The sequence below is a fragment of the Homalodisca vitripennis genome, chromosome 5 (assembly GCF_021130785.1).
Source record: "Homalodisca vitripennis isolate AUS2020 chromosome 5, UT_GWSS_2.1, whole genome shotgun sequence".
Lineage (NCBI taxonomy): Eukaryota > Metazoa > Arthropoda > Insecta > Hemiptera > Cicadellidae > Homalodisca > Homalodisca vitripennis.
The window spans coordinates 34,127,310-34,253,564 of record NC_060211.1 but is presented as its reverse complement, the minus strand read 5'-3'; the positions used below and the strand labels follow the sequence as shown (position 1 = coordinate 34,253,564).

The 126,255-nt window shown below is 33.0% G+C and overlaps 5 protein-coding genes across 5 annotated transcripts; all 5 read left to right on the top strand.

Annotated features, from left to right (window-relative positions):
* The first annotated feature begins 9,520 nt into the window (after positions 1-9,520).
* Positions 9,521-24,095, top strand: LOC124361972 (phenoloxidase-activating factor 3-like). Its single transcript, XM_046816081.1, has 7 exons — positions 9,521-9,642; positions 11,665-11,958; positions 12,636-12,776; positions 17,931-18,036; positions 20,848-21,029; positions 21,528-21,629; positions 23,365-24,095. The coding sequence occupies exons 1-7, from the start codon at positions 9,552-9,554 to the stop codon at positions 23,691-23,693; spliced, it is 1,245 nt and encodes a 414-aa protein (XP_046672037.1). The 5' UTR covers positions 9,521-9,551; the 3' UTR covers positions 23,694-24,095.
* A 4,508-nt stretch (positions 24,096-28,603) lies between these two features.
* On the top strand, positions 28,604-38,704 carry LOC124361973 (phenoloxidase-activating factor 3-like). Its single transcript, XM_046816082.1, has 7 exons — positions 28,604-28,732; positions 30,368-30,661; positions 31,340-31,480; positions 32,640-32,745; positions 35,412-35,593; positions 36,083-36,184; positions 37,901-38,704. Exons 1-7 carry the CDS (start codon positions 28,642-28,644, stop codon positions 38,227-38,229), a joined length of 1,245 nt encoding a protein of 414 aa, XP_046672038.1. The 5' UTR covers positions 28,604-28,641; the 3' UTR covers positions 38,230-38,704.
* Positions 38,705-43,528: 4,824 nt separating this feature from the next.
* LOC124363815 (phenoloxidase-activating factor 3-like) lies at positions 43,529-57,902 on the top strand. The gene is made up of 7 exons (XM_046819079.1): positions 43,529-43,641; positions 47,997-48,146; positions 50,189-50,329; positions 51,369-51,474; positions 53,770-53,951; positions 55,756-55,858; positions 57,879-57,902. Coding segments are annotated over exons 1-6 (666 nt in total). The 5' UTR covers positions 43,529-43,556; the 3' UTR covers positions 55,758-55,858; positions 57,879-57,902.
* Positions 55,795-58,204, top strand: LOC124363414 (phenoloxidase-activating factor 1-like). Its single transcript, XM_046818664.1, has 2 exons — positions 55,795-55,858; positions 57,879-58,204. Exons 1-2 carry the CDS (start codon positions 55,795-55,797, stop codon positions 58,202-58,204), a joined length of 390 nt encoding a protein of 129 aa, XP_046674620.1.
* A 17,251-nt stretch (positions 58,205-75,455) lies between these two features.
* On the top strand, positions 75,456-119,327 carry LOC124361971 (EF-hand domain-containing protein D2 homolog). Its single transcript, XM_046816080.1, has 4 exons — positions 75,456-75,709; positions 111,502-111,649; positions 116,130-116,264; positions 117,829-119,327. The coding sequence occupies exons 1-4, from the start codon at positions 75,534-75,536 to the stop codon at positions 117,967-117,969; spliced, it is 600 nt and encodes a 199-aa protein (XP_046672036.1). The 5' UTR covers positions 75,456-75,533; the 3' UTR covers positions 117,970-119,327.
* Positions 119,328-126,255: the final 6,928 nt, after the last annotated feature.

Genomic DNA, 126,255 nt, shown 5'->3' with positions numbered 1-126,255 from the left:
ATTCCTGAAAAAGTTTTAATCTTGAATCAAGTAGTGTAATAAAAATTTTAGGAATTCATATTGATAATAACCTTTCATGGGGACCTTACATTTATTTTCTGCCTACCAAATTATCTAGAATTATTTTTTTATTGATACGTCTATCTTGCTGCATAAGTGAAAATTATGTTCAGACTACTTATTTTGACTACTTTCAGTCAATTTTGAGATATGGATTAATACTGTGGGGAAATAATGCTAGAGTTCAGGAAATACTGGTGCTTCAAAACAAAGCTCTAAGAATTGTTGGTAAAGCTGAATATTTCGATCATTGTAAACCTGTTTTCATTAACCAAGGAATTCTTAAAGTAGTTAATTTATATTTTTTTTTAATTTATCTGTTTACATTTTAAATAATGAGAACTTAATAAACCATACACAAAGACATAATTACAACACAAGAAACAGAAATAACATTTTAATTGACTATTGTTGACTGAGTAGGCCTAAATCTTTGAATAGTCATGTTGTAGTTGGCTTAAAAGTGCATAACAATTTGAAAAATCTTATTGAAAAATACTCTCTTAAAATGTATAAAAATAAACTTTATAAATGGCTGTTACAAAACCCTTTCTATAATATTGATAAGTTTTTTTCTATTAACAGAATAGACTTTTAATGATTATTTCAAGATAAACTGATGATACGAGTATAATTGAAATATACTACAGTGTTATACTGAACTGAACAATTAATGTCTAATATTATTATATACATAATATTTTTGTATTGTATTTTATTCAATATTATTTAGAAGCAATGCTATTTAGTCTATAGCTGAATTATACTTTGTCAATGCATGTAACATGTTTTACGACAAATAAACTAATTTATTGTTATTGTGGTTAATATACTAATTCCTATTGCTTTCAGAATTTAACTGTTATCTAAGTGACTGTTGATAAGCTTGTACTTTCTGATATAATTTGTTTCACTGTTTTCTTCTAAATTGTTTAGATTTCATAACAGTTGTTATTTAAATCTAAAGAAATAATTGCAAACCTTGAAAATAACTTGTCTTTATACTATGACATCTTATTTATGTAATCAATTAGCTATATTAGTAACATTGACTGACACTGATGGATTTGCAACAATATTTTAGTTGTTTAGCATGCCATTGTTATGCATTTTAGTATTAAGTTACTTTTTTTATAATTCTACTTATTTTTCTGACAACCTATGTTGTAAATATGTAATAATTATTTGGAATAAAAATATTTGGATTGAACTGATATCTCTTTGCCATTATTCATTTTTCTTCCAAACTTCTGCATGAACTGTCTGTTGCAAGAATACACACATTTGATTGCGAGGAAGTTTTTCTTTCATCTTAGTCATTTTAATAACATGTCCATTTTCATAGATGTATGGGAATTATGTATAATTGATTTATAATTTAAGGAATTATAAATCTGATACATCTGATATGACGTATAAAGCTCAGGTAGTAGGCTATAATTCTGGAATGTAAGTATGTATCATAGCATATTTTTGTATTATAATTATTATATGATAATTATAACATGTGTGTGTGTGTGTGTGTGTGTGTGTGTGCGCGTGTGTGTGTGTGTGCGTGCGTGCATGCGTGCGTTGTGTGTGTGTGTTGTAGGCATGTGTACCTATGTCACTGAACTTCTCCTAAATGGCTGGACTGGTTTTAACGAAATTTTTTGTGTCTTCAGGTGGATTCGAGAATGGTTTATATTTACAAATTTAAGCAGTTACAAATTAAATTTAGAAGATAAAAGATAAACAAAGCACCTGCACATTATAAAATGCAATTACAAGACAGTTATATTGTATATTAAATAGCCAAACATTATTTGAAGGCACTAAGTTATGATGTACAGTGTGAGTTGAAAGTATGGATACACTTTGTTTAGTTCTTGATGGATAAAGATGGAGGGATGGAACTTGGAACACCTTTCTAGGAAATAGAAGTGAAATTTTTAGTCACTGTCACAACTTTGCCATTCCCCAAAATGAGATGTTGGGGAGGGAGGGCTCAAAATCTTTAAATGTAAAGACCCATTTAGTGACACCTCATTTGAAAGGTTTGATAAAAGAAGAAGAACAGTGGAAACTAGAGCTTTCTATCTCAATCCAGTACAAAATGGCAGCTCACTGAAATTAATTAAAGCTGAAATTATTATTTATATTTGATTGCAAAGTGTCATAAATAAATTCTAATAAGCCTACATAGAAAGTCCAGCCAAAACTATTTTGATTGTGTGGGAGTTTTGCTGTTTAAGAAACCCACATCCTAGTTTGATAATAACTTGATTGATAACTTGAGGTGCAGACCAAACTTAAACTTATCTCAAACCTCAGTATCCTGAAATTGGTGGGAATGAATTCGCTAGTTTTATTTTTACAAACTGATATCATACAACGTCAGATTTCTGAGGCTTTCTCTAATGTTTTAGTTAATAGAACAATACAATTTTATTTTAAAGTAAAGGATAAACAGGAGCTACACACCCATACTCAAAGTTTTACTTCTAAACCACCACTGACATGCTAGTCCTAAATAAATAGGACTCACGGAATTTGTATAGTGCTATAATTTTTCAAGTTGTTCATTATTATATTATTAACTACTATTTAAAGTAAAACAAAATCTATAGTCTATCCATAGAAACGAGTTCTGTGACAATCATATTAATAATAACAAGAATAATGCTACTTCAGAAAAATCTTGAGTTCTGCCACACTAATCAACTGTGGTTTCTACACATAATGCAGCTATGGTGGGAAGGGTTGATTCAATGCAAATGTTGGGTTTAGCTCCAATTCACGTTCCTCTTACATGCAGCATCTGAAATCTGTAGTGCAAAACCACAAAAAGTAGTGCAATTCAAGTATTGCACAAAGTAGGTGAAGAAGTATTCTCATTGTGGTCTGGATGTCTGATGTAGAAATGATGCAAGGGGGGGAGGATTTGTTTTGAGCTTCTTCATTCTTCGTCGCCGACTATTTTTGGATCTCTTCAGATGAACATTACTCCAGATTTCAGGAGTCAAGTCTGCAACAGCATCAGATTTCAGATGTTGCATGTGAGAGGAAGGTGAACTGGAGCTAAACTCAACATTTGACTGATGGTTTATTTATTTAAAAGAATATGTAACTGTTATCTACTATAATAATGATGGACTTAAAGAGTGATGTAAAACATAAGACATTTATATGTTCCAATTTTACCCAAAGCTTCCAAGGTTCAAAATTTGGTAAGGAATAATTTGACTACTATGATAGCACAGTGATTAAGTTTAGTCCCAAAGCAGGAAGAGGGATGTTCCATTATTGTCTAATAAAGGAAAAGTAAAATAGCGGCACGCATATCTCTGGCCAACATTCTCCCAGTAACATAGAAATACATGGCAAATTTCATAATATGTTTTCGTGTTATCTAGGCTTAAGGGTTGTTATTGGATAAAATGTTAACAAGTCTTAAACTAACATCTGTGTTTTTCCAGTTCTCATTTACATTAAAAAATTGTTCACAAATCATTTTGAAATATATCAAGAAATATTTTGGCCTTGTTGTAGTGAGCTAGCTTCTACTGACAGATGTTAAGCTGAAACTGCCAATAATACTATCCACCTGTACAGGTGAGTTGAGGTGGATGGAGCAATATTGTGATTGGTCTAAGATTAACCAACCACTACGATCAACAGTAATCCATATGTCTTCTTTATTAAAGACAGCCAGCTTTTTAATAATTTGACACAATCTTATTTGATGAAATGATCTTATTTCTTTATTACTTCTGAGGGTTTTCTTATGACATGTGTTCAAAAACTTTAGTATTTATTAAAAATTTTGATTTTCCAATGTAGACTGAACCACATGTACATGAAATTTCTAGACTCAATATAATTATATCCGTCACTGGTCTTAAACAATTCTTAAATTATGAAAAGGATAATTTTGATGTTCTGTCCCTAATATTTTTCCAATAGTGATAGAATATTATCAATTATTCCTTGGATGAAGTGAGGAGATAGGCCAGTTTTCAATATTCTAAATTTTGATTTTAATCCAAAAATGAAAAACTTCCAAAACATTCATCAACACTGATTTTATCTTTATTACATGATTATGTCATGTTGTAAGATTTTACACTGAAACAAGAGTGCATTTTATGCTCAATTTTGAAATGTTGTATTTTATTGCTACGGCAAATACAATTTTTCCAAACGAATTTTAGTACTCAAAACACTTTTTTATTATATTTATTGCTAATTATTGCTTTTCCTACCCAATCACTGAATTACACCTACATTACCTTTTGCAAAAAGCAGAAAGATTCATCCAATATATTTGTCCTTTACTCTACTGTAATCTTAGGAATGTGAAGTAGGAAAAATTTTTCTAAATTGAATAAAAAAAGTTATTAAAGTTAATTTTACAAGTTCAAATCCAAAGTATTTATTGCACATTGACATTTGAGTAGTTACATAAGTATTACAAAAAGGTGCACGGACAAGTTTCTAAAAATTTACAAAAGCTTTGCAATATGTACTGCATATCTAAAAAGAATATCAAAATCATTCTTATATTAAATAGCCTGAAGAAATAATATGGTGTAACAATGAACTATTGCATGGGTTGGGATTTTTATATTGATTAGTTATTGTTTGAAAAACTCTTTCAGCATTTCGTTTATACTGTAATAAGCCTTTTCTATGAGGAGGTTTTTAATACCCTTTTGAAAATTAATATTTTAAATCTCTTTTAGTGATAAAGATAGACAATCATATAATTTCAAATAAATAAGTATTATGAATTGGAAAGATAAGTAGATTTTTGTGTCTAGTATTATCATTGTGCTTATCTTTGGATTGGTAAAAGGTGTTTGGGTTTTTATGAACTAAGTTCAACAATTAAAAAATAAATAAATGTGGTAGGATGAGTATTTTTTTAAAAAAAAAACAGTGGTCAGCAGCTCTCTCTAGTGTGCACCAACTATTGCTCTTAGAACACCTTTTGGGCTATGAACACTTTTTCAAAATCAGGATATAATCCTCAGAGTAGAATATTGTATTTCAGAGTCGATTGTACAAGGCAAAGTACACAATTTTACACATAGAAATAGGTACCCAATTTGCAAATATCTTTATTGCAAAACAAAAAGAGCATGCAATTTTTACTCATAAAATTGTTGATTTAGGGTTTTTTTACAATTGATTCCTCCATACTCGTTATGTTGTTTTTTGAATTGTATATTTGTATTGTCAGCATAAAAATAAAGTTAGTATTTGGAAAGTGAATTGATAAATTATTAATGTAGACTATAAAAAGAATTGAACCTAAAATTGAACCCTGTAGAACACCATAGGCTGTGTTTTCTCAATTAAATGTAATTTTAAAATAATTATTATTCATGATAGTTCTTTGTTTTTTTTGTCTTTCAAATATGATTCTAAATAATTTAATGCTTCTATTTTAATTCCAATTTTATATCATTTAGACAATAGAAGTTTTTTATTTACACAATCAAAGTCCTTCGCTAAGTCACAAAAATACCTGTGACACATCCAAAGCCCTTGAAGCACTATTGACAAAGGATTTAAGAGCTAATTCAGTGGCTTGTTTTCCTAAAACCATACTGCTCATTATTGTTTGTTAATTTCTAAAAATGTTGTTAACCTATACTGTATTGCCTTCTCAAAAACCTTTGAAATATTGCTTAGTAACAAGATGGGTCTAAAACTAGATAGTTTTACCTACTAGGACTTGTTTACCTTTTTTAATCACAGGAATTATTTCTGATAATTTAAGTTTACTTGGAAAGTGTCCGTGATTACATGATCGATTTATTATACTAGCTAAACTTGGGCTCACTATTTTATCAAAAAGTGTTAATAGTAATATAGTAATACCGTACCAACCACCTGCCCTACTGTTATTTAAACAAAGAACTATTTTTTCTACTTCTTCTAGTGTTAGAAATTGAAACAAATTTAACTCTGGTGTTACAAGCTCATTTAAATACATCTTTTAAAATTAATTTGAAGTTAAAATAAAAATTATATTGTTAGAATTTGATAGAACATTTTAAAATTTATTCTGATAAAAACTCTTTTATTGCATAATAAGCAAAACAAAGATTTGAATCAGAATAATTAAGTTATTTTGCCAGTTCATATCCAATTTGTATCATTCTTACTAAATCACTTAATTTCATTTTAGACATAATAAATTTAAATAAGTTTATTAAAACTAAAACTATTAAGTTTTAGTCTTTTTGAGAACTTTATTTTTCTATGCTACTATTATTGGAAGTCTTATTGCAATATTTGTTGCAAATTAATTAACCAACATATATTTTAATATATGAAGAACTGTCTTCCACAACATAATAAAGTAGTGTTGAAACAACTACGTATAAGTGGATTTGAAACAACTATAAGTGGTATTATATTTTTTATCATGATGCGCTGCAAGGATCTTTAACCAATTAGAAGATAAACCAGAGAACTTCATTTGGCAGCAAGATTGTGCCCTGGCATCATACAGTATGCCATTGGTTAAAGAAAACAGAAATGAGCTGCATGGTCACCAGTGGCTGGATAACTATTGCTTGTTTCAAATACCTACATTAAAATGAACAAATGACAAATGAAAATAATATTAAAAAGTTTGAGGAAAAACAAAGCTGCTATAAGTTGCTATTTCAATTGGTGTATTATTTACAACTGTGTCAAGTAAAATAAATGTTGAGGCAACTTAAAACCTCAATAGTCATGTGAAAATATACTGTATTTACCTGTAAACTTTCAACTCTAATGGTGGGGTCAGCAGTGCCTCCAAGCTGTTTTAATTCCACTTTTAACTACTGAAGCCCAAAAACTAATAAATCCGTCGCTTGTTGTATTCTCATACCCTCCTCTCTCTCCAACACAAAGGCAATGTCGTTTGCAGAAACCATCTTGGAACATCCATGCTGGGAGAGTCTGGGATCACAACTGACCTCACCATACCGTTGTGTAATTTTCTATATCTACCCATAACGTAGCTATAGTGGGATGGATTGATTCAATTCGAATGTTGAGTTTATCTCCAGTTCACCTTCCTTTTAAGTGCAGCATTTGAAATCTCCCCGCAGTTTGTAGACCTGACTTCTGAAATCTGGAGTCATGTTTGTCTGAAGAATCCAAAAATAATTGGCGACGAAGAAGCTCAAGGAACTCTATGCATCGTTTTAAACATCACAGACATCTAGACTACAAACTGTAGTGTAATCTAGGTGAAGAGGTATTCTCATTGTCTCATCAGGTACACAGTTGAGTGCACTACAATGTTAACTGACACGATCTCAAAGCACGGTGCGAGTATTCTACGCATAACGTAGCTTTGATGGGAAGGGTTGATTCAATGTGAATGTTGAGTTTATACACAATATACAAATTTATACATTGGTAAATTTAAAATTGGGCTTCAGTGGGAGTGTAAAACTTATGGATATTACCAATTCATTAACTTTTTGAGAGATTTTCTCTAAAACTTTTTGATGGGTTTTGTAATATTTGGGTTCAAAATTTTGACAATCTATGCTCACTAATCTTAATCAATACTCTCCTAGGAGAACAAGATTTATGAAATATAATGCAGTTTTATTGTTATTTTTCTTGTTTTGTGAATTGATTTGAACCCGAAAATTCTTTTAAAACTCCACTTGTATAGGTTTCTGATTTAATAAATACTAATCCACTATCACAGTTACCATATAGTTTTATTTTGTTTGGAGATTGCACATTACTTGTTCAAAAGGGTAAAATCTGAAGGTTATAACAAAATAAGATAAATAAGTAATTGAACATTATGAGAAAATTACAATTTGCTAATGGAACAAAAACTAACATTATTATGTTTAAAAAAAACAAAAACAAAACTATGGAGGAAGTTTTTTATTTGATAAAACTGAGTTACTACTTGGATATTACTGTTTTATAAGTAATGGTGGATTAACCCCAAATTGAAATAGACTTCTAAAAATTTGATTTTTAAGTTAATAGTCAATGGCATTACCAAGGGAGGACAAGGATATTTCTAAAAGGGCCTAAAATGTGTAATAATTATATACATAACACACACATATATATATATATATATATATATACATAATTAAAACTGCAATAAAACATGTTTAAAATACAAAAATAACATGTTTTACTTTGAAATGGGTCTATCTAATTTATGAAAGTATAGATTTAATAGATGTATTCCACATTTCTCTTTGTGGTGCTCTCTTCAACCAGATTCAAGTCCCCCAAACCAAGTCCTAGTTACGCCACTGTTAATAGTTACATAAGACCATAGCATTTTCAATTAATTTTGTCCACTCTGGAGAATGTTTAAAACAAAATTCAAAAGATTTTTCCAGTTCATCCCTCCTCCAGTTAGAATCATAATACTACAGATTTTATTTTTATATCCAATTTTTGCAAAGATCTTGATCCAACCTGAAGAAATGTGATAAAGTATAGCTGGAGCTTTATTGACTGAGCATTAGCAAAGCCCATTACTCATGGGGCTGGAACAATTTAATTTCTGTCTATCTGTCTATCTGCCCGTACAATATCTCAAAACGAAACTGATCCAAAGACGGAAAATTTTGCATAAGGCTTCATTTATGGACAACACTGAGTTCAATGATGGTGCATGTCGGGAGTTGGCCGAGCATTAGCAAACATTTTTACATTGGTCTTATGGGTAACCATGATGGCAATGAGAAAATATCAGAATAAATAAATTTGTAAACAAGCTGAGTACAATAATTTGAGATTTGACATATGAGATATATGACATATTAACTTATGTAGATTATTCATACAGTAAATATAAAAATAATAGAATGAAAGTCAATGTTAAAAGTAAAATGTGACAAGTTCTGATTTCAATGTGCACTTGTATTGTAATAACCTCTCTACCTCACCAAAACTTTTATTATTTAAACACTGCTATGAAACCTAAATCAATGAAAAAAAAAAAAATGTAAAAATGTAGTAAGTGGCAAGGTATCTTGATGAAGTTCATCTGCAGGCTTTACATTTTGCATGTAACATTTTTACATAGACAAGAATGTCTTCTATGGTGTTGCATGTCGAACCATGAAATTTGGCCAAGCATCAAAGTCAAGGTCAAAAATTTTGTATTCGTAAATTGTACATATAACAACATATAACAAAAATCTTTAGCTCTCCAAAGTATCTGTTGACAGATTCTAAATAATTTAAATTTAATATCATCCTCGACGCTTTCTTTTTAAACTTAAAGAATTTAATTCAGATTTTCTTTTTTTGTTACTTCCAAAAAATAAATTTATGTGTTTTGAAAAACCACAAAAACAAATACCTTATAATTAATTTGTTGATAACTTTATTGAAGTATGATAGTGATCGTGAGAATTTAAAACTTCCTGTGGTTCACAATCGTGGTTTGTGGAGAAGTGGTCAGTATATATATCGGAGTTTACTTATGCTAAGTACAGTCTGGTCTAAATATGAGGTCCATCTGGTATTCTGTGACAATTGCAGCCCTAGCCCTCTTGCTAGGTGCTCATGCTCGTCATTTTAACGAGTTTCCAATTACAGGTTAGTTAAATCTACAGTTTATTATGCATAAAATTAAATTAGTAACTCAACTTATTAACACAAAATAAAAAGTCCGATTTAGAAAGTAACTATTATTAAAGAGTGTAAAATATTCTGATATTTTAATACAACATTTATAAAACCAAACACTATTCATGTTTCTTAAGTTTTAAATATACAGTACAAGTTCTTCATTAACGTTCTTACAAAACTGTTTGGAATTTTAGAATATTTTGGTTCAAAATAAGCATAAATGTGCCATTGGCTGTCTCATTCTATACGTTTTGTTAGAAATTATTAAATATATGAACTTTATAATATTGTTGATAATATTTCTTATACAGATTGAACTAAGATACCAAAGAATCATACCATATAAAATTATAAATGTATCCTAGTCCATTTCAAGATAGAGCTAATCTTTTTAGAAGGTAATACAACTTGTTCACTCATCCACAAGTTTTTCCACATAAAGCAATAAATGTTAAACCTTAAACAATTTTGGTCACAGCAAAAATGAATGTTTCATTTCAAATATGGTTATGATTAATTCACATCTACACAATTTAAGATTTTTTTACAAAGTGTATACAATCACTTTCATAAACATATGAAATATTTTTAAATGATAAAATAGAAAAATTTTTAAGATTTTTTCCAAATACCAATTAGCAATACTGAACAGTTAAAAATTATTTGGCTGCATATTAATTATATCTTTAAATGAGACATCTTATGATTATGACCAAACATATATGGGTGTTTGAGGTTTAATGTTGTTGGTATGGAGATATTCAAGATGCCCACCGGTACAGCCAGGTCTTAAAGTAGTGCAGTTTTTTTTAATAATTTTTATAGAAACTTTTTGGTCACATTCGTTTTAAAATGCCATTTATGAAGACAGAAAAAATAGTAAAAACATTTTGGTATGGCTCCTCAAAGAGTGACAGAAATTTTAAGCAGACTGTTGGAACATCTTATAATTAAGTTCAAAGACAGTTTAAAAAAGTGATATGAATTTTTTATAGTATACAAGAAAAGTGTAGTTTATAACAATGCTTTTTTTTTTTTTTTTTTTTTTTTTTTTTTTTTTAACTAACTCCACTAAAAAACAATTTATTGATAAACATATAAATCATTAAATTATATTAAAAAACATAATTTCCTTAGGTCATAAATTAATAAAAAATTGCTGCTCCTTGAAACTTTACTCATGTACATACTTTAAAAATTTCATATTTTTATCTCCATATGTATTTTTCTTGATTGCCTAAATGATTTACTTACTTTACTGATTGTTTTTTTCCTTTACAAATTCCTGTTATTCCTTGTAGAGCGACTAAACACTTTTTTGTCTTTATAGGGAAAAGTTATTTTAAATGATTATGTGTTTAAAATAACAAAATATTTTTCCAACAAAAAATATATTCATTTTAATATGTTTTAATTTGATGTCCATATAAGGGTAAGTCTCATATTTTTGTCAAAAAGAGGAATTAGCACATTGTTACAAATGTAAAGCATCACCCCCCAAATTTATTTAACTTTGATACGTAACATCAAAGTTAAATAATTATCTTGTATTAATGTTTTTTAAGAACTCTCATTTAATACAAATATTGTACTACTACTATCCTATCAACATATTTTTGAAAGTTAATTAATACCATTAATACTCTTTGTTCTTAGGCTTAAGTGGGTAGTGACGTAACACATCCGAATTTCTGGTTCACACTGTGTCAAAACATGACAAATAGGTCTTGAAATTGTTTTTTGCCTTGCTGTGGAGAGCCATCTTTAGTTAACAAATAATCTTCAATTTCATTTTATTATCTGTTGACTGAAAATGGCTCTCCACAGTTACGCAGAAATATTTCAAAGATTTAACTGTGCAGCAATGTTTCAACGCAATGTGAACTGATTAACCTAGATATTAATTATGTTATTAATTAAACTAAACATTCATAACTTTGATATGACATCACTATAATAATAATATAATATTTATATCATATTTTTCAGGTGGCAATGGAGAGGTGAATCAAGGAGTACATAACCCACGTAATCCTTCACATGGTACCAATCGTATCAGACATGGTCACAGAGGACATGGTCACAAAGTACCCAAAGGCCCTAGCTGGCCTGATGATGACGATGACGATGATCTGTATGATGAGATCAGACGTGCATTCGAAGTCACTGGAGTACGAGCACCACAAAATCCACCAAAAAAAGAAAAATCAGAAGATACCACTGTAAATAGTCTTGAAGGAAAGGACACCGATTCTACCTTATCATATGATGATATACGAGAAGGTTGGAACATATTTAAAACAGAAAATTACTATTGTTGATATTGATTCAATCTGAAAACATTGGCACTTTTAATACACACAAATAATTTATTTTATTCAACGCTTTTATTTTATACCTATATCTATTTCACATGTTATTTTTTTGTTTATTACTATACTGAAAATGTAAACTATTTAAAAATTTAAATCAATTGTAAATCCCTAGTTAATTATGTTCCTTTTTTGCTAGTTTTCTTTATTTTTTTGAGGTTGAGTTCAAAAGAGTGCTAAAACAGCCCTAACACAATATCAAACACCAAGGCATTTCAAGAAAAGAATCATATTTTTTTTAAATCTGTATAAGTGAAGCTGTGATCATTGTATGACCTGTTGTAAAGATGTTGCAGAGCAATGGCCAATACAACATATTGGTTGAAAAATAGTATAAAATAGTGGAGCTATTATTAATTATATTGACATGTGATTTCAGAGCAAAATTGTTGTTGTAACTGTTCTGGAAAGTCTATACTCTATTACAAATCCAATACTATTTAAGTTAGCTGTTAAATCCCAAATTGAAACCATAGATTAATTCAGAATTGCTAAATTACTATATTTAGAAAGGTGCACTGTTTTATAAAAATTGTAAAACCATATTCCTTTGATTAAGCTGTGACCTCTGCATGAACTGTTGTACAGATGTAGCTTCCCATGACAGCTGGTACTTGCTGGACAATGGGGGCAAATGTGGTCGCAGCGCAGAAGCCCTCGGAAAGATCATTGGAGGACAAAATGCAGAAATGGGGAGGTATCCTTGGATGGTACGCCTTATCTATAGATGTAAGTAAACCTAATAACGTACAGCTGCATATGACAAGAATAGGAAACTAACATTATAAATGCATCGTACTTGATTGTTTGGGAAAATCGGATTGAAACAACACATGTTAGTTTTTAGCCACCAAAAGATTTTTCACTCCACTCTTACACTTTTATTGGATTTTGCTTCTGAAGCAATTTTTAAGCTAGATAGCATTTGAGAAAACATGTGAGATTTACTTTAATTTGTATTGTGTTATAAGGGCAATAAGATTATGCATGTTTATACATTACTGAATCCCTTTGACCTTATATGAGGAGTGTGCGGGAAGAGAGATGAGTGTTTTCGTTACACTATTCTCAGTAGATGCAAATTTCAGTTAAGTTTTGAAGTGTATTTGTGCTTAAACAAGGGGTTAAATTATGCTGTGGTTGTGAATGATTTGATCTTGAATTGAATTTTATTTTAAAATTAAATAAATTGTCCATGGACAGTCCATACAGTGCAGTCTCTATAATCCGCCACTGTGCAAGCGATGACGGTTCGGGTCAATGTAGGATTTTTTGTACTGTATCGTTGTTTATTTCAAAGCCAGATTAGGCATACTGTACTGTTTGTTTATTACGTTTTATTGTGTATTTAGTTATTTTCCAATTGTACTTTTGCGTTCTACTTATGTTAAACTATACTTTAACTGGTTTCTAATAAATTTCAATGTAAATTTGTATGTTTTTCGTACGTCTTTACCCATACATCCATTAATCTGGCAATTTCTGTAATCCGACACTACCAATCCCGATATACTGCCGGATTAGCGAGATTGCACTGTATTGAAACATTCAAGCCCCTTGAAACTAAATTCACTGAGGACTCTGGTCTTCGGAGATCTATTTCAGAATAAATCAATTTTTTAAAATTATTTTTACAACATTTGTTAGCGAATTCTAAGGTTTAATAATATTTAATTTCTACAATAAAGTGTATAAATAGCCAGGCAAAGGTATTTTTTTTATTACTGGTTTTTATATAATTATTAATTTTATCTTTTGCAAACAATTTAGTAATAAATAACAAGAATTATTAAAATATATTTCAAGTTCAGTACGAATCAACACATGTGCATAAAGGTAAAATTATATAGAAATGTATCTATAAAATTGAATAAAAGAAATTGCTTGTACATCTTGATGGTTGCTGCATCGTCCATTTTACACAATTGAAGAGTTCTTAAATTGGAAAACTCAATGGAATCTTAACACTTAAAACTATACATGTATTATCCCTGAATTATACTTTTGTTTTGACGCAATTGTAATTCTCTAAGAATGTACAAATAAAGCCTATTGTCTATTGTCTTGTTGCTTTTCTTTATTCTTAAAGAAGACTAAACAAATTTTCATCTACTATAACATTAATATTCAAGATATTTTATTGTCACTTGGCAATTTACATCCAATAGACAAAGTCAGAGCAACAATATTTAACAGTTTACCCTAAAAAATATTATATTTAAAGCATAAGTAAATCATTAATTAAAATTCATAACTAAAACTTAATAAATAAACATAACACATACAAACTAAGTACAAATAGTAAATAACAAATTATAAATTAAAATAATTAAAAAAATCAGGGTATTAATACTCCCCAACAGAGTATAATGCATTCATTTTCAACCATTTATTTAATACTAACTTAAATCTATTAACCCAGATATGCCTGAATTAATTTTTTTTTGTTTTTGTTTGTTTGACTGTTTATTTAGGTTTGTTATAAGCTATAATAACTAGTTATGACATTTTAATTCGTAATAATTAGCGCTAACATGTGAAAAAAGTGGTGTCCTACATATAGGTCAGTAGGCAAATGTAACATGGTTACGGGCATTGATAAAAACTCATACATACACTCGATATTTATTGTTACATTAGATAGAAATTGTACAATTAAACATTTTTAGGCATTAAGAAAGTTCTAGACTTTAGTATGATACACAATAAAACATTTTTACATGAAGTCCAACATCACATTTATGGCATCGAGTTGTGCATTTTGCATGACAGTGTCCACACCGTATTTGCCTGTCCTGGGGGATAACATAATGGTCCAGACGATCAAATCTTGAGTCGATTTTACTTTGTTTTGATGGTCTCCCCGATTTTGAACTAGTTCCCTTTCCGTAAACTTTCAAGGATATTGCAAGCAATTCTGCGTCTAAATATCAAGTGATCAAGTTTACCTCCACAATTTCGATGAAGTTGCCATGTGTTCTGTTTGGCACTATCAATACAATCAGAAATCAAGGGAAAGTATCACTTTTCCTCCCTAATTTGAATTCTGTATAGACTCATATTTTGATCACTTCTGTCAACACCTCCCATTTTGTTATTATACTGGTTGATTAGAAATGGCTGTGGGATGTTGACATGATTTTTTTTCTTTTCCAGAAAATCGTTTTACCTGAACTTTTGGTTCTATGCCAGAAACATTTGAACCAACAGTTACAACACTGTTATCATTCCATCGAGCAACAATGAGTTTTTTTTAGGTTCAGTTTTGTATTGTAGTGTCGTTCCCTTTCTTTCTTTTGAATTGTTTTAGCATCTTCTAAAGGACAGTCACCTATTCTGTCTTCTCTCATTGTCCCTGTTGCTCTAATGTTTCTTTTTTTCAACTCTTGTAACAAAGGCAAACTTGTAAAGAAATTGTCAAAGAATAAAAAGTAAGAGAAAATCACCATTTTTTCGAAGTACATCACAATAGTTTAGCACAACAGAAGCACCTAATCCAAACTGTTTGTATGCAGGGTCAATTGTTTGAGACTTTCCTTGATAAAGGATCTTTCCAAACCACATATCCCTGTGTGGAAGCACCAACACATATTTTATAGCCATAACGTATAGGCTTCCTCGAATAAACTGTTTTAGGCTATGCCTACCAAAGTATGGTACCATTGACTCGTCAAATAGAGTGGTGCTCAACATGAGGAGCGTTTTCAAAAAATTGACTCGTTTAGCATATCAAATAATGGCCTAACTTTGGCATACTTATCTGCCTTATCAAGGTTGTCATTGTCACAAACATGTAAAATTGGTCAAAATAAATTCAAACCTATCTCTAGAAATAGGTTTAGCAACTAGTTTATTGTGAGTGTCATTACAGCTTTCCCAATACATTCTCTTCGGGGTAGTTGAACGTAACCACTCAACAAAAGTACCCCCGATAAAAGTTTTCAGTTCATCCTCAGACACATCCCCAAGTCTGTTACGTAATGCAGCATACCTGTTGGTTTTATCGACAAGAAGGAGATATAATTCCTTCATTGAATAGTTAAAAAAAAACTGTTCCATAGGACTCAAGTCATTGTAAAACGTCATATCTTTTAGACCAGGAAGTCTCATCAGGCTTCAAATCGACATCACACCAATAGGTGGTTTTAGTTTATTTCTGGCATTTGTTTTCCCTCGAGTACTAGCGTGCACATTTTTTTGTGATAGGCCTGGATCAAGTCTAGTCTGTTTTTCAGGGCCTCATCTATTTCGCAATCGATGTCAGTAGGCCTACTACTGTTACTGTGTGGTTCGTCCGATATAGAATCTAGGCCTATGCTAGATATTTCTGCTGGTGCAATTAGTTGTTTACCTGGGAGATTGTGAATAGTAGTTATATCCTCCTCACCAGAATCCTCATCTGTAAGATCTTCATTAGCGTTTGTTGGTGGGCTGAATATATATATATATATATATATATTGATGATCCTCTCCTACAGGAATTTCATCATTTTTCTTCTTCCAGTAGAGTTAAAATATCATCCAATGACAAACTGAAAACCAACAAAAGAATTAGTTTTATACATTATGATAACAAAAAATATAAGCAAAACATATAAATAATACAATAAAAAATTAAAATTCACCACCATAAAGTAATGTGTTATATTTGCCTACTGTCCTACATTTAGGACACCCATAAATTTCAGCCATCCTATAAATCTGATATGAAAGAAAAAACTCATAACTTTGTACCAATGTAATGAAGTGTTTATTTTCTATCATACTTAATAGTTTTCATTACAAAAAGCTGATAAATAGATAAAATAATTACTTACGTTTCATTGTTGGTGCAAGCTGAAGACTCCATAACTTATTTTGAGGTTAACTTAACTCCATCTACAGACAAAACACAGTGCTCAACTAAAATGGCTGGTAGACTATAACCTCAAATGGAACCTGTTGGAGAACTGTACGATGCTGCACTCTAGCAGAGAGTCAACAAACCTACATGAAAAAATTTACAAAGTAAACATCTGTCATGTGGACTACATGTAGGACGCTAGGCACATCTGGGTTAATTTCTACACTAAAAGCTCTCTGAGGTAGTTTATTAAATAATTTAATTTTCATGAAGATGTGGCTACTTTTTTTAATTTTACCAACCTTACTGAAACTTGATTAAGTAATGAATTATTTCTTGTATTGAGGGTATGAATATCTTGGCCTAAATTTAAAATGGTACACATTTTCCTTAACACTAACTAGACAACAATAAATATACATACTAGGAAATGTCATTATTTGAAAGTTCTTTGAAAATGGCAAACATGACTCGCTTTCTGGTATAGATTTAATTGTTCTTAAAGCTTTCTTTTCCAAATAAAAATTCTATCTGCATGACTGTTATTGCCCCAAAGTGGAAAACCATACAGGAGATGAGAGTGCCGATGGCCGAGTGGTCTAAGACGTCGGACTTTGAGTCTGAGTTAGAGATAGCGCAGGTTCGAATCCTGTCTGTGACCCTTACACTTTTTATCAGTACCATTGACCTTGTACTGTATTGACTCTCCCCTTTATTCTGTTTGATAAGATCCTCGCACAGGCCAGTGGCCCATGAGGACGGGCAGAATAAGGCTTAAAAGGGGATCGGCTTCTCCTTTTATAAAAAAAAATAATAATAAATAAAATAATTAATTAAAAAAGTTATAAGGGGGGTAAGGGCTGTAGTTAACATGGATAAGTTTTTAGTTTTCTTAATAAGTAGGTAACTCTAGATAACTTTTGTCACAGACTATTAATATGTGAGTTCCCAGCTTAACCTGCTATCTAGATTATGCCATTTAGATGCTTAAGGTGTCATGGAGCTGTATTATAATTATGTTTAACTGTGTGTTATTGTAGCATTCAGGAAGGACACAGAACAGGGTATGTGTGGAGGGTCCATTATAAATGATCGATACATCCTCACTGCTGCACATTGCTGTTTTGACAACACTGATGAAAATCTGTAAGTGTTGTTAGTTCCAATTTTCTGTAGGCTTAGAATATTGTTTGATCAGTAAGTAAAGTTGAGTTCTGACATTTTACATTAAGGAAACCTTAAACTATAATAAACTCTGAATGACTGTAAGGCAATATTTATAAAATAAAAAGAGTCAATTCAGATTGTTGTGCAAATAACGAAAAAACATCTCTTTCATTTAAAAAGAACTGCATAAAAATCAATCTAGTTCAATTCTAGAAATAGCTGAAAAAATACAATAAAAGTTTACAGTTATAGTTTCCTCACATTTGGTCATAATTATTTTCATACTACGTTAAACATATAATTGGTCGTTGTCAGTTAATAAAAGAAAATGTTTGCATAAATTTGATCCATTATGCAACTGAATTGGTCTGCAAAAAAATGTATAGTTCTATGATACAGGGTGTTCACAAAAGGGTGTCACAAACTTCTGTGAGTATTCATCATTTCAAACAAAAATTTCATATAAACATAGGTTGAGAAATTTCTTGTTTAGTTGCTAGCTACTATTTTTTATTTTGTTAAAAAAAGTATTATCTTTATAAGTAGTTAAGCTAAAGAAACCAAATTTGGCACATAGTAGATTAAAGGAAGATAAAAAATAATTGCGTTATTTTCTTTAATATTACCAAAATGGCATCATTTGAAAATGTTAAATAACAAAAAAAAAAAAAAAACAAATAAAATGTTGAAGTTTAAAAAAAATGATTGCTGCTCCCGGATTGTGCAATCCTACCTTTAAAATTTTTAAAGTTAAAAAAAAAAAAAAAGAACACAAATAAAATGTTAATAAATGATGAAGTTTAAAAAACAAATGTTGGCTGCTCCCGGATTGTGCAATCCTACCTTTAAAGTGATTGTGCTCGCTTATGAATTGACGGATTTCGTTAAAACAAGTACCATTGGAATTTAAATGAAAACGTTATAATAGTAGATATTTAGTAATGTTTTTATAACTATTCTGGTTTTTTTTGTTATTTAACTTTGATATATGAAAACCTAACTGTTTAGAGTTTTATGATCAGATAAATGCTGCATTTTCTTTAATGTAAACAATCTAGAAGCCAGTTTTGCGATAATCCTTCCAACATCTCCGTTTCATTTCAAATTTCTATCTACAGTTCATCTTAAAAATGCTGTTTTGTTACTTTCTTAATATTGTGGTTCTCAATACTAATAAATAAGTTTAAATCTTTCTTTAGATTGATTTGTTTTGAGCACAATCAAATTAGTCTTATCCATGTTTAATAGTAAATAGTTCTTTTCATGAAGAGGTTAGGTTTTCAACTTCTTCCCATGTTGGTGTAGACACTTTGAGATTAGTACCATCTGCATACAGGCAAAATAATTCATTTGCTTTGCTATCTATTCTCAGGCCTGTAAGATAGCAGGCACACAGTAATTCACTAAAATGGATCCCTGAGGAATCCTATTTATGACGAAAAGTGATATTGTTTAAAATTGTTGTCATGACTTATAAACTTTAACAAACTGACTTCTGTTGGAAAGATAAGATAATAAGATAACTTCTAGTATGAAAGGTGTTTTAACTTGTTTCAAGAACTTTTATATTTTCTTTTTCTTTAACTTTAAAGATTACTGGAACACATATACTGAAGATGATAAAGGAACATTCAGAAAATGAATTTTACTAGATGTGATGTTCCTATTATATATACATTATTACATTATTATTTTAAAGTTCATTTTTATTTTAAAATAAACTGACTGTCATAGTCTAATTTAAACAGTGTGCTACAATAAAGTTCAGAACAGCAATTGAATCACCCCATACTTTTAGTATGGTGTTCAGCAGAATAATTTTACCTGTATGACAAATGTCAAACATACTTATTTTTTACAAATCTAAAGCAACTGTAATATCTGACCTAATTTTTTGTAACCCATCCATGTTTATACATGTTATTTATCATGTTTGGCTGTTCTTATAGCAACATACTTCAGAATTAAATTGCATGAACATAAGCTACATGCAGGGTGTTCATTTGAAAACTTCAAACTTGTATTAAAAGACTTATCAAATATACACTGTTGTCCAAGCATCAAAATTCTGTAAACAGGAGTGTACAATACTAATTAGGAGAACAAAAAATTTCAAAATGGGGTTTCTCGCCCCTATGCCCTCCCGTACCCAAAGTCAAAATTTTGAAATGGCAACTGATAACTTACCTTGTGACAACCTCAAATTGAAGCTCATAAAAAATGCTGTTTTTTGTAAAAATCATTTTAATCGGCCAAGCCATTTGGTATCAGCAGCCAATAATGTAATTTCTTAAACAATAGTTATTAGTCTACAAACTACTGTACTACTGCTAATAACAACACAACTACTCACTGAATACTGTTGTAAATCCTTTGTAAACTGAAAATCAAATGTTCAAATTGGTAGCCATTGTTGTCCAAGCAAAAAAATAACCTATCTTCAAATCCTTGCCTAACCTTTCTAAAAGTTTCTCTGGTTAAGCATCTGCACTCAGCAGTGATCCTTTTTTACCAGTCTTGGACATCAGTGGGATGTGTTTTAAAAACTACTGATTTCAAAACTTACTGATGTAGTGACATGTACCATCATCGAATATACATACAGTGTTACCTATATAAAATTGAAGCTTCATGAAAACATTCAAATCTATAGTTCAGTTTATTTTCGAGATGAGGACAGACAGACAGAAATGAAATTTGTCCAGCCCCTTGAGTGATGGGCTTCGCAACATCCAATAACATTAATAATATGACACAGCAATCTGAATACTACGTTGTCTCTGTCTCCAGAGTGATGATCAGAGTGGGTGAATACGATGTTCACCACACCAAGGACTGCTTTAGAGGCAAGTGTGCCCCACCCAAGTTAGATATTGGAGTAGAATCCTTCACAAACCACTACAATTACAAGAAGAGAGGAATGAACAACGATATCTGTCTTATCCGCACCTCTGAGAGCATCGAGTTCAATGGTAAGACCTACCGTACTATATTAAGTGAAAATTAAAAAATTACTTCCATTGAACACATTTGGAGAACTTCATTGGGTTAAATATCTGGGGATGAGAAGAATAAAACCCTCCTAAAAACTAAAAAAATAAAAAACTTCATATAAGAGCAATAAAACTCGTTCTAAATAAAGCAGTTTTTTTAGTTTGAATTAAGTTTATTCTGTATAACTTATTTAAATTTAGATTGGTTCCATATCACCGGCATGGTGTGCATTTCAATCAGATTCATCCTCCCAAAGCCAAAACCTGGTTATATCCCTGAACAACCGTATTGCTATTAAATATTACTTTAATTCTTTTAAATTTACTGTACATAAAAACTTGTAGCCTACAGCTTAATTAAATATCATTTCAACTTTTAAACTTATATATTTGTATTTTACTAGTTGTTAACAAAAATAAAAATAAACCAAGTTAGAAATTTTTTTTTAAGTAACTAATGAACACTTACATTTTCAGAGTATGTACAGCCCATCTGCCTTCCTGTCTCAACCGAGATGAGTGAACTCGACTATGCGGACACAGATATGATGGTAGCGGGTTGGGGACAAGTTGAGAGTGGTGAGTTTATTCAAATACAACTTCCTTCTCTCTTCATTAATTTTTAGATTTAGATCTTTTGTAAAACAATATTCTTATTTAAAGTGTAATATTTATAGAAATTTATAACAACTTTAGTTAACAAATTCCTGTGGATAAATCTGAGCTATTTCAATAAAACTTGTAGTAGCCCAAACCAGAAGATGACCCTAAAGCCATCTAGAACATATTTTGTGTGATTTGACAATACTACTATAACAAGTCCCATAGGACATAGGGCATACACATTCGATTTTATATTGCCTATTCATTCCATCACTGATCATTTTGAAACTATGCACAATTTTTGGGGAAAATGTCAAAGAATATTGTGAAAATTGTAATTCCGGTGTTCTGGAGACAAGCTGACAAGCAAAAGAAATAAATTTCTGTGGTTCTTTATAATATTTATTGTACTTTTCTGCAATATAATTGCTTATTTAACGATTCTTAAAATGAAAAATTGATTTATTAAAACCAAAAACTAAAATAAACCCATACAACGAAGCATCAAAAAACCCAAATGACCATAAAGCGTTATTGCAATGATCGACAAACATACAATGGATTGGCCTGTGACCTTTTGACCCAAAAGGTTTTTTCTTGGAGAAACCTATGCAAAAAGTATCAAGTCTCTAGGACTTTTCTATCAATACTTATCCCACAGATGAGCAGACAAAGATATAGACAGACAGATGGACTTCATCTGACAGAAACAGAGAGAAGGTTTATAAAATCAATAAGGTTTTTTAATGGACCAAGAGGAACCTATGTACCAAGTTTCAAGCCTCTAAGCGCTTTGTATCAAGAGATATTGCACAGACAGACAGACAAATGGTCAACACTATAGTTCTTAAGAAAGCCCTGTGGAATCCTTAATAAAGGAGACCAATTGTACTCTCTTATGTATTTTTAACATGTATAATAATAGAATATTACTGTTCCTTAGAATACATTAAATAATAACAAATTTCCACAGCTCAAAGTAAATGTAACACACAAAAATAGTTGTAAGTTTGACTTCATAATTACTTAGAGCCTTCTTTTAGTATTTGATCTGGATTCAAAAAGGCACACTCGTTTATGACAAAGTTGAATATTGTTTACAATGTACAATGGAATAAGAATTTTTACACTGAACAATGTGATGACAACAATTTGACAACAAATTTTATACTGGTACAAAATAAAGATTATAAATCATTATGTGTAGTGAAATTAAAATTGTTGCATAACATTTTTTTTATTCTTTGTTTGAAATTTGTTTTTGACGATGGAAGGATTGTGAAGGAAACAGATTTTTCCGGACATTTGCCACTCTGATCCGATGAAAGCAGACCTATTGTGACTTGTATGCTGTAGTTCAGTTTTAATAACTAGTGTTGTGTTTAGGTTTTCATTAAGTGCACGTTTTAGAGTTAGTGAAGTTGAAACACAACATGGTGGTTGTTTCCTTACTTACACGTGTTACAATGCTCTGGTATGATTTGTTCATTTTAACCTAGTTTATAATTATGTGTTAGGTTAGATATTTACCTGAAGAAGAGATCAGATTTCAGATTTTGAAACGTAGTGTTACTGATTTTTTGGTATCACTCATTGATGGCAAATTTCCTGAAAAATCCTGTTTCCTTCACAGGATCAATTTTTAAACTTTTAGTAAATAAAAAATATATGACCATGTTTTAAGGTCTATTTGCATTTCTGTCTTGTGCAGTACCCGAAGGCCGGTTGCCAGAAATCCTACAGGAAAATAAGGTGACGGTGTTGAATGCATCCTACTGTGAATCGAGGTTTGATGGGATGGTAGATCTCAGGATACAGGTGTGTGCTGGAGGTGACGTCGGGCGAGACGTGTGTGCGGGTGACTCCGGCGGCCCTCTCATGCTCCGTGTGGCCCCAACAGATAGTGATGAGAAACACTACATATATGGACTTGTATCCTTCGGAGCACCCTGCAACCATGGAGATGGCGATCCTGTGATGGGCGTCTACACCAAGATCTCTGCCTTCCTCACCTGGATTTTGGATACCATTGAGCCATAAAGGTGTTTTGTGGAGTGAACCAGAATTATTTATCTGTTAAAAGAGATAATATTAAAAAGTGTGATTCAAAGATCTGTGGCGATTTAAAAAAAAAATACTGATATTTACAAATACGATTTTTATAATGTTTGTTCCAAGTCTGCCTATTTTTAAATATAACACTGTATTAGATCACTTCCTTTTTGATTTTTAGTCTGCAATCTTCGTGACTGTTTCAAGGAGTTTTGAATCAATTAATGAAATATAAATAATCCGGGTAATTTAATTATATATTATTTACATCACATTTCAACAAGTATAAATTCAGTTCTTGATCACATCCTCCTTTTAACTATAGTGATTACACCAAGCTGATAATATGACATTGAGTTTTGTATAATCAATAAACATTTTGAATTTCAAGCAGAAATTATTATTTTTTCCCCTTTATCATTTAAATTTAATTTTTAAAGTAAATAAAGAAATTTTTTACACTTACAGCATTAATAACATGTTTAGTCTCTCTATAATTATTCTGTAAGTAGTTCACCATTCAAAATAAATTACATATTTGTATAAAAAAGTAAAAGATATTTTTAAAGTAATGAAATTGAAAATGCAACGTTTAGGAAATTGTAAAAGCATTTCAAAACAATATTACATTTTTATTTAGGTTCATAAATAACGGTTTCGTGAATATTTTAAAAGTTTATATGGCCACCATATTGGTATAAAATGACATACAGAAGAGATATTTATGAGATAACGTTTTGTACCAAGTTATATAGTATAGATGTATATATAAACTTTGGAACAAGGGTTGGATTGGGGCTCTGTGGGCCATGTTTGGTGTAGAATGTAGAAATTTTCCTCAACATGAGGACAATTGCAATAGGCCGCGTTTGTATACAAAATCTACTTAAAAGGACACAACGATCATGTGGCTTTCAACAAAGTATACTTTTGTATTTTAACATTTGGACTGCTTCCAACCAGTGTAGTGTCTAATATTGAAAGTGGTTCCACAATAAGGTTGATTACTGTACTCAGGAATGTACTCAGATCGGTTTTTTTCGGACAATTTTACTGGGGTCCCACCAAATTTGTACGGGGGTGGGAGACGGTACATTATGAGGCCCAAGTGAAATTTTTTCCAAGGCCTGCCAAAGCTAAGTACGCCCCTGACTGTACTTAAGCTGTGATAGTGAAAGTGATAACAGAATTAATTACCAATTACGTTTGTCTCATTCTCATGACTGATATTTAATTTTATCATCACAAACTAATAACTACACAAATACCAAAAAGTAAATTTCAAATATGTTGCCAAGCCTCTATGTTCTAAGACAAGATTTGGCTATTATAAACTATTAAAAACGATCAAATATTTCCAAAATTGGCATTATAGATTACAAGAAAGAGAACATGTACGGTACATTCACATTCCCAATAATAGTGGTTGACAGAAGAAAGAACCAATAAGCAAACACAATTAGTAAATTGGCAAAGAACCTAGGCAAATACGTTAGTGATGATAAGTAAAAAGACTTACGGGATTAAAACATTTCTAAGAGGAAGAAGGTGAAAATCTATTCTAAAACATTCAATAGGGTTCAAATAATATAAAGAAATTGAGACTTAAGTGTCACACACTTTGTGAATCGTCACCTGAGTTGACTTAAATGAAATCGTAAACTTAACCAGAAAGAACAATAAAAAAAAATTAAACTTACTAATTCTGATATGGATCTGAATTACCAATTACCAAATATTATTACTCATATGATCATAAACCTCAATAAAAACATTAACATGATAGAACAAAACAGCCATACTATTAAAATCATGATAAAACATAACAATGTACGTATATATTAATGACAATAAAAAACTAATGAATAAATAATGAAATTTGGAAAGCAAAGGAACAAGCTATTAATACATTTATAGATAAACTATTTACTTGTAAATAGATCCAGATAACTTCAAAAGTGATCCTTAGTAGATATATTATCTACTAAGGTGTTTGATTAAGAATTTGAGGTATAGTGTTCAGCATATTCCTAAAGTAAAATCCGTTTAGTCTTTTAAAAAAATAAATCTCAGGAAAGGTTTTGATTAAATTTCTACCTTACTTTTATGTATGATTAATTACCATTCACTCCTAAACACTTCTCATAACATTACTGTATAAAGCATCTATTCTCCTTTAGCCCTTTGCATAGAAGTTCATCACCTGGAAATTGAACCATTTAATAACAGCAGCTTCTTGAGTTTTTTATTGATTTCAAAACATTTTCCACCAAGTCTCACGTCACATGTAAGAAGAGAAAATATTTGCTAGGTGGAAATTTTGGACTGTATAGAGTGTATTCAAAAAGTTCCAAATGAAAATCTTGATATAGACGGTGGTGTCAGGACATTCGTTGTTAATTAAGAAGGATTACACTTTATAACAGATTCATATAATCTGATTTCAAAATGAACATCTCATTTTGGAAAATAATTTCAATACAAGCGAGTTAATATTGTTGAACAACGTTCCATAAATTAAGCCAAAATGACGTCCTACACTATACAAATTTGACTTGAATACAGAAATACATAAACCTTTTTGATTTTAATAAACTTTCAGAAAAACTAGCCACTGCAATGAATGCTATTTTAATTCTTCATTGGTGTACAGTATCCATGTCCTGTTGCCCATAACAGTGTAAAAAAGTAAATTATCTCCATCTTGTCAAAAGCATTCAAAAGTTGCTCACCTATTGCACATTCTATTGCTATTTGTACTGGTAGTGAGCGTATTTGGAACCCACATAGATCACACTTTGTGATATCAAGTTTTTATGTGTTTACCCTGTAGACAAAGAGAATGCAGTTTACCTTATATAGTATTATAAGTAATTTAATTGAAAAATCATAAAACTAAAATGTCCATACCGGTGATGCAACCTGGTGGCAGAAGCTGCAGTTAGACATGGTTGCACAACTTAACAAGTTATTGTCTAGACAGATCTCTTGCTTAAACACAATCTTTGTGAGACTCACGAGTTTAAAAAGCAAAATTATTTCTATTTCCCATTGTACTAAATATTCGGAATCACTCATTAGTATATTCATGATTGTTCACAAGGGATATTATTCCAGAATAGACATTTTACGGTGAGAAATCCCTAAGAGAAAACTCTATTACTAGTTTATTATGAAGTATACTAGAAACTCCTGCAAATCCCTGTACATGTTAAGGGATGTACTGCAAATATGTATGTTTGGAGTTTATCTAACAGTTTGGTCCCAAGAAGTTTAGTAGGATATAATATGGAAATTTTGATGATGACATTTTAAAATTATCCTGCATATTTATTATATAGTGTGTTACAGTTTCACTCTATAAATCACTTTATTTGAATAAGAAGAACAATTTATTTTTAGTTTATGGCCTTTACACAATGAATATATCTCATATACCATATTATTATCTAATCTCATTAGAAAAGTGAAATATGTTTTTTTATAAATAAAACTTTGATAATAATTAATGTAAGTAATAATATATTATGGATTAAAAAGGCTGGAATTTTATGTTCTATGAGGTATTAATAGTATAAATGAAGAACATAAAGGATAGCTGGAGCTTTATTGGCTGAGCATTAGCAAAGCCCATTACTCATGGGGCTAGAACAATTTAATTTCTGTCTGCCCGTACAATATCTCAAAACGAAACTGATCTAAAGACGTAAAATGTTGCATAAGGCTTCATTTATAAGCAACACTGAGTCCTATGAAGGTGCATACCACTCCATGGGATTTGGCTGAGTGTTAGTAAATATTTTTACATTGGTCTAATGGGTAATGACAATGACAATGAGAAAATAGCAGAATAAATACATTAGTAAACAAGCTGAGAACAATTATATGAGATTTTAACAAATGAAATATTAACACATGTAGATTATTAATTAGAAAAATAATTGAACGAAAGTCAATGTTAAAAGTAAAAGATGACAGGATCTGATTTCAACACACACTTGCGTTGTAGTACCCTCCCTACCTTATCAAAACTTTTATTACGTAAACACTGCTATAAAACCTAAATCAATGAACAAAAATGTAGTATGTGGCAAAGTACCTCCTTGATGAATATTATCTGCAGGCTTTACATTTTGCATGTAACGTCATTTCTACATAGACAAGAATGTCTTCTATGGTGGTGAATGTCGAACCATGAAATTTGGCCAAGCATCAAAATTAGGGTAAAAAATTCTTTATTCGTAAATTGTACATATATACAATGGATTGTGTCTACAATGCTACAATAACAATTTTAGTTTATAGAAAATTTTATCTTAATTAAAATATCCAAATAGTGTTTTTGAGCTTGGTAAAATTCCTCAGTTGAGTACTGAGATGTTATTAAACAGGCCTCAAGACTTACACAATTTTTTTTTATTTCTCTCATTTTTAATTTGTATAGGAAAAAATTTAAAAACTTTTATTAGCATACCTATTCTTTTTTCCTACAAATTTAACCTGTGATGGTTTACAACAATTTCATTCCTTTTACTATTTTAACTATGGATTTTTTCAATTAAGGTTTCTTGATTATTTTTTACAAACAGTATAGTCTCATAAATATACAAGCCATCGACAGTAAAAATCTTTGGCTCTCCAAAGTATCTGTTGATAGATTCTAAATAATTTAAATGTAATATCATCCTCAACGCTTTCTTTTGAACTTAAAGAATTTAATTCAGATTTTCTTTTTTTGTTGCTTCCAAAAAATAAATTTATGTGTTTTGAAAAACCACAAAAACAAATACCTTAAAATTAATTTGTTGATAACTTTATTGAAGTATGATAGTGATCGTGAGAATTTAAAACTTTTTGTGGTTCACAATCGTGGTTTGGAGAAGTGGTCAGTATATATATCGGAGTTTACTTGTGCTAAGTACAGTCTAGTCTAAATATGAGGTCCATCTGGTATTCTGTGACAATTGCAGCCCTAGCCCTCTTGCTAGGTGCTCATGCTCGTCATTTTAACGAGTTTCCAATTACAGGTTAGTTAATACTACAGTTTATTATGCATAAAATTAAATTAGTAACTCAAGTTATTAATTTAACTATGGATTTATTAATCCATTTAGTTGTGGATGTGAACAACTCGTTCACTCATCCACAAGTTTTGCCACATAAAGCAATAAATGTTAAACCTCAAACATTTTTGGTCACAGCAAAAATGAATGTTTCATTTCAAATATGCTTATGATTAATAAACATCTACACAATTTTAAGCTTGTATACGATCACTTTCATAAACATATGAAATATTTAAATAGATAAAATAGAAAAATGTTTAAGACTTTTTCCGAGTATCAATTAGCAATACTGAACAGTTAAAAATTAATTTGGCTGCATATTAATTATATCTTTAAATGAGAAATCTTATGATTATGACCAAACATATATGGGTGTTTGAGGTTTAATGTTGTTGGTATGGAGATATTCAAGATGCCCACAGGTACAGCCAGATCTTAAGGTAATGCAGTTTAAAAAAATAATTTTTATAGAAAATTTTGATCACATTGGTTTTAAAATGCCATTTATGAAGACAGAAAAAATGTAAAAACATTTTTGTATGGCTCCTCAAAGAGTGACAGAAATTTTAAGCAGACTGTTGGAACATCTTGTAATCAAGTCCAAAGACAGTTTAAGAAAGCGATATGAGTATTTTACAGTATACAAGATAAGTGTAGTTTATAACATGTTTATTTATTTTTTTAAATAACTCCAGTAAAAAAAAGTTTTTGGTACACATGTATATCATTAAATTATATTAAAAAACAAATTTCCTTAGGTCATTCAATTAATAAAAAAACTTGCTGCTCCTTGAAACTTTACTCATGTACATACTTTAAAAATTTCATATTTTTATCTCCATATGTATTTTTCTTGATTGTCTAAATGATTTACTTACTTTACTGATTGTTTTTTTTTTCCTTTACAAATTCTTGTTATTCCTTGTAGAGTGACTAAACACTTTTTTTTCTTTATAGGGAAAAGTTATTTTAAATGATTATGTGTTTAAAATAACAAAATTTTTTTCCATCAAAAAATGTATTCATTTTAATATGTTTAATTTGATGTCCATAGTCTCATATTTTTGTCAAAAAGAGGAATTAGCACATTGTTACAAATGTAAAGCATCACCCCCCAAATTTATTTAACTTTGATACGTAACATCTAATAATTATCTTGTATCATTGTTTTTTAAGAACTCTCATTTAATACAAATATACTACTATTATCCTATCAAGATATTTTTGAAAGTTAATTAATACCATTAATACTCTTTGTTCTTAGGCTTAAGTGGGTAGTGACGTAACTCACATCCGAATTTCTGGTTCACACTGTGTCAAAACATGACAAATAGGTCTTGAATTTTTTTGCCTTGCTGTGGAGAGCCATCTTTAGTTAACAAATAATTTTCAATTTCATTTTATTTTCTGTTGACTGAAAATGGCTCTCCACAGTTACGCAGAAATATTTCAAAGATTTAACTGTGCAGCAATGTTTCAACGCAATGTGAACTAATTAACCTAGATATTAATTATGTTATTAATTAAACTAAACATTCATAACTTTGATATGACATCACTATAATAATAATATAATATTTATATCATATTTTTCAGGTGGCAATGGAGAGGTGAATCAAGGAGTACATAACCCACGTAATCCTTCACATGGTACCAATCGTATCAGACATGGTCACAGAGGACATGGTCACAAAGTACCCAAAGGCCCTAGCTGGCCTGATGATGACGATGACGACGATCTGTATGATGAGATCAGACGTGCATTCGAAGTCACTGGAGTACGAGCACCACAAAATCCACCAAAAAAAGAAAAATCAGAAGATACCACTGTAAATAGTCTTGAAGGAAAGGACACCGATTCTACCTTATCATATGATGATATACGAGAAGGTTGGAACATATTTAAAACAGAAAATTACTATTGTTGATATTGATTCAATCTGAAACATTGGCACTTTTAATACACACAAATAATTTATTTTATTCAACGCTTTTATTTTATACCTATATCTATTTCACATGTTATTTTTTTGTTTATTACTATACTGAAAATGTAAACTATTTAAAAATTTAAATCAATTGTAAATCCCTAGTTAATTATGTTCCTTTTTTGCTAGTTTTCTTTATTTTTTTGAGGTTGAGTTCAAAAGAGTGCTAAAACAGCCCTAATGCAATATCAAACACCAAGGCATTCCAAGAAAAGAATCATATAATTTTTTTAAATCTGTATAAGTGAAGCTGTGATCATTGTAGGACCTGTTGTAAAGATGTTGCAGAGCAATGGCCAATACAACATATTGGTTGAAAAATAGTATAATATAGTGGAGCTATTATTAATTATATTGACATGTGATTTCAGAGCAAAATTGTTGTTGTAACTGTTCTGGAAAGTCTATACTCTATTACAAATCCAATACTATTTAAGTTAGCTGTTAAGTCCCAAATTGAAACAATAGATTAATTCAGAATTGCTAAATTACTATATTTAGAAAGGAGCACTATTTTATAAAAATTGTAAAATCATTTTCCTTTGATTAAGCTGTGACCTCTGCATGAACTGTTGTACAGATGTAGCTTCCCATGACAGCTGGTACTTGCTGGACAATGGGGGCAAATGTGGTCGCAGCGCAGAAGCCCTCGGAAAGATCATTGGAGGACAAAATGCAGAAATGGGGAGGTATCCTTGGATGGTACGCCTTATCTATAGATGTAAGTAAACCTAACAACGTACATCTGCATATGAGGAGTAGGAAACTAACATTACAAATGCAACGTACTTTATTGTTTGGGAAAATTGGATTGACACAACACATGTTAGTTTTTAGCCACCAAAAGATTTTTCACTCCACTCTTACACTTTTATTGGATTTTGCTTCTGAAGCAATTTTTAACCTAAGTAGCATTTGAGATAACATGTGAGATTTACTTTAATTTGAATTGTGTTATAGGGGCAATAAGATTATACATGTTTATACATTACTGAATCCCTTTGGCCTTATATGAGGAGTGTGTGGGAAGAGAGATGAGTGTTTTCATTACACTATTCTCAAAATCTATTCATATCTATACTAAAAGCTCTCTGAGGTAGTTTATTACATAATTTAATTTTCATGAAGATGTGGCTACTTTTTTATTTTTCTAACCTTACTGAAACTTGATTAAGTAATGAATTATTTCTTGTATTGAGGGTATGAATATCTTGCCAAAATTTGAAATGGTACACATTTTCCTTAACAATTAGACAACAATAAATATACAGTACATAGTAGGAAATGTCATTATTTAAAGTTCTTTAAAATGGGTAAACGTGACTTGCTTTCTTGTATATTTAATTTTCCTTAAAGCTTTCTTTTGCCAAATAAAAATCTATCTGCATGACTGTTATTGCCCCAAAGTGCAAAACCATACAGGAGATGAGAGTGCCGATGGCCGAGTGGTCTAAGACGTCGGACTTTGAGTCTGAGTTAGAGATAGCGCAGGTTCGCATCCTGTCTGTGACCCTTACACTTTTTATCAGTACCATCGACCTTGTACTGTATTGACTCTCCCCCTTATTCTGTTTGATAAGATCCTCGCACAGGCCAGTGGCCCATGAGGACGGGCAGAATAAGGCTTAAAAGGGGATCGGCTTCTCCTTTTATAAAAAAAAAAAAAAATTAATTAATTAATTAAAAAAGGTATAAGGGGGGTAAGGGCTGTAGTTAACATCGATAAGTTTTTAGTTTTCTTAATAAGTAGGTAACTCTAGATAACTTTTGTCACAGACTATTAATATGTGTCCCAGCTTAACCTGCTATCTAGATTATGCCATTTAGATGCTTAAGGTGTCATGGAGCTATATTATATGTTTACCTGTGTGTTATTGTAGCATTCAGGAAGGACACAGAACAGGGTATGTGTGGAGGGTCCATTATAAATGACCGATACATCCTCACTGCTGCACATTGCTGTTTTGACAACACTGATGAAAATCTGTAAGTGTTGTTAGTTACAATTTTCTGTAGACTTAGAATATTGTTTGATCGGTAAGTAAAGTTGAGTTCTGACATTTTACGTTGAGGAAACCTTAAACTATAATAAACTCTGAATGACTGTAAGGCAATATTTATGAAATAAAAAGAGTCAATTCAGATTGTTGTGCAAATAACGAAAAAACATCTCTTTCATTTAAAAAGAACTGCATAAAAATCAATCTAGTTCAATTCTAGAAATAGCTGAAAAAATACAATAAAAGTTTACAGTCATAGTTTCCTCACATTTGGTCATAATTATTTTCATACTACGTTAAACATATAATTGGTCGTTGTCAGTTAATAAAAGAAAATGTTTGTATAAATTTGATCCATTATGCAACTGAATTGGTCTGCCAAAAAATGTATAGTTATATGATACAGGGTGTTATAAAATTCTGTGAGTGATAGTATTTATCATTTCAAACAAAAATTTCATATAAATATAGGTTGAGAAATTTCTTGTTTAGTTGCTAGCTACTATTTTTTATTTTGTTAAAAAAAATATTATCTTTATAAGTAGTTAAGCTAAAGAAACCAAATTTGGCACATAGTAGATTAAAGGAAGATAAAAAATAATTGCGTTATTTTCTTTAATATTACCAAAATGGCATCATTTGAAAATGTTAAATAACAACAACAAAAAAAAACAAATAAAATGTTGAAGTTTAAAAAAAAATGTTTGCTGCTCCCGGATTGTGCAAACCTATCTCTAAAGTGGTTGTGGTCGCTTATAAATTGACGGATTTCGTTAAAACAAGTACCGTTGGAATTTTAATGAAAAAGTTATAATAGTAGATGTCTAGTAATATTTTTATAACTATTCTGGTTTTTTGTTATTTAACTTTGATATATGAAAACTAAACTGTTTAGAGTTTTATGATCAGGTAAATGCTGCATTTTCCTTAATGTAAGCAATCCAGAAGCCAGTTTTGCGATAATCCTTCCAACATCACCGTTCCATTTCAAATTTCTATCTACAGTTCATCTTAAAAATGCTGTTTTGTTACTTTCTTAATATTGTGGTTTTCAATACTAATAAATAAGTTTAAATCTTTCTTTAGATTGATTTGTTTTGAGCACAATCAAATTAGTCTTATACATGTTTAATAGTAAATAGATCTTTTCATGAAGAGGTTAGGTTTTCAACTTCTTCCCATGTTGGTGTAGACACTTTGAGATTAGTACCATCTGCATACAGGCAAAATAATTCATTTGCTTTGCTATCTATTGGCAGGCCTGTAAGATAGCAGGCACACAGTAATTAACTAAAATGGATCCCTGAGGAATCCTATTTATTACTTTTATCAATGACGAAAAGTGATATTTTTTTAAAATTGTTGACATAACTTTAACAAACTGACTTCTGTTGGAAAGATAAGATAATAATATAACTACTAGTATGAATAGTGTTTTAACTTGTTTCAAGAACTTTTATATTTTCTTTTTTTTAACTTTAAAGATTACTACAACACATATACTGAAGATGATAAAGGAACATTCAGAAAATGAATTTTACTAGATGTGATGTTCCTATTATATATAAATTATTATTTTAAAGTTCATTTTTATTTTAAATAAACTGACTGTCATAGTCTAATTTAAACAGTGTGCTACAATAAAGTTCAGAACAGCAATTGAATCACCCCATACTTTTAGTATGGTGTTCAGCAGAATAATTTTACCTGTATGACAAATGTCAAACATACTTATTTTTTACAAATCTAAAGCAACTGTAATATCTGACCTAATTTTTTGTAACCCATCCATGTTTATACATGTTATTTATCATGTTTGGCTGTTCTTATAGCAACATACTTCAGAATTAAATTTCATGAACATAAGCTACATGCAGGGTGTTCATTTGAAAACTTCAAACTTGTATTAAAAGACTTATCAAATATACACTGTTGTCCAAGCATCAAAATTCTGTAAACAGGAGTGTACAATACTAATTAGGAGAACAAAAAATTTCAAAATGGGGTTGTTCGCCCCTATGCCCCCCCCCGTACCCAAAGTCAAAATTTTGAAATGGCAACTGATACCTTGTGACAACCTCAAATTGAAACTCATAAAAAATGCTGTTTTTTTGTAAAAATCATTTTAATCGGCCAATCCATTTGGTATCAGCAGCCAATAATGTAATTTCTTAAACAAGAGTTATTAGTCTACAAACTACTGTACTACTGCTAATAACAACACAACTACTCACTGAATACTGTTGTAAATCATTTGTAAACTGAAAATCAAATGTTCGAATTGGTAGCCATTGTTGTCCAAGCAAAAAAATAACCTATTTTCAAATCCTTGCCTAACCTTTCTAAATGTTTCTCTGGTTAAGCATCTGCACTCAGCAGTGATCCTTTTTTACCAGTCTTGGACACCAGTGGGATGTGTTTTTAAAACTACTGATTTCAAAACTTACTGATGTAGTGACATGTACCTTCAGTGTTACCTATATAGAAATGAAACTTCAGGCAAAATTTCAAATTCAGTTTATTTTTGAGATGAGGACAGACAGACAAATGAAATTTGTTCAGCTCCTTGAGTGATGGGCTTCACAACATCCAATAACATCAATAATATGACACTACACACAGCAATCTGAATACTATGTTGTCTGTCTCCAGGGTGATGATCAGAGTGGGTGAATACGATGTTCACCACACCAAGGACTGCTTTAGAGGCAAGTGTGCCCCACCCAAGTTAGATGTTGGAGTAGAATCCTTCACAAAGCACTACAATTATTATAAGAGAGGAATGAACCACGATATCTGTCTTATCCGCACCTCTGAGAGCATCGAGTTTAATGGTAAGACCTACCGTACCGTATTAAGTGAAAATTTAAAAATTACTTCTATTGAACACATTTGGAGAACTTCAGTGGCATAAATATCTGGGGATGAGAAGAAAGAAAACCCTCCTAAAAACTCAAAAAAAAAACTTCATATAAGAGCAATAAAACTTGTTCTAAATAAAGCAGTTTTTTTTAGTTTAAATTAAGTTTATTCTGTATAACTTATTTAAATTTAGATTGGTTCCATATCACCCGGCATGGTGTGCTCTCTAATCAGGTTCATCCCCCCAAAGCCAAGACCTGGTTACACCCCTGAAAAACCGTATTGCTATTAAATATTACTTTAATTCTTTTGAATTTACTGTACATAAAAGCTAGTACAGCTTGATTGAATATCATTTCAACTTTTAAACTTATATATTTGTATTTTACTAGTTTTTAACAAAAATAAAAATAAACCAAGTTAGAAAATTTTTTAAAGTAACTGAACACTTACATTTTCAGAGTATGTACAGCCCATCTGCCTTCCTGTCTCAACCAAGATGAGTGAACTCGACTATGCGGACACAGATATGATGGTAGCAGGTTGGGGACAAGTTGAGAGCAGTAAGTTTATTTGTAAAACAATATTCTTATTTAAAATATAATATTCATAGACATTTATAACAACTATACTTAACAAATTCCTTTAGATAAATCTGAGCTATTGCAATAAAACTTGTAGTAACCCAAACCAGAAGATGACCCTAGCCATCTAGAACATGTTTTGAGTGATTTGACAAGACTGCTAACAAGTCCCGTAGGGCATAGGACATACACATTTAATTTTATATTGCTTATTCATTCCACTTTGATACTTTACACAATATTTTGGGAAAATATCAAAGAATATCCGTGAAAATTGTAATTCCTATGTTTCTGGAGACAAGCTGACAACCAAAAGAAGTAAATTTCTGTGGTTCTTTATAATATTTATTGTACCTTTCTGCAATATAATTGCTTATTTAATGGTTCTTAAAATTAAAAATTTATTTATTAAAACAAACAACTAAAATAAACCCATACAACGTAGCATAAAAAACCAAAATAACCGTAAAGCGTCATTGCAATGATTGACACACATACCATGGATTAGCCTTTGACCTTTTGACCCAAAAGGTTTTTCCTTGGAGAAACCTATGCAACAAATATTAAGTCTCTAGGACCTTTCTATCAATACTCATCCCACAGATGAGCAGACAAAGATATAGACAGGCACTTCCTCTTACAGAAACAGAGAGAACGGAAGGTTTCTAAAATCAATAAGGTTCTTCCATGCACCAAGAGGAACCTATGTACCAAGTTTCCAGCCTCTTAAGCGTTTAGTATCAAGACTTATTGCACTGACAGACAGACGAATGGTTAACATTATGATTTTAAGAAAGCCCTGTTGGATCCTTAATAAAGGAGACCATTGTAATCTTTTATGCATTCTTAACCTTTATAATAAGAGATCATTACTGTTCCTTAGAATAAATTAATAATCACAAATTTTCACAGCTCAAAATAAATGTAACATACAGAAATAGTTATAAGTTTGACTTCACAATTACTTAGAGCCTTCTTTTAGTATTTGATCTGGATTCAAAAAGACACACTCGTTAATGATAAAGTTGAATATTGTTTACAATGTACAATGGAATAAGAATTTTTACACTGAACAATGTGATGACAACAATTTAACAACACATATTATACTGGTACAAAATAAAGAATATAAATCATTATGTGTAGTGAAATTAAAATTGTTGCATAACATTTTTTTTATTCTTTGTTTGAAATTTGTTTTTGAAGATGGAAGGATTGTGAAGGAAACAGAATTTTCTGGACATTTGCCATCGTTACTCTGGTCAGTCATAGGTGGTTGGTCATTGAAAGCAGACCTATTGTGACTTGTATGCTGTAGTTCAGTTTTAATAACTAGTGTTGTGTTTAGGTTTGTATTAAGTGGACGTTTTAAAGTTAGTGAAGTTGAAACACAACATGGTGGTTGTGTTTCCTGACTTACGCGTGTTACTATGTTCTGGTATGATTTGTTTATTTTAACCTAGTTTGTAATTATGTGATAGGTTAGTTATTTACCTGAAGAAGAGATCAGATTTCAGATCTTGAAACTTGGTGTTTCTGATTTTTTAGTATCACTCATTGATGGCAAATGTCCGGAAAAATCCTGTTTCCTTCACATTTTTTTATGTTTTACAGGAGATCAATTTTTAACTTTTAGTGTATAAAAAATATATATAACCATGCTTTAAGGTCTATTTGCATTTCTGTCTTGTGCAGTACCCGAAGGCCGGTTACCAGAAATCCTACAGGAAAACAAGGTGACAGTGTTGAATGCATCCTACTGTGAATCGGAGTTTGGTGACATCGTAGATCTCAGGATACAGGTGTGTGCTGGAGGTGACGTCGGCCGAGACGTGTGTGCGGGTGACTCCGGCGGCCCTCTCATGCTCCGTGTGGCCCCAACAGATAGTGATGAGAAACACTACATATATGGACTTGTATCCTTCGGAGCACCCTGCAACCATGGAGATGGCGATCCTGTGATGGGCGTCTACACCAAGATCTCTGCCTTCCTCACCTGGATTTTGGATACCATTGAGCCATAAAGGTGTTTTGTGAAGTGAACCAGAATTATTTATCTGTTAAAAGAGAAAATATTAAAAAGTGTGAATCAAGGATCTGCGGAGAACTTTAAAAATACTGATATCTACAAATATAATCTTTTTGTATTCAACTCAAATGAAAATTAATTAAAAAATAATTAAAGTTTTTAATTCTTTGCTTTAAGGTTTTCTTACTTTTTGTGTTATTATTTACAATGGTTATTCCAAGTCTGCCTACTCTTAAATATGACACTGTCATAGATAATTTGATTTTGATATTGGTCTGTAACCTTTGGAGTTTTGAATTAATGAATGATGTATAAATAATCCAGGTAATTTAATTATATATTATGTATATCACATTTTAACAAGTTTAAATTCAGTTCTTGATCACATCCTCATTCTAACTATAGTGATTACACCAAGCTGATAATATGACATTTGAGTTTTGTATAATCAATAAAAATGTTGAATTTCATGCAGAAATTATAATTTTCCCTTTATCATTTAAATTTAATTTTTAAAGTAAATAAAGAAATATTTTACACTTACAGCATTAATAACATGTTTAGTCTCTATATAATTATTCTGTAAGTAGTTTACCATTCAAAATAAATTACATATTTGTATAAAAAAGTAAAAGATATTTTTAAAGTAATGAAGTTGAAAATACAACGTTTAGGAAATTGTAAAAGCATTTCAAAACAATATTACATTTTTATTTAGGTTCATAAATAACGGAGTTGTGAATATTTTAAAAGTTTAAATGGCCACCATATTGGTATGCAATGACATACAGAAGAGATATTTATGAGATAACGTTTTGTACCAAGTTATATAGTATAGATGTATGTATAAACTTTGGAACAAGGGGTGGTTTGGGGCTCTGTGGGTCATGTTTGGTGTGGTTATGTAGAATTTTTCCTCAATATGAGGACAATTGCAATAGGCCGCGTTTGTAGACTATATAAAATCTACTTAAAAGGACACAATGATCATGACATGCATTGAACAAAGCAGATGTCTTGGTCTGCCCAAGTTGTTGACAGCTATGCCAATATCACATCCCGAGCCCGCTGCTTGGAGTGTGTAGATCTGATGTTGATATTACACTACACTGTTACTCTGGCATCACTAGAAACAGCCTGAAGAATGTTCAATTTGGCTTTCAACGAAGTATGTTTTTTTATTTTAACACTTTGCTTCCAACCAGTGTAGTGTCTAATATTGAAAGTGGTTCCACAATAAGGTTGATTACTGTACTCAGATCAGTTTTTTCGGACAATTTTACTGGGGCCCCGCCAAATTTGTACAGGGGAGGGAGACGGTACATGAAGAGGCCCACCGAAATTTTTTCCTAGAACTGCCAAATCTAACTACGCCCCTGACTGTACTTAAGCTGTGATAGTGAAAGTGATAACAGAATTAATTACCAATTACGTTTGTCTCATTCTCATGACTGATATTTAATTTTATCATCACAAACTAATAACTACACAGATACCAAAAATTAAATTTCAAATATGTTGCCAAGCCTCTATGTTCTACGACAAGATTTAGCTATTATAAACTATTAAAAAAGATCAAATAATTCCAAAATTGGTATTATAGATTACAAGAAAGAGAACATGTACGGTACATTCCCAATAATAGTGATTGACAGAAGAAAGAACCAATAAGCAAACACAATTAGTAAATTGGCAAAGAAACTGAAATTTGGAAAGCGAGGGAACAAGCTATTTATACATTTATAGATAAACTATTTACTTGGAAATAGATCCAGATAATTTAAAAAGTGTATTATATATTATCTATTAAGGTGTCTGATTAAGAATTTGAGTTATAACGTACAAGCATATTCCTAAAGTAAAATCCGTTTAGTCTTTAAAAAAAATAAATCTCAGGAAAGGTTTTGATTAAATTTCTACCTTACTTTTATGTATGATTAATTACCATTCACTCCTAAACACTTCTCATAACATTACTGTATAAAGCATCTATTCTCCTTTAGCCCTTTGCATAGAAGTTCGTCACCTGGAAATTGAACCATTTAATAATGGCAGTTTCTTGAGTTTCTTATCGATTTCAAAACATTTTCCACCAAGTCTCACGTCACATGTAAGAAGAGAAAATAGTTGCTAGGTGGAAATTTTGGACTGTATAGAATGTATTCAAAAAGTTCCAAATGGAAATCTTGATATAGACGGTGGTGTCAGGACATTCGTTGTTAATTAAGAAGGATTACACTTTATAACAGATTCATATAATCTGATTTCAAATTGAACATCTCATTTTGGAAAATAATTTCAGTACAAGCGAGTTAATATTGTTGAACAACGTTCCATAAATTAAGCCAAAATGACGTCCTACACTATACAAATTTGACTTGAATACAGAAATACATAAACCTTTTCGATTTGAATAAACTTTCAGAAAAACTAGCCACTGCAATGAATGCTATTTTAATTCTTCATTGGTGTACAGTATCCATGTCCTGTTGCCCATAACAGTGTAAAAAAGTAAATTATCTCCATCTTGTCAATAGTATTCAAAAGTTGCTCACCTACTGCACATTCTATTGCTATTTGTACCGGTAGTGAGCATATTTGGAACCCACATAGATCACACTTTGTGGTATCCAGCTTTTTATGTGTTAACCCTGTAGACAAAGAGAATGCAGTTTACCTTATATAGCATTATAAGTAATTAAATTGAAAAATCATAAAACTAAAATGTTCATACCGGTGGTGCAACCTGGCGGCAGAAGCTGCAGTTAGATATGGTTGCACAACTTAACAAGTTATTGTGTAAACAGATCTCTTGTTTGAAATTGTGAGACTCACGAGTTTAAAAAGTAAAATTATTTCTATTTCCCATTGTACTAAATATTCGGAATCACTCATTAGTATATTCATGATTGTTCACAAGGGATATTATTCCAGAATAGACATTTTACGGTGAGAAATCCCTAAGAGAAAACTCTATTACTAGAAACTCCTGCAAATCCCTGTACATGTTAAGGGATGTACTGCAAATACGTACGTATAGAGTTTATCTAACAGTTGGGTCCCAAGAAGTTTAGTAGGATATAATATGGAAATTTGGATGACAACATTTTAAAATTATCCTGCATTTTATTATATAGTGTGTTACAGTTTCACTCTATAAATCACTTTATTTGAATAAGAACAATTTATTTTTAGTTTCTTATATTGTAAAACAGGTTGTTGCAATAAGCAATCAATTAATCTTACTGTATTTCATTTTAACTTTCTTGTTATCTTCCCTGTATGCTGTCCTGACACTATGTCACAATGGTACAGCCGAAATCCCAACTCCCGATTTGTCGATAGATCATCAGTCGATGATCTCATTGCCGTTCTCAATTCACTAGATGAGCAATTTTGTCAATCTGAATATATGGCCTGCCACTTCGCATATCATGTACATATGTGTGACCATTTCCAATCTCAATATCACAACATTTTCCTACACACAGTGTGTGTTTAGTTGTCTTCACCAGGCTCATTTCCTGTTCAACTTCATAGCTAAAAATCTCTTGTATCAAAAAATCATATCACGATATGCACTTCAAAACTAGGATTATGGCGGGAAAAACAGTTGCCACAGACATCATGATCTGCATCCACCAGGCATTAAAAGACTACTTAATCAAAACAACTATGAAGGCTTTGTAAGTGGCCAATGAATGGTGCTGGAAGCACGAAACTGCGTTCAGACGTGCCAATATTCCAATAAAAACCAATACAGTAGCCTTTACATAATGAACATATCTCATATAGTTAAGTTAGATAAGTGAAATGTGTTTTTTTGTGTCTAAAACTTTCATAGTAATTAATAAAAGTAATAATATATTGAGGATTAAAAAGGTAAATTCATTGCTGGAATTTTATGTTTTATGACTTATTAATTTTAGTATAAATGAAGAACATGAAGTAAATATAGTATTTTTAATGGGTCCAATATAAAGTAATGAGTACAATACAATTATGAATATCCAATTAAAAGAAACCTCTAAGAAAATGTAAAACTTGATAGTGAATAAACTTGAGCAGTGTACCAATCTTCACAGATATTGTCCTATATTTTCAATGATCCAGCAGCTGTAATAAATACAATTATGAAATACAAGTGATAAGTCCTGAAACTTTTGAATGTCAATATGAATATGGTTATTTATATTAGCATATAAACATACACTAGTGCAGAAATATAAAATATTGTTAAACTATCAAATCATATTACAGTTTATAGATAAGCCTTATCATGCCTGTACAAAAATACCAGTTGTATCATATTTATACTTACACTATGTAAAGCTAATAAAATCATTATCTCATATTGTGAATTCAATACCAATATAAATTGATTTCTCAAAAAAAGACCAATGTACAATGTAAGTTTTCCGACCTTTAAAATAGTTACACAAATTTGAATGATTCTTAATTCAAGAGAATATACTGCATTTAGATTTTACCACAACATATGTTGATGATCTTTGTGAATTATTATCTGGTTTTCATAATAATTTAAATTACGTATGGAGACCATCTTCCATAAAGTACAGGCTGTTAGATTTTAAAGTTATCATTTTGTACAGAAAACCATGTATAATTTAAATATTTTCTCTGCTGTTTGAATGGCATGTAAATGTAATTTTTATAAATCTTAACTTCATACTTATATTTTTGTGTGTTTTCTAACAATTTATATATTTGAGTAAATTTAGAAGGGTTACAATAAAGTTAATGTGAGATAAAAGCCATTCCGTATGATTTTTATTGTTAAACCTTTCCAGCTAGTTGCTTAGACTAATTCAAAAGTGAAATAAATTATCAACGACCTTCTTTTAAAAGATCTGTAATGAAAAGCAAAGATTTTTAAAATAGAAGGTCTTTAATTCAATAGAAAATTACCATTCTAGTTGAAAATGGTAGCCATTTAGTAATAGTAAGAAGCTACAAATGTTTATTTGAATTTGCACATTTGAATGAGGAAGTATTTAGGAACTGAAATTTATTTTAAAAAACACAAAATATTAAGTGAAAAATCTTAATTTTTTATTCAATTAATTGTTAGCTATAGTTTTTCATGTCACACACATATAACTGAAGAGCATTAACAGGACGTGATAAAACCATGAATATATAATTGTGTTTTGAGAACAAATTGATAACTTTCTTGAAGTGTTGATTGAAATCGTGAGAATGTGAAACTTCCTGTGAGCCGCTATCGTGGTTTTCGTAGAATTGGGCAATATATATACTCAGAGGTTAGTTACCTTGTCCTAAATACAATTTGATCTAGAGATGATGTCTATCTGGGTCTCTGTGGCACTTGCAGCACACTTTATATGTGCCAATGCTTACTACACGAAAGAGTTTCCTATTACAGGTCAGTTTATCATATATTAGAATTAAGCCATCTTATAAAGTAAGAACAAGCCATTTTTAATTTTAGAATAAGAATAAGAATATCCATAATATTTCACAATTAAAAAAAAAAACAAATTCTCTATCTATCAGAAAAATATTACAATATAGTTTAATTTAATTTTTTGTGGAGACTGTTTCTTTGTGGAAATGAAAGATTATGTAGGAAATATTAATGAATTAATTCATTATTTTAAAGATTATTTATTCAATAAATAGATTGCTTTAGCAAACTAATATTTGTTTTGTTTTTTTTTTATTTAGTTACAATTTAAAATATACAACTAAACACATATGCACACACAGTTTAATTGAGTTTCTTTTCATATAACTTTTTTTCCTAATGAATTATAATATTACGTCTATTTACTTTGTTTAAAATGCATTATGAGATAGCAAAAAGAAATTAACTGGTTTAAATATGAAATTTAAAATATAAAGTAATCTGTAGCATATTTCACATAATTAACAAGAATAATATTTTGCCATACCATACACTTTGACTACTAACATTTGTTGATGTCCTACCAATAATACTCTCAAAGTCTAACCATGAAATCAAAATGTCAGCAAATATTGAGTTTATTAAATTTTAATCATTGTTTTATAGTAAACAGATTAATTATAAATAAAAAAAAACAATGATTACACATTATTCATTAAAGAGTAGAGTGGTAAAATTAGTATGGTAGTAAAAGGAGAAAAAATAAAACTAATTATTGTGTAGAAATTAATTAATTTCCTTATATGAAACAGCTTAAATTGATGGCAGAAACTAGTATTAAATAGTTCAAATGAATTGAAAGAAATGGTTATGTGTCTCTAACTTTTTTCTGTATGAATAGAATATTTTCAATTTCATGTTAATTTTTATTTCATGTCATAGTTTGCTGAAGTGGATTAGCCAAATTGACTAGGTAGTTTCATAAATAAATTCTGCTTTATATATCCTTTGCATTATGCTGAAACTAGCTGCTGATAATGTTCCTACAAACTTGTGAATTTTCATTCATATACTTATTGCTATTGCTTTTTATCCATCTTTATCAACTTCAATAAAAGACAATTTCAGTTTTAATTAAAACAAAAAATCAATTTATGTTACAATACAATGAAACTTTAACAATATATTTCAGTTATGATAACATACTGAGCATAAAAATGTTTAAAGCATTGAAATATAAGGTGAAAATTATATTATTGTATAGCAACACTCTGTGCAATATAACAGTTGTGATTCTCACTATATATTTCAATGTTATATAAAAATAATGTAGAAGTAATCTGTCATGGCTTAAAAGTTTTGAGAGAACAAAATGCATGAATTCTAGTTTTTTATTCACTGCCAATCAATATATATATATTAATTAGCAGTGTTCCTTATTAGTTTTATAACCTCCCATAATACTTTAAATGTATTTCTTAATTTTCCAAAAGTTCTTTCAATTTTATCAATGTGGCTTGCAGTTGTCAAGTTACTTTGCTTGTTGTGTTTACATAAGACTTGTACCTAGCTGCCATTTGCCTTCTTAGCTACACATCTAAGACTTGAAGAATTTATATAAAACTAGCTGTTTCCCGCAGTTTTGCATGCTTTTCTTAAGCTTTGCCTGTATATGTGCACTTCTGGTTCAAGTGAATTATATTTCCAACGCCGATGTAGAGGTTGTCTTGTTGCCACGATCAAAAAATCTGTCAAAAGTGTATGTTTTTAGCCATTGTACACTTTCATGTACTTTATTATTATTAAAGTGGTCTAACACTCAAGCTTTAAGTTCAACCAAAAATTTGTCTTAAAGACAAATATACAACATAACTTAGCTCCTTCAAATAGTGTTTGGCTATTTTATATACGTAACTGTCTTGCAATTGCAGTTAATAGTGTGAAGGTACATTGAAAACTTTGATCTTTTGCAGCGCCGCCTGATGGTGAGTTACATAAATGGGCATAGCATATAAACCTTCTCTGTGGAAAAATACATTTACATACACATTTGTATAATGATTGGTCAAGTGGTTTAAGATTCTATAAAGCACATAAAGACCAAACATTAATATATATATAATATATAAATTAATGTTCTGCATGATCATCTGTTAAACCAGAAATTTAGAGCGTTCTACCCTCCTTCCTTTGTAATAAACAAAATGAACTGGTTTAGTCGTTAGAAGAATATGTAATATTTCATACCACAAAAAAATTGAAAATACAGTTTGAACACAAAGAACATACAAAATTTCATTCATATACTCCAGATCAGAAGTCTCAATAATTTAAGTCTATTAATATTTATGTAAATTTATAATTATTTCATGCAAGATCATTTATCAATTACTATCCCAAAATCATGTGTTATCCATTTTTTTATTTATTTGAACATTTATGTGCAATAATATGAATAAAGTTAATTTGAATTTGAATTTGAAGGCAGGAATTTAGTAGAAAGTAGAGATTAATTTCCAATTCTTTCTAGTTCTAAAACAGAGAATTCTTTCATCCAAATATTGTATTGTATTTCCATACTGGACTCTGCTTTTCAAAATAATGTATTTCAACAAAAAGAACACAATGTGTTCAAGAACAGCTCTCGGAGAAGTCCCCTTGACCTTAGTGAAAGATTTTCAAGAGAGAATTTTTTATCTATACTTACTAGTCACGGTCTTTGAAATATAAACCTAGTCTTGCCACAGATCCCATATAAAAATTAATATATACATAAAAGACAAATTTTAAAAAACTTGGGATGGGTTAAGGAACCAATTGAAAACATATTCATATCAATGCAAACATTTGATATAATCAATACAATTAACAAGAGCATTAATTATTGAGTACGGTATATTCAAATTGATCTTGAAACTATACATAAGCCGTATTGAAACCGACCTGCACGAAGATTTCTTGCGCATAGGGGGGGGAGAGTAGCAGGAGCTTGACCACGCTTACCACCACGCCCACTTTCATTGCTTGATCTATTTCTTACTGGTGCTTTGCTTCCCTGTGTTGTGTTTTGGAGCATCACGCTATGCTTTGTTATTCCCGTTGTTACGTAATAACAAATATTATTATATTAAGAATAGTGCATTGCATCTATTTAATATGTTAGTATAGTTAAGAAGTATTTTAACAAATGTTTATTGTTAACAGCTTTTGTTATTACTGGGTTTGTAAAACAGCTGTTATGTAACACATACCCTATGAGTGGTAAAGTGGTGACTGATTGGTTGGTAAGGAATGTGGAGGAGGAAGTGAGTCCACGCTTCTCCCTCTCCACATCTCTCTCTCCCTCACTCCGTTCCCGTACTGTTCACTTTATAGGTCGCTTTCAAAGTGGCTCATCTATAGTGACATTGTTATTGGTAGTGAAACCAAAGTATCTCCATTGTTCCCAACAGCTGTACATGACAAGTTATGCTACCAAATCAGGTGTTTGTATAAACACCTGATTGATAGCAAAGAAGAATCATCGTATAGTTCAATAAGTCTTCCCTCTTATGGGAACTACAGTGATAAATGGCAGATTATAAAAAAATTGCTAATTTAAAAAAAGTCTTGCTTATCTTTTTTAATAAACCTCTGCACTAAACAGTTATAGGTAGGAACAATATTATTGTGCAATAAAGCATAGACAGATAACTTTGGGACTTCTACCATTGCAAGCTATGGTATAAGTTATGAAAAAACCACTGACCTGTTACAGAATCAAACAGTTTGGCACAATTTAAAGATTAGTTAAGAATACTTTTAGTCTGTTTATGGGTTTATGATCATCTGATAGGTACAATTTCTGGCAAAGAATTGTTTGTTCTGGTGGGCAAGAGTTATATATACATGAATTTTTCAAAGTGATTGTATTATTTAACTATGATAATAAATTAACAGTTACAGCCTCACGTGAAGATACACCCCAATTATATTTACACTTAGTGTAGAGTAACATGGGGCATGAGACTGAAAGTGTTAAATAAAAGTAGTAATTGTGCTTAAATGCTATATCATTGCACCACTTGCTATATTTTAAATGTTTAGTAATTTTATAAATTACTGTTTATTTAAATGGCCTTTTAATTATAATTTAATTGGTGAATTATGTTCAAAATTTCTGGTTTTTAATTCAATAAATTGTAAAAATTTGAAAACAAAGTAATAAATGTAAATTCTATCTGTATATGCAATATACAACTCGTTTTTAATAACCTGAGTTTATAATTTCTCCGTTATAATAATTTATGATCAAAGCACTTAATGGAAATATATGAATAAGATTAAAGTCTACATAATTCTCAACCTCATTATATAACAATATTCCTCTTCAGATAGTAACAGCAAGCTGCTTGACTGGTTTGAAAGGGCATCAAAACAAGGACCATCTGAAGGAACCAAAACTGTGAAAACTCTTGATGGAGGGAAAAGCTCCAATTCTACCACAGAAGATCCCAGTAAACTTTATGAAGATATACGGAACGGTAGGTAATTTTTTTTTTCTTATGATAAAGCAGTCTTATTTGTTATTTATTACTGCTTTACTACTGGTTTTATACTAAGTAATGATATTTTCTTTTAATGTTAAACAAATGTTTGCATAGATTCACAATTCAAATAGATTTTCGCCTTATCTTATTATTCAATAAATTTCAACTTATAACTTCTAATCCTTATAATAATTAATTAATCCTTAGACGTATATTTAAAATCACTGGTAAATGAATACACACTTTCCAGTATTAATTTTATTCTTGAGAGGCCTTTCGGAGTCAATGAAACATATGCCTTCTTGGACATATATTTTACAATTATAATTTTAAGTATTTCGTACCAAAATCAATCATGGTCACATCAGCATTTTCAGGAAATATCTTCATACTTTTGCTAACAAGATACCCTGATCTCAAACATTGATTGAAAGTGTGTATATGTGTGTAGATATGTAGTCTTGTGAGCATAAAGGCTTGCTCCATAATTAATTCATAATGAATTCCAACTACCCTTGGTACAAAGATGATGATTATATCATACCCGATTATGCCTTGAGTAGTTCAAGAATGTGGTCTAGAAAACATTTTGGGGAGGGGGATCCAGACAACTGATATTTTCCCATAGTGGACAAAGAGTAAGGCCCCATTTTGTTCCTTAAAAAGTTCTTAATCAGTTTCTTTATTGAGAACGATCTTTCAGCAGTACATCTCAGTAATACTGAATTATTTAAATAACAACGATCATTTACAAAAAATATAATTACAAAATTTGAAAACTTGGGGGGGTCCAGATACCTTGGACCCCCTCACTGGCTACGTCCTTGGGGTAGTTCGATGGCCAATCAAAACTTTCTAAATTAATTATTTAAACTAAACAAAATATTTTCGGCTATAATCCAATAAAAAGTGAACAATTTTGGTGAATATAAATTATATTCCTTTCCTTTATCAGATTTCTTAATAGTGGTTTTTAAAATTACAAAAAATAATACTATTGCATCTCATACTATAGTATCTTTGGGTGTAGTGATTGAATTAATTGATAAGGATGGGTCAAAGGCTATGGAGATTTCATAATAAACCAATGTTCTAAAGTCCTCACCCAAATATTTATACAATTAATAAATTGCAATGCAAAATGTTTAGGTACCTTTTGTGATTGTTTATTTTGTTTCTTATCCATAATTCTCTTGTACTCATTCTAAAATATCTTATAATAAAGTAATATTTAAATTTGCTTTTAATCATAATTGTAATTTTTCCCGTAGGCGAAACAAACGTAAAGTCAAATTACAGATTTTATTTTGATTTCAAAAATAGCTCAACACTATAATTATCGTTTAGATTTTTTAGTTTCAGTCAAACATTTAATAAAACTGTTCTTTTATGTTTGTAGTTTTGAGAAATGGTAATGAAAATTATCCTACTGAGCTCATAGTTATGACTAAAGAAATAAACTGCAGGCTAAACCTGAATGCAGGTACTTTAACATGGGGATATTGTAAATGTTTTGAATTACCGTTCACTTCAAAAGTAATTAACTTTATTCATATAGTGGTGGTAAATTATAAACATACAATATTGCTCAACTTTCTATCACATTTCTTGTAATCTCTAACAGTGGTTGTAAAATAAAATAAAATGTGTACGAAATTTTGTTCTTGCACATATTTTCATACGTAAATTTAAAGTTGAAGGTGACGGCCATTCATTATTTCATCATGTTCCTGATTGTAGTCTTAAAATTGTATATGGAAGAGTAAACATATATAAGCTTCTGAATCTGTGAACTAGTTTTGTGTTGACAAACTGTTTTGTCTAGTTTTACAACACTTTTTGTATGAATTATACTAAAAACTACTAATAATTTCTGTATTTTAGCATTTAGTAATCTACCAGTTTCAAAACGCCAAAATTAAAATAGTACTATTATGTTAACAAAATTAAATGATGACTTGCTTGGACTATTTTAAAACCCTGTATTACGGTGCCTATACTCTTTCATCAATTGTGATTGTCGACCTGTCGTACAGATGTAGAGAGCCATGAGAACTGGTATCTGCTGAATCATGGGGACAAGTGTGGTTACAGTTCAGGAAACATCCCTAAGATCATCGGAGGACATAATGCAGACATGGGCAAGTACCCGTGGATGGTACGACTTATCTACAGATGTAAGTAGATCTGACAACAAACAGCCTCATATGGGGAGTATAAAAATCCTAATGAGCATATACTTTTATTATCAGGCAAATAAAAAAAACTGATAAAAACTTTACCGAAATTGTATGTTAGTCATTTGCCTCCAAAAACATTTGTAGTTTTCTGAACTAAAATAATTCCAGACAGTTAAGATAGTTATAATAAAAACACTTAAATTGTCATTTTAAATCAAATTAATCAAAACCAATCATTAGCGGTGTACCCCTTTTCCATCCATCCACATCACCATGTCATGCCAGAATACCTTGGACACAGATTTTTAGAACATGCCATTTTCTCTTCTGACTTTTACTTCAGCAGTTTTATGGTCTGCTGTCAGTGGTGTATATAGAACATTGTTTCAGGGGAGGGATGGCTGACACACAGGGTGGTTTAGAAGTATAAAATATCTTCCAAAATAGTGGCTCAGGAATCTTCCCTCGAGAAATTGTTGTTTTAAGGCCTCATAAATGTGTTCTAACTTAAAACGAGCTACTGGATGCAATTTGAATATTTGTATTTCTAAATTTCGTAGGAAGGTTTAAGCTCTATGAGCCCTCCTCTCCCCATTATACTCATGTCTGGTGTATTTATACAAGAGTAATTAATTGCCTGTGGTTAAGTCGGTGGAAGGACCGATGCACAAGTGGTGGTAGGATTGTGTGGTATTTAACAGCATTCATAAACTCTTAAATAATTGGACCATTTCTAAAGGTGCCTAATTCCAAATTTGTTTTGATAGTAGGGTTTTATATTATTTATACAAATATAAGCTATACATTTATCAGATTGATAAATAGAATTTACTTTTATTGTGGTTGAGACACAATTTTGCCGTAGTAATTGATTATATAAGTTTATACAGGAAATTGAACTACATCATTTTACAGTTTCAAAGAAGATTGAAACTGTTTCATAACATAACACAAGTCCTATTCCTTTACAGGGATTTGCATAAACTAAGTTCTTGTCATGTGACTATAATGCAAGTACACCTGTATGTTATTGTAGCGATGAGGAAGGACTCAGAGAAGGGGTTATGTGGTGGCTCCATCATCAACAATCGTTACATCCTCACTGCTGCCCATTGTTGCTACGATGATAGAGATCCAAAACTGTAAGTTGTCAGGAACAATTTTATACAGAATTGATGTGCTGTTCTACTAATACAGGGTGGCGCCTTTGTCAGTTACCCATAAATTGGTATGTTTTGTTTTGATATTTGGTAACAATGTTAAGTTGGCAGCAACACAGAGTAAGTTCATTGTTGTCTGTTCCTGTGGCTAGTGTAAAGTTACGCTTTTGCATATTTTATTTGTTTGTGTTTGTTTTTAAAATGTTTACAACCTAACAACGAGTTTACATCTTTCAGTTGTGGTGGAAGCATAATAAAAATACTGCTATATTAATTGAAGAATTTAATGGCAAATATTCAGGTGTTGCGATACCCACTCAACAGTATATGCAGGAGTTAAATAAAAAATTTGAAAACACAGGAAGCGTTTTAAATGCCTATCGTTGGATAGGAGATTGGAATTCCGTGAGACAATAATTATCCACTCAGAGGCTGATCAAAATTTCTTGTGATCAATTTTGTTGTGTGATGAGGCAATTTTCAAACTAAATGGACGCGTTAATCAGCATAACTGCGTGTACTGGTCGGATGTAAATCCTCATGATGTAATCCAAGCAGAACTGAACATACCTGGTGTTATGGTATAGGGAAGTATTTTGAGTACTGCACTGATTGGTCCTTATTTTCTTCAAGGAAATGTTAACTCAGAAAGTTACTTAGGGTTGCTGCAAGAAGCAGTAGTTCCTGAGGTCAGAATCAATCCTGTTCTCAATATTCATTCACTCATCTGGCAACAAGATGGTACCCCAGCACATTTCGGTATCCAAGTTCAAGATTTTTTAAATAACAGATTTAATGAATGGATTGGTTGCCGTGGTACAATCGATTGGCCTGCACACTCGCCAGACCTGACCCCGTGTGATTTTTCACTGTGGGATTTTATAAAGGAAAATGTGTATGCTTCAAAACCACAAAATCTTGACGAACTCAGAAACCTAATTAGAAATGCATTTGAACTTGTTAATAACAATAAACCTTTATTGCTAAAAATTTTGATTCTGTTCTCAGTTGTATAAAGTGTATATGAAATCAAGGTGAACATTTCGAATAACTGCTATAACATTGTATGGTAATATGTAAGTAATTTCATATAATGAATTTGTTTTCCTGCCCAGTGTGTTTTATTCAATTAACCTATAAAGCCTTTAAATTCTCTTCTGGGGAAACTGACATATGCGTCACCCTGTATAATAAAATAGAAACTAATAATTCTTTTAAAAGCTGGTTGTACTAAAATGAACTTCAGTTATCCCTCATAAGAACAATATTAAACCTTGTGTAGTTTTACACCCTTTTTATTTTTACGATGGAAGACGTCTCATTTTAAAGACATAATTAACACACAACCACACGCTTTTTACTTTTTTAAATATATTTTATGGATTATTCAGAAAAAATTCACAGTTTAAATATTTAAAAAAATACATTTTACTAAAAACAGTGTTTGGATGTTTATTATGTAAATAAGAAATATCTTGAAGTAAAATTGAAAAATAGATTCTGGTTTATTATTTTTATTTAATTTTCAATAATTTTAAACTTATTGTAATACATATTAATTATGTTACTTACTGGTATTACATACTGAATGCAGCAGTCAATAAGCACAGTTTTCAGATAAAACTTATTTTTTAATGAAAATCAATCTTTTTTTATCAAGAGACTCCACAAACAAGTATATATATAGTGTGTACACAAATATAAAAACACCACATGGTGAAAATAAAAAGATGTAATAATGAATTCAGTATTATAAAATTAAGATGGAAGTATAATTTTTTGTTCATAATTTGATAAAAGAGTTGCATGGAGTTTTCTATCATTATTATTTATGGCTTTTTCTTAAATTTAGTCAATATAGAATGATCATTCCAAAGCATTCAACTATAAGATATTATTATTTAAGCTGCCTTGATTTAATAGTGTTTGGCTACAGCAGATTTTTCTGTTATTTTATGTTTTAGTTGTGCAAAATGTCCACACACACACACACACACACACACACACACACACACACACACACACACGCGCGCGCGTGACAAGTTATGTTGTTGATATCTTTCTCTGCTATGAATTTATAATTATTATTTTTTTTTATTGACAGTTTGATTTTTATACATATTAGCACAATTAGGCTACTTATGTAAAAGAGACACTCTGTCTTGTTATATAAATTTTTAAAACTCACCCTACAGGACATTAGTATTGTAAGATTTAAGTAAATCTCGTATGAAGTGCCTCTGAACAATCTGAACCCAATATTTTGTCTGTGTCCAGAGTGATTGCCAGAGTGGGTGAGTACGATGTTCACCACACCAAGGACTGCTTCAGAGGGAAGTGTGCCCCGACCATCCAGGATGTTGGGATAGAATCTATCACCAACCATTACAAATTCGATAAGAACGCATTGTTCAACGACATCTGTCTCATCCGTACCTCTGAGGAGATAGAGTTCATATTACCTTTGATTGTAGTAGTTACACAAGAAATAACCTCTATAATGCTATAAATTAAAGAACAACAAAAGACTGTGTTTGTACTGTTTTCTGTGATGACAGAATATTTTAATGGTACTATGGTGCACTCAGGCTGCAGTGAAGTGAAGTGGGTAGCGAACGATGAGTTGATGATCTGCTCACTAGAACCACAACTACAGTCCACTTTCCAAGTGTAGCGCTGTTGATGGTGGAATAGGGATGAAGGAGGCAGTTAAGACACTAGCGCTGTTACTCGGTATGACACTTCATTAATTATTAACAGATAGGACAGTGGTTCTTGAAAGCTTATGGATATCATAGAAGACCGAACAAGTGTACACGGTGGCGCTGCCCTATCATCGGACCTCAGAACTAATTTAAACCCTTCCTAAAACCACATTACACCTTGTCCATATGCATGTTTTATTTGTTGTGTAACTAATACACTGAAAGATATCACATAACAGTTTAGTACCACTTATTGAATAGATTATTTGAAAAAATATAGCTTTAATAAATCATAGTTATTTTATGCTACAAGAATAAATAAGATGTAGGCTACAAGCTGTTTTGTTAATTGTGTTGATTTGCATTAAATTGAATTTGGAGGGAAAAATCTATGCTATTTTTGTAAAGCATATTTTAATGATTTTGTTCCAATACAAAATATTAACACTTTATTTTATTATTTAAGATCTTACATATACAAGATTTTTTAGATTTTTGCATATGTTAACTATTTTTGTTACTGTGGAACTTTGAAGATAGGAATAAATTTAACTTGTTTTATATATTTAAATTTAAATTACAAGTTAAATTTACTTATATCTTCAAAGTTCCACAGTAACAAAAATGGTTTAACTTTAAAAAATCTAAAAAGAATTTGGTTTTGGGAAATTTTTAATGCATTTACCACTTATATATTTGTATTTAGCTAACTCGAAGTTGATTTCTATTATATGAGTGAAATTTTCAGATAATAAAAGTACACAGCAAACAAAGCGTATTTAGAATTTGGTAACAATAAAAAACACATTTTCACTGTAAAAATATTGAAAATGTTGTTGAAATATTATTTTATTTAAAATTAAATAATTATTCAGTTTTTACTCTTAAAAGCTGATTGTAGTGGTGGCTATCTTTATTTTTGACCCATAAGATCAATGTTAATCCTTAAACACTTGTATGCGCTCATTTTTGGTAGAATTATGGAAGATGTCTCATTTTAAAGACATAATACTTGTTCAAATGATTTTTTAGATTTTTACAAATATATATATATATATTTGTAAAATATCCATATATATCGTATGGGGGACAAAGGCAGCTATCCATAAATAAATAAATTAAAAATTACAATTATTAAAAAGTATGTAAGAACAAAGTTCTTGAGTCATAAATTAAAAATAATATTAAGGTCTCCTTTTTTTACAAATATTTTACATATACACTTTACAATGAAAACAAAAAAGCATTTAAGCGCATTAATATCATATCTTTAAAATAAGATATCAACCAATTATCTAGGACAAAAAAAAAACAGCTTAAAAGTGTTTCAGATTTAACATTGATCTTATAAGGTACAACTCAAGGTGGTTTCACTACAGCCAACTCTTAAGAAAAAATTTTAAACTTTATTATTCAAGGTATTGTGCACTGCCAATTTTTAACTGATGACAACATTCAATGCTACCAGTGATAACACACAAAAGTTTAAACTCATTTTCATCTTTGATTCATGCAGTATTTTTCACTTATGAATTTGAAAAAAAAAATTATGTTCTCAGACTATGTACAGCCCATCTGCCTTCCTGTCTCGACCACAATGGGTAAAAAGATGTTTGGAGGCACAGACATGCTGATAGCGGGTTGGGGACAACTTGAGAGTGGTGAGCATATTCACGATCTCCTCTCGATTATCTGCTCTGATTTCTGTCCAATGTATCCAGGTTGCTATAGCTCCATTTAACACTGTATTTTTGTTTTGTAATTGTTCCACATGACAATTTCTAATGTTTGTAATTATCCTGCAATTCTTAAAAAAAAAATAGCCTAAGCCATAGAACTGAATTAAATCACAATTTATTTCCAAGTGATTTATATGTGTGCAGAATCTTAAATAAAATATAATTCCTTGTGAAAAAGAACAATCAAATGTAGCAACAAAACCGAAATTAGTAAGTATAAATTAGTTACTACACAATTATTTGAATTGAATTATTTTACTAATTGAACATTCATTCATTTATAACCAAGTGTCTATTACTTATAACTAGTTTAGTTTATTTACATAAAAACACAATAAACATAAAATTAAAGCGGCCTTGGAGTGATTACAAAATATTTTAATCCAGTTATTCTAATATAAGATATGTAGAGAATGTTTTGGTGCTGATGAGCCGATTTGGAGACAACTGAAGAAATGTGATTTGTGTGGGTTATCTGGTTGTGAAGATGGAGGATTGAGGTTAGGTATTATCAGTACAATCAGATCATAACTCAGTAAAATAAGGCAAAATAAGGATGCAACCTCGGAATGAAAGATAATAAGCTGAAAATTTGCATACGTCTTTATTTTGATGGTATAAAACTTACCTCAAAAGTCTCATATAATCACGTGTACGCGTCTTTAGATATTTAAGGTCAAAGTTCACGAAAATCAGTTTTTTGCAAATATCTCGTCTCCCTTACGCTAAATGGCTTTGAAGGTGGTTAGAGAAATTGTAGAACGGAAAATTCTCTTCAACTTTTGTATAAAAGTTGAAGAGAATTTATTAATAGAGGTGCCAAAAATATTAAGGCACCCTTTAGTTTAGATTCCTCTGTCCATTTTCCCACCATCTAATTGTGGAATTATTTTATATCAATCCATAGTCGTTGAAGTGGTCCACCATTGAGTTATGGAACTCATATTTAAAACAAATATGGTAGAAACATTCTCAATTAACACACTAGTGGTATGCTCATTCTTGCTTTAAAGTGATATGCTCATTCTTGCTTTAAAGTGATATGCTCATTCTTGCTTTAAAAAGCCGAGCGTTCTGTTCCCGCCGTTCTGTTTGTCATATGGCCAGAATATTGTAGTGAAGTTTGTAGCAATAATGCAGGTCGTCCCTAACATGGTGGGAATCAATGGATGTTTCATGTATGAAACTGATACAAACATAGCAATTTTTACTGCTAATTTGTTATGCTCTAATCAAAAACCTGTTTCTTCACATCATCTACCTTGCCCTCTTCACAGTGACCAGATAAGATATTAATATATCTTAATGAATACAAAAATGTGTTCTGTAACCTTTATCTAGAACTGCCAAAAACTTTTTTAGAATCATAAATTCAAATTTTTTTATTGAATTTTCTATTTTGTAATTCTTCATTTTATTATTCCTTTATTGGCTAGGTATTTTTTCAGGCCACATGTAATAAATTTTAATGTTAATTTAAATTCATGGTTGTTTTGATTGATTTTAAATTATGTTTTATCAGTCTGAAAATATCTAAGTCTTGACAATGTAATTTGCTAGGATATAATTTACTGAAAAAGCTACAAAATATTAAATTTTGTAGACTTATGAATTAAGAGTTTTAAGAATCATGATTTTTTTTTCAAAAAGAAAAGTTTCTTAAGACTTTTGATAGGTGTAAGTATAACTGTATATCACAAGAAGTGAAATGACAATTAATTATAAACAGAATAAAGTTATGTGATCAATTAAATTTCTGTTTATCAAATATTTTTATAAACAGATATTTTAACACTAGCAATAAACATACATTATATTCTATACAATATAGGTATATTTTCATTAAATTAAATTGAAAAATTTGAATTTTAAATAGAACAAATAAATTATGTATGTAATTGTTTATTAATCTGAGTATTCATTTCATCCTGGTCTTTTGCAGGAATCAGAAGCCGGTTCCCTGAAGTCCTTCAGGATAACATAGTGCAAGTGTTGTCTGTATATGGCTGCAGCAGAAAGTTCAGCACAAGATTGCAAAGCTCACAGGTTTGTGCTGGAGGTAACGCAGGCCACGATGTGTGCGCAGGAGATTCTGGAGGCCCTCTCATGCTACCGGTGGGCCCAGAAGACGGTCCTAAGAAGCACTACCTATATGGACTCGTATCATTCGGCATGCCCTGTAACCACCAGAGTAGTGCCTACGTGTTTGGAGTTTACACCAAGGTCTCTAGCTTCCTTACGTGGATCCTGGACAACATTGAAGAGTGACCTTTAGTAGTTAACCTGACAAAGCAAGGTCTTTTAGTGAAATGCAAAATACGCTGTTATAACCACAATTATGTATAATAAGATAAAATTTTATTTCTATTGTATGTTATTTGTAAGTACAGTATTTTATCAAGTAGACTTACTTAGTAAATTTTATTATTTCTCTGTATTATTACTAAAATTTATTAAATTCATTATGATTTTTTGTAAAATACGCAGGAGGCGAATTATAGTGAAATTTGTGAGCAGAGCCAAATATATAAAGTACAGTCACATACACTGAAAAATGTGGTATAGTCTGTACTTGGCAGTAAAAACAACAAAGTACAACTGTTTACTATATAGCTTTTTTATTTATAGTTATAATGACAAAATATATTTAACAGTGTATAAGTTTTTGTATTGTATGGCAAATAAACATTTTTATTCGCTATTCACAGTTTTATTCCTGTTTTCTTCAAGTTTATATTTTAAAATAAAATACTGTATCAAATTGTTAAAGTTTAAAACATTAATTATTTATGCTCATAATTTTCATGAATTAGTACATTTTTTAGGTATACATGGCCAGTGTCATAGCTAACACAGTGTGGCCAAAATATTTAATTGTGTAAGCAATGTTTTAACACGTTGAAGACTTTGATGTTAATTAATATATTATCCAGTTAGTACCTTTAAACATTTTAAACCAAATACATACATGAACATCAATTTTAAAAAGAGATAATAAAATGTTAAACAATATAGCCTAGTTGTGTGCAACAAAATTATTTTATTTTCTTATAATCTATTATTAGATATTACTGTTGTATTTTCATAAGTAGTAAAGAGAATGCATGACTTCTACTTTTGTATATGAAAACATTTTCTTTTATACAAAGGATATTTACATAGAAATATGAAATAATCAATAGAACAAACCAGACTAAGATAAAATCAATTTAATTCAGTCATTAAGGATGTGGCTTAATTGAATCTGTTTTTGGCTGGGTTAATAAAAAAATCAAATTCACAGTTTCTGACTCAAAAATAAACTGTCCTGAAAATGAACAAAATTGGTATCGCTCTACAAAGAATTACAAATATTTTAGGATTTTTAGTCAATTTGTAATCAGGCCCAGATAAAAACATACTAATTTTTCAAATACATTTCTTGTAAACAACCATCTGAGACATAAGATAAAATATATTTCAAATTTTGAATACCAAACAATCTGTATCCAGCCTTGACTAATCATTATCATAAAGGGTTCTCATAGATTTCCTTAATGTATAATGTTTACTCGTTGCTGCCGACCAGTTATTTTCCATTGACATATGAATATTCAGTGAAAGACTTGTCAGTTGTCACATATTTGTAAATAATCAACAAAGTGCCTTTACTGAGTCTCAATGTGAATAGCCGTTCTTGTCTTTAGCCCCCAGTGTGTTGCCTGTGAGACTGGTGTTAGAAGTAAAATTCACTACTACAGTGGCGCACCCAGAAATTTTCTCTGGGGGTGTCCGAAACACTGGAGAGTCGAGGGTATGGAAAACTCCCTGCACTAGGAGTCTGGGGCCCTCCTCGGGAAAACGTTTGAAATACTAGGACTTAAAATCGTTAAATATAGTACTTCTGAACTAATAAAAGGAAGGCAATGATCAGGTCAGATTGTGTATAGTTTACAGTAAAACCACTCTACTACCAGGGTAAACTTATTCAGGAATGATTCAAATCTTCTGTGACAAATACAGTTTCTATGAAGTATATTTCATTAAAACTACATTGAATCATACTATGTAAATTTCAAAATACAGTGATATTTATGACCTTTAAAATGACATGTCACAAGATAGGGGTTTAAATTTGAAAATTTAAAGTTACCTTCACCCCCGTACTCCCTTTTGAAAGGGGGGGGAATTTTTTTATTCAAAAAATCCAAAAAAGTATTTTAATAAGTATGGTCCTTTATTATCTATAATCAAGGATATGGTGAAGGTTGTACATCGATATCTTAATCCGTTTGGAATATATCCAGGAATATAAGGACTTAATTTACACCCTTTATGTGCAGTGGCGTGTATTTCGTAAATTAAAATAGTAATAAGGTTTGAATTTATATATGTGATTGTGATTTATTTCAAAGTTCCAACATAAAGGTAATTTTTAGTTAAAAATGGAGTATTAGGCAATCGATTATTTTGGAATAAAACACTCTTGGGAGACGACAGATCCCATTCGTCTCGACTGTCCTCGGTGCGCCTTGCTCTGTTATTAGTAAACTGTACAACAGTACCGCTATCACCAAGGACATATCCAGCGAGGGGGTCCAAAAGGGCCGGACCCCCTAAATTTTTAATTGTTTTTTCTTTTTTATTTAAGGAGAAACCGATCCCCCTTTTAAGCCTTATTCTGTCCGTCCTCATGAGCCACTAACCTGATTATTTAACGACTGTTTCTACTAAACTATTATTAATATTTAAATAATTCAGTATTACTGAAATGTACTGGTGAAAGATCGTTCTCAACAAAGAAACGTGCCAAGAACTTTTTAAGGAACAAAATGGGGCCTTTACTCTCTGTCCACTACGGGAAAATATCAGTTGTCTGGACCCCCCCCCCCCACAAATCTTTTTTGGCTTCGTTCTTGGCTATCATTGTTGGGGACTGCACACAGTGGCCCTAATAGCATATCTAGGTCAACAAAAGTCTTGGTCATTCAACATTATAATATTTAATCAAACGTAACTAAAGGGATATATAGGTACACGTTGGAAAAAACAACGCGAAACGTCTTGGTGAATACAACATAACTCATATTAACAGTAATGTAATGACCAAAAAACAGATTCTAAACAACTAACTAGTTAGGAATAGATTGGTAAATTTACAGTAATTCTTTAGGCATCAACCGTTTTCTTTTTGTCTACTTTAGATTAGCAGGTTTAGACTACTATGATTCGGCCTTCAACATTTGCTCATCCCCGTTACAGCATTTGCCTTTACGATATAAAGCTCCCAGTAAGTAGTCTGTGAGACCAGTGTTAGAAGTAAAATTCACTATTACTCTGTTATCAGTAAACTGTACAACAGTACCGCTATCACTGTCGCGAACCGCCTCTGCCGTCAGCCGTCAACATTTGCTCATCCCCGTTACAGCATTTGCCTTTACGATATAAAGCTCCCAGTAAGTAGTCTGTGAGACCAGTGTTAGAAGTAAAATTCACTATTACTCTGTTATCAGTAAACTGTACAACAGTACCGCTATCACTGTCGCGAACCGCCTCTGCCGTCAGCCGTCAACATTTGCTCATCCCCGTTACAGCATTTGCCTTTACGATATAAAGCTCCCAGTAAGTAGTCTGTGAGACCAGTGTTAGAAGTAAAATTCACTATTACTCTGTTATCAGTAAACTGTACAACAGTACCGCTATCACTGTCGCGAACCGCCTCTGCCGTCAGCCGTCAACATTTGCTCATCCCCCGCAACAGTTCTATGTGCTCGGAACAACCGCTATTACATGTCTAGACTGTTGAGAAACAGTACGTTATCGTTTCGGGTTCACAACCTCGTATGTTTTCACATTATTTCGTATATCTGAACAGAAGTGCGATAACAAGTGTGAAACAAGAACGTAGTCAGGAAAACATTTGGGGTGTAGGTACTGATATTTTCTCGTAGTGTACAGAGAGTAAGACCCCATTCTGTTTCTTTAAAAGTAGTTGACTCGTTTCTTTGTTGAGAACAGTACAAGTCAATAATACTGGATTATTTAATTAATAATAATAGTTTCCTAAAAAATTAATCGAAAACAATTGAAAATTTGGGGAGTCCGAACCCCTTGGACCCTCTCGCTGGCTACGTCCTTGGCAGTCTCAATCATCATTATGTAAACCTGAGTCTTTATTATTAATCATATCGTAATCCTAATGGGGAATGTGTTATCTAATCTAATCTAGATGAATTTATGGCTTCTCAACGGTTTTATTATATTTTCGCTTTATTTCCGTTGTTTCCCAGATAATAGGCCGAAATCTTTCGGTAGCTGTAGTTTGCTAACAAACCGTTTCCGGACATGCGTTTATATGAACTTTTTCATAATTTTGATGTAAGGAAACCAACTGAGAAGCTTTTCGGGTTACTCGTTCGACACTCTTTATATAAGATAAGCCTCCTCGCTGGCTACTTCCTTGGAATGAAAGAAAGCGCACTGTTATCAAAGCCAATAGCAAAAGAGTATATAACAAAATCAACTTCAGAAGGTACTCGATTACCATGATGGAGGACGATCCAGCGGTCTATCTTGACCTTGCCCTTGAACGGCAACTAAACAGACCAGCCAACAATAAATAAAGGAACTATTTCGTTAATAACATAATTATTTGTTTATCGTGGTTCTTCAGAACAGAAGAAGAGGTCAGATTGCAGATCTCGAAACGTAGTGTTACTGAATTTTTATTTCACTAAACGATGGCAAATGTCCGGAAAATCCTGTTTCCTTCAGAACAGAGTTGTCCCGATAACATAAAAGGTACGAAGACAATTCCAATTCATTATAGAACCTATGGCAATGAAACTTCAAATTATAGACCTATCGCAATCTTCCGGCCGTAAATAAAGTAAATAAAATTGCATTAAAGATTACACAACTTACACTGTTCAACGTGGCTGTAGTCAGGATTTCAATTAGGGGTTTCAAGTGTTTTAACAGAAGACTTTTGAAACTTAATCAAAAAATGTTTATTAACTCTAACGCCAATCAAACAAAATTTCAAAGAATCGTTAATTTTGGTAGAATATTTTACAAAGAGCATCTCACTAGTTTTGCAAATGCCAGTATAAAACACACGAAGAGAAACGAATCTGTATTGCATGGTATATAAAAAAAGTATTCTCCCTCCTTTGGTATTAAAATTAATAATTAATAATCAACAGGTATATCCAGGCATCCCATGCCGTAAAAAGGTTTTGGACTCAAGGTTATGAAGTTCTACGCTAGGCCTATATATTAATACATACATTGATATAACAATACGTGGATTGCATACTTTTTAAATACTAAATTAATTTGTATTCTTTACGCGCCTTGTTCATTCATCATTAAAAAAAGGTTAATGAGAGCTGGAGAGTTTTTTTCGTTATGCTGGAATTCTAAATATGATATACTATAGATTAAAGTCAATATCGCCGGTCCGGTCGAGTTAAAAAATAGGGGTGTTTCATGCTTTTTTTAACAAAGGACGCCGTGGAAAAATTAACACAACATCCAGAACGCATTTAAAGTCATGCTGTATTAAACTCTATTATGCTTGATTACGTAAGGGTTTCTACTCTATTATCGCGAAATACTTATAGAGTATCTCAGTATCTATCCTTTACAACAAATATCATAAGAAGAATACCACCATCTTCCAATCGAAGAAGATATTAAGGTGATAGGATTATACATGAATAAATTTTCTGTGGAAGGAAACCACTTGTGTTAATACAAATCTTTAGTTAATCTCATATCAATATTGTCTCATAACAGCCACAATTACCTTTAACCACTTCAAAAACAAGTACCTAAGTCACCTGCTATGTTTATACTATGGCCCACAACATTCATATGAAATAAAGAAAGTATATTTGCATTACTTCACCTACAACCCACTTCATGAAATCCTATTTCCCAAACTTAGAAGCAAATAATTCGTGTAAAAATCATGTAAAAACGTTTTACACGTTCGTGATGAAGCACTTCCAAATAAAAATCACGGGTACGAATCCTGTAGAAATCCAAGTTTATAAGAAGTACAAGGAGGATAGTCCAATCCAGATATAAATTATTTATGACTCTAAAAAGGTTTTATCATCCTCAATGTACATCCAGTCCAAAGGATTATATGGCATCATCAGTAATCCTCTAAGACAGGACGTACAGTCATCGAACTCCCAATGAGAAGGATTTAGGCAAACCAGTTTCTTCGCATGCCAATCCACAGTGTACGTAACGGACGTAACGAATGTATCTCATAAAAATTTGTTTCCTTGAAATTAATAAAAAAGGTCTGTGTAATCGCCGTGACCTACATTTTAATCAACATCTTCTTCGTCAATCTGAACTGCCTCATCGATATATTTAAAGTTACGAATTTCATTTAGCTTTAGTATAAGATAAATGTTTATTAACGTTAGATAAAAGTTCACTGGATGTATCGGGTAGCAAAATAAATCAAGTAGACTACATCTATATATAAATGAATGTTTGTGTGTTTGTCCTTTACGGAATCGCAAAATATTAGACAGACCATTATGAAAATTTGTATGTATTCGTATTTTTCCACGGAGGTCAAAATCGAACATTTTCATAGTTCCGTAACTTTTTTAATATAAATCTTAAAAATCAAACTCCTACTGTCTGATGTAGGTAACACGGTCTATTTTATTTTATCATTCGACAACTTTCTTCTAAAACCGATATTTATACCTTTTTTCACCTCCGAAGCAAAGCTATGCCCATTGATGTAACTCACCACCAAGCGGTGCTGCAAAAGATAGGTTTCAAAGCGCCTGCACACTATAAACTGCAATTACGAGACAGTTACGTATATTGCATAGCTAAACACTATTTAAAGGCGCTAAGTTATTATGTATATTTGTCTTTAAGATACATTTCTGATTGAACTTAAAGTTTGAGTGTTAGACCACTTTATAATAAAGTACATGTACGTGCACAATGGCTATAAACATACACATATTTTCTTTATCGTGGCAACAAGGCAAACTCTATATCGGCGTTGTAAATATAATTCAATTAAACCAGAAGTTCACATACACGGGCAAAGCTTACGAAAAGCGTGCAAAGCCGCGAGAAACAGCTAGTGTTTAATATTTTAAGGCCATTATTATTAAGCAAAATTCGATCACTTTTAAGAGGTTTGTCTCTTTTAATCATAAAAATGAGAAAGTCTAATACTTACTTACGTCTTGAGTAGAACCTACTGTAGTTATGCAAGGTATCATTGCTGACTTTACGTCAAGTCTTGTCCAACGGGTGTTCAAAGACAATCCAAATCATCTACATTAGTTTACATCTCACTGAGTTTATCAACTGGAATCAGCCAACAGAGTTCGCTAGTGTTGTGCTATTCCGTAGTGTGCAGTACTAGGACTAACCGATGGATCGCGCAATTGTTGCAGTAAGGCTCGTTGAGGTATTTTCTATGAGGGTGTTAGTTTGGTAGCTAGAGTTGTTTTTCTAAGCCAAAAGCAATCTGAATTGGGACAAAATCAAGCCATCGCGGGAAAGATAGCGTAATAAACATGAATACCACTTTTGTTATAAACAGAACTCTTACAGTCCCTGTTTTATTTATTTAATTGTTCTTATTATGATAACCACAACGTGGATTAGACACAATATATTGAGACCACTTCCTCTGCTTTGATAAAATAATTTGTATTCCTTCCTTAGATATTAGGGTGAATAATGCGTTGAGAAGCCCTAGATCCATCTAGATTTGATTAGATTACAAACTCCCCATTAGGATTAAGGATATGATTAATAATAAAGACTCAAGTTTACATAATGCTGATTGAGATGGCCAAGAACGTAGCCAGCGAGGAAGTTCAAGGGATCCGGACCACCCAAATTTTCAATTTGTTTCAATACTTTTTAGTAAACAATAATTGTTGTTATTAAATAATTCAGTATTTCTGACATGTACTGCTGAAAGATCGTTCTCAACAAAGAAACGGGTCAACAACTTTTTAAAGAACATAAAACTAAAAAATAAATCAACCATTAGGTCCAACCAAATAAATTTGCGCACCCCCCTCCCTCCCTTGAAAACTTGTGAGATTTGTAAAAATTGGCTTATTGTACTAAAAGGTGATAAAAACGTAAATTAGTAATTCTTATTAAAGGTGTTTATTGATTTTGAAGCACTTTGATAGAAAATAAATTACTTTCTTAATAACCAAACGATGAAAAAATCATTAGTGCATAGTGCGTAGTGGAACAAGTACGCGGCGTAAAGCGTAGTAATCTGCCTCACAAGAGCGTCACTAGTTGCGTATAAACAACCTAAAGAAATTGCACAAAAGTAATTTCTTATAACATCAATTTAAAAAGCTCTGTGTCTCTGGTCGTTAGGTTCGGGTATATTGGTACTATTGGTGATCCACCACTACAGTGTCTTCATATGTTGTAAACTATGTATTTATTCCAATTTAGTCAATACTAATATATTCCCAATTAAAAACATACCTTCTTCGAAAACAATCGCGTGGTTTATTGTGTTACGTAATTTTTATTATGTAAATTCTGTACATCCGTAGTTTAACTCTGTTATTGACTTCGTCTATCGATCATTGGTTAGTGCTTAATGACTGTATAATGTAAAAACTAAATGTTTATATTTTATTAACTTTTCGTATGGAGTTAAAAAAATAGTTTCCGATATATCCCATTGCTCGGTCAATTCATTACAGAAAAAGATTCAAGATTTCCAATTCTTGAGCTCCTTTTATCTCTGATTGTCACAAGTTAAAATTTCCTATGATTGTACTTAGTTAGTTTCCAAATTTATCTATCATAGTTTCTATCATACTTACCTATAACACCAGTAAAAAAATGTTCGTTAACGCTTAGCCAAATGCCATGGAATGACATGAACCATCGTCAAACTCGATGCTACTTACATGGAATTGAAGCTTTGTGCAAAATTTTAAGTGTATAGGCTCATTTTTGAGATATGGTGCAGAGAGAAAGACAAAATCTAATTGTTCCAGCTTCTCGAGTTATAGGCTTCGCTGACGCTCAACCAATAGCATTGAAAGGTAGAAGTACGCCACACCTCGTTTTGCGTAACAGGCTTCGCTGAGGTTGCATCCAACATTTAAAATCTATTGCTCAAATCTTTCTCGAGATATCCTGAAGACAGACAGACAGACAATCGTACATAAAAAAAGAAATTTTGACATAGGCCTATCCCCGGCATACTAAAGAAAATTAAGTCAATCTACTGAGTGATAGGATTTATGACTCTTAGGCAGATCCCATGGTTGAATATGCACCAACATAGAACTCATTCTTACTATGTGAAAATGAAGTTTTATGATAATTTTAAATCTACAGATGTAATCTTTCTCGGGATATCTCATCACATTATTCATTAACATTTTTTTAGTTTTCAAAGCAGTGTTCAAATAATAACAGTTCCGATGAGGAGACTACAACGCAAGAGTGCATTAAACAGTTGTTGGCGCTGCTAAATTTTAACATTAAATTTCCACTGTATGATTTTTTTACTCCACAAATAAAAATGTCACACTTATAATCTGACATGGCTGTACTTAGTTTGTTTACTAATTTATTCATTCTGTGATTTTTCGCTGCCACCGTCAATATCCACAAGACTAATGTAAAAGTATTGGATAACGCTCAGTAAATTCTATGGAGTGACATGCAACATCAACGAACTCAGTGTAGGCTATATAGGGATAAAGCATTATGCAAGGTCTATAGGTCAGTTAGTTTCGATATATCGTGAGGACATAACGGACAGATAGACAGACATACAGAAAGATAGAAATTACTTTTTCCAGTCCTCGAGTAATAGGCTTCGCTGACGCTCAGCCAATAAAATTAGGAAGAGCAACACAGTTGTATCCTAGATGGTTACGTTACAGAAATTATTATATTTTGATTTGTCTGATAACAGGTTTCACAAACGGAAAAGAAATTAGCTACATATTTTAAAATCGAAGCGTAGAGTTTTACGATTTGTCCCTACGTAAAGCAATGCCCTTGATTATGGAACCTTCTGAGGTTCTAAGGACCTAGTCGTGTTAACTTTTTTTTTTACTGTATCGCTCAAAAAAAGAAAGTATGAATTCATATATGTTAGTTCTGCATGGACGACGAAGCGCTATTTTAGATCACAAGGAAATTTTACGAAAACAGTGAAATAATGTAGTATATATCTACAATAGTAAGTTGTGCCCAAAGACACTTATGACAGTTACGTACAATAGACTGAGGTGGTGTAGCAGTGAGTCACACCTATTCAGCTACTGTATGTGCGGCAACAGCAGAAGTGGGAGGGAGGGGAGAATGTTTGTCACCTGCCCGGAAATGGTGACTACCACTATCAGCTTCTGATAAAGCTTTGATGATGAGGTCTGAGCTGTTAGAGTAAGCTTTCTCGAATTTCATAAGCTCCGCAAATTTTGACGTCTGACATTTCGGCTTTAGAGATAAATTTAACCAAATTGTCGTATTTCTATTACTTAATGTTTAATAATGTTCTTATGAAGTAAAACTCAAGGTCGTTTCATCAAACAATTTTTGATCAGAATCTACCCAAACAATTTTTCTCTTCTTGAGGACCATAAAGCCATCCCCCACTCCCTTAGCGAGCTATATGAATATGGTTCGAGTAATATAACATCAGATAACTTATGCAGATGAAATAGGCAAGGAGCAGAGCCGATTTTTAGACTTTCTAGACTAAAAACTGCTTATATTCCTGAATGACAGGGTGGCTTCATGGTCTTATTTAATATTAGAATGTACATTTGAAGACTACAGTAATTTATTGGCTGAGCGTCAGCGAAGTTTTCAACTCGATAGGCAGGACAAAATTTCATTTTTTTTCTGTCCGCAAGGTATTACGAAAACAAACTAACAGACTCAAAAATTTGGACGAAGATTTATTACTATATAGGTCACACTGAAACACAGAGTTAGATGATAGTGCATACCATTCCTTGGGATTTGGCTGGCTGAGCGTTATCAAATATGTTTACATTACTGTTGTGGGCAAGCAACAAGGAAACAGAATGGGCCTAAATAAATTTGTAAACCAAATGAGCACAATCATATGAGATTTTGCCGTGTGGCACACTACACATACAGTATTTTCTGAATGTTATCTATGGAGTATAATATAATAGGGTGAAAAATAATAAAAGTCGGGAAAAGGGTATAATTTCAGCGCACTCCCGAGCTCATCAGAACACTTATTATTCAAACACTGCTATGAAACCTGATGTAATTGAGAAAAATGTAAACGTATGATAAGGAAAGATATCTCGAGAAATCTGTCATTTGTAGGCTCTAAATGTTGAATGAAACTATTTTCTTGGTAGACAAGAGTGAGTTCTATGATGGTGCTTGTCCAACCATGACTGAGCGTCATTGAAGGCTTATTACTCAGTAGGCTATCACGAGTTTTCTTTCACTTGTCGATGCATGCCGGGGAATGTAAAAATTTCCTTTCAGTATGATCGTCAGTATGTCCGCATGAGATCTCGAGAATGTAATTAGCTGTACATTTTATATTTTGCATATAATCCCTGCAAAACCTGTTTGTTTCGTGGCGTCTCCTGTATTGTTTATATTTGTAAAAAGAAAGTAACCTCTATCATCACATCCATAATTTTAACCTTACTTCACGAGAATCGTTCACTATGTGACACTGGTAACAACACCCCATCCCAGTATAAAAGTATGGATACACTCTGTTTAGTTTTGATGGATGAAGATGGAGGGATGGAACTCGGGACACCTTTCTAGAAATTAGAAGTGAAACTTTTTAGTCACTGTCAAAACGTTACCCATTTCCCCAAAATTTTTAAATATAAAGACCCATTAAGTGACACCTCATTTGAAAGGTCTTGAGAAAAGAAGAAGAACAGTGGAAACTATCAAAATCAGGTTTATCCAGCCATCCAAGTAGCAACCAACAACTGTAATGAAGTTTGGTTCCAGCAGGATGGAGCACCTCCACACTATGGCCTACATGTCCGCAAGAATTTAAACAATATTTTTCCAAATCGCTGGTTAGGCAGAAGAGAAAGTATCGAGTGGCCACCAAGATCGCCAGATCTATCTTCACTTGACTACTTTGTGTGGGGTCATATTAAAAACAACGTCTATAAAACGAAACCCGAGTGCATTAATTACTGTAGGGACAGAATAGTAGCGGGAATTCCAAAAAAACTCCCGCGTAAATGAAAACTGCGTGCCGTTTCAAGTTTCTACAACAGGCTTGGACATTGTCAAACTCTCCTGGGACAGCAGTTTGAACATGTGATTAAAAAAAAAAAAAAAACACAGGTTAGTAAGCTATAGCCGTTTTGTTGCTTAATGTAACTGTAATGACTAGTGTTACTGTAACTTCACATTTAAAAGTTTTAAACTGCCCCCTCAAAAGCCCATTTTTGGGAAATGGTTCGCTTTCGTTTCCTAGAGGGGGTTGTCCAGAGTTTTACTTTTCTATTTTTGTCCATTGAAGGTTAAGCAGGATCCATCCATTCTTTTAACTTTATTAATTACAATGAGCTGTCATTTTGTACTGGGTTGAGATAGGAAGCTCTAGTTTCCACTGTTCTTCTTCTTTTATGAAGACCTTTTAAATGAGATGTCAATTAATGGGTCTTTACATTTACAAATTTTGATCCGGTCATCCTCCCAAATTCCATTTTTGGGGAAATGGGCAAAGTTGTAAAAGTGACTAAAAAACTTATTTACATTCAAACACATAAACCAATATTTAAACTTTTACTTTTGTGAGGCTTTTCGATAGCCTTGCTATCGAAAGGCCTCACAAAAAATTAATTAATTAAAAAAATAAATACAAGTTTTAAATATTGGTTTATGTGTTTGAATGTAAATAAGTTAACACGTAGCCAATACAAGCTCCATCTTCAACATAAGTGACTAAAAAGTTCACTTCTATTTCCTTGAAGGGTGTCCCGAGTTCTATCCCTCCATCTTTATCCACCAAAAACTAAAAAGAGTGTATCCATACTTTTAACTCACACTGTACGAGTATATCTTCTCTAATGGAAGGTGTAAGCTCCAGCCTAGAACCGTTTATCACATTACTCCGGGCTAGGAGCAAATGATCATTTGTTTGCGTATGATTATGAGAGTCCGACCGGGGTTTGAACCGAGTTTTCGGGGTGATAAAATGAGAACTAATTGTTAAGCTAATAAAACGTCTAACCCCGAGTTAGTCTAGTTAGTGCACACCATCCTGTGTCCTGGGTGCGTTCAGTGATGACGTACCACCAGGAGAAAATCATAATTTACTGCTTCCACTGTCAGCTTTATCGTAAACATATTTACACATATATTTGCCCCCTCTAAGTCTCACTTTTTTGTTTATTTGGGAACGGATTTAACAATAGATCTACTAGCACGCAAACTTCGGTTTTTTATTGTTAACATAACAAATACGCACCAATAATTTTCACATTGTTTGCTCATTAAAAACAACGTTATTTCCTTTTGATAAATTCATTTAAATGTCTTTTATAATAAAAATAATTTATTCAATTTGTTAATTTTTGTGGACAATTTTTACAAATCTCATAAACACGTTTTTAGTGGGTCCCTGTAGGCACAAGGTGGTGAAAATATTTTGTTTACAAATTAAATAAAATTATATTTATGTACTTGCTATTTAAGGTCACCAAATTGGATTTTAACGCACACAGAACATTTTAGTTGTTATGTTTCACGGACAATGTATTTACTTAATCACAATCATGGTGAATGTGTATGAAATAAAAAAAAAAAAAAATGTGTGAGATATATTTCAGTGAATGGAAAAACTTCCTAGGAGGGTCCATTTCTGGGTGGTCTAAACTTGCTAGTGGAACTTGCTCTATAGCAAAAACTGATGTATCACTTACATCTAGGCAACCCAATATTGGGGTAAAAAGGGTTGGTCAATGGGTCTAGTTTACTGCGGGGGATGACTGTTGGAGTGGGTAGGGCTCTCTTAATGTTGAAGGGTTTTAAGGCTAAACATGAGGGAGTATTGTCTCTCTGAGAGTCTCCCCTGCTGGTTTTGGCTGGAAGAGACTGTAACAGAGCTAGCCTCCATTTCTTCCAAGGTGACATGGCTGAGATTGTGTTTGTTATCTCTCCATGGTGGATATAACATGGATCCATTTAATCCAGAATAACTCTGGAAGGAGGCGCAAAACACTAAGTGCAATCAGAGGTTTCTGATATTCTTGTCCTAAATGAACAACAACAACAAAATATTGCGTCTACAATACAATATTCTAAAATACTGACAACATAAGATCTGTGAATGAAAGACTACGTCAGTGAGTGACAGTAGAGAATGGGATAGTAATGAGTGTTGATTGATAAAAGCGATATGTGGTGAGTGGATAGCTCTTCACTTTACACGCGGTACGCTACCACCCACTGGGGGAGGGGGAGGGGAAGCTCTCAAGTAGCGAGTACTCCCGGGAGTGTTCTCGAATCTCGAGTGCTCCCCACGGCTTTGATTTGAAGCAGTGACTTGATGTTGCCCCAAATAATTGAAATCCTTTAGAAGATAATTGAAGACAAGTTCAGTATTCTACCCACTAGTAGTTTATTTCCTTTTGTAGGCAAGGGAGGGTCTTCTCATCCAAGCTCTTGTAAATTTACTTGTGGGGAACCGGAATTTAGTGAATAAACTGAAGAAAATATTTATTTAATTACAAATACAGTGAATTACCACAAAGTGGTTTCTGGTCAAGGAAATGTGGCAAGTAGAATAAGGATATAGATCGTTACAGTTCAAGGACATCGTATACAATTGGTTGCTATTACTAAAATAATTTATGACTATTGTAATTCGCAAAGTAAGAATTGAACACGTTCAGATACTAGTAAATATCTGTACTAGTAGAAAACATTTGCACTACTAGTAAATATTTGTACTACTAGTAAGTATTTGTACACCTAATAAACATATTTCTACAAGTAAATATCTATACTACTAGTAAATATCTGTACTGCCAATAAATATCTTTCTACTAGTAAATATTTGTACTACCAGTAAATATTTATACTAGTAAATATCTGTACTACTAGTAAATATCTCTACTACCAGAAAACATTTTGTACTACTAGTAAATATTTGTACTATTAGTAAGTATTTGTACACCTAATAAATATATTTCTACTAGTAAATATCTATACTACTAGTAAATATGTGCACTACTAGTAAATATCTGTACTACTAATAAACATTTGTACTACCAGTAAATATTTATACTAGTAAATATCTGTCTACTAGTAAATATCTGTACTACTATACTGTATACATTTTTGAACCACTAATACATATTTGTACTACTAGTAGATATTTCTGTCTCCATATTTTGGAATAACTTACAACACAGAGTAAATAGTTTGATATCACTTATTTATAATTTGGATAAGTTACAGAAATATTGTATAGCTAGTACACATGTCGTCAGGCTTTTCAGTGCACTAGCTAATAATCGTACTAGGACAGATTAATTAAAAATGTAAATACTCATATGGTTAGACGCACTAACTTATCTCAACATAGGATAGGAAAATGCGTGTTAACCAACTCAACAAATTGATTGGAAACTAAGTTCCAAATACAGACGTATTTTTCTTTCAACAAACATCCTTTGTAGGATAAAATATTTTTTAATGAATGACCATCTTCACAGAACGTAAAATTATTACCTATGGCAGCTCATCGATTTTTTCTTTACGGGAAACCTGGATAATTTGCTTATTCGATGCAAATTTGCTCCCGGTTTGGACTAATAGTAAATACAAGGCAGAAGTACGCCACACCACGTATCGAGTAAAGGGCGGGCTTCGCTGAGATTACTTGCAAAATTTCATATCTATAGCTCATTCCATTCGATATGTTTTGCGATATACAGACAATCATACAGAAAAGAAATGTTTTCACCCCCCCCCCCCCCCCCATACAAAGGTTTAATCGTATCAGCCTACTGAACTACAGGCTTCAATGACGCTCAGACAAACTCCGTGCTTGGACATCCACCATCATAGAACATGTTACTGTTTATGTAGAAATGAAGTTTTATGCACCATTACAAGTTAACAGATTAATTCCATCTCGTAAATCTTGCCAAATGTAACAATCCCATTTAGTTCACTGAGTTAGGTTTCACAGCAGTGTTCAAATAATAAAAGTTCCGAAGAGCTAGGGAGGGAACTACAACGCAGGAATGTACTGGAACAAAATCTTGGCTCAAACTTGTAACATTATTCTGTTATTTTCTCGTTGCCATCATGGTTACCTATGAGACCAATACGAAAATGTTCGCTAACGCTCAGCCAAATCCCACGGAGTGATATGCACCATCATCGAAGTCAATGTTGCCTACATGTAGAAATGAAGCTTTGTGCAAACTTTAAGTCTAAAAGGCAGTTCGTGTCCGTGATAACGTGTGGACAGACAGGCAGACACAAGGGAAATGTTTCTAGCCTCTCGAGTGATAAGCTGTGCTAACGCTCAGCCAATGATGAAACATGGGGAACACCAAGAGGTTTACTCTTAATGAGGAAATAAGTTTCCAAAAATCAAGTCTTTCCAACCTTCCAAGTAATAATCTTCGCTAACGCTTAGCCAATAATGAATGAAAAATATGAAACAGCAAGTGGTTTACTCTTCATGAAGAAAGGAGTATCCGAAAAATTAAATTTGTCCAACCTCTCGAATGATAAGCTTCGCTAACGCTCAGCCTATGAGAGACAGCAAGTTGTTTACTCTTAATGACGAAATGAGTGTCCAAAAATGAGTTTTTCCAACCTCTTGAATGATAAGCATCGCTAACGCTCAGCCAATGAGGGACAGACAGCAAGTGTTTTTTACTCTCCACGAAGAAATGAGTTTCCGAAAATGAAGTTTTTCCAATCTCTTGAGTAATAATCTTTGCTAACGCTTAGCCAATAATGAATGAACCATATGAAACAGCAAGTGGTTTGCTCTTAACGTAGAAATGAGTTTCCAAAAATCAAGTTTTTCCAACCTCCCAAGTAGACTAATAATCTTCGCTAACGCTTAGACAATGATGAATGAACCATATGAAACAGCAAGTGGTTTACTTTTCATGAAGAAAGGAGTTTCCAAAAATGAGTTTTTCTAACCTCTCAAATGATAAGCTTTGCTAACGCTCAGCCCAATAATGAGGGTCAGTAAGTTTTTTACTCTTAATGAAGAAATGAGTTTTCAAAAAATGATTTTTTCTAACCTCTCGAGTGATAAGCTTCGCTAACGCTCAGCCAACGATGAACCATGGTGAACAGCAAGTGGTTCACTCTTCAGGAAGAAAGGAGTTCCCAGCAAGTAGGTCTTAAAGACAATTTAACAGTCGAGACTAACGCACCTCCATGAAGATATCGCAGTGATAAGGAAGGTCGCCGCTGGAGATAGCGGAGTGGAGGGGCGCCTGCGCCGCGCGACACGGCAGTTCTCTCTGCACTCTGCAGGTCGGTCAGTCTCGCGCGGTCCCCCGTCAAGTGAAGTTCTGTCACAGCACCGACAAACTGCGACATGCCGGCTGACTCCGAACTCAGCACGCTGCTCAGCAGACGCCAGGCCATCAACGAGGCTCTCGGGGAGGGTCGAGAGGTCCAGCCACAGTTCAAGAACGTCAACAGGAGCGTCTACGCAGAGTTCCACGAGTTCTCGCGGCGGCAAATCAAGGAATACGAGTTCACGTTTAATAAGTGAGTCAGCCATTCGTAAATATTATGTACACAAGTTAAAGGTGATATCCATACGTTACAAATTTGATAGGTGTTAAGAGGATGGTATAAACGCTAAGGACTGAGTGGTAATCAATGTAAGTAGCCTATCAGTACATGATACTATTACGATTTTAATAATTTATTGTAGACACATGCACTGTGCAGGAGACAATAAAATTACTAGATTTATTTTTCTAATCTTTGAAAATTTACACGACAGGCTTTAAAAATATGTACCGTTATTGCATTTCTCACATTAATTTAATAATTAAATAACTAAAAACGACCGTAACGTATATGGTATTTTCTAATAAATGACATTAATTTAATAATTTACTTCAACAGACAAACCATTGGAATATAAATTAATTCGTTAGTGCTAAGCTATCAATAGTAGATCATAATGAATTACTAAAAATCCAGCTATGTAAACTCATAAAGCAAAACATAATATAAATATGCACTAATAATAATATCGTAATTAGATAATAATAAATATGAATATAATAAATACTGACTGAACAAGACTAGCCAAGATGATAAAAATAATATCAGCAGGGAATAATCTATATAAAAAGATTATAAAGTAATAATAAGTGTAACAATCATAAATAATAATGAAGAAGGACCAGGGAAATCTTACTCTTGATTATGAATCCTTCTAAGAAGGGTCTCCCAATCTTAGGTTCCCCCAAGCAATCTAGAAGTCTTAATCCCAATACTGAATTTATGATTCTTGAAACACCAAGTATTTAATATTTACGAAGAATAATTGATTTATACATTTCATGCCTTTTATAATTTGTACTTGTAAGTTTGTTTAATAGCGTACAAACTTTAATTAAAAGTAAATAAAATATGTGTATTGATTTTGTTGTACCGGACAGAATACATAGGCCTAAATGTGTCTTTGTTGTTTTGCCTACGTGTGATTCACAATACTTTGGCCAAAATTAACTTATTGGAATCAGTAGTTCTATTTAAATCAAACGTACTTTTATTGGCGTTTTCCGGATTTCATAAAAAAACTTTCAGGTAAAATTTGCTGTTGTTGAACAAAATCCCGATACCGACAGACTGTAATAGCCATCGAGAACTAATTACGGCTGGGTAATTGTGCGGTATAGCACGTTCATTAGAAGCCATTAAACGGGCTATCGCAGGTTTATTGCGATGGGACGTAATACAAACTGCATCATCAGCTGTTTCATAATGTGCGATTGTAGCGCAGCATCATTATTTTGATGTAACTTCATTGTGCTACAGCAGTTTTAATTTTAAACTCTAATAACATTAACTTATCTTCCTTGTCGACTGAAATATTATGATAACTATATTAATTATAAGTCCGGACCACAGAGAAGAAGATTTTGAACCTCAAGAATGAGTGATATGAACTAATATTATATAAAATAAATTTCTCAAGCACTTATCCTCATATTAACTGTGGTAGTATAAATCTTTGAAACCCATCATTGAGGTTCCCATAATATTCCATATATTCAGATAAATTATAATAAATGGATTTTAAAAGGTTTGTTTGATACACATGTGTTTTAAAATCTATTTTTCCATATTTATATATTTAGACTTAAACGCATGTTTTTCTAAATATTAAATAAAAAAACCAGACCTGTATAGGTTGAATTTGTGGGATCTCTATGCCTCCTTTTACTTAAGCACATGTAAGTCAATATTTAAGGCAGTGCGGTCCACTTTAGTTGGATTTTATAATTTCATATTCATAGCCCTTTAATATGGTAAACCCTAAAAAGAACCAATATAAACTAATGTTTTTGATCAGTCCACGAGAAATTACAAGCATATGAAGTATTCATTTTGGGTAAATTTATAGCACGTTCTTCAATAAAATTATTACAAAAATATTACTTCATGGGGTGGGTTTGTGGGATGAGTCAAAACCTTCCCTTGGTATATTTCAACCTGAGCACATGTGAAACAGGTGTTTTTATTTCATAACATTGAACATGCCTGATCCTACAAACCTTTACACGTCAGAAATTACGACTATTCAAAACAGTCGAGTTGTAACCACGTGGTTATGAGAAGGATGTAGATGTTTACAATAAGTTTTGGACCATACATTTTAGGGAACGACATATTTCAAATGAAGTATGACTTAAGATAAGATATTTTCAAATCAATAATGTAATATAACTTAATACAATTAAATCTTTTCATACAAAACATGACATTTCCAGTTACTGCTTTGAATGCCTATAATGACTTATCAGAATATTTCCTGCCTTCAGAGAACGCATCTTGACATTGTGACTGTGATTGTGAGATAAAAAAACTCAATCGAAGTCCGATTACGCCACCTTACTATCGTGTACCTGAGCGGCTGAGAGATGTTTATGTACATATGTAATCCAGCACATACCGCAAACCGCAATAACTACACAGTGGCTCAAGTGAAGGTATCATCCCGTGGATGTGTAGCAATCGGCAAATACAATCAGATTCAGTGATATCCATTTATAGGATACTTACGCAGTAACGCCAATGCAATGAAATTTAATGGTTACTAAGTGCATTTGTGTAAACCTACATTTTTGTGAGGAAATATATAATAAAACACTTAAGAAGTCCAAAAAACTTTATTTTAATCGAAGTATTCATTAGGATTTAGATTGAAAATGGATGATAAAGAATTCAAGATAGATTCAAAACTATCTATTTTCTTTCAACTGATGATATCGCCATATGAACTCTGTCTTATAAATAATATTCCAAATTATGTCTCGCTGTCCCTCCCTCTATGTCTCTTGTTTCTCCATTAACAAGATTGCTCTTTATTGGCGTAGACTATTGGCAGAAGTTTTGCTGCAATGGCGTTAATACGTAAGAGCCCTATTAATTTTTTGTTTAACCTTTGTATACAAACTAAACGTAATGTTCAAACAATTTCGCAGTGTAGCGGGTACGGTGGTTATCGATAAGATAACCGCGTCAAGTAAGGTTGAGCGTGGCTGCTGCTTGGATGGGTGACCGCTGAGCGATCCTGTCTTTGCAAGTAGCCCGCCTGCCCGGCCGTTGGTGATGGTTCGGAGGTCACCTTTAAATCGTTGATCCCCAGTTTAAGTGTTAGGGAGGGCCTCTTAGCCCTAACTTCACCTGGTGAAATAATACACTTTTTACCTTTTCTTAATACGTTACTGGTACACATCATTAGAAGGTAAAATAGGGCGAAGCCCTTAAAGTCCCTATTCGTGCGAAAGAGAGAATGCACGTGATAAAACGTTAATGGGACATCAGCATTACTAGATTCGGAAGTGATCGCGTTGTCTGCTGAAAATCAGGGTGTTCAAAACAACATATTTCTTTATAGCGAACTATAATTAATTGTAAATAGTGGGGGAAATTTGTACTTTTCTGACATATAATAACAGGAAAACGGTTCTCTGAAATTGAGTGCAATTATGACACAGATACACTGGACGTATGCTTTTTATAAGGTCCTAAGGTCTTTTTTTTAGATTTTGGCATATTCTGTGTCATGGTATGATTACAGTATGTGTAAAAAATATTTTCCACCTCATCTAAATATTAAGTTCAGATTTGTAAAATGATCTCATTAATATTTTGAAATAGCTGATACGGATTGTCATGAACCTGAAATCAAACATGAACATGTGTCGCTAGTTACAAACTTGTAATAGAAAATTATTTTTTACATAAAGAAAGCTAGCATGAGGCTAACAATAGGATAAGAATAAATGGAACAATGTTAATATACGGATAAGATGGATTTTTGTCGTTGTTAAATTTTATTTTAAAGCAATAAAATCTACGACTATAATTGATGCTTTGATTTTTTGGACTTACTTCTGCAGTCAGTTAAAGATAACTGTACTATTATCGTATTGACTTTTAAATTTCAGTTATTTAAATGTCTAGAGTTTTTTCAATGAGCTAACGAACATACACAATTAGTCTATACTACTAAACTTTCGACGTATAGATTTCATCACATCTTTGGAAGTAAAATATTAGTTCCATTATTTGACAGAAATTACTTTAGGGGTAGAGTGCATCGCGTTTCACATCGTGATGAAATGAAAGTCACTAAAATTACCGGCCAAGAATTTCTCTGAAAATCTAGAGATTGTGCTGGCACGGGGCTGTACAGTAATTGGATTCACCGTATTGCCGTGAAGCAGAGGTTACTGCAGTGGAGATTATAGTGCCTTGGCGCAGCAAGTAGTCTGGCTCTCATAGGAGATTACTTGTTTTATTTCTCCACTAGTTTTCTTCCGCTGGCTTTATAAATTAATGTTAGGTTCAAGCTTCTAAATAGCTATTGAGATTATTCTTTAAAATATAGCCATGAATATGTTATTTTAACAATAAATCCATTAGCTCCATAGGCTAAGCGTTAGCGAAGTAGTTTGTCTGTACACACGATATCTCGAGAACGAATCGACCAATAGACTTTGCATAAATCTCCATTACTATGTAGGCAACATTGAGTTCGATGATGGTGCATATCACTCCACTCCACTATCTCCAGCGGCGATCTTCCTTATCACTGCGTTATCGCCATGGAGGTGGGTTGGTCTCGACTGTCAAAAATTGTGTTTAAGACCTACTTGCTGGAAACTCCTTTCTTCCTGAAGAGTAAGCCACTTGCTGTTTCCCATGGTTCAACATTGTCTGAGCGTTAGCGAAGCTTATCATTCGAGAGGTTAGAACAACTCATTTTTGGAAACTTATTTCTTCATTAAGAGTAAACCTCTTTATGCTCCCCATGTTTCATCATTGGCTGAGCGTTAGCGAAGCTTATCATTCGAGAGGTTGGAAAAACTCATTTTTGGAAACTTATTTCTTCATTAAGAGTAAACCTCTTTATGCTTCCCATGTTTCATCATTGGCTGAGCGTTGGCAAAGCTTATCCCTCGAGAGGCTAGAAACATTTCATTTGTGTCTGCCTGTCTGTCCACACGTTATCACGGACACGAACTGCCTTTTAGACTTAAAGTTTGCACAAAGCTCCTGAAGAGTAAGCCACTTGCTTTTCACCATGGTTCATCATTGGCTCAGCGTTAGCGAAACTTATCATTCGGTAGGTTGGAAAACTCACTTTAAAAAAAATCATTTCTTCGTGAGGAATAAACCACTTGCTGTCTCCCCTAGTTCATCATTAGCTGAGCGTTAGCGAAGCTTATTACTCGAGAGATTGGAAAAACTTGATTTGTGTCTGCCTGTATGTCTGACCACACGATATCTTAAATAGGAACTGACCAATATAGACAATGTTTGCATGAAGCTTTATTTCTACGTAGGCAACATAGAGTTCGATGATGGTGCATGTCACTCCATGGGATTTGGCTGAGGGTTAGCGAACCTTTATATATTGGTCTTATGGGTAACCATGGCAGTCCAGGAGCCAAAATCCAATTTGGATTTTATGAGCACAAAACCTGGTTTAACCAGAAAACCATAGATAAATTTCCTCTATGAATGAAATCGGTCGTCAATCGCACTAGTTGTAGCAGGGGTCGCAATAGGATGGTATCAAAAGGGTTAAAGTACAAAACGATAATTTTTCCTCATATGAAATTTTTTTAGCGTGGCACAATTGAACCCAACCACCGGCACGTAAATAAATTTTAAATCACACACATAGCCTAACAATGACTTATAATTGCGCATGCAATCTCACCGATGCTTTAATGAGACATATGGTGTGTCGTACTTCTACCTTGTAGTATTATACCTTGTACTGATGGGACCGCACTATCTCGGCATTGAACGCGTTTCAGAAAGATAATCTTTAGTCAATAAACACTCGGCCTATATTTCTATACTGATATCGTAACAATGTAACTTTAAATAGAACCAAAATAGTAAATTTGAGTAGCTGAATACATCCAATTGACAAATTACTGGTTTTGTCAATGTTTACAAGTTGATAACACAGACCACTATGAAAATACAGTGTTTAAATAAGTTTAGTTTGTGCTGTGTGAAGATTTAGGAGGGAGATATTACAATAATGGGAATCATTTTCAAACTGGAGTCATCCTCAGAAGAGAAGTTATATTTTGTCCCAGTGGTGTATCTAGGACTGGGCTGTGGGGGGATGAATCTGATTGAAAAACTCGCTCTTCGGGAGTATGGAATAAACACGAATAAATATAACTTCGAATATCTTAGATAACTTTAATGCATATTTAAACATTTAACTACTGCATTAAAAACGGTTAAATGGCTTTAATACAAATGTGGTTTTATTTTTAGAGCTTGAGGGAGGGGGGGGTTCTAACCCCTCATCCCGCTTAGCTATGCCAAGGAGATTGTATGTTAAATTCTTACCTGCTTAAGATAACTTCCCTGAATACAGAAAAAGAAATCTTTTTGATCACTATTCGTGAAATTTCGTAGGCAATTTAGGGCATTTTGTAATTAGGCCCAGATAAAAAGTGCTGAAGATACAAATGTGAAGTTGTTACAGTAGTAGGCCTACATGAATCATAGTTTCAAAGAGTGGAATATTTTCATTTATTTATCAAATAAGTATATAATACGTTTTTAAATAAATACAATTTATGAAAATGGTATTTTAAACTTTTTTGTTTAGCTAATTAAGTTATTTTACAAACAAAAACATGGAACTTCCTGAAGCTATAAATCATAAGATTACTGTACAATTACAAATTTTTTATCCTCAACCATTTTTATTTCGACCTGATGGACTACTTTATATGCCTGCAATTTCACGAGGAGCGATCAAAATAGAGTTCGTGTTAATGTGTATTTAAGAAAGTTATTATCTTAAAGTAATATGAATTTAATGAAAAAAAAATAATTTTTCAAACCCTAATTCGATTACACCAGTTTAAGTATAACCATATTAATAAAAGACACGTTTTGTTTAACCCAATCCAGTTAACGATTCTCGAAGTTTTGGTTGAAATTTTCCAAACACCCGTATTTTTAATACGTAACTATATAAAAAAAACGAGGCCAATCAAACTCCCTCCTTGAAATATAAGTTGATGGGTTTGCCCCCCCCCCCCCTGACTAATCCTGGGCAGCGTCTGACCGGTGTCTACCGTCATCCATTGAACCTCTCAATTTACCCATTACTTATGCATAACCACGAATTGCTACTTTCTCCTATAGGCTACTACGTGTGTTGGGAAAGTAAAAAAGGCTGTTGGTCATAGTAACCTGAACGCTTTTTACCACTCGGAGGAGCGTGCATCTGCAAACCTAACAAGGAAAAGTGGATTGTTGCCAGTTTTTGTTGCCATTGAGTGACACGCTGTTGCCCTGTGTACAGGTACAGGATCCCACAAGGACATGTGACATTCCGCAAACCGCTTTTTTTCAATGGACGTGCAAGTCCCGGCATTCGATGTTTCTGTGTCTTGGGCGTTTCTCCCTTAAAACAATTAGACTCAGGAGACACAAAGAACGATGTGCTTGACAGCTGGATACCTACATACGATCCTGATCGAACCTCCAGGACATATTATCCTTAAAATCAGCTGCAGCTGCCAATAATAATTTTGTTAAGTACGTTTCCCGTGTGTAATAATACTGTTGACCATTGTAATGCAATTCTTCTAAACTTCCTAGAACATTAAAAAAGTCACGTAAACTGCTCCAGAGGGGTAACCAAGAGATACGGTAGGCTGATCCTCCCCCCCCCCCCCAAGCATTTAGAACTAACGTTTCCATCTTAATTTATAGTGATTTAAACCAAAACTAATATTAAACTCTTAGAATTTATATTTAGAATATCAGAATGAGTAATCCATAAAAGGACATTTCTTGCCTCCATATTTCCTGGTTGAATCATACGAAACTAATATGCATCCCTAAATATTGTCCGGACTACGTTACTGAATGCTGTAATAAAACATAATTACCGACTTTGTGTACGTTGGTTATTGTGCAAGCATAACTACAATCGACAGAGCGTAGTGTTGATTTCTTATCATAAGTCGTAAAAACAGTTTTATCGCGAAATAACAAACATTCCTAGACACTCAGGTGTCCTTCAATAATAATGATGTGAATGAAAATCTACGTAATGAAACATCGAATTTTGTCCATATAAATATTTAAATCAATTTTGTATTGATTGTATTTTTAGAATACTATTACATAAACCCTTCCCCAAAACAATACTGGAGACTTTATAACCAAATATATGCACTTAAAATTATTCCAGGTATTGAAGTTTTTCCAATCATCTGTTTACCTGGAGTAAGGAAGTAATCAGGTGGAACACAAAATTGCTGTTTGACCTTGGTCAGTTCCCGCCAACACCACGAACCGAACTTGTTACCAGTCCAGCTTTCCCCAGTACCCAACATAACCTCTCCTAACTTGAGGTAAGCCTGAGCTCATCATTTTACTTTCCCGCGGAAGAGAAACGCCTAATGTCAATACCGGAGATGAGTGCGAGGCGGAAGCTCTCGGCTCATTGGGCGTGGCGAGGCACAAAAACACAATTCCTCGCTAAACCGCTCTTATCTCGTCCGCATTATGATTTCAGACAAAAAGTAATTACTTAACGTAACGGTTTAGCTTTTCTTCGAGGTATATTCTATAGATTAACACAGCATGCGCTGGATTGATTTGCTTTCATTGGTTTCTTATGTATGATCTGTTAAAATATAAAAGACTTCGATTCGTTTTAAAACGGCGTATATTTGAAAATATTGTATTTTTGATCAAAAATGCTGCAATATTAACCCGTTAGACGATGCAATAAATGTTGGGTTTGAAACTATTTTTTATGCTACATTCATGGTTCTTTAAGGTAACTTCCTTGAGTTCTGAAAAATTAGAAACAGTTTTTTCCTGTGAATTAAAGGCATTTTAAATAGTAAATTTATGCATTTTTTAATCAATACGGTACGTACATATGTTAGCTTCAGTAAGTGATATGTTTTTATAGCAAAACAAAAATAATTTCGTTAAGAAAAAAATATTTAAAAACACGTACCTTTCTTAAATTATATTTTAATAAAGAAATACACAGTCCTTGAGTCATAAATGAATAAAAAGCACGTCACTCCCTGAAGCTATTACTTATGTAATGTTTTAAAAATTTCACAAAAATATCATAAAAATCTTAAGCCTTTTTCATTTGAGTCTGATTACAAAATACTTAAATTTAATAATTTAAATGGTTTTAATTTTACGTGAAGTGGTCAGAAATGTTTCCAAATGTTTGTGTATTGAGTTATCAGAGCTGAAAGAATGTAACATTTAAATTTAAAAACCCAAAATCAACTGCACCACCTTAAAGATGGTTGGTATGGATTGTTGATCTTCATAAATAGTATTTGCTTTGTCCGTTGAGAGCATAACGTGTATGTAAATTTTAACCTCTCTAAGACACGGGGAAGTTATAGATTCTGATTAGAAAAAGTTGTAAAATAGGTAAAAAGGACTATTGAAGTAATAAAATTAGAATGTATTACAATATTTATACCATTCTTAAAAACTGCTTTGCCTTAATTTTATTTAGTTTAACTGAGATTTTAAACTACCAGGTTTACTGAGAAACCTTATATGAACCCAAAACAATTCCAAAAGAAAACGAAACCATCAATCTAAGGAGACCACGTTGATTGATGGTTGGACTGATGCACAGATTGGCGGTTTCTTCTTCTTTATGAATTGTTTTACATAGTTTTCTCAGTTAGAAAACTGTATAAATTATTTTATTTAATCTATATTAACATACAATATCCTATCTCCGTAAATCATGACAGTACCATCAAACATTACTCGGGTTTTTTCAGTTTCCAACAAAATGCCTCTAATCACTAATGGGTTCAGTACTCTGACGGTGGCTGAGTATGAATCAGACGTTATCAGCTCCATTAATCAGAATTGAAGTGGTGGAGCGTAGATAGATACGGGGAGCACGACCCGACATTTTGTACCTCGCAGAGAGAAAGTTTCCAAATACAGTACAACGCTAATGATCAGCAGCAATTTCGGTTTTGCCGAAGGTTTCGAGTGAAAGGGTGTATTTAAGCAGAGTTCACTGAAGTTCTTGCACTACTCTTACAATCCGCGGCTGATCTCAGTACATAAATTGCCAACTGAAAACAAACATAACCTCAAAATCGGAGAAGTACGATAGTACAATTATTTATTAGAGCACCAATCGTAATTGATTTCGTGTTTCCTAGCATCACTTGCTTTTGTAGCTGATCTAGTAGTGAAAAATCAACGGTTGTAAATTTAAATAATTCAACAAATCAAAATATTTTGGTTTTGTAAAGAACCCTTCGTTCTGGTTGTGAGAGGTACTAACTACGCAGCAACAGTTTTTATCTAGTTAAAGCTAACAAGTTCTGATGAACTAGATGTTGACTGCAGTCAACTAGAGCTTTCATGCGAGTTGTATACGGTAGTTTATGATCATTGAAATGCTTCTTGGTTGCGTGGTTTGCACAAATAATTTAATGGAAGTACCTGATCAAGGTGAAGGTGAAATAAGTTCCAGCGTTGAATTGTATAGTTCTTTTCTCGTACAAATCTTTTTGCACGGATCCTTGTACATAACCTAAAACCTCTCTTTGGAATCAGATGTTTAATTATTAGTTTTCACTGGTATGTGGGTAATTTTTGAAGTATATAATTATAATAGAATGTTGTAGATATATTCTTTGTTTTTCTTCAAATATTATAGTAGTTTATTACGTATCCATTAAGAGAACCTTCATACATTTTTAAAATAGGTATGTCCTCGAACTTAGTTGACTAATAAAAAAAATGAACTTACATTCCCTTTCTTATATTTATTAATTTATATAAATAAGTTAAGATCCGTCAAGCATTTCTTCAATGAGTTTTTGCAATATCAGTTTTACTTTCTAATTCGACTAAGAAAACTGCAAAAATAGGAAAACATAGTCTATTCGACGATTTTTTCGCTTCATACGTAAACACAATTTTACGTACTAGCGTTATTCTTTGTATTTTCAGGTTGCCCAATATTCCAGACAGTGTTCAACAGTTCCAGACAACATGCGTAGAGCCCTTAAAAAGTAATTTAAGTCCTGTCACAATTGTCAGTGTAATGATTATATTATAGAGTTATGTGCGGCCTCAGGCAAAGAAAAGGAAAGCTGTAGAGGATATTTTCATCGAGAGGGAATCTTAACTTTGACATTCCTTTTATCAAATCTATTTCAATTTTTGTTTTCAATAATAAAAGTCTATTTTCTCAATATTCCCACCAGTATAATACAAAAAACTAAAACAGTTTCCTAATTCCTAAACATAGATTAAAAACTCTTCCAAAATGTTTAATTTCCTGTCTGATACCATAAAGAACTGCCATGCTATTAGTCTTTTCAAATCCATGCTGGGGTCCTTTCTTATGTAGAATCTTACAATTTATCTGTCTTTTAACTCCGGTTCATAGTCTCTCATAATTTTATGAGTTTTTAACAGTAGTTCCAGAAATAGTATTTATTATACGTTATGACTATGTTAGAAACATTGTAATATGTCTATGAACAATAAAGTATTCTATTCGATTAAAAATAACGATTACAAAATCCATCCCAAAAATATAAAGATGATATTCCAAACATACTCAGCACTACAAAGGTTTGTATGTACATGTATCGCTACTTGTACTTGAAGGTACGACAAAATGCGCACTGCGCTTGCGCAGCATGTTTAGCTTGGAGGTGGCGCACCACGCAGGTGCAACATTGTGCGCATCAGCATGTGATGTCATGCGCACATAGCACTACGCATATTTATATCCAGGCCACACGTGGTAGCATGTGAGGTCAACCGTGCTCGCCGGTAGCATATCTACATTTTTAATCTCTCTATTTAGAACAACACAACTACATATTAACCCCTTCTCCACTAGTACCAATACATTTATGCCCTCGTATTTAAAAGGCTAGAGGGGAACGTTTAAATATCACTCATGGTTTATTATTACACAACAATAATTTACGTCATACCCGTTCCTTATACATTTCCATCAGTTTTGTTTTTTCCATATTATTTTGTATTTAGCTTTTTTTGTGTTTTTATAGTAAACAAGCTAAGCGATTAGACTGTTCAGAAGGTGATATCTCCACTATCCGTGAAACGTAACAAATTTAAATTGTTATGGAAGCAACAAAATCACCATGATTGAATGAAATTGGTCAATTTAATTTTTCAATAACATTAAACTGGAATGAGTTCTAATGACAGGTTCACTAATTGACATACTAACAATTCTACCAATAGACTACGTCTAATAGTCCCTACCCGTTAGCGTAGCCTGTCAATGGAGGGGTGGAACATTTTATTTTTACCTGTCAGCACGATATCTCGGGAAGAAACTGACCTATAATCTCTAAATCTTTCATAAAACTGTATTTATATATGACAACACCGAGTTCAACGATCGTACATGTCACTCCATGAGATTTCGTTCAGCGTTTGTGAACATTTTCAAATTGATCTTATGCGTAATCATGATGGCAACGAGAAAACCACAGATAAATCATCTGTAAACAAGCTGAGTGCAATCATATGGCATTTTTAATAAATAACACATGTAGCTGTAGAATAGAATTTTTACATGCAGCCTCAGCGAGTCTGTTACGCGACACATGGTGTGGCGCACTCTTACCTTATTTTATATTCGTATACTATATATATTTATATATATATATATATATATATATATATATATTGCATATTGTTTAAAAGAAGAACGTAACAATATGGACATGCTTGGAAACATAACAGCATTTTGTGCATAATGTATTCTATTCGGGCGATGGAAAAAGTAGACCGTTATAAGCTGGATTTACTATACATGTAGGATTATTATTGTTGGCTAAATCTCCAGATCGTATATCACTAATCTTAAATTTCATTTATTTGAAATAATCTTTTAAAGACAGAACACGCACTGAGACGAACTAAAACATAACATCATTATTGCCAGTCAGCCAAAATAGTATGACGTGGTCTAAGACAAAACGCCTGGGAAATGACAAAAAAGAAACATAATTTCCAAGAAATTTATTGTAGCACATACTTCTCGTACTTTATCGCGATTCCTTTTTAATGTATCGGACTCTAATTGTTTTAACTGTACAACGCGTTGACATGTGTTCTTTGAGTCAGTTAAAGATTGATTTAGTTGATCTGCTTTCAATTCTAACGAGGAATCGCAGTGTCTGCTGGTTCTTAGTAATGCTATAATATTGTACTAAGATACTCATTCTTTACTAATATGTACTCGTGGTGGGGAAATAGTGCATACGAGTATTGTATATTGGATATTCGTGAGCAGATTACCCAGTTGTATTGCATTTAAGGTTCCCTGCATTAACTATTTCGGAGTTATTAAATTTGCAACGAATGAAATTGCAAGCAGAAAAGAACTTCCACAAATCATAATTTTAAAACTGTGGTAAGGTATAAAATGTCGAGAGTGGGCAAAGAAAACCTGACAAGAGCCAGCGAGCGGAAATGAGTCGCTGCGTGTTTATTATGTTTACAGCCGTAATATTAAACTGTTTACTCCAGTTTTGTATAGACTGCCGCGTTTATTTGCTTCCCGCTTTCGGTTCTGATTCTTTCAGATCATTCCTGTTTCCTTCCAGCTCGTTCTTTCACGGCTGTACCAATCCAACCAATGCGGGTAGTTAGCTTCTGCGGCTGTTGTTTTATTGCACTCTCAAAGACCGCTAATTGAAATTTTTCTGCCTTTGCAGTTTTTTACGCTGTGGCTGGGGGATAGTATGTGTTTGTGAGAAATTTTGTTCCCGAAGTGAAATTATTCGATATTCAGCTAACTAATATTTTTTGTATGTGTGTATAACAAAAAAGAAGTATGCAAAAAGTTGTTTATTCACTGAGTAAAAGTGTTTTAATGTATTAATTTTACACTGCAGTACAGAAACAAATACAAACAAAATGTAAAGTATTTTTATGTTTCAGTATACTTAGTTTATGTCTGGGTGTTACCCAAAAGCATCGTGTATAATGTTGGGTTTCCTAAACAAACGAGAAACACATGTCAAAATAAAATTCATTACATTTCATTCATTGACATCCTACTGGAAATTGGATCCAGCAAAAGTTAACTTAAGTGTAATAACGCCATAAAAAAGTCGAAGAATAATAATTTGTATTTTAAACGTTTTCTGGAAGATTAATTAGGATTACAAGCTTCACAATTGGGTCAAATGTATCCTTAGATATTTTCTTCCTTTTAATTACTGAATTATAATGGTGTTGTACATAGATAATATTCACTTACAAGTGATTCCTATCCCTGATTTTGGAATTGAGAAATATTAGTATTCTCATTTGTGGTACCATTCCTTCTCATTCAGTTTAGAGATCCCAAAATATGACTAGGAATTCCAATTACAGCAGTTTTATGTTCGATCTTTAACTTTCCAGAGAATATACTTTGCATCCATATAGGGATTTTATTGCAGAAACTTCCTTCGCCAAAGGTAAAAAAATAAAAAATAAAAAAAAATAGTTCTGTTATTCAAAGCACAGGTAGCGCTACTAGACTAAATATTATTTGTTCAAGAGTTTTAAATCTTACAGTAATTAACTAATTTTTAGGAATTAAATTTAAAACGTTATTTATTTATTATTTATTGCCAGAGTTTACTCAAGATAACAAGTGTAATAGATAACGTAGTTTTCTGTAATATATTTATAATCTCCGTTTCCTTAGTTTGCTATTAGATAGCGCACAAGCACAACGTTACAAGTGGCAACAGATTTAGCATTGTATGCAATATCTTCTCATAGGATGATACATAATCAACGGTTCGATTTAGAGGCGGAGGCACTGCAAAATAGTCACTTACTTCGATAGCTAACGGAGAAAAGTGTGTCATAACAGAGCATATCTCTGTTGTAAATTAAAACAGAAACGCCTTATCAAACCTTTGTTAGTTCACGAATTGACAAAAACGTGTATCGCAATGTACGCGTGTGGGTGTATGTACAGTGTGTTGCCATGGTGATAGGGTTGCCCAACTACCATGGCAACTTGCTTCACTTTATTGGCCCATTTATTGGCGTCATATAACATTCCAGGGAGAGCGAGCGATATTTTTAGAACTTTGAAAGTAACACTGTAAAGTATAGAAGGTTTATACCCTCGAGTTTTACTTCTAAATAGCTACAGACAAAAGTGGATAGTTAAATTATTTTTAACTCCAAATTTTTGATACTTCGAATTTTTTATTTCTCTCTTAACGTCCATATACACGTAGTAGACCTAAAGACTGTATAATTCAAAGTCTTGTATAATTTGTTTTGACCTCTTTAGCTTTGAATTATCCAAGTATCAATGTGTAAAGGCTTTGAAATAAGGATAAAAACTATTTTATACTCTGAAGGTTAGAATATGATTCCGTGCATATTAGAGAAATAAACTAAATAAATTAAAAGACCAATAATCTCTATCTAAAGTAAAGGGAAAGGAATTACCTTACATTTCCTTTTATGTCGACATCGGTTAAATATGAATTAATCTGGGGTTACCATAGCCGTGGTCATAATTTCTTTATTGGTACATAATTACAGAGGCGAAATTAGGGTCTCTTTCTTACATTTAACCTAAAAAAACCAACTTCTAAACAAATACATAACTCCAGTTAAAACAACCAACTTAAATCTGGCAAAAGTAAAGTAAATTAAAGTAATGCCTTATTTTACCAGGGAAGTTAGAACTAAGAAGTCCTGGGAACCAACAGTTTAAAGGTGACTTCCGAACCCCCAACGTCCGGGCAGGCGGGCTGCTTGCAAGGACAGGATCGCTCAGCGGTCACCCATCCAAGCAGCAGCCACGCTCAACGTTGCTTAGTTCCGTTATCTCGCGATAACCGCCGTACCCGCTACACTGCGCTATTGGCTACTGCATTTAAATCATTAAATATTAAATAAAAGGTAAAAGTAATATTACTTTGCATAGTAACAAACAACATATTATATTACATTACAAACAACGTATATTTTTAAACACATTCATTCAGTCTTTCATTAGGTACACTTATGTCCACCCCATCGTTATTGGGAACCACGGTCATCCGATCCAAGAAGAGGTTTTCCAAAGCTGAATTGAACCATGCTCGGCTTTCCAGTTCTTTAATGCTATCTGGAAGGGATTCACTGTACTCAATGCATTTGTGATCATATATTACTTAAACTATGACCTTACAATCACATTCAGTACAATCAAACAGCTGCAGCGCTTTGACATTAGTTCGTATTCAAATTGAACTTAAATAATTGAACATGAATGATATTATTGCTGTCTAGACGAAAGACCTTTTCTAGAATTAAATAAAGAGTAATCGTTACTTTCAATTTGCAAAGTTTTTCTCGTCTCAATTTTAATTACGAGAATGGAGTTTTGCATTGTCAACTATTTTTAATTTCGTCGATTGTAAATAATCTCGACTTAGTTCAGCTCTAAACAAAAATGAATCGTAGACGTTATTGTGTCGTTTTATACAGAATATTGTCAACACAAGACACTTCTAGGATATGAGTTAATGGTGCACTTTTGCTGTTCGTACGTGACGTGTGACTTTGATGTATGACAGGGCCTCCTAACAATTCCAACATTAACTTTGTAAGGGCTTATTTTAAACTTTACTTTCATGTTGGCTGGAGTAGATTTAACAATAGGCTCACTAGGTCGAAAGGGGCCACTAACTATAAAGTGAAAGTAAATTATAAATTCTGACTATGTTCAACTAATAAAATGCAGAAATGTTAACTGACATCAACTTTGACCAGAAAATTTCCATAAAAAAGGAAACATTTATGTGTGGTGACAAATATTTTACGTTTGCTACGCACTAGTGTTTTTTTTTAAGTTTGTTTACTCAAAAAGTAATGTATTTTTCATTTTAAAATCCTTCAAATTTAATAAATACTTATATCTTTTATAAGAATTAAAATTTTATTTTTTCTATCTTTTAGTGCAACAGAAAAACTCACTAGCACTTTTTAGCAAGGGACGAAAATCTTTTCAAGCCTGGTGGTCCAGAAAGTGAAATCCAATCTTGCATGTTGCTACTTTAATTTTAGAAATGCATGATAAAAGATGAGTAGACAACTTGTGTGTCACAGAATCAAAATGCTCTCAGATTAACTCTCGATCTTTGTCAGCTAATGTTTCCTTGTTTTAGACTTTCGTTTTCTGGTATCCGGGTTAAGAAATGTCACTGATTCATCGTTATCTGCAGTACTTTCCTCGGTGACTCAGTAGAAGATATCCACTCCTTACTGCACATGCAGTCTCCGGCCTCATGTGAATCAGCACAGGAGTCACGATGTTTCATTTCCTGCATGTAGCCTTACCCAATGCAAGATTTTATATTCACTGAATTTCGGAATATCGCATTTATAACAAAGTGTACGTCGCACCTGGGTCACGTAACAGGCTTCATTGAAATTCCATGTTCTACGTTTGTCACTATGTCACATGTTAAAATGTCACGTGACTGTACTCGGTTTCTTTACAAATTGATTTATTCTGCTATTTTCTCGTTGTCATCATGGCTACCAATGTAAAAATGTACGCTAACGCTCAGCCTACTCCCATGGAGAAACATGCAACACCATGAACTCGATGTTGCCTATGTAGAAATGGAGGTTACGCTAAATTTCGAATATATAGGTCAATTTGAGGTATCGTGCGGACAGACAGACAGAAAGATAAACAGTCAAACTATTTGGTCGATCCCCTTGAGAGATAGGGCTTCTTTACAGACACGTTTTTTTCCAAACACACGTTTAACTAAGTGTAATTTCCTTCAAGGAAAAACACAATTTTCCTTCTGTATTTACTTTATTTCTTGTCGATATTTCCTTGTTGGAGCGAGACAACGCAAATCAATTGCGATTGTAATAATTACTTTGTTTAAAGTTCTTACATAGTTCAGTGATAATTTTTTTGACAAAAGTAATTGGGTCAATGTTAATGGGTTCTGCCGTATGCTTACTTTTAGATGGAACAGAACACTTGTCACAGTCCTTAAAACAATGTCTTCAATTCGGGCAAGAATAATTCCTACTCAACAAAAAAAAAAATAAAAAAAAACAATTTTCGCCGTTACTCACCATGATCTTCTATTGCTAAGGATCCAACATGCTATTCTTGGAATCTTGTCGATGTCCATTTAATTCTTGATAGAAGTCTTAGAGACTTGAAACGTGGTACATGTTCTCTTGATACAAGGAAAACCTCTACTTTGATTTTATGTCAAAAGGTCAAAATTAAATTTTAAAACTAGCATTCTCACATTTTACATTGGTCTTAAGGTCAACCATGGGTAGAGTACGATAAGCGGTCCCGGTTTTAATATCGATTAGTACAATCATCGATACTTAATATTCATTTATCGAATACGCGTTTATAAACCATATCAACACATGTATAGTCATATTAACAATCATATTTTAATTAAAATAATGTATATAATCCACAAAGTAATAATCTTATGGATAATAAGATTATCTATACAATAATCTTGAGTTCTATCTAACGATCGAACAAACAATTAAAACTTGAAATATAAAAAAAAACATAAATAATAATACGAAATATGGGTAATTATTTATACGTTTTCTCCTGGGTAGCAATGATTAACCGCTTTCGAGAAGTTGTTGAAGCATCTTCCCTAGAAAACCGCACTTCTCTTCTGTAAAAATACTCACAGAGATGACCTGCAAGCAGGTCGGCTGATATGCTACTTTTTAAACTTTGTCTGTTATTATCTATAAAAGAAAATACGTTTATTACATGAAAAAGTGTTTATAGTTGATACAAGTTAGTTATTGTTCAAAAATCAGTATCGGTTGGTTATATCGAAAGTTATAATTTAAGTAATATCGTTTGTCAATATCGATATAAAAAACCGGTCGCAACCGACCGGGGTGCTGATGATGGCAGTCAGGAAACACTCAGAATAAACAAATCGAATACAATCAATCATATGGCATTTTATCACGTGAAATAGTAATATTGTGATCAAGTTACTTTTTTGGATTGGTTGGTAAGACTTTCGTTGGATTCATCGATACTTCGATATATTAACTTATATTTTATTTTAAAGCACTATAATTATGGAAATATACTAAAGGTATAGTCACACAACTTTCCTATAAAACCTTTGCACTTTTTGAAATAACAAGGTAACAAAATTTAATATTTTCTCATATTAAAATTGTATGGTTTTTCTGTAAAAAGATCGTGTAAATCAAACACACAACCTCTTTGTACTGTGGCTGTCTACGTCACAAAAGGCAGAGAATGAGTCATTCCAGCCCACTGATACTGTACCTCTGATTCTTGCTACCCACGGCCTTCCTAATCACTCTTTGTTTACGCGATAACACAGTTACCGCAATGCAAAGTCATTCAGAGTGCCCAACGAATTCCGGAAGCATTTAGTCATTCATGATTAGTCAGAATCGATTCCAATTCAGCTTCGACTACGACCTTACTCGTTAGTCAGGATTGTCCGTGACGTCCTCTGTTGACGTCTGTGGGTGACCTTGACTCGTCTAGCTTGACTCAGAGGAGCTTAAAACGGCAGTAACTTGTTTATCTTCATCAAACAAGTTAAAAGTCGCTCAGCTATATTGATCAAGCTAACTTAGCCTACAGTCTGCACCATGTAAAACTGATGCTGAGTGTTATTATTATGCACGAAATAGATCAATGTATGGAATTAGCGTTCATGTCGAGTTAAGAAAAAAAAAAGAGGAGAAAATAAGACTACTAATAATTAGATTTTTTGTAAGTGATTTCGAAAAATGAGGTTAACTACATGTAACTGAAAGATAGTTTCAATTATAATGTGAAGGAAGCAAGATTTTTCCGGACATTTTTGATACATCGTTCAGTGATACAAAAAATATTTTACCTGAAGAAGAGATCAGATTGCAGATCTCGAAACGTAGTGTTACTGTTTTTTTGTAGTGTATACTGAACGATGGCAAATGTCCGGAAAAATTATGTTTCCTTCACATTCATTCCATTGTCAGAAACAAACTTCAAACAAAGAATATAATGTGAAATTAAGCTTCATTGGTGTCATGGACAAATTTAAAATCCATATATCCCGCGTACAGTATTTTTACGTTGGTATTATGATTTTGAAACGCAAAACGTGTAAAACATCGCTCCCTTTCGATTTTTTTAAACTGGTTATTTCAAACTGTATAAAATAAATATTCGTCAAATATTAATCCACTCGAGTACGTTTGATTGTAATCTACGATTAATCCAGGAATAAAAAATTACACTTAGTTTTGAGACACTATAAAATTGTAACCATGATAAAAAAAAACCACAAACCTATTGCCTAACCTCTGCATCACATAATGTAAGCGAATATTTATAATGTTGTAAATAGCAAGACAACTGAAAATTTAATGATGGTGTTAAAACTTTAGATTAGAATTAAGAATCACCTGAAATTCTATCATCACCTTACAACTTATAACCTTTCTACATATGTATGAGCCAAGTCGTGGTTATTGCTTAATTATACAATAAAACTGGTTTCATCCATAAATAATTATTTTTCCTGAGTAATTGTTTAAAAGAAGTTTTAATGCAAAAGTTAATATGGAGTTTAAATGGAGTGTCACATAAACAACCGGAGCTACTGCTGATTTGTATGCAGAACGTATTCAAATAGAAGTCAGCGTTCCCACACTATCTATTACTGTCTATATTATCTATCAGCTGTTGTACGGTTTGTAACTTTATCAATATTCCTTACATTATGTTCTTTACATTCAAAACTTTTTCCGATCTTAAAGTTTCACAAAATTTCTATTACTTCCATTTAAAAATTCTTTTACTACGTACTTTTGATAAAACTTTCCAGAATTTTGAAATAATTAAGTTCAACTATTTGGCATCAACTGGGGGGGGGGGGGGGTGGGGGGGGGGGGGGGTGGGGGGGGGGGGGGGTGGGGGGGGGGGGGGGTGGGGGGGGGGGGGGGTGGGGGGGGGGGGGGGTGGGGTTTTTTTTTTTCTTTATTTGCAGTAAAACAATTAACAAAATTGCATTGCAAGCGTCATTTCAACATTTGGATTTAAAAATCTATAAACTAAAACCTATCTTAACATAGGCACAGTTAATTCCACATACTAATGTGTGAACCTAACAATATATTGTATTTTGCATTTTTTGGATATCAGAAAAGGATAAATAGAATAATAATAATAAAATATTAATTTTCACCCAGCGGCCCATCGTAAACCTCATCAACGGAGTAAAATGCCTTTGACAACAAAAAGTGTCTTAATCGAGATTTGAATTGTTTGGGTTCATTAATTCGTTTGAGATCTCCAGGGAGCTTATTGATTAACCTGACACCCATTTGAGATGGTAAGTGTTCGAACATAGCCGTTCTATGCTGTTCTGGTCCTGAAATTGTTCCTGCCTCTGGTCTCGTACTGATGGACGTCCCTGCCCTGAACCCAGTTCACATTTGAAATCGGCAGTACAGGGTAAACGTCGAGAGAATATAGAGGCTGGGTAAGGTTAGAAATCCAAGCTCCCTGAAGGCAATTTTACACGACTCTCTGGGTTTTAATTTTCGAAATTATTCGAACAGCTTTCTTTTGTGTTCTAAATACTCTGTCAAATTTTGTATTTAGAACAGCTGCCCCATAGTCTCAAACCGTAGGTCAAATGTGGATGTACTATGCCAAAGTAGGCAGTTTTTCAGTACATCAAACGAGCAGAATTTTGCTAGATTGCGTAAGACATAAGTGCCTGAGGCAACCTTTGAGCAAACTCTGTCAATGTGGATCGCTCCAGGTCAGTCCCCTGTCCAGGTACATCCCCAGAAACTTGGTGGATTCGGCTTCATCTAAGATAGCTTCATCCGCCATCACAATTGGTCTGTATTCGTCTTCTTGTTGACGGAGACAAAATTTTATTACGTTAGTTTTGGCATAGTTAGTTTTTAGATTTATCTTTGAAAAGTGCTTCGATGCATGCGTTTAAGTTCAATAAAGGCTTTGATCTCAAGATCTTGTTTCGTACTTGATCTGATGCAGAGAGTCGTATCGTCCGCATATTGAATCACCTCTCCATTTTGAATTGATGAATTCAATCTGTTGACAGTAAATGAGAAAAAAGTTATGGCCCCAAAATTGAACCCTGGGGAAACCACCGTACTGCATTTTTTTACTTTGCCTGACAGGGTGTTCGCGATCTGCACACACTGCTCTCTGCCACTGAGGTATGACGAAAGCCATTTATGCGGCTGACCTCGAACACCACATGTCCATCAACTGATGCAAACAATGTCCCATGATGCACACAGTCAAAGGCCTTTGAAAGGTCGAGAAATATGCTGAGCACTTGTTCTCAGCCTCTCCAAGCCATCAACAACACAGTCAATGAGTTTTGTTACAGCATCAATCGTAGATTTATTTTTCCTGAATCCGTACTGCTCAGGGTTAAGAATTTCAAACTGTTCAAGAAAACCTTCAAGCCTTCTAATGAAAACCTTTTCGAAAATTTTGCTCATGACAGGAAGAATGGATACAGGACGGTAATTACTTGCGATGCAAGGATCATCCTTTTTAAAAGATCGGAACCACTCTTGTTGTCTTCAAAGCTGAAGGGAAAACGCCTTGGGCGAAGGACAGATTTATCAATTTAGTAAGTGGTGTCAAAATGTGCTTGAAGCAACGCTTGGATCAGCCACACGGACATTCCGTTGATGTCGCTGGAACTTCTTCGGCTTGAGGTCTCTCAAGACGACTGCCATCTCCACCTCCCCCACAGGAAATCAGAACCATGAAGAGACCGGTCTCACTACTACATTTTTCTACAAGATTGTCACAAACTGAAAGATGTGCTTGGTACAGCCACAGTCAAAAAAAAATTATTAAAATTCACTAGCCACTAGAAGTGGGTCGTCTGTTAATTTAACCGTCAATTTTTTAGTTTCGGATTTGATTGTTTTGAGTTATTTGTTTGTGATGTAACGCTTTTTATTACTTCCCACGCACTTTTTGAAAAATTTTCTGCGTTCTCCAATTTTTGTTCAATATCTCGTGCTTTAGCGGCTTTTATTTCCTTGCGATAATTTTGTTTAAATGTTCTATAAAAATTTTTGAAGTTTTCGTTATTTGATTTTAAATAAATTGAATGGTAAAATTTGAGCCTTTCTCTCAAGTAGAGAATATCCTGAGTAATCCAGGCATTACTCTTCCTATGAGATCGCTCCTTTATCATTCTATATGGGCAAGTAATATTTTAAGTAATAATTAAGGCAGTCATTGAACGCAGTGAATGCTTTCCTCTACGTGTTCAAAAGCATCCCACAAATGACCAAGATTCTCTTTGGAGGAATCTGTTGAGAATTTTAATGTTTTCATTTTTTAAATCTCTTTTAAATTTTGCTGAAGAGGGTTTCGTATTTAGGATTGAATTGTTTGATTACAGTCCTCCTGTGCGAAATGGTCAGAGATTGGCCGCGTCGAGAACAGTAACAGAGACGCCCGGAAAGTTTGTGATGACGTTGTCGATGGCCGTACTCCGACCTGGCAGTCACTCGAGTTGGTGTGTTCACGGACCAGACTAAGTCAAAAGAAGTGAGAACATCGCGAAACCGCTGGGTTTGAGGGTTGGTGTGGTCTAATACATCAATGTTGAAATCACCAGTAATTATGAATATTTATTGCCTTGGAACGTAACAAATTTAGAAGGGGACTCGAATTGTTTCAAAAAATGTTTGTGAAGCATTCCGTTCGGTGATCTATATACGCCAATTATTACAAGTTTTTCCAGAAAAATTTAGACTGATTTGTATACCTTCCGCTTCAAAGTCCAACTCACTAGTGCGGGTCAACTCTGAAGGGTTGGAATACCAGTTTCGATTTGACAAAAATTGCCACACCTCCCCCTTTGTATTGCGTTCGATTAAATATAGTTGCCAATTGATAATTGTCCAATTCTGAACAGAGCAGCATTTTCAGGTGTGAAACCATGCTCAGAGATAATGAAAATATCAGGTTGCAGTTCGTCTGCCATGAGCGATAGCTCCTCAATTTTTGTTGGATGCAATCTGTGCATTTTGATGCAACACTGAAAGTGTTTGTAAAGAATTTTGAATTTTGTTGTTAAATTTTGATTTGGAATTTGAAAAATGTTTTTGAGTATCCAGTGCTGATATCCCTAGGTTACTGTCGTAGTCATTAGAGGTGGAAAGTTTTTTTGTTTTTTTCACACTATTCTTTGTCGTCTTGACCGCGTCGGCAAAAGTCTCGTATGGCAGCGTGCGAGGTTCGGTTTACGCCAGCCGACGAAGACTTCCGGCCAGCAGAGGATTGTCTTCGGGTGTCCTGTAGGAGGCGAAGACTGCGCTGCACCAGGAAAAATGTGACCTAGCTCCTGCATGCATTGTATCAGGTGCCCTTGCCAAGAGTTGCTTACTTTTGGTTTTTAAATGCATCCCGTGTCTTGTAAATGCCACCCCTTTCTAATAAGGTTGAAGTCTAACACCACTGCCCCACTATGCCTAGCGCACAGTTCCTTCAATATAGGCGTTGACTAGTTTCGTCTCCTTATTTATTGGATGGTCAGTTGGCAGGTCGTGTCGGTGGGGCAAGAGTTAAGACAATCACTTTAGCAGTTTTCAGCTTGGCAGTGATGCAGAGCTCCAAATGCCTATAAATATTGTTACTGCTGCCCAGCTGCAAGATCGTTGGTTCCCGCTATGAGAACATAGCAACTGCCAGGTGGAGGGGTAGCATCAGAATTCACGGTCTGCAGCTTTGCTCCCGGCCTGCAGGCTCCCTCCACTGTAGTATCCCTGGTCACCATGCTCTGAACTAGTTCGGCAATATTTCGGCCATGGCTATCACCGTTGATCCAAACCGTATGGAAAGGCAGCAGTGATGCTTTTTGTTTTTAAAAGAAACGGGTTGCTGAGCCCTTCTTCCTCGGAGCTGTATTCGGTCGCCGCTCGAGTTTCGGTCCTTTATAATTTTTATTTTTGTTTTCCGCTTTCCTGGATATCAGTCTTCAGAGCAGCAAACCTGTTGTTTTATTTGGAGTGGTCTTCCTTTACCACGCTGCACCGTCCACTCGGATCCACCATCCTCCCCTCCACACTTGCCACACACCTTGTCCCCCTCAGAGTCCGCAGCTCGGCCTCGAGCACTTCCACCGTGGGTCCTCAGGTTGTTGATATCAGTACGGCTATTTTACACACTGCTCTTCCATACAGATAGCTGGCAAATCACACTGCGTCCCGAAGTCAGCCACCGACGCACGAGGTGTCATGACAGACTGTGGCGAGTTTACAACAAATATTTCGTCCGTGTACTGCAACAGTCGCTTATCGTTTTTTTTTTTTAATATCTTATCAGTACTGATTACTCCTTGAAAACAAAAATAATCATAAAATCCAACTAGGTGTTCACTGAATCACTCTTTACAATCAAAATAGTTAATTGGATAATTTTTGTCGTAATGATAAAATGTTTGAGGAAGGATTCGTCATGTCCCTCTTAAAATTGAACCATTCTTTGACCACCGCCAGTGCTATATCTTTTGATAGAAAGGTCCAAGAGATTTGAAACTTGGTACATAGGTTCCTTTTGGCCTAAGAAAGAAAGAACTTTATTGCTTTTTGGGGTCAAAAGGTGAAAATCAAGGGTAAAAATAAAATTCTTAACATTTTTACATTGGTCTTGTGGGTATTCACGATTGCAACCCAACACTACATGGCATTCTATCTCATTTGCATTGTTGGATTGGTTGGTAAAACTGTATTTATTTATCTATTTATTTATTCACAGAAACACCATTTACAATACAGATCACATAGAATGCAATGATGGCTATTGGCAAGTAATTTAAAGCTAATATTTAGTTAAGCTAATATTAAAATTAATGTCAAATAAACAATAACATTATTATATTAATGCATATTACATGCAAATCAATAGTAACAAATAAATAATAACGGATAATAATATTTTAACAACAACTCAATACAACAAGCAGTACAAAAACGGATAATAAATAAACATTATAACAGGCATGTAATTGTGCTGTATGTCAGAATTAGGTGATTAGAAGCAATAAATTAAATGGAATAAATTAATTAAGACTATCAAATTATTGGTACCACCGTCTGTAGGGTCCGTCGATTCTCTGTTTTATCGGTTTATTTTGCATCATTTAATATGTTTTTGACGTCTGTCATCGGCCATCCTGTCATCTGATTTGTTTGACACCGAGGTTCCTGTTGCCATCACGGTCAGATCCCACAATGCCAATCGCACAATGGGTCACAAGGCTGTGGGACACGCTCTGTTCGCTCACGCCTGATCGATTACCCTGTAATGCCTTTATTGGCCAACCTCGACACTGCGAGTCGTTGATAGGCTTCATGGTACCACGTGACCCCCTATCATTGCTTATCTAGGCTCTTGTTTGGGCCCCAGATGCCTTCCTTTTAAGGGGCAAATGTGCTCTCGCCGAGAGAACTGTTGGGAAATTGTATATGGCTGGATTTTAAGGTTTCTCCACACTTCGGATACAACGAAACCTGCCAACTGCCGACTGCCCTGGTGAGAGAAAATTGCCACACATTTCAATGTAAATTTAATTAGTCACACTCAGTTACTTAACTGAGATATAATCACATAACATGTTGTCTGTATAATGATAAATTTAAATCAACTAATGATAAATATAATACACTAATATGTATCTGTTTTGTAATAACAGTAACCAGTAGACAGCGGACGGTGCGAGCAGGGTTGACTCCTGATAAGAATTAAACCCCAATTTAAAATGGTTGTTTTGAATTTAATGTTTTATCGAAAAATTATTGCGTCATTGTGCTAGTGTCGCAGTATATGGTTGTGTATAATTGAGTGTATCACTTACATATATTCGATTTGCTCTATGATTGTTGTTAACAAAGGCATTCTCTTAACGAGATTCAAAGTATTGAACACAGATTTCAAGTTTTAATTAGTCAATCCGGAATATCATTTACAATAACTAAAAGGATGTTAGAACGGATAATATGATTCCCAACTTTGCAATATTTGTATGTTACACAAACAGAACGTTACGTTTCGAGAATTAGAATCTACCCTCTCCTTCAGGTGTCAGTATCCCTGTATTTCACAGAACACAGTCTTTCAACTTCGCTGGTGCGTGCGACATGATTTTGTTGTGCTCTTTGCTCTGTGCAGTGACATTGTTTGGGTTAATTCTCTCCAGTCTGGACCTGGACGCACAACTTTTGTTGTTGTCAAGTTAGACTGCAGCAAATCCATCGCCACGCGAATTTAGTCTTTAGTTTTTTGTGTATGCTATTTATAAACCTGTGTATTAAGGTTTCTTGCACCTGAGGGAGGGGTTAGATTCCAATGACCGAAACGCAGTGTTCTATTGTTGTAAAACGTAACGATGGCAGGTATCCGAAATCCTTATGTCCTTTCAGATGATCCCTCGTCAGGAGCAAACTTTCGAAAAAGGACAGCCAGCAAATAATTCATCAAGTTCTCAAAATCAATTTTCTCAAACAAAAAGACTAACAGTTTACGTAGTTGAAAAAACATAATTTTTACAGATTTACAACGCTGAATTCATTTGCGTCACATTTGTTTACATAAATAAAAGGCTTGGAAAGATTTACATACAGCCTTCCTATCGGTTATCACATTACAACGTTTGATGGCTATTTCAAACTATTTATACGCCACTTAACTACGTCAATAAATTTGATAACGTCACTTTAAATACACATTAAGCTTGTTCCCATTGTTCAAGTCTGTTGACCACTTCGATCGCAGGCGTTTGGAATGACTCACTGACAATAAATAAGTAAAACAAATAATTGGCTTTGATTAGATTTAGCTTTGTTTTATTATCTTTGCCTTCCTCCCACTCTGGCCATGTTTTACTATCAGTTTTCTGATATCAGCCATCAGCTTGGTTTCCTTCGAATAAAACATTGGTTGATTTCTTTATACTTTAATAAGTTAAAATATTCAGTTACTAAAAACAACAACAATTGTTGTCTTGACATTTATCTGAATAGTCATAAACTTAAAATATATAAATACTTATTAGTGATGTGCAACCCTAGATTTCACAATCAATAAACTAAACGTAATATTTCCTTGTGTATCTTTTGTTCACAAGTAGATAGAAGTTGCGAACCTATCTTCATTTGTGTCTGCAAAACCTAAAAACTGAATAGAAACTGCATTAGTTAATGACATATAAACCCCTCATGGGCGTAAATAGGGGGTCCTGGGGGCTCACGCCCCCCCCCCCAAAGTAAGTTTGAAAGACAAACATTAAAATTACACCAAGTAATTTGTTTTAAGCTAGAATACATTTATGAGATCTTAAAGCTCAACATTTCCTGGGAGAAAATTATTGAGCCACTGTTTTTGGAGGTAATTTTATACGGTACTTCTTAAACAACTCAGTGTGTCAGTCCCCCCCCCCCCCAAGTACTTTTCTGCATACGTCACTGTATCCCCTGTTTATATACTCATGTGAGTATGTAAGTCTATATACTTATATGCGAGTGTGTCATATATGTATGATATGAATTACATATTATACAATTGCACTGTTGTCCAGTTCTAAAATGTGTTCAAAATTTCAAGTCTCTATCTCTTCGTGAATTAAAATCGATTAAAAATTCTGTACTTGACTGATAACCAAGGAGCGAGATCATTTTCTTGGACCAGGAAACTTTGAAGCAAAATGAATCACTATGATATCCAGCTATTTTCGGTTTATTTCCACTCTCTCCCCTTAAGAATATCGAGTAAGAGTGCAGTGGAACTAAATGACAGCGAGAGTATAGCGATTTCACGTCGCTTTGTCCACAAATTGTCTGTGGAGCTGAGGACTCCGTATTTTCCCATTTCCAAGTGCCATCAGCTGCATCCTAGCCAGATATTACACGCAGAAATTTTATTCTTTAGAAAATTTACTCGCCGAATACAAAAGTGGCATTTTAAGGTGAATTACCAAAATGACAGAGGGAGAGAGCGAGAGAGAGAACACAAACGATGAATGAAAGTACCGTATAATTCGTTACTGGCTGACGTACATTTAAGATCCAATATGCTTTCCAACATCAGGTTCCAGAAAACTGCAAAAGTTTATTTTACGGTGCCTACAATACACAAACATATATTTTTACTGGATGTATCAGATTTATTTCTTAACCAAATAAAGTCAAAGGCTTTTGAAATAACTTCCCTGAAATAAAAACAATTTGAATCTCTACATGTGTTTTAAGTCGGAGATTTTGACACTTTTTGTAAATAGGCGCAAATAAAAACTGCTGAAGATAAAAATGTGATTTTTATAGTGCATGGAGATGTAAGTGACATGTTTAAAAAAAATTACTAATTATGGAAATGACGTTTGTAATAAATTGTCATTAGAGAAAATAAAATTTGTTAATACAACATTTTTATCACATAAATATTGTTATAAATGATAAACGTGATATTCCCTTTGGTCGTCTTTTTATAGATACTTTTGGGGCCGATTATAAAATCCCCCAAATTCTGCTTCAAATACCTACAGGCCCTCATGGAATGGCCAAATTTTTTTTCTCTTTTCCAAAGGCTGTTTACAAAACTTTACTTAAAAATTAAAAAAAAACTACTACTATTTCAAAGTATGTAAACCCGTTTTTACAACCTTGACATAACAACGGGCATTCCAGTCTTTGCTTCTGTCATTAAAATATTAAAGTTCGTTTCCAAAAACACTTATGTTCTCAACCCAAAAGGGAGACACCATGACGCATGAACACCGGCAAAGCTCTCAAAGAATGCCTCTCAATAGTTAAACTAAAGAGTCAGCGTTGTCTTCTTAACGAATAGCATTTTGCAAACAACGACTATACCATCAGTTGCAATCAAGAATGATCACAATATTATTGGTTTGTACATTCCGTAAGTGTTCATCTTATCATCACTGTATATTCTACAAAAAGTAACAAAGGTTTAGAAGTGTTAACATCTCAAAATATTTTGACGCCTAATAGTCTTATATTTAAATTTTAATAGATACTTACTTAAATACTGACCTTCCATTGATTTTGATTTAATTCTAGTAGTCTTTGTATGGCATTACTTAATCGATACCAAAGCTACGGTCAAGAGCTAGGCTCATTCGAGTTGTAACTTGAGTGATCAAATAGCTCTACTTAGTACACAAAAACGTAGCCAGGAAAACATTTGGGGGTCAAGAAGAAATTGGGGGGTATGCCTAGAAAACATTCAAATTTTTGAAACTCAAATTTAAAAAGCTAAAAAGTGAATTCTTCACAAATATTTTACGCTTCACTTTTCCACTGCTGCTGCTTGGCCTATTTACACGTGTTTCCCCACAACTCGAGACTGCACCTGGCCTGACTGTGAAATGAGGGGTGACGATTGTGTCATCCTGAATATATTAGGGTAACTCCTTAGTGGAAGTTGAAACAACAATCGATTAGCCAAGGTCAGTCCGGATTGCTTGTCCACTCTGCTGAGTCTATCACAGTGTTTGCGAACAACTCGAGACTGCAACCTGGTTTGGCTGTGAAATGAGGGGTGACGATTGTATCATCCTGAATATTAGGTAACTCCGTAGTGGAAGTTGAAACAACAATCGATTAGCCAAGGTCAGTCCGGATTGCTTGTCCACTCTGCTGAGTCTATCACAGCGTTTGCGAACAACTCGAAACTGCACCTGGTTTGGCTGTGAAATGAGGGGTGACGATTGTGTCATCCTGAATATATTAGGTAACTCCGTAGTGGAAGTTGAAACAACAATCGATTAACCAAGGTCAATCTGGATTGCTTGTCGACTCTGCTGAGTCAATCACAGCGTTTGCCAACAACTCGAGACTGCACCTGGCTTGACTGTGAAATCAGGGGTGACGATTGTGTCATCCTGAATATATTAGGTAACTCCGTAGTGGAAGCTGAAACAACAATCGATTAGCCAAGGTCAGTCCGGATTGCTTGTCCACTCTGCTGAGTCTATCACAGCGTTTGCGAACAACTCGAGACTGCACCTGGTTTGGCTGTGAAATGAGGGGTGACGATTGTATCATCCTGAATATTAGGTAACTCCGTAGTGGAAGTTGAAACAACAATCGATTAACCAAGGTCAATCTGGATTGCTTGTCCACTCTGCTGAGTCAATCACAGTGTTTGCCAACAACTCGAGACTGCACCTGGCTTGACTGTGAAATGAGGGGTGACGATTGTGTCATCCTGAATATATTAGGTAACTCCGTAGTGGAAGTTGAAACAACAATCGATTAGCCAAGGTCAGTCCGGATTGCTTGTCCACTCTGCTGAGTCTATCACAGCGTTTGCGAACAACTCGAGACTGCACCTGGTTTGGCTGTGAAATGAGGGGTGACGATTGTGTCATCCTGAATATATTAGGTAACTCCGTAGTGGAAGTTGAAACAACAATCGATTAGCCAAGGTCAGTCCGGATTGCTTGTCCACTCTGCTGAGTCTATCACAGCGTTTGCGAACAACTCGAGACTGCACCTGGTTTGGCTGTGAAATGAGGGGTGACGATTGTATCATTCTGAATATTAGGTAACTCCGTAGTGGAAGCTGAAACAACAATCGATTAGCCAAGGTCAGTCCGCGTTGCTAGGCAACAGACACACTGCTACTGCTGCTGCTCAATCGACGTGACGTTGTCCCTCTAACCCAAATACGCCGGATCCCACCCTACCACTGCCTTAGTTTGTTATTAATCTCGTTATACAATCAGTCGATTGATCAAAGTTTTTAATGTTCATTGCGATATGAAAGTGATATACCTTTAAATAGATGAATGTCACAATTTGTCTGATGCATGGATTTGTATTTCCTTTTTTTTTACAAAATTACATAGGTGTTGTTTATTATGGTTTAAATAAGGTGCACATATATTTAAATGCATGTCAAATAAGAGTAACCCTCAGAGTTGAAAAAATATAAAAACACTAACGAACATAAAACAATCAAACGTTCCAATGACCTTGAATCTATTCCACCTTCTAACATTAAATATTTAGTCGCAGATGTTAACTGTGTGAGATTTTTTAACTCTTGTGATGTAAGTTAGGTCACAATTCTATAGTTTCAACTAAATAATTATATTTGATGTATTTTGTCACCTAAATCGCAAAAATGTGTTGGTTAATATGGGAACAAATTAAAAGAATTAGGATGTATTTAAGTTTTATTAACAGGTGTATTTCGTGAAAATCAAGGACTAAAAGTATTAGAGTAAAAGGTTTCATACTTTCATTGTTCTTTGTGATAAAAGTAACAATAACCGCTCTGAATTGTTTTCAACTTCACCTGTAATTACTAGTATTACAAAAAATGTGTTTTTTATTGTAAAATTTCTATATTTGAATTATCTGTCTATTTTTACATCGGGCATTACAAACAAATACTAGGTGTTAGGCATTTTAAAATTAACCTCGGCCAATAGGCCATTATCCATAATTAATTATCGTATTTACATAATAATATAAATACGATAATTATGGATATCTTTAATAAATTTATGAATAAAACACTTCATACCGAGTTAGAACTTGTGAGATATCCAGAGTAAAAAGCGGCTCCTTTGATAGAAGATAGTCGTTAATTAGTTTGTATTTTCAATTACCCCTTTGATCGATCATCATAACGGGTGGTAATTGAAAGCTGACACTTTTTAAACAGGTGTTTCTCGTCTGTTACTCTGTTTGGATTGTTGATTACATTGTTGCAACAATTAATTAAGAGCACAGCTGGTGCAATGTCAGTGGACAGGTCAATGTTCATTCCATAGTGCGATGCGATTCATCGAGCCTTGCTTCCTCGAGAATGAACATAATGAAAGATTTACTGTGAAAAGGGAAATCAATTCAACTTTTAATTCAAGAATAACCATTTATTTACAATGCAGTTTTTATCCCCACTAGCCGAAACTATCTGAGTGGAAAATCTAAGAAAATACGTATAAATACATATATTATTTACAAATATCAAAGTGAAGCTAAACATATTTTAACATCTTCTGATTTTCTAAATAAATTGTGTCGTTATACGGTAGTAATTTTGATAATTTGCCAAAATAAATTATATATACTTTACACCTATCAACACATACTTTTATATATTTGTACAATTTGTTATATCATATTTACATAACAAGAAAACAGAAAGAAAACAATGCATGGAACATCTAATAAACATACAAAAAACTTTTATTTTAAATTAAAATGTATTTGGCATTCGGACATCTTAAATTATATCACGACTGGATCGAATATTATTATAATAATAAAGAATGATACTTTGCAATTGTTTAGAACTTTTTAGTTCCACAGTAAGGAAAGTTTGGAAGATGTGAACTCATTATGGGACCAGTGTGGGGCTTTACTAGATGGGGCGACTACGCATGGCATGTGTGTATGACTGTTTTTTTCCATTTATGTATTAAGGAATTTTCTTTATATTATTTGACTTAACATGATTTAAGAAAATAATGTGTCCCTATAAATAAAAATATGTCACTATCTCCAGCCATTTTTCGAGTAAAAATTATAAAAGGTTTAATACCTTCAAAAGATTTTACTTTGCATCTTATTTATTACAATCGTTTAAATGCGTCTTCAAATGCCTACCACTTCTTTTAGGATGATCAACAGATTTTCTATCATAAAAAATGGGGATTTAACCAAAAAGTTTATAAAAATTAATGGAATTATACATGCACAAAGGCTTGTTGTAATAAAAAAAAAATTAAGAGTCTTTTGGATTATTTTTATATATTATATATAAAAATAAACCATTTTTATATTTAAATATATTATATATATTATATATATATATATAGTAAAAAAATCGTTTATATATATATATATATATATATATATATATATATATATATATATATATATATAAACGATTGCACAACTTTAACAGCTGTTTTCTTTTTTTTTTTTTTTTTTTTTTTTTTGCAAAAACTGCTATCTTTTTCCGATTTACAGTATTGCAAAAGAAGTGAAATTTTGGCAATACCAATGAGTCCACTGTGCGGCACGTCAAGTAATGGCAAATATTCATGAAAAATTAGAAACAAACTAATTGTAACATATATGATTATTTGCCCGTCAGGTTCATCTGTTTATCAAACAAATAAATGTATCTATGTAGGATAGTATCCTTGAAAGTCACTAGAAAAAAGGTCGTAGTAATTAAACTTTACCATTTGTATTAACGTAGAGTGGTGAGTAATTTCACTCCTGAATGAGCTGGCAGCTTCCTTTCTGTGGCGAGCTTCCCACTGCTATTTTTATTAGCGAAATATTCTTTCTGTGTCGGTACTGAATTTTTAGTTTTAATTTAAAGTTATTTTAATTTAATCACATCGAAAAGACGCAGTGATTTATGTGCGTCATAAGTTGTTTTAAATATTTCTTAATCACATACTGTCTTCTTCTTAAGCCATGAAAAAACGTAAAACCAGGTTGAACTAGTACAAATCAGTATATGGCGCTAAACTTACCAAATTTTACCGATTTGGGCTTGCTTGTCGTTTTTTTGACACTTAATGAAGAGGAAAATTCAAATACTGTAACATAGTGTTCTATTTTGTTACACGTAACGATGGAAAATGTCTTGAAGCCTGTGTTCTGCCTTCAAATTACCCATCGTCAATAATACATTTAAAAAAGGTATATTGCATGTGTTACATAATGAAAAAATATGAAAATCAACATTTTTCAATATAGCCCTAGAATTTACTGAGTAAAGTGAGTGATTTTTTGTGTGAAGTTTGATTTTGATTGTTTTTGTTTGAACGTACATAAACAAAAATGTACGTTAGCTTCAGTGAGATGTGTTACTGATGTTTTATATCACTGAACAATGACACATGCCCGGAAAATCCAGTTTCCTTCACTATCCTAGTACGTTCACCTAGTCGTGACATGACTTATCACATCACTACTTTTCTTTTAGATAATTCCGTGTAGGCCTCCTTCAATAATGACGCCGCAATGTTGGTACACGTCTGATAAACAAATATTGCAGGTTTTATTAGTACAGGTTACTTTAGTTTGATAGGTTAACCGTATTTACTTGTTTATGGTTTAGAATCTGGCTACTAAATTATATTAAAAAATGCAAAACATTAATTTAAACTATTACAATATTATTGAAAAATACTTTACTTTACGATACATTAATTTACTAGAATTTAAAAATAATGTTGCCTAATTTACCATTACTTGCGTTTAAATATAGACATTCAAAAATGCCAAGAACTTTATACTATTCCTCCAGTAAAACAGTTCGAAACAGTTTAAAATTAAAATCTTAAATGTAAAAAACATTGTTTGGTGTATGTCAAATCATAGTAAGTGTAGTGAAGATCCTGCTACTTCCAAAGCATGCTTCATGACTGAAAAAGTTAAGTTTTTTCCTAACATAGAAAAAAGTCATTTTACTATTCCATTGAAATTGGATGGATTACTTGCTTTGAAATTAAATGCCTTAAACAGTCAGTTGTTATACTTATGTTTATATAATTTGAATTCAAAGATTCTTGAATTATTTACAGTTAAAATATCTTTAAACAACGCCAGTTATGATTTTTGAATAATTTATTAAGATTTTATAATTCATGTTCTCTACTGTTACTGTCTGTATGCAGGTACGATGAAGGCAGAGATGGATATCTGGATCTACAGGAGCTGAAGAGGATGATGGAGAAGCTAGGAGCACCCCAGACCCACCTAGGACTGAAGGCCATGATCAAGGAAGTCGATGAAGATGATGACAACAGGATTAGCTTCAGAGAAGTAAGTTGCATAACGGAATCAAAGTTCATTATTGCCGCATTGGAGTTTTTGAGCTCTCCAGTAGTCAAATTATAGGCCCTAATATATTCTGTTCTTTTAACCGGTATGATAACAAAATATGAAGTAATTTGTTTAATAGTTCAGATGTCCATTTTAAAAACAAATTTTGTATGACGTACGCTTTATTTATGATTATATAAAGTTTCAAACTTGAAACATCAATAACCCATAGTTATTCTAAGAGTAGCCTACCTGTCTTTGGACGAAATTGAGAAATTGTGAGTATGCCTAAATTAAATACAATAGGTCCGGGCTCTGTTAAAAATTGAAAGAGGTACAGATGATTGAAAATATAAACAATTTCCAAAAAAGGGGTTAAGGGATTTTCCTCCTCTCACACACACGCGGCATGGGATGGCTGAGACATCGTATCCTCCGTCGGGGCTCCCATGGGGTCGGCTCGGTGTCCAGGGGGAATGTGCGGTTGGCGATGCCACTATCACTTCACAAGTCGTGGTAGAAAGAAATGCATCTGTCAAACTAAACTCCACAAATCTAAAGGGTTTTACAAAGGGGCAAATCTAGACAACGCTCGCACCTTTCCGAGAGATACCGCTCACGAGTACATTCTGGAAGACTCTGACCCACTACACTGGCCGGCCGTTTTACCGAGGACGCTATGCCGATTATGTCACGTGACCTCTGGCAATGTTAATAGACCAATAGGAAAAACCGCCTGATTTATCGTCTCGGCCCATAGTGCATTTCAACCCAGCTTATCAATTATTTTATACAAAAAAGATAAATACGACAAAATTATTTTAAACAATAAATTTAATTTTGCTTTGATAAAATATAATTGTAAATATTATACAACCAGACAGTTTTAAACATAGCATCAAAAGCTCAAGATAGTGATTTATATAATCTCAGCAATGTCAAAACATCGGCTACATTGTGTTTGTTTTTTGTTTGGTAAAAAATAAAAAAGGTAAAAGCTTAAAAAAAAAAAAATATGGTTGCCTGTAAAGTCGGTTTTACGGGCGAAGATTTTACGTGACAACGTCTTTTTCTCGGTAGAATATTTATTGATATGAATATTATTAAATTGCACAATAGGAACAAGGAATTGAATGAAAATAAGAATTGCACAAATTTTAACTATAGAAATATATTTTGTTTACTAAAACATTGTACATAATTTGAAATTAATTAAAATTTGTTATTGTAAATGGTAAAGTTGAATAAAACATTTACTAAAATTGGAATTTGAAATTCTTGCTAAACACAGTTAAATTCTAACTTCGCGCGTGGTGATTGGTCGGTTTAGTTCGTTTGTTTGGTCGCACTGTTATGACAGGTTAGAGGTTATAATTTGTTATTTTAAATGTTTGACTAGCAATACGCGCTGTTTCTTCTCAATCGACTGAATTACGATTGATTGCAGAGTGATTTAAACTAATAATTTACTTAACACTATCAACATTTGTCAATAGTATGACATAACCTATAAACTCAGTTTCTCAACTTTTGTGTCAATCTAACAATTAATCAATCAATCATAGTTTACGATAATGAAATATCAGTGTACAATTATTTACCTTTATTGTTGTAGTTGTTGTAAATGACGAATCTAAGCACTCCACATTTTCACGAATAAACATAGTTATCTGCTTTATCCCGTGCGGATCCCGTGCGGCGGACCCACTGGACGGGCATCGTAGCGTTACCGGGCGTTACACTTTTTCATGAGTGACTCCGAGCCGCAACCTAATTTAAGACGTTGTCACGTCAACAATGTTCCTCTAATCAGCTGACGTTTCAGGCCTCTATTCAGGTAATTCATTTGACTGGAATGGTAAACATAGTTAGTTACTTTATACAAACAAGGAGTATGGCTCTTAGCCTTTCAGTCTTTTAATTGTCTTTTTTTTTTTCAAAGAAAATTTACTTTTTTAATATTATTTAATTTTTGAACACGACTTCGCTGATAGCTCATTTGCACCCCGACGAAGACCATTATCATTATATATTCCCAGAAATATAAAGTGAAAACAAAGAGTACAAATGATATGGACGAGAAGAACAGGAATAATAGTAGGGTGTTCAAATCTACAGATACGTTGACCTTCGCCTTGACGTAGAGGTAAGGCTGCGCCTTCCTAAGCAAGATGTCACGGGTTCGATTCCAGAGGAGGCCATTAAGAGTTTGTAAATGGTTTTGAACCGTTTCACCTTAAACACATTTAGTTTAATCGACTAAGATGTCGTTGGGATAGATTTACAATATCTTTACTCTTTACAATATCCCCCAGTTGAAGGAAGGGTGGATGGATCATCTGGACCTGCACAGCCTCTCCAGTGATCATGTTATTCAATTTATTGAAGTTGGCATAGTTGCCTGAGAGAATCCTTGTATTAAATTGCCCAAGCAATCGGCTATGATAATAGACCCAACTTAATTAAAACTTTCTCTGAGACGACCAGACTCCGCGCCAAGTGAACGTATACGATGAGAAGACGATTTTTGGCCTACATTTTATACTATGAGACAAAGCCTGCCTCAATGACTTGTTTATCTTTCCACTTATCACATAAGCACCACACATGCCACCATGAACAAATCAGGCATACCACCCGTCCGCGATGTATAACGGTTGAACCGATAAACCTATATTTTCCGTTTTAACTAAAACTCCTATAATTCGATCCCAAATAATCCGGGAAAATAATTTTGAACATCCAAAAATACCTCAAAATGGCACTTTAAATCTCTTTTAAATTTGATAGACTATTTCAAAACAAACCATAGGTGTTGTTTACAACCGAAAAAGTCTCTTTTGTACACATTAATAATAATAATAATAACATAATTAATAATAACAGTAATAAATTTAATATTGTATACACTGTTTATGCTTATACAAAATGATAAATGATAAATGCGCCGCTAACCGGATCAGTTCCATTGTATCAGTAAACTTTTTAAAACCTTTCTAACGACACTTAACATACTTTTTCGCAATAATTTCTAATCTGTCCAAAACTAAGCGGTCGTGAAGAAACATTGTAGTGAATGAACACAACTTAGCCCAAGTCTTAGGATTAATTGCCTCATAATTAAGTACAGATAAATATTACCCACGATTTGGTTAACAAGAACTTTTATTTCTTGTAAATAATACTTTGCTTTTGTAAAAGAAGTATGCTATTCCAGTACAGTTTTGGTGGGACGGAGAGGCTGATATTGTGTTGTTGCGCCGAGTCTAAAAACAGTTTCAGAAAAACTAGTTTAGCTTTCAAATGGTAATTAAGAGAAGCGTTCTCGGCGCAAAGCATTGCTTGGAAATGGAACTTAATTAAAAGCACGATAACAACCTCATTATTATCATCATCACAGAGTAAAGTGGTAAGGCCTTAGTTGTTTGCTTATTAACACGAGGTAACACGGTGGTATGTTAGTTTTTCTGTTATATAAGCTACTGGTGTAGATCGTTATTGTTGCATTGTTTGCATTGTGTTGCATGTTACATTGCATTATTTTGGAATTTAAGTAAATGACAGAAATTCTATAATCAGTACATGTAAAATGCCTTTCAGAATTGTTGATTATTGGTTCAGTTTCAGTGGTAAACAGTTAAGTTAATTTTAGCATAAAAACATATCTTGTGAATTATTTTATTTTATGGCAGGTTGGTCAACATGTAGACTAAATTATAATACAACAGGGATACCTGTTGTAATAAATTTACATGAATTAATCAACCTTAACTCACTATTGAATTGTAGAATAATCTTTTAATGATGTTGAAATTTCTGATAAAAAACGCCAAATTTAAGATCAACCTGATAGGGTCAGGTTCTTTTTATAGATCCCGTAATTCTGATATTTAAGTAAACCTCGTTCTAATCAGTTGAATTTATGTATAGTAATCCTATTAGATCATTCCTAGGCATGCTAAATACCAGATTCCATATTTAATTTTGAAGTGCTCCTACATGCCTTGGTACGTTCCCGAGAACTTTTATTTAAATGTGAGATGATCCTAGTTTATAATTAACCTTATTCAAAGCCATAGACTTCATTTACACGTTTAGTGATCCTCGTATCACATTGGTACAAACCCCAAGCACACTTATATCCTAAACTAAGATGTTTTATTTATTGGTTATTGGTCACCATTCAAGTAAATACGCTCAAAGTGAACATTTCTTTCTCTGTGGTATACTTTATTGACCTTACTGTAGTTTATTTAATTAGAAATCTTGAGTCTATACAAACCAAATTGTACTTGGGTCATTAGCAGTATTATACTTTTATATTGATCTTTTCTACAGATTTTCCAACAAGCAATGTGAACTACAGCAATCTGTTTTAGAACCTGAAACAACAGATGGACCTGAAACTGGTTCAACAGATTGAAATTGTTGTTGATGGTACACAATTATGTCAAGTAATGGAACGCAATTTGTTGTACAGTTCCTGCTGATATTCCGCAAAGCGAAGGCAGGAGAGCTGGTGGAGGAGAGTGGACTCAGCAAACTGGCACAACTCACTGAAATCTCCGTGGAGGAGGTGGGGGTCGGTGGCGCCAAGAATTTCTTTGAAGCAAAGGTGCGTGTATTATCCTGTTCTACATACAAACACAATTAAAATAGGTATCCCAAAAATCAGTAATTAAATAATACATTCGTAAATTATATTATAGTGTTGTAAAAGTAATTTTCAAAATTCAAATTCATTTTAATTGGCATTAATTCCACACCTTTTTTGACACCTACTATATCTATCTACTTTTTGTATTAATTTAGAAGGAATTGCAGATATGAATTGAATGATAAAAGATGGGACCTTTAATCAATATTCAAAAGAACTTAAAATAAAATGTATTGAAAATAAAGACTAACTATCCACCCCCACAACCATAATATTTAGCTTTATACGAGAGGCCAACTCGTAACTTTACTAACCCAAAACTGTTTATAATTGAATCATTCAAATGACCCTCAAACACCTCAAGAAACACCTCATGTCCATTTTTTAATGTTAGTAAAGTTAAAATCAAAAAGCTCATCAGTGTATTTTGTTACATTAACCTAAGTTGCAAACTCTAGCCATCTTTGAACGGCTGTCATTTTTGACTCGGTTATCCGTTTGAGGTCGAGTTTTGCAGCTCTATACTCTATTAATAAAGACCTTTTATTTGATATGCATATCAACCTATGCTTACATTTAAGATTTTCTTCTGACTCCTAGCGGGCCGCCCCCCTGAGGAAGTAGCGGATCACTGGATATGTGATAAAATAGATTTTTATGTCCAGTAACTTTGTTTAAGGTTTTGTAGCTCTATTTTAAATATTTTGAAAAATATTTAACCGACCCGGGACTTTTTGGACACCCTGTATATATATATAGATGTGAATGTTTGTCTATATGTCTTTTATAGAATTGTAAACTGTTTGACCGACCATTATGAAAATTTGTATCTATATGTATTTTTCTACTTAGAAGGTTTATGCTATGCCCATTGATACAACTTACCACCAGGTAGCGCGGTATTGCAAAAGATCAAAGTTTCCAAAGCGCCTGCACACTATAAAGTGCAATTATGGGACAGTTACGTATATTAAATAGCCAAACAATATTTGAAGGCACAAAGTTATAATGTTATTTATCTTTAAAATAAATTTCTGGTTGAACTTATAGCTTGAGTGTTAGATCTCTTCATAATAATGTAAATGTATGTGTACAATGGCTATAAATTTACTCTGGTTTTCTTAATTGTGACAACAAGGAAAACTCAACATCGGTGTTGGAAATATAATTCACTTGAACCACAAGTGCACATACACGGGCGAAGCTTACGAAAAGTGTGCGAAGCTGCGGGAAACAGCTACAGTACTTAATAATAAATCATAATTTTCAATGTAAATATAGGAATTAAGGAGAAGCTGAAAATCCTGCACAGGAAAGAACACTGTAAGCTTGTTCAGTGATAACAAACAAGAAATAATAAAAAAATCTTGTAGGTTAATCCAATAATTACTATACTATGGATAATTTATATTCCTTTTATTTTTACTTAAAGTAACTAAAACCAGACATTAATACATGCATGTACAGTTTAATGAGAATATGTATCCTTATCAAATTTGGTAATACTCTTTTGTCTGTTTAGATCGAAGAACTCCGCAGAGGCAGCAAGTTTGAGGACGAGATCAAACAAGAACAGGAGGAGAGGCGAAGACAGGAGGAGGAGAAGGCCCAGCGAAGGATAGCTTTCAAGGAGAAGGCTGCGTTATTTCAGAACGGCAACTAGAATTATCACCTGCTAGGGTCAATGTTGATGTTGATGTAATTCTGTGAGATGTTACCTGTAAGGCTAATATGGCCTAGTCTGTCATAGCAAACTGGAAGCACATCCTTTGTCAGTAATATCAGAGAACATTTTAGCTTCTTCAGTGTAACTTTAAAACACCCAGATTTTTTGATTAGACTATGATGGTTGATCAGCTAAAGAAAATAATGTTTTATCAATGAATATGTCACTAGTTTTAAAGATGCATACTGCAAATGTAAAATTTACAGATCTATATTTAAAAATGCTTATTTATTACTTTCAAAGTTGGCTGTGCTTACTAAAGTAGCTTGTCATTTCCAAATGAAGGGTAAGTTTAAGAACAATTCTATATTTATTCAAACTGAGTTTTTCAATGCAATAACTACTTCTATAAATAGGTACCGTAATACTAAGTATCGCTATACTCTTTCTTAACAAAAGATGCTTATCAGTTGGGTGGGGAGCTCATTAAAGACCATAATTAGTTGGCTATAGCTACTGAAATTGCGTGAACTAATTTTGGCTTAATGAAATATTTAAAAAAATGTTGTATTCTTACATCACACCAATACACTGGCTTCAGTTTCAATATATTGTAACAGGATGAAAACATGCGATGGCAGCTGTTTCTACCCAATTTATCCATACTGGTCAGTTCTGCAAGCATCTACAAATAGGTGTAGATATGTAAAATAGCAGAGAAGTAAGTTGTAAAATAAGTATTGAAAACCTTCAGTAATAAATGTGAAGATAGTTTTAATGTAAAATAAAAGGAAATGTGAAAGCATTTTGTAACTGATGGACCAAATCGAAACTGGAAGACTTTTCGATGAAGATTTGAAGTAATATGGATATGTTCGTTTTTAAGAGTAATTACTGCAAAACATCATTGTGTACGTTACCTCGAACCTAATTTAGATAATGAATACCATTTAAAAATTGTTTAATAATTAGAATACTAAAAATAACTTTTTGAATTGGGTGTTAAATGCTTATAATATAACCCACGGTGATAATAAAAGACTACCAACAAATTCGAATGTATCTAAGTGTACACGTTCAATATCTAGTTTAGGTTCAGAGTGTACGGTATATTTGTTGACTGATGCTGGACACAAAGTTAGAATATTTCCATCATTTTTTGTATTGTTTGTGTTGTTAGTTGTAGCAGTTTTATTTTTTTAATAGCTGAACAAAGCATGCTTCATGCAAATACTATTCCTACTGTTTTTAATAAAGCTGTATTAGGCAGAACTATTGTGTTGTATATATTTTGTAATAAATGTTTGAAAATTTTTGTAATGTTTTAGAAATAAACATTTAGTGTTATTCTTATAGTACCTTGTCTCTTTTTTCTATCCATTCTCAGTTATACAAATTAAAAAGAACCAGACTCTTTATATATTTATAATCATTATATGTGACTTAAATAGTGTAACAAGACATGCCAGGCTGTTCTGGAACTGGAATCATTCCGAATAGAAAGTTCTGGGCTCAGAACTAGTTCCACAAGATAGTCTCAGTTCCAGGTGTTTCGTCTCAGAAGTTCTTGCCTTCATTATTTATTGTCCTGGCATGATATAGTGTTCCGTAATTATGTATGAGATGTGGGATATTCTATTACATTAATGCCTTAACAATATTTACAAATGGAATTTAACCACTTCTTCCCTTAAATGGTTTTCAACATAGATTCTGTATGGATTTACGGTACCATAACAGCAGTTTAAATTTTAAATTCCCTCCTTATAAGTTACTGTATAAATGACCAAAGTAAAACAGTTCAGAGAGTTCTGAATACACAACTTTATAATAAAATTATGATGACTTTATTGATTAAAACAAGAAGTTCAACTCTCACAATGAATCGTCATCAGGAAGCCAAGAGAATTTAAATGATAATATAAAGATATAGAAATTTCAGAAGTTGGACTAGAAGATCACCAGAGCTTCAGGAGGTAGGGGGGCACATATCTCACTTGTGAGTATCTCATGTGAATTATACTGGCTCAGTATTGGCTCATCAGTTATTTTCATATACGAGTATTTTCTTTCCTACTACCATTTTTCAGCTTATAAATGTTGAGTTCTTTGGGGTTGTGTATCTCAAAAATGTAAACAATAACTATTTTAATTTTATTTTGTTTTATTAATCTATGTTTCTTTCTGGTTAAAATTGTGTATAATATATGCCATTTCAGTAAACTGAACTTATTTAAAAAAATTTATAAATTCACTGCAGTGGTATATATTTTATCAATCTCTTAACCACCACTGGTGTTTATATAGTAATATACTTTATAAAGTCATTAGGAATGGTGGTATATTCAAGTTTTGTGACTGGCAGCACTGCGAGTGGCAACTGTTGCTGCTTGACATCTGTTAGTTTTGTTCTTGATTCACCCGTTTGGTTGTTTGATTTAGTGACAAGAAAATCGTTTTGTAAAACTATAATGAACTAATAAGATTATTACTTGTGAATAGTGGTGCATTATAAGTGAACTTTGTTTTACTTTTCAATATACCAACATCTTCTACAACTGCTCACGAAAGCAGAAAGTAAAGTGGTGAAGGAGAAAGGAAAGGTGGGGGTGGGATCCGCCTAGGAGATTATGTCCGCCAAAAACGATGAAGACATTACATATGTATTGTATTCAAAGTGATCGCAAAGCTTAAAGTATTTATCGGAGAATTACTATAGGAAGTTTAACATGATTTCTACTTATGTTAAAATAAATAATAAAAACATAATTCAGCTTCATATGGTACCGATAGCAATCTAAAAGAACGGATTCGGCACCACTAGGTAACTAATTTAATGGTAATGATTCCGTTCTTTGGAAATGACCCAATAATCATAGCACTATGCAAGTTTATTTAAATATTTTATTCTGGAAATTCATATATACTACAGATAGACTTATCAGTACCCAAATATTTGTTTCCTATTTCATGGAGATGGAAATTATTTTGTTACTGAATGTTATAATGTTATGAAATTAAGGTTTTCTTTATGGGTTTTAACCCTTCGCGCGCTGTTGACAAATATAACCGCCAATATTTACTTTGCTCAAAACGCTGTTGACAAATATATTCGCTTTTAAACATTGAGGTTATTATTGGGAGTAAGTAGTTCCCAGTTTTGCCGGTGGAGTGCAGCAACTGCTGGAGCATATATCCCTCAATAGAAAAGCACAGTAATAGTTGTCCCCGCCTCCCGGTTTTTTCTCCAAGCTGCAAAATGGCGGCGCACTACCCATGCCACTGCCTGTTTTGCCAGACACAAGCGCTACTGACGAACTAACTCGGTTTAGTTCGTTCGCGGACTGCGAGTGGAACTGTTGTGTTTACGTTGTCAAATTGTTTTTTGACATATTGGGAAGATGTGTTGTGTGTACACGCAACGGTTTACGCAAGGAGACCATTTACGGGTGCGAGACATGCACCGCCCGGCTGAACTTGCACCCGGATACGTGTTTCAAGACGTAACACACGTTGACGTTATCTTGAACACCGTGATGGCTAATTTTAGATCTTTTTATACTCATTAATGTTTTATTTTAATTGTATAATATACATACTATACATATAATATATACTATAGTATAATATTATACACGGTAGTAAAATTTCCTTCAACATTTCGTTAAATTTGGTGTATTTATATTGTTTTATAATTTAAATAAACGTATGAAAAAATTATACTTTTTTTCGTTCCCAAAAGTCTTTTTATATGGTAACTAACTCAAATACAACATCAGCGTTGACTTTATGGAAAAAAAAAATTTTTAGGTATATGTAGCGTTTAGGTATGGTGCGTCCCAAATTGCCGTAGCGCGGGAAGGGTTAATAATGCCCGCCAACATACCATTTTTGATACAGTTATATATTTTTTGTGACAGCAAAATTACATTGCATTTTACACAAATTGATTTTTTTCTGGGATTGTCCACTCTAAAGTAAAATTTAATTTGGCTGCACCTCATGTTTTTTTTTTTTTAAATTCCTACCAAATTGTCACAAATAAAATATACGAAATGCAAATTATGTGCGAGAAGACAAGTCCAAGTTGTATTTGTGGTGTCAGAACATGGCTATATGAACGAAAGTATAATTATTATTTTTACAATTAACAATATTAATTGGTTTTGTAGTTTCAGAGAAAAGTGCATAGGGGAGAGGGTAAGTTATAGCATTTTTTATGAAAAGTCATATAAAAGGTTACCCAATAAAATTTAATTTTACATCAGATCTATACATCGAGGTGGAGGGTGTGGATATGATCACCTGGGGGAATTTACAGTGAAAATGTCCGATTCAAGTGCAACCCATACATCAATCCAACTTCCGAATGGTAATGTTACCAATATGAGAAAAGTTAATGAAAATACAGCAAACAATATGCACAAAATACCCAGATGCACTCCCGTTTCCAATAGGCCTAATTTCTAGATAGTGTTCACTCCGAAACGGATCCAAGCTCATACAACAGACGATGATTTACCTGGTGAAACTATGTACGGTATGTGAAACCTGAAACATCGGAAAATTGATGCCCTCTGCCAATCTTGTAAAGGGAACAATTTCAAGTTCGCTTTGACAACGGTCTGTTGAGCACTTCTCTGCACTTGAGCCCCATTTCTTCTTGGTGGAGATAATATTGCGAAACATGTTCAGTAAAGTTCTAGAATTGTTAATCCTCAAGGTAGCGCCTTAATCATGAGCCTCAATAGAACAACTATAAAGTTATTAAATGTAGAACACTAACCTATTACTGATTAAAAATCACCTGATTTAAATGACTTCTTTGTTGTAAAATACATCAATCATGTTTTTAAAACTGTAACCAATACTGATGACATCTCTCAGATTACTTCCTATTATTGTTAACTGTTAGTTCCAAGCCTACAATGGTTATCCCAGTGTTCTCTATTTATTCAAGTATGACTGAGTGGGAACCTTTCTGACTCAATGTTGACAGTAATATTATAGTAAATGCGTTTAAAAACTGAAAAGGAACTGGAAGACAATCGAACATTTCAAAAATCGTGTTCAGGTAGCTAGATTGTCTTCAACCTCAGAACCACATAAATCCGATCAAATGAGTGCTATATACCTCCAATGTATATGGGAATTAGTCCAAGATAAGCGTAGAGCCAGGGAACGCTGGCAAATAACTCGCTCACAAATTGACAAGCATGCCTTAAATCGGCTTTCCAATAGCTTGAAGAATAAAATATGCTTAGGACTACTTAAAAGGAAAGGACTTCAATAATTTATCTGTTAGCCTACTGATGAAAGTCTTTGGCAGTAAACAAAACGTATGTTGATAAATCATCCACTTCGGGATTCAGATACAACTTGGGCGAAGACTAACCAGGAGAGAGAGATTTATTCGAACATCTCAGTGGTGTTTTAAACCACATTGTGATGATTCACCACAATTCACACACATAGTGAAATACGCACTAGCTACACCTATGCTTCTAACATCACTTCCTATAAAACTAATTATTCATGAAGAAATACTGCATGCTATTTAAAACTTGGCCCTTAAAAATAGCTGGGCTACGATTTAATTACACACAAGATGCTACGCGAACTACACTTTTCAGGGGCGTATTTTATTACCCTAATTTTAATGCTATACTTGAGACTGTTACTTACTTTTCAGAAGAAAGTCTCTAAATTTTAATGTTTCAAAAACATGAAAAACCTTCCCAAGCTGTTTCATTATATTGTTCAATTATATGGGAGTGCCGATGGCCGAGCGGTCTAAGTCGTTGGACTTTGGGTCTGAGTTAGAGATAACGCAGGTTCAAATCCTGTCTGTGACCATTGCACTTTTTATCAGTACCATTGACCTTGTACTGTATCGACTCTCCCCCTTATTCTGTTTGATAAGATCCTCGCACAGGCCAGTGGCCCATGAGGATGGACAGAATAAGGCTTGAAAGGGGACTGACTTCTCCTTTAAAAAAAATCAGTCTTTTTGTGTGCATTCTAAATTATCTGAGTAGATTGTTCTTGATCGAATTTTACTTGTTTTCGAATCGCACAATTCGATACCTCATCACCAATTTGGATTCAGGAAAAGCCATTCAACTGTCTAACAATTTCATAGGATTTTCGACTTCGTGGCAACAGGTTAAGACAAAAAATATACGTTTGGGTATTCCTTGCCATTAGCACTGCCTTTGATGTGGTTTATTATATAAAGTTAAGAATTGTATGTTGTATAATACTATTATAGGGTCCTCAGGTCCTTCTTTGAAGACAAATTGTCCAGAGAGAGACAAGGATCATATTACAGAGAATTAAGTCTAATTAAAGCGAGGGTACCACAAGGATCAATTAATTTTGCCAACAATTTTGTACAGTGTTTACACCTCATTGCCTCTATCTCCAAATACTGTAATAGCCATTAATGCAGAGGACACAGTACTTCTTCCTACTTTCGACTCCATCGAAACAGTTTCAAACAATCTCCAAGCCCACATCACTCAAATACAACATTGGTTACAAGACTGTAGAGTAAATGTGAATTCAAGTAAATCTATTCAGGTTACATTCACATTATGGAAACAAACAGGTCCTCCTGTATATCTTAAAATCGTCCTAGTACCAACAGACTAAATTTCGTTATCTAAGGGTTCATTTGGACCAACGGCTGACCTGCTCTCACCACATTAAGTGTAAATGATAATCAGTAAATGTTCACCTTAAACTTCTCTTACGACTACTAAATCCAAAATCTCCTATCACACTGAAAAAAAGGGATTATTTATAAAATCTTAAGGCCAAACTAGTTTTATGTGATTGAGATATTTTAATCAGCAAAGTAATTGAAATAAGTTGCAAGTCTTCAAGTCAAAGATATTAAGACTAATAACAGGACTTCTTATATGTTGTCAATCAAACTTTATGTAAAGGTCTAAAATTCCATTTTTAAATTGAATATTTAATAAATACTACCAACGCTTCTTCAAAAACGACACTTGTGAGCTGTTGTCATGATATTCTTTATCCATTGGAGTGTTCCACTTGGAATTAATTTCATTTAAAGTTTTCAGTTATTGTTACCAAATCTGTTTATTAATTAATTAGGTCGTAGCACAATATTATGTACATGTTTAACCAATGAAAAATTAAAAGATGAATCACAAAAAGAATAATAATTTCAAAGTAAAATTAAGTGTTCTCAGAAGTGGTAAAACAATCTAACGATAACGTATTTAAAGGCTATTTTGGAAATTACAGAAACTTTTATAAAAAAAAGTATTAAAGCAGCAAAGGCTGTAACATGTCATTTTTTATAGGGGCTTCAATGAGGCAAATTTTATTTTGAAAGAAAAATATTTTTTAGTTGAATGACATGTTATGATATTTATTTCTTCCACCTACAATTATACTCCAGTAGCTCAACATCAACGCAGAAGACGTCAGCTGGCGGGGTCCGGCTCGACCGGGTAAGACACGGAATTTCAGGATAAATCCGCCGGAGTTCGCTTCAAGGGCTGAAGCGCCTTACAGCGGACGGCTCAGGTACTACAGTACGTAACTAGCTGTGCCGGGCTGACTCGCTCTCTCGGTCGGAGTCTCTGAGTCGGAGTCGTCGTCGAGTTGGAGTCACCGCCCCCATATACGACACGATAAGGTGCAAGTAAGTCCTAGCCGTAGTAAGTACTTATTTTACCTGCAAAAACACGATAAGCACATGAGATTACGTACTGAAGCTGCTAATAGAATATTATTTTAGATATAAAGTATAGCAAGAAAATAAATCAGAACGAATAGGATTAGATTTTATTACTAGTAACGAGGAGTTTGAATTTAGTTTTACTTAGTTTATCGTTTCGTTTCGAGGCCGCTGGGTCGCTTGACGTACGTTGGAACCAGCGTTCCTTAGTTTCGAACTTCAGTTGAATTAGCAACTGTCGTGTTAGGGGACGTTTAGGTAGGAGAACAGTCATCCTAAAGCAAATGCTGACGCCTTCCCTTTATTTTCTTTCGTTTCCGAGTCGGTGATGATGAAAGCCTGTTGATCCGTTAATCATCGATGCTGTTTTTGCTTCGGCTTTTGGTTTTACATTAATTTGGGTCTGAGCCGAACTTGGAAACAACCTCTCCCGTTCGAACCCTGGATTTCCCCCCTCTCAGCTGTTTTATCCGGTGTCTTAGGGCTATATAGTATTATAAACTATATCCCTGTCCCGATTAGACGTTATAAGGCATATAACGCTTTAAGGCTATCCAAAAACCTTA

What these genes read in the sequence shown, in the direction of transcription:
- LOC124361972 (XM_046816081.1), top strand. Translation starts at nt 9,552, where the DNA reads ATGAGGTCCATCTGGTATTCTGTGACAATTGCAGCCCTAGCCCTCTTG. An exon ending in GGTACGCCTTATCTATAGAT is followed by an intron (nt 12,777 to 17,930) that starts GTAAGTAAACCT and finishes GTGTTATTGTAG; the next exon opens with CATTCAGGAAGGACACAGAA. An exon ending in TTGGGGACAAGTTGAGAGTG is followed by an intron (nt 21,630 to 23,364) that starts GTGAGTTTATTC and finishes TGTCTTGTGCAG; the next exon opens with TACCCGAAGGCCGGTTGCCA.
- LOC124361973 (XM_046816082.1), top strand. Translation starts at nt 28,642, where the DNA reads ATGAGGTCCATCTGGTATTCTGTGACAATTGCAGCCCTAGCCCTCTTG. An exon ending in TGAGAGCATCGAGTTTAATG is followed by an intron (nt 35,594 to 36,082) that starts GTAAGACCTACC and finishes TTACATTTTCAG; the next exon opens with AGTATGTACAGCCCATCTGC. An exon ending in TTGGGGACAAGTTGAGAGCA is followed by an intron (nt 36,185 to 37,900) that starts GTAAGTTTATTT and finishes TGTCTTGTGCAG; the next exon opens with TACCCGAAGGCCGGTTACCA.
- LOC124363815 (XM_046819079.1), top strand. Translation starts at nt 43,557, where the DNA reads ATGATGTCTATCTGGGTCTCTGTGGCACTTGCAGCACACTTTATATGT. An exon ending in GAAAGAGTTTCCTATTACAG is followed by an intron (nt 43,642 to 47,996) that starts GTCAGTTTATCA and finishes ATTCCTCTTCAG; the next exon opens with ATAGTAACAGCAAGCTGCTT. An exon ending in GATGATAGAGATCCAAAACT is followed by an intron (nt 51,475 to 53,769) that starts GTAAGTTGTCAG and finishes GTCTGTGTCCAG; the next exon opens with AGTGATTGCCAGAGTGGGTG.
- LOC124363414 (XM_046818664.1), top strand. Translation starts at nt 55,795, where the DNA reads ATGGGTAAAAAGATGTTTGGAGGCACAGACATGCTGATAGCGGGTTGG. An exon ending in TTGGGGACAACTTGAGAGTG is followed by an intron (nt 55,859 to 57,878) that starts GTGAGCATATTC and finishes GGTCTTTTGCAG; the next exon opens with GAATCAGAAGCCGGTTCCCT.
- LOC124361971 (XM_046816080.1), top strand. Translation starts at nt 75,534, where the DNA reads ATGCCGGCTGACTCCGAACTCAGCACGCTGCTCAGCAGACGCCAGGCC. An exon ending in TACGAGTTCACGTTTAATAA is followed by an intron (nt 75,710 to 111,501) that starts GTGAGTCAGCCA and finishes GTCTGTATGCAG; the next exon opens with GTACGATGAAGGCAGAGATG. An exon ending in ACAGGATTAGCTTCAGAGAA is followed by an intron (nt 111,650 to 116,129) that starts GTAAGTTGCATA and finishes TTTGTTGTACAG; the next exon opens with TTCCTGCTGATATTCCGCAA.